The following is a 144,179-nucleotide window of genomic DNA, read 5'->3' as shown; positions in this document are numbered from 1 at the left end:
AATGGTATTTGGTCATGTTTGCTCTCACTGTATGGTGACATTGTCCCAAGGTGTGTTCCATCCTCTGTGGAGCAGGCCATTTTCACTGCAGGGTGTCTCCCAAATGCTGTGCTGTGCTGTGTCTACATTTCCTGGATGTGTGAGGGTTGCCTTTCAATATAGGCATGCTGGCTCAGCGATGGCTCCACCTGCATCTGGGGTATCACCCTTGTTGGTCACTGAACTTGTTGATGGGGTATATTGTCCTATGTCTGGGCACTGCTGGGAGGACTCTGCACCCACCCCTTCTGTCTCTGGGCACTGCTGGGAGTGTTAGGCACCCACCCCTCCTGTCTCTGGGCACTGCTGGGAGTGATAGGCACCCACCCCTCCTGTCTCTGGGCACTGCTGGGAGTGTTAGGCACCCACCCCTCCAGTCTCTGGGCACTGCTGGGAGTGATAGGCACCCATCCCTCCTGTCTCTGGGCACTGCTGGGAGTGTTAGGCACCCACCCCTCCTGTCTCAGGGCACTGCTGGGAGTGATAGGCACCCACCCCTCCTGTGTCTGGGCACTGCTGGGGGGACTCTGCACCCACCCCTCCTGTGTCTGGGCACTGCTGGGAGGACTCTGCACCCACCCTTCCTGTCTCTGGGCACTGCTGGGAGGACTCTGCACCCACCCCTCCTATGTCTGGGCACTGCTGGGGGTGTTAGGCACACACCATTCTTATTGCAGGTTAGGTGCGTACATACACTGTCGTACTTTAATCTCTGTGACCGCGTAGGGGACAGGGCCCCACCCCTGTCTATCCTGGTATTAGCAAACCGCAAATGGTTAATGCGGTATGTACGAGTGCTTTATATATCGTTCTAGCTATGAATGCACTGTGTACACGTTATTCTGCTTCACTACGCGGGTTCCATTTTGGAGGCAGTGGCCATCTTGTGATTGCCCTCACATAGGCTATAATGAAGCAACTACGGGCCTTGCAATCCATGTGCCTTTCCATGACTCTTCTGTGACCTGGGCGGCTCGGTTCTACTGCCCCAGGTCAAACTGGTCTCACGAGCTCCCCTTCCTCCGGCCACCTGTGATTAGCATCAGGGCTCAGCGCACCATAAAGTCCTTTCATCACACACAAGCCCCCGGCTAATCACTTTCGCACCTGCTTGTTCCTGCTTTATGGCTTGTTTCCCAAAACAGGAGATGCTCATGTTTATTGGGGCCTATCGATTATCTAATGTGGGATCTGAACCTTGCTGTGTAAATAATGGTGGGCTGGCTTAACTGGAATGTGGGATGGTCATCATGACTCTGCTCTTTCGTTTGCACTGTACACTTGTTTATTGCCGTATCATAAACCTAGGAATGTATGCCTGAGGCAGGGAAAACTGTATTTAAGATGAAGTCCGTTTCTATGATTTTCAGCAGTCTCCTGAGAACATACACGCTGTTGTACTTCTAGGATACCTGTAATTGGTCTGCAGCCAATAAATGAATCTTTGACTTCACCTAGAAGACTCTGTGTTTCTGTAGGTCTGGAACAGGGTGAACCCAGAAGTCATAGGGTGTGTGCCCCTGCACCGCTGGGTCTAAAATACCCAGTACTTCAGTTTGGCGCCCAACTCGGGACGATTTCAGCGGTACCAGTCCAAGCCAGAGGTTCGTGAGGAGCTTCGTGTGGAAATTCTGGAGGAAGGCTGCCACTTCATCGACCCCTGCATGTCGACGTGGTCCGAAAGTCTTTTCTGCGAGGTTCTCCGCGTCCCGACGGCTACGAAGGACTGCTGCCCTGATTAATCGACCTGTTTTGGACCCTTGACGATTTTTGAGAGAGCGAAACAATCGAGAGAGTCTTCTGGTGACGCCATCGATCAGCAATATTCAGTTAAGTATAAGTGGAGCGTCTCCCATTTGTTTGGTATCCCTCGGGATCGTTTTGATTTGGAAATTTGGAGTTTGCAAACGCCAAAGCCAGAGGACTCGTGTATTCATGAGACTATCGTAATCGATAATCCTCTGACGTTTAGATCTAGACTAGTGAGCGAAGATGCCTGGTTCTAGAATATTTGGTAGAATATTTTGTTTGGGTTGTGGAAGAGATTTCCAGCTGGAGGAATCATGTCCGGTTCCTCCGGTTGGAACTCCAACTTATGAGCTCTATATAAAACAAACATGGCGTAGGCCCTATTGCATATAACGAAGTGTGGATCCACTACACCAGAAAAGACGGTGTTTTAAAATGGCCCCAAAATGGTAGTTTTGATACCGATATTTTAGATAATTTGGAAATTAAATTGTCGACCTCTGAGGCGGAAGCCGGAGGTGTGTTATTGTGTGTTGTAATCTGTTTTTAAAAAAATTTGAACCTTTCACTGTTACTTGCACTGCTTTTTAATAATCTCACTCACCTGCATGTAAAGCGCTTTGCTTCCAGCGCCTAGCAGGCTCGCCTAATTCCCCCCTGATACAGCCGATTGAGGGCTGAGACAGGGAAACTCCCTCCAACCGCCTTTGCCGCTCGAGGGGTGGACACGCCCACTTCGAGGCCACGCCCCCTCGCAGTACTTAAGCGCCGATCCCTAGCGCTGATACAACTCTGTCGACCTCTGAGGCGGAAGCCGGAGGTGTGTTATTGTGTGTTGTAATCTGTTTTTAAAAAAATTTGAACCTTTCACTGCTACTTGCACTGCTTTTTAATAATCTCACTCACCTGCATGTAAAGCGCTTTGCTTCCAGCGCCTAGCAGGCTCGCCTAGTTCCCCCCTGATACAGCCGATTGAGGGCTGAGACAGGGAAACTCCCTCCAACCGCCTTTGCCGCTCGAGGGGTGGACACGCCCACTTCGAGGCCACGCCCCCTCGCAGTACTTAAGCGCCGATCCCTAGCGCTGATACAACTCTGTCGACCTCTGAGGCGGAAGCCGGAGGTGTGTTATTGTGTGTTGTAATCTGTTTTTAAAAAAAATTTGAACCTTTCACTGTTACTTGCACTGCTTTTTAATAATCTCACTCACCTGCATGTAAAGCGCTTTGCTTCCAGCGCCTAGCAGGCTCGCCTAATTCCCCCCTGACACAGCCGATTGAGGGCTGAGACACAACCGCCTTTTCCGCTCGAGGGGTGGACACGCCCACTTCGAGGCCACGCCCCTTTCCCTTTCCCTCAAATGTGCCGGCCATACCAGCGCAGCGGACGAGCGCAGCGGGAGCGCCGTTTGCGCGCCGAAGGCGCGCCTAAGGCAAGCCCGTCTGCGCCCGTCCGCGCACGGCCGGGCACAGGGCCAGACACTATGCCGGACCTCTCCGCCATAAGGAGACACTATTCTCGTCGAGATCTCCTCAGCCTCAGACCTACTAGAACCAGCAACTGCCATGTCATATCTGACCCCTTCACTTTATGCAACAACTGCAAAATTGGAAATTTAACCGTTCCCAGTGCTACTCCCCCGCTCCCAGGGATCAAAATAGCGACACTCAATTGCAGATCGCTGCCCAAGCATGCCCTCCTCATAAACCACCTTATAGTCGATTACGAGTTGGATATACTTTTTCTAACCGAAACATGGATCACCGGACACTCTAACTCCGACATAGTCTCAGCCCTTCCCCCGGGCTTTCTCATCATGTCCCAACCCCGCCCTCTTGGTCGAGGAGGTGGACTGGCTATCATTTACCGAGACTACTTTAGCTGTCGATCCACCGAGACGCAGAGCCAGGAGTCGGAGAGCTGCTACTTTTCACTCCAGCTTTCCCCGACCAACTCCCTGTCGGGCCTTCTGGTCTATCGGCCACCAGGGCACTTCGGCCCCTTCTCGGCCGCCTTTCTGGAAACCGTTGCATCCCTGGTCCACCTAACATCTAACTTCCTGATTACAGGTGACCTTAACATCCATTTCGATGACCTATTCGACACAGGAGCTTCCGACCTTATCTACGATCTGAGGGCCCTCGGCCTCTCCCTGGTTAATTCAGGAGCCACGCACGTGAAAGGACATCTGCTCGACCCTGTGTTCTCGAACATTCCCGCCCTTCAATTTACTAACTCCCTTCCCCTCCCGTGGACAGATCACTTCTTGGTTTCGGTCTTCCTCCCAGGTTCCTTTAAAAAACCTCAGAAACCTCCGACCTTCACCAAAGATAGATCCTGGGCCAGACTTTCGGTGGAAGACTGGGCCCTGGCTCTGGATGCCACCACTCCCAGTCTTACTGCCGACTCCGCCATTGCGGACACTCAGGTCAGACACTGGATTTCCTCCTCCCTTGACAGCCTCATCCCTTTTAAAAACCGAGAGGTCAAAAATAAGATCAAGGGCCATGCACCCTGGTATAATCCCGACCTCAGAGCGCTCCGTAAAGAGTGTAAAAAGTCTGAGAGAGTGTGGAGGAAAGACTGGCTCCATAGTAACAAAGACCTGTATCACATGGCAGTAAGACGCTACAAAACTGCCTTGAAATTAGCCAAATCGACACATTATGACAACAGAATCAAAACCGCTACAAACTCCTCCAAAGAATCATACCGGATAGTTAAAGAACTACTGAACATCCCTACAGTACCATCTTCTCACTCCCCCCCCCCCAGATAGAAGTCAGGACCTGGCCAACTACTTTGATTCTAAAATCCTGGGGATACTGGACTCCCTACCCACCGCTAGCCCCCCTCCCATCTTGGACATAGCGGACGCCAACAACAATCCACAGATGGACACTTTCAGAGCAGTCTCCCTCTCTGAAGTCACTTCCACGCTGGAGCAAATGAAAAGCGGCTCCCCTCTCGATCCAGCCCCGGCTAGATTCCTAAAAAAGGTATCTCACAATATAGCCCCTATCATCAAGGACCTTATCAACACCTCCTTGTCGGGAGGCACGGTGCCTCCCAACTGGAAGATTGCAGTCGTTAAGGCTCTGCTAAAAAAGCCCCAACTCAACCCGGACGACATGGCCAACTACCGTCCCATCTCGCTGCTCCCCTGTATCAGCAAGATGGCGGAAAAGCTGGTCAACTCGCAACTGTCCCAATTCCTTGAGACCAACCATCTTCTGCGCCAATCCCAAACCGGGTTCCGACCCGGCCATGGTACGGACACCGCCCTCCTCTCTGTCATCGAGGAGGCTAGGGGCATTCTGGACACAGGAGGATCGGTGGCAGTGATCCTCCTGGACCTTAGTGCCGCCTTTGATACGGTGGACCACCGTGTCTTATTACATCGCTTGGCCAAGGCAGGAATTGTGGGCACGGTGCGAGCATGGATTAAATCCTTTCTCTCCAACCGATCCTTTCAGGTGTGGGACGGTAACTCTCGGTCAGAACCTCTTCATCTCAAGAACGGAGTTCCCCAGGGTTCGTCGCTCAGCCCCACCCTGTTTAATGTTTATATGGCCCCCTTGGAAGACGTAGTGGCCCCTTATGGTATAAAAATAATAAACTACGCAGACGACACTCAACTAGTCGTCTCCCTGTCTCACCTGGACAACCATCCTGACAGCCTGCTGAACTGTCTCCAGGACATCCATACCTGGATGTGTGACTCGGCCTTGAAGCTGAACGGTGCAAAGACCGAGATCATGCTTCTGGGCAACAAATGGACGTCCATCCCACCTTCAGTTTGGCCTGACTCCTTTGGCGAAATCCCCGCACCTAAAAAGGAGATAAAAACTTTAGGAGTATGGTTGGAACCCGACCTAACCATGAAGACGCAGGCGACCAAGACTGCTGGTACGTGCATTGGTCTCTTGCGATCCGTGCGTAAGATCCTATCCATTCTCCCCCCGCTATCTAGGAAATTACTGATCCAGGGTCTTGTTTTAGCCCGGCTCGACTACTGTAATGCCATCTATCTCGGGGCCCCGGAACACACCCTGACCAAACTCCAACGCACCCAAAATGCGGCGGCCAGGCTTATTATGAACCTCCCTCCCAGAGTTTCAGCCAAGCCTGCCCTTAAAACCCTACACTGGCTTCCTGTCCGCCAGAGAGTAGAATTTAAAGCCCTGTGCATCACCCATAAGCTTATTAATGGAGTTGGTCCAGCCGCTCTAAAACACATGGTTACACCCTATAAAGCTCCCAGACCCCTCCGCTCTGACACCGGACATCTGGCCACTGTACCAAAATTCAGAAAGGCTAGAACCGGCGGCCGCCGCTTTGCTGTCAAAGCTTCCAGAGGCTGGAATGCACTCCCTCACAGCCTTCGTTTGGAACCCTCGCACACCCTGTTTCGTAAGAAACTCAAGACTCATCTGTTTTCCTAACTAATATCATCCTTCCCCTTCTCCCCCCTTCTGGTCTGACAGATTTACAGCGCGGGGATGCCTTCGGGTCACCAGGCGCTCTAGAAATCACAAAATAAATAAATAAATAAATAAAATAAAAAGAAAGCCCGGCCGGCGATGTTTGATTCTTTCCGCTTGTGGCGAAAGGAAGCCAAACAGAAGGAAATTAAGCTAGCGAAAAAGAATAAAAGGGAGAGAGGTATGACAGTAATGCAAGCAGCTGTACAATTCAAAGACAATGAGGAGGAGCAGATGAATGAGCAATTGCACAGGCAGCGTAAGTTAGGGATCGACAAATGTTACCCAGCTTTACCGCACTCTAAACAGAATGAGTTAGAAGAAAAGGAGAAAGATCCCCTGATGTCGCATTTGTTGAGTTCGCCACCCCCGTATGCTCAAAATGCCACGGAGCCTCCCCAGCTTGTGAATATGCCACCTCCAGTCAATATACTGCAAGCCTTGCCGCTACCGCCAGCTGCTTTGCAGCCGGCTCCTATCCCTATAGCGCAGCCTTCTCAAGGGCCGCCAGTTGTGTTTCCAACTGCCCCCGCGCTTCCTGCGACTTTGCCTAGCATATTAACTGCCTCCCCTGATACTCTTCCTTGCACCACTCCAGTACCTGTTTCTGCATCCTCTTTCTCCCCTCTGTTTATCCCCCTGTTTTCGCCTCAGCTTCTCCTTCAGCGCGACAGCGCTTAGCTAATGTGGTTACTACATTAATGTCTCCTCTCTTTGAGTCATCTGGTGCGACTCCTGGTTTACAGCGTAAGCAATTGCGCAGTCAATTGCCTAACCCCGATGAGAAAAAGGTAATTAATCGCATGGCGCGTAGATGGATTGTTTTCCCTTCACTGTATGATGTGGAATCAGTTGTCAACGTTTTCCATCAATGGGATGCCCCAAAACAGAGATATGTGTTTGAGAAAATGTGCGAAATTCTCTGTGAAGAATTGGAGGATAGTGGTAAAGACCCGAGCCCGCAGGAGTTGTGTAGAGTGAGGTTTGATTTTGGAACTGGTACAATTGTGGATCGCGAGGTAGATAAAGCAGTTGCGGTTGTATTGTCCTTCAGGAATGATGATTGTCAACAGTCATTGTTTGAACAAGATGTCCTTGTGGGGAAAAAGGTAAAAGCGCGACAATACCCCATGAGAGAAGTTCCCCCGGTATGGAAGGAAGCAGTTGCAGCTGATGCCGGTGCCGGTATCGCTGCTGTGCCAGCGCATTTCCAGCGTGTTTGGGTGCATGTTCCATGGAAGCGTTCTGAGGTGCTAGCGCTTAAGCAGACATTGCCTGATCCCCGTAAAAACCCTGCAGGATATTATAAAGAGTTGTCACAGACGGCAGGGTCATGCGTTATGAATCTGGCCGACATAGACATGTTGTTTGGTAATGTTGTTCCACAGCCCCTATGGGGATCAATTCGTAATGCAGATCACGATGCAGAACTAGGTGCTACATGGGCTGACATTATTGCCGCTGACGCTAGACAAACTGGTGGCGCGAAACCTGAGCCATTAATAGCAGAACTCCCTGGTAGAATCATCACGTATATGAAGACAATAATGCCCGCGATGCGCGTAAATTGGGACAAGCTATCTGCATGCAAGCAGAAGAAAGATGAAACAGTGTCAGACTTCTTTACCAGGTTTGAAGAAACGTTTATTGATCACAGTGGGCAAGATATGAGTACTGAGGGTGGCCAACGGTTATTTGTGGATAAATTTGTGCAGAATTTACTTCCTGACCTGTGTAAAAAGTTAAAAGATTCAGAAAGTTCTTGGGCTGTTTCCTCTTCAGCGCAAATACTGGCTACTGCACAGTATTATGAAAACAGAGATAAAGATGAAAAAGATAGAACAGATAAGAAAACGAAGGAACTAAAGACAAAGGTCCTTTTGCAGCAGTCCTATCCGCCACGTGGAGGTCAGAATAATTATAGGCAACCCCAAGGTGTCTATCACCAACCCCAACAATTTCAGAACAATCAGCAAATGTATGGGTATTATCAACCACGTGTCCCTGCAGGTCCCAACCAATGTTCATACTGCAAAGAGGAAGGTCATTTTAAATATAGTTGCCCTAAATTAATGCAGCGGAGCGGTAATGCGTATGGCGCAAGAGGTAGGGGTGGTCAGCAAGCTCCTAGAGGCAGAGGCCGTGGAAATGCTCCCCAGAACGCGCGTCCTCTGCCACCTCAAAATACCATCAATAGTTTTGACCAGCAAGCTAACACAACTAGTAATACAGCTCAGTATTACAATAATGATTATTATGCAGAGGACGGTGATGCAGAAAATAATGATTACTAGGACAGCCGTAGACAGAGAGAGGGAGTTTTTTCAGTGCCAGTGGATCAGAGCGGACCGTATGTTGAGGTGACTACAGCAAATGTAACGGAGCCCTTTCTGCTAGACACTGGTGCTGCAAAGAGTTCAATCATGCATTCAAAACTCCCTGGCGCACCTTTGTCTGGCGATATAAATGTTTCAGTAGGTTTTTCTGGCGCCCCAGTTAGAAACCCGATTTCTAGTCCCATGTCACTTTCTATTGGACCTTGCGAGCTGAAAGCACCCCTGATTCTAACAACAGGTTGTGGTGAGAATTTGCTAGGGTTAGATTTGTTGAAAAGATTACATGCTATACTGTATTGTTCACCGTCAGGGGTACGACTTACATTAGGCAGGAAAGTGATTTCCCCGATGTACTTGTCTAAAAATACAATGCCGCCTGAATTGTCATCCCTTCCGGATGTCCTTTGGGCTACTGGTCCCAATGATGTGGGCCTCTTGGAGATACCGCCATACGTGGTAACTTTAAAGGCTAATGTCAGACTGCCACGTATTCCCCAGTACAAGATCTCTAATGAAGGCCAGAAAGCATTGTTAGACATTGTCAGCGATTTGATTAATAAGGGTGTAATTGAAGAGACAAGAGGCAACGTTTGCAACAGCCCGATTTTACCTGTTTTAAAACGAACGGACCCTTCACAGCCACCTGTTTACAGATTTGTGATTGATCTTAGAGAGGTTAATAAGATTGTTGTGCCACAGTTTCCAGTTGTCCCTGATATAACTGCCTTGTTAACGATGATTCCAGCCTCTGCTGCATGGTTTTCAGTGATCGATTTAAAGAATGCTTTCTTTAGCATCCCAATTGCAGAAGAGAGCAGAGACATTTTTGGCTTTAGTCTGGGAGGCCGAAGCTTCCGCTTCAAACGCGCTCCCCAGGGCTACTGTGAGAGTCCATCCATATACAGTCAAGCTTTGAAAGCGCAGCTTGATGCACTTGTTTTACCTAGTGGCGCTATTCTGATTCAGTACGTGGACGATTTACTAATCGCCGCGGATACTGAAAAGATCTGCAAAGAAGCCACATTGTCATTGTTGCGCCATTTATCTGCTTTCCATCATAAAGTGTCTCTCTCCAAGCTGCAATATTGTCGACAAGAAGTGACCTACTTAGGTCATCTCTTATCGAAGGAGGGAAGGAAACTGACCCCAGAAAGAATTCAAGCCATTGCGCAGTTGAGTGTGCCAAGAACACAGAGAGAAGTGCGTGCTTTCTTGGGCATTACCTCATACTGTAGGCACTGGATCCCAAATTTTTCCTTGTTGGCAAAACCTTTGTTAGCCTTAACATGCAAAGACACACCGAATCCTATCCCATGGTCTGAAGAGTGCCAGAAAAGTTTTGTGGAATTGCGCAATGCATTGTGTTCAGCACCTGTGCTGGGTACTCCTGACTACAGCAAGCCTTTTACATTGTATGTTTGTGGTAAATATTTCATTACCGGTACTATTTTTTATGCGGTAAAGTCTAGTAAGAATAACTCAGTAAATATAAGAGGCAGAATCCGTGGTATTAGAGGTTCTTAAAATGCTTTATTCCTCTACAAAGGAAATACAATTCGAATTGCAGGCTTCCCACTCCATCACCATGGGGGTTCAGGAAGGAAGGGCAATACATTATTGACAGGTAATCACTTTTATAAGAAATACATTATAGTGTAACAGATGCAGGAGGCGTAACAGTTGATAAGAGAGATAAAATATGCATACGTAACCAAAAAGGCGGACATATAGGCGTAACTTAGAAAACGTCATTATACATGATGTCACAAGTGGGTGGATCCATAAGAGAATCCTGCAATGTCAGCAGAAATATTTGGCAGAGATGCGCGCGCAGCCGCATGCCGTGTGATTGACGTGCAACTAGAGGGTGAAGGGGACTTGACATTTAGCTCTACATGTGGAGACAGAAGTCTGAGGGGTCATGTCAACCTAATCCCAAATCATATCTAATATCTTATGTTTAAAGAACTGTATTATCCAAAAGGAAAGGTCTCTCGGACGGAATCTATTCTATACTGACTGTTAGTGCGTGTACGAGCGTCTAAGTGTCTACATGAGATGCGAGGGGGCAGGAATCTTCCATGGTAACAGGGCTATGAATTACTTGCACGAGGACAGTGAGGCCTGGCCTCTTGCACGGTAGCTGGAGGAATGTTTACCTAAACTACTAGACAGGAATGCATCGGATGAGGAGCGAAGCAGATAATCTTGAAGGTGAAATACAGTTTTTGGCAGGCAACAGGCTGGATCAGGCACCGTTAGCCGCGCAGGGAGTAGGACAAAGTTCATGGATACAGATGCGGGCTCGAGCTGGAGCTTCCAGAGGCAGAAAGCAGGAAAGGCTTGATGGCAGAATTCAGGGCCTACTCGCCTGAATCTGCAAAATGTGGAAAGTGAACCACATAAAGTCGGTGGCCTTTCATACTTAGGAATGGAATATCTGACCCATTCATGGTGGATCTGAAAGAGGACATGTTGACGGTGGACGCACATGTATTTGCGTCTTCAAAACTGGAACTGGAGGGAACATACATGTACTTATAGCATGCACATGGAGCCGTTGGGGTCTACGATAGGGGACATAACTGATCACAAAATTCATATTTCCTCATTCCCTCCTTGTCCCCTACGGACCCTCAGGAGATATCGATCTTCATCAATCCATCGATCTGTTCATATAGCATCATTTGTTCTTCTTTCTTCTTCCGAGATTTTGAACGAAAACTTGGAGGTGGGATACACGATGTGGCACACAGGCCACAAATCGCTGGCCCACATTGTAGACATAAGCAGCAACTGGATAGTATGAGAAAGCCAATACCTAGGAAGGATAGGATCCTCCATCCCCAGGTGGACAACACGCTCCAGAACCAACCGGACCAAGTCCAGGTGCCTGGACTCTGGTGTATCTGGCTTATAATCTTATGAAGGCGGGTTATGGCTTTATATACTGACGGTGAATTTTCTGGTATGAAAATGCAGCAACTTGATCCGATGACCCTACAGGCTCCGCCCCTATCGGCCAGGATGACGTCAAGGACAAGACGATTTTAAAGCACAACAATCCGCATAGCAGACTGCTCTTCTATTAAATTGCCTAAGGCGGAAGTAGTCTCGTTTACTACTGCTTCAAGGGTTCTAGTTAATCTACGTATCAGCTTACTATTAGTGACTGTTCCTATATAAGGAAAGAAACCTTTATTGAAATCTGTGTATTGTTCCCATGCCATTTCAGTGTAATCGACAATCGGGAGATCTCTCTGTTGTCTATTGTGTACTAAATGGGTATTTCTGTGATAATCAGGAGGAGCTAGGAAAACAGGTGGCAGAAGGAATGCTATGTAACAGGTACCATCCCAATCTAGAGGTAGGCGTATGTATGCGGTCTGGCCACATATGAAGTAGGAATGACGAGAAGCTCTAAATGTAGATTTGCCTTGATCACTGAATTTCATTACAGTGGTGCATTTACTATGGCCCATGTGTATGGAACCATTCTTTCTTACACATAATTCCCCTTTAACTGGGAATACTGACATAGCGGGCAAGATTGGTGTGGCTTCGGATTCAACATTCAGGATCATGAGGTTAAGTGTAAAATTACCTAATCCATATACTTCATTTTCTAGATCAGTTCCTGTTCTTTTGGGAAGTCCCTCCTTGTTAGGGTAGCAGACTTTAAACAAAACTAGGTTCAGGTTTCCCCATACCCAGTTGTCTTGATAAACTGCGGAATTTGAATCTAGGGAATTAATCAAACTAAACCATGCTCCACAGGAGCCATTGTGTGTGAACGGATATGGAAAGAGGGGCAAATCTCCCTTATAGTTCTGATAGGGAGGGAGTCGGCCACATATCCAACAATTTGTAGCATTGCTGGTCTGATGGGAATGATGTAACATACTAATGAATGTGTTGTTGCGCAGCGCAAATCTATAAGACAACTCATGCAGAGGTAATTCACTAAAAGAATGTTCAGCAGTAACATTGTAAGTACGTTTAGAAATAGGGTAATACATATGCAGCAATATACTAAAAATGATGATCAGAAGACTTAGAAAAAACAAAATTAATAATGTTACTGTGCAGTGACTACGAAGTGATTTACAATACGCATGCTTTTTAAGCTGCATCTGTTGATTTCTTTCTCTATTCCGGTCTAGAGGATACATGTCAGAGACAAATTCAACCGATTCACCTTGGAGAGGACTTAAACAATCAAATTGTCTGACTTACTAGACCTTAATTTTAGTTTATAAAGTTCAGTTTTCATGGGTTCAACCAAGGGGAGCTTTGAATCAGTCTGTGAGGAAATGCAGGGCTTAGTGTCCACACTGGACGGTAGTCCATGAAATTTCTTGATATGACTCGAGTGCAACCACCCTTTACGTCCCTCGATCTTCACGGCTGTCCTTGTTGCCAGTAGAACAAGCTTTGGCGATTTCCACCTAGGCTCCAGTTGGGTCTTCCGGTCGAAATTCCGCACTAGGACCATATCACCTGGAACCACGTCATGGGGCTTTACCTCAGTGTTATCGGGAAAAGCTGCAGCTACCTGTGAACGACAAGATTGTAGTGCAGACATCAAGGAAGCCAGGTAATCTGTCAGCATATTACAGTCAACATCAGTGATTTTGCGAGGTATAGGCGTCCCCCACATATTTGGTGGTCTACCAAAGATCACCTCGTACGGGGATAGCCCTGTTCGAGAATGTGCTACCATTCTCATATAAAAGAGTGCAACTGGTAAGGCTACTATCCAATCGACACCTTTTTCTCTACATATTTTGGACAATCTAATTTTTCAGAGTTTGATTATGACGTTCCACGAGACCTGCTGCCTCGGGATGTCGGACACAGTGGAATTTCCATTGGTAGCCTAACAAGAGTGAAACGTGTTTCATTAGTTCGGATGAGAATGGCTGGCCGTTATCTGAGTAGACAACACGTGGCAAACCATACCGTGGGAAGAATTCTCGAACTAACTGTTTGGCAGTAGTCGGGGCAGTGTAATCTGAAACCGGGTAGGCTTCTGTCCAACGGGAAAGAGCACAGACAACTACGAGAACATATTTGAATCCTCGACATCGTTCCATCTGGATATAATCCATCTGGAGGACTTCAAAAGCATGATCGGGAGGTTGAAATCCACCCTGCTCTACGGGGATGCTTTTACCTGGATTAAACTGACAACATATCATACAGGTACGTACTTTCTGTTTGGCTGCTGCTCGTAAGTGTTTGTTGAACCAAATGTGTTGAATACTGTCTAGCATAGCTTTTTCTCCTAGATGCGCTGGACTGTGTATTGTGTTAATGATGACTTGAACCATGGAATCGGGAAGAAACCATATAGATTTTTCCTTCGTCATCCATCCTTGATCCGTTTGGATCCCTCCTAATTCAGTCAATTTCTTTATTTCTTCTGGTGTAGCGTGTGTCTGTATGTCAATTATATCAAGGGCGGGATCCTTAACTGTCATGCAATGTGTTGGTGTCGGAACTATTGTCTTTGTCGCGTCAGTTGTATGAGTCTGGTTCTGAGCAGTCTGTTTAGCTGTTCTGTCAGCTAGGTCATTACCCTGAGAAATGATATCGGTAACTTTTGTATGAGCTTTGCATTTCATAATCGATATTGCAGTAGGTAAATGAATCGCATCTAATAGGGCTTGAATGAGGGGTCCGTGTTGGATGTGGGCACCGTGAGAAGTTAAATAACCTCTCTCTCGCCACAGCACGCCGAAGTCATGGACGACTCCGAATGCATAACGTGAATCTGTGTATATGTTGACTTTCTTATTTTTAGCTTGAATACAGGCTTGTGTCAGAGCGATGAGCTCTGCTGCTTGAGCTGACAAAGTGTTAATACTATTTGTTTCAATGACTTCAGTGTCTGTTGTGACTGCGTAAGCGGCCACTAACTCTCCTGTACTTGTTCTCATACATGAACCATCTACATACAATGTCAAGTCTGGATCTAATAAAGGGATATCTGTCAAGTCTTGTCTGGGTTTTGTCGTGATAGTAATGACTTCTATACAATCATGTGCTAATGGATCTGTTCCATTTACTGGCAAAAGTGTGGCAGGATTTAACGTATTACAACGTCTGATTTCTATGTGTGGCTGAAACAATGTCAATTCGTAACCGGTGAGTCTCGCTATAGTCAAGTGTTGTGTTTGTGTGCGGTTCAAGAGAACCTCTACTGCGTGTGGTACTTGTACTGTCAATTGATGTCCTAACACTATGGCATCGCTTTGTCTGATTGCTAAAGCTGTTGCTGCCACTGATTTCAGGCACGCAGGAAGAGCCTGAGCTACTGGATCTAATGTACTAGAGAAATAAGCACATGGTTTGTGTGATCCTGCGTGTTCCTGAGTAAGTACTGACAAGGCAGTACCTTCGCGTTCTGTAACAAATAGTGTAAACAGTTTATTGTAACATGGTGTTGCTAAAACAGGTGCTTGGCATAAAGCTTTCTTTAAGTTTTCAAAAGCATGTGTATGTTCTTGAGTCCAAGGGAGGACAGTCGATGTGGCGGCCTCCTGTGTTGTCAACTGGATGAGTGGTTTTGCTAGAAATGCATATTGAGGGATCCACTGCCTACAGTATGAAGTGAGGCCTATAAAAGCCCGCACCCCCTTTTGTGTCTTGGGTGGTGGCATGTTAGCAATTAACTGGATGCGGTCGGGTGTAAGCTGTCTTCCCTCCTTGGACAGCGAGTGCCCAAGGTAGACAACTCGCGGGACACAGAATTGCAGCTTAGAAGGGGACACCTTGTGCCCCTTGTCGGCCAGAAATTTTAAAACCGACAGTGACGCTGTTTCACATTCAGGTTCGCTTCGGGCGGTGATCAGTAGATCATCGACATATTGAAGCAAGGCAGTGTTAACTGGCATGTGGATACTGTCAAGTTCTCGTTTTAGTGCTTGACTATAGATGCTGGGGCTTTCTGTAAATCCTTGAGGTGCGCGTGTGAATTTAAAACTTCGTCCATTCAAACTGAATCCGAACAAATATTGACTTTCCGGATCTATTGGGACGCTAAAGAAAGCATTCTTGAGATCAATTACAGTGAAGAACGTTGCTTCTGAATCAATAGCAGTTAGTAATGAAGAGATATCTGGGACCACAGGGTATTGTGGTACAATACATTTATTTAATTCGCGCAGATCAATAACTAATCGATATACTGGCGGTGCTTTTGGATCCGTTCTTTTAAGAATCGGAATTATCGGGGAATTGCATACATTGGAGTCGGTTTCTACAACCACTCCTTGTGCAATGAGCTCGTCAATGATTTGCAGTAAGGCCACAACAGCATCTGGTGGTAACCTATATTGTCGCATTCGTGGTAGTACTACTCCTGTTTTTAGTGTGACTCGATATGGTGTAATGTTCATGCAACCAACATCAGTGGGGCCTTGTGCCCATAAATGCGTAGGTAAACTCTGCAGCCGGTGATCCATGTCTCTGGACACGTAGTGACCTTTAAAATCACGTAAAAATAATCGTACTCCTTCCGGAGAACAACATATTATAGCTCCTAGAGCTTTCAATGTTTTTATACCTAACAAGTTTTCTGGGCATGATTTAGTAAGCAATAAATCTGTAGTACGTGTCAATGGACCAACCGTAAGTGGAAGAGGCTGTGTTACTTCATTAATGATAGGCTTCCCTGAGAATCCAAGGGAAATATTCTGTGAGCCTGAGAGGGGTGCCCCTGGAACTTCACTGCGTCGTATAGTTGTTCTGCTTGCCCCTGTATCAAGTAAAAACTTTCTGTCTTCCCCTAATAGTTCACTATGTACATAAGGTCCCTCTTGATCTACAGGAACCTCAATAAGGGGTAAGCCAACTTCCCTCTCCAGGCTATTTCATGTGTATCGCTGATAATCAGGATAATCTGCTTGTGCATACTGTCGCTTGTGTGGCAGCAATAGGCTGCGCTGGTGGTGGTGCTACGGTCTGTTGTGGAGCTGCCTGTTGCGGAGCTAGTTGTTGCGGAGCTGACCTATGTTGTGCATGCTGAGGAATTTGTCGTTGATTCTGATCCTGTCTAGGTGGACGTGGTTTTTCCTGAGTTCTACCCGTGGCGATATTATGTTTCAGAACTGGACAATCGTGTATATAATGACCTTGTTGTTTGCAATAGTTACATGTCCCTTTAACTGGACCTGTTGAATCACCCTTTTGGTGACCATCAGCTGGAACTGACTGAGCAACAAGCATTTTCATTTTTGTATCTTTCATACGTCTTTGTTCGTGTTCTTGTTCTTCTCTAATTCTATTGTGGTGATATTGTAACATCTGTAACATCTGTGACGGGGTATTACCTTGCCAGGTACTCTCAAATTTCAATACTCTATTCTTAACTTGCGGTAGGGAATTTTCAACTAATTTTGTCACAAACAAATGTGGATATGACTCGCTACTTGCTTTTATGCCACTATTTATACCAAAACATTTTTCAAATCGGGAATAGAAATCACTAGTGTCTTCATCTTGCTTTTGTTTACAGGCTGAGATTGCACCCCAGTCCTCCTTTTTCGTAGTTAATAAACGTGGCAATACCTGCACTAGTAATCCTGGTAGTGCTGTAGTCTTTTCCCCAAGCCCTGCTCCTGCAGCTCGGGCCTTTTCTTCGTTTTCTAATGCTGTCCAATCTATCTTTTGGTCTCCCACCTCCCATTCCTTTTCTTTGAGTTTCTCGTAAACACCGGCGGGCATTAACACTTTCAGTATTTTCATAATGTCGGGGTAGGTATACTCTCCCATGAGTAGCATGTCTTTTATCTCACGGTGGAAACCTGCTGGATCCTTGTCATGGCTGGGTACTACTTTCTTCATTTCTAATAATTCGATTTTAGTTATAGGCGTGTATACAAACACGCGTGTAAAGTTATTACCTTCACCTCTGATTGGGTGTACTTCGCGTAACGGATTCAGTCTATCTATGTGATACATTTTTCTTCCCATAGTGGGAACTGGAACGTGTTCTGGGCACACGAAAGTTATATACTGGTTTCGAAATTCTAGAATTTCTTTAATCAAATCAGTACCTGACCCTCTCCATTTATTCGTGAGTAATTCGGTCAATATGTCAGGTAAGGGTCCTGGATCGGAGTGTTGATTTTTATATAATATAAGGAGGTGTTGAATCATGTATATACTAGCTAAACGCTGTTCGTCTGGGGCAAGATTCAGAAACGTGTGTGCTAGTGCATCATCACTGTATTTGCTGGGACTGTCAACCCATTGTACTGCTGACCTAGCCAATTCTTGTTCATCCATGGAATCGAGCATATGGTACCCCCTTCGATCTCGGAGTAATTTATCAGCGGCTTGGAATAGGTGTTCAGGGGACCTTGTATTTAACATAGGGGTTTGAAAATGTCTATTACATTCTGGACGTATCGGACATATCGGATCATTGAAGCCTCTAGTATTATTATGGGATCTTCCTCTACCTACGTAAGCTATCGTTTCTAATTGTTCTGATTCTTGCTCCTCCTCTCCCTCTGATTCAATTCTGTCTGCTTCTCGTCTTTCTTTATGTATTCGTTCTACTTCCTTGCGGATCTTTCGGCACATAACTACTATGCATGAATGTTTATCATGTTTCTCGTCTGATATGTTCTGATCCCATTTGGCAAGTTTTTGCATGGTATCATGATCTGCCCCAGGCCTGTCTTGGTTCCTGATCACGCAGTTTATGAAAAAACGTAGTAGTTGTCTTTGTACATCCACTTTCTGGTATTCCATAGCTTCGTTAATACTTTCTGGGCCTCGCCCTGTTTGGACAAAGTGATATATATTGTGTAGGTGCTCAACCATTCCTGGTATCGTCATTAAATACAATGTAGCCCGTCTTATATGTAATGATGATATTAGCAATCTGTCCTGTTTACCTGGCACTGGATCGTATCTACAATCCACAAGATGTTCTCTAAACATGTCGGATGTCACTAGTTGGGGTGTACGTTGGAGTGCTAAATCTCTAAGGGTCTGTTTATTTCGTGGCGGACGGCAAACGTGTCTGTCGTACCTCCTGTAGCACCATCTGAGGTGCTGGGCACGAAAGGATTCGTTGGGCGTAAGATAGAAATTGTAGATGCGGGAAAAACAGTAGAAACGGACGGACCTGTTGAAACTAGTGCAGGAGTTTGTTGCTGCGGAGATACAGACGGATGCTCTTGGTGTTGAATACCATCGGCAAGCGGTGTGTGTGGTATGGTATTAGCATACTCGGGAGCTACGTCATCTAAATAGGAGGAAAGGAAAACGTCCTTTGCTGTTTTAGGATGTGCTTTTATCGGGAGCAATGGAGGAGTCAAGTCTTTTGGTATTTCCGGGGTAGCCTTAGGTAATCCTTCGGCCAGAAGAGGATACATACCATTCATAAGAGTATTTCTTTGTCTATCTACTTGTTCTGTTTTTACTCGGGTACCTTCCTCTATTAATAAATTTTCTCGGGTTTTATTTGAATTCTCCCTACCTTTCTCTTCCTGTCTGAGCGCTTTTTCTGTACGTCTATATGATTCTTTACGCCATAATTCAATGGCATCTTTCTGTGACTGTCTGGCTTTCTTTTTCCATAATTCTTCTTCCACTCTCATGATGCAGTCTGCATCCCAGGTCCCCGCTGCGGGCCATCTTTGACTCTCTGGTAAATCCTTGGTGTAGTCCACCCATAAATCAAGAAATAACACGGCATCTAGGCCATGCTTATGATACATAAAGTACCCTGGAGTGTCCCTGGGTGGGATGGGAACAGCTTCTTCGAGTACCCCTTTTCTAGTTTTGATTTGTCTTAATTTCGAAAAGAACGGCATTTTTGATCTGGTTACTTGATCTTAAACAATCTTAATACAATAAACACAATAATGAACAGTCATTCATACCACAATGTATAGAACGTATAAAACATTTTAACATTTAACATTTTAACGAGTAATGATGACTAATAGGAAACTAGTTACTGACATAATACTAACACTAGAGAATACTGAATTATATGCAAGACATACTAGATATACTGCTAAACAGTACAGATACACTGCTGAAACAGTGCAGACCGGATTTGTGTACCCAAACCCGTCTTGACCGGCACAGACTATGTGCACGTTTAAGTGCCTCCCCGGCAATGGTACTCACCGGGTAGCTCGGAACGGAAGGCCTCGGAACTGAACTGAAACTGGACCGGACTGGACTCGACTCGGCTGGACTCGGAACTTCGGAACCTGGTGGGCCTCTGTATACCTCGGATCTTGCTCTCTCAGCTAGGCTCTGGTCGGGATACTTCGCACTTCTCACCGCCTCGTCTGGGTGTTGATCGCAGCCTCAGTCACCTCCGCTTGGCCGGAGGGAGATACAGGAAATCCTGCGGGTACGCGTTTTTGTCCGTTCAGCTGTGGCAGGAGACCGGGCCTGCAACGCACCTCCGGCGCGTGAGATGAGAAAGTGTCCCTGTTCGGGCGCCAATTTCTGTGGTAAATATTTCATTACCGGTACTATTTTTTATGCAGTAAAGTCTAGTAAGAATAACTCAGTAAATATAAGAGGCAGAATCCGTGGTATTAGAGGTTCTTAAAATGCTTTATTCCTCTACAAAGGAAATACAATTCGAATTGCAGGCTTCCCACTCCATCACCATGGGGGTTCAGGAAGGAAGGGCAATACATTATTGACAGGTAATCACTTTTATAAGAAATACATTATAGTGTAACAGATGCAGGAGGCGTAACAGTTGATAAGAGAGATAAAATATGCATACGTAACCAAAAAGGCGGACATATAGGCGTAACTTAGAAAACGTCATTATACATGATGTCACAAGTGGGTGGATCCATAAGAGAATCCTGCAATGTCAGCAGAAATATTTGGCAGAGATGCGCGCGCAGCCGCATGACGTGTGATTGACGTGCAACTAGAGGGTGAAGGGGACTTGACATTTAGCTCTACATGTGGAGACAGAAGTCTGAGGGGTCATGTCAACCTAATCCCAAATCATATCTAATATCTTATGTTTAAAGAACTGTATTATCCAAAAGGAAAGGTCTCTCGGACGGAATCTATTCTATACTGACTGTTAGTGCGTGTACGAGCGTCTAAGTGTCTACATGAGATGCGAGGGGGCAGGAATCTTCCATGGTAACAGGGCTATGAATTACTTGCACGAGGACAGTGAGGCCTGGCCTCTTGCACGGTAGCTGGAGGAATGTTTACCTAAACTACTAGACAGGAATGCATCGGATGAGGAGCGAAGCAGATAATCTTGAAGGTGAAATACAGTTTTTGGCAGGCAACAGGCTGGATCAGGCACCGTTAGCCGCGCAGGGAGTAGGACAAAGTTCATGGATACAGATGCGGGCTCGAGCTGGAGCTTCCAGAGGCAGAAAGCAGGAAAGGCTTGATGGCAGAATTCAGGGCCTACTCGCCTGAATCTGCAAAATGTGGAAAGTGAACCACATAAAGTCGGTGGCCTTTCATACTTAGGAATGGAATATCTGACCCATTCATGGTGGATCTGAAAGAGGACATGTTGACGGTGGACGCACATGTATTTGCGTCTTCAAAACTGGAACTGGAGGGAACATACATGTACTTATAGCATGCAAATGGAGCCGTTGGGGTCTACGATAGGGGACATAACTGATCACAAAATTCATATTTCCTCATGTTCACGAGAAAGATGGTTGCGCATTATCAGTGTTAACACAGCCTTTTGGTGACAGACCGCGCCCATGCGCATATTTTTCATCAACCTTGGACCCTGTAGCGAGGGCATTGCCAAGCTGTCTGAGAGCGACAGCTGCTGCAGCTATGTCTATCCGACAATCTGCTGGTTTGGTAATGGACAACATATTGATCGTTATGGTTCCACATGCTGTAGACACATTATTAAACAGAACCAAGACACAACACTTGACTAGTGCGCGATTATCAGGCTATGAGCTCACACTGTTAGCAAATCACATACACATAAAGAGATGCAACACGCTGAATCCAGCTACGTTATTGCCAAATCCAGCAGACCTAGATGAGAATGAGCAACATGACTGTCTGTTCAGAACAGAAGAAGAGACGAAAGGGAGAGTAGATCTAAAAGATACTCCCCTGGCTGAGTGTGATGGTACTTTATGGGTGGATGGTTCGTGTTTCAAGCTCCCTAATGGTGATACGACTGCTGCATATGCTATCACGACGTTACACACGGTCGTGGAAACTGCACGAGTGCCACATAATTCGGCCCAAGCAGCAGAATTAATCGCCCTCACGAGAGCGTGCGTGTTGTCTGAAGGAATGAGAGTGAATATATACACGGCTAGCCAGTACGCCTTTGGCGTGGCTCACAATTTTGGACGACTGTGGAAAGAACGTGGGTTCCTGACGTCGCATGGAGCTAAAATTCAGAATGGCAAGTTGGTGAATGATCTCCTTGAATCACTGACCCTACCATTACAAGTTGCGATTATGAAATGCAGTGCGCACAGGAAAATCACAGATGATGTTGGACGTGGGAATGCGTTTGCTGATGAGATCGCGAAAGAAACAGCACAGAATGTAAAGACTAGAATGTATATTGCAGGCCCCGCAAGATGGGTTGATGATGTTGGGATGTGTGAAAACACAATAGAGAGTGTGAAGTCGCTTCAAGCTGAAGCTACAGAGAAAGAATTAAGCAAGTGGAGAGAAAGTGTGGGTAAGTTAGATGAGAATGGTTGTTGGATTGATCTGACAGAACATAGGCGATGGTTGTTGCCCGATGCATATGTGCTTCCAGTAGTTACAATGGCACATGGGATGGCACATATCAGTACGAAAGGAATTTGTAAGTTGTTGGCTCCAGTATGGCAGAATGCTGGGATTCCCAAGTGTGCAGAGAATGTGGTCAAGAATTGCATGGTATGCTTGAAATACAACCCTGGTAGGGGAACCCCAACTCCAGCTGGTCATTTTGCACCCCCATCATACCCATTTGAAGTTTTGCAGCTGGACTTTATCCACATGGAAAGGTGCAACAACCTGAAATATGTACTGGTGGTTGTTTGTGCTTTCTCGAAGTGGATAGAGGCTTATCCTCTGAAAGATAACACTGCCCTGTCCACATCCAAAGCTCTTGTGAAGGAGTTTTTTCCCAGGTTTGGAATGCCAAGAATGGTGTGGTGTGATAATGGAAGTGAGTTTGTGGGTAAAGTAATGAAGAATGTGTGTGAGGGTTTAGGCATCAAGCAAAAGTTCCACGCTGCAAATCACCCCCAATCAGCTGGATTAGTAGAGCGCTACAACGCTGCTCTAAAACTTAAGCTGGCCAAAATCCAGGCGAGCACCGGTCTTAAATGGCCTGATGCTCTGCCTTTAGCACTCCTGTCCACCAGAATGACAATACACTCACGAGTGGGACTTAGTCCCTATGAGGTCGTCTTTGGCCGCCCGGCTAATGTATGGGGCGTACCAAGACCGGCGAAATTCAGTGAGATCGAGCATCCAGTACTACTCGATTACTTGTATGATTTGACTGTTAAACTGCGTGTTTTACATCAACAGGTGCATGATACTCTTCCTCAAGCTTCTGAAACTCCTGGACACCCTATCGACCCTGGCACATGGGTGCTGATTAGAAACTTCCAGCGCAAGAGCAATGACGAGCCTCGCTGGATCGGCCCTCACCTTGTACTTTTATCAACAAGATCAGCGGTGCGAGTGAAGGGGAAGAAACACTGGATCCACGGCACCCACTGCAAGGTAGTTCCCTTGCCCCTGCCATATGACCGGTGGGTCCAGGAGGGTATCGCCGACTCTGAGACAGACACTGTACCTCGTTTTGTATCATTCAGTGATGCACGCATAAAAGGCACAGTTTCAGACCAAGAGAGTGACAATATTCTGCAAGAGGCTGTGCCACTGTCAAATCGATTGGACACCACAGAGCCTGAACTTTTGTTCCAAGACCAAACAGCACCTGGCCGTCTCCGCTATAATTTGAGACCAAGGCCTATGGACAAATAAAGATTTCCTTACTATTTCCTTTTTGACATTTTAGCTCTCCCATCTGAAGGACTTTCTTGATTTTTGTTTTTCGAACCACCATCCGGGTTCAGCCGCAGGGTCGCGGTGCCAAGACTCTGGGGTACAGGCCGAAGACGTTAGGTCAACGGTTCTGGTTGGTCTAGGGCGTTTCCCTGGACTGACAGGTGTACTCCTTAGCAGAAGAAACTCATCCGCCGCGAGCGGCCCGATTAGAGGATGGAGTTTTTTAAGATGGAGAGACCCGTTGAGGAAATGAACTTTAAAGCAAAGATATGTAAAATTATGAGAAGTAAATGTTTTGTATTTCTGTGCCTATTTATACTGTGTAGTATGATAATGTTTACTGTGGGATTTGTGTTTTTCTCCTCCCAGGAGCCCATTGCACCCACTGTACAGTCTATACCTCTTTCTACTGCCTCCTCACACTCTTTTCACCCTCTGCCTGAACATGAACAAACCAGACGATCAGAATTTGTAAATAACTCGTTTATTTAGCTCTTGCACCAACACCAACTAGTAATGAATACAACCAATTGCTGGGTCTGTGGGTTAATGCCACATACCATTAACAAGGGTATTCCCTATTTGGTGCTGCCCTTTAGTTACAATGGATCATCATGGGCATTCCAGACCATGTTCCTCTACGCTCTAGATGCCTACTCCCCGCGACAACCGCGTTCCATCAGACCTAGTACAAATAATAAAGCCTTAGTGAGAGGAATTGCCGATATGAGTAGGGATATTGATGCATACTCATCCATTCCCAAAGAAGAGCTGAGAGCTTATGTAGGGTGGAACGCGACGGGGTATAGTATTAGTCTGGGTGAAAGACAGCGAAAAATCTCATCTCCAATCTGGGTCGTACCCCACATAGGTTGGTTCTGCTTACAGGGTAATGGTCAGAATCCTAGAGCCCAACTGGGAAGAAGTGACTGTACTGAAACGTACACTTTCCCGTCACAGTTTTCCCCTGCGTTTTTGGCTGCCAAGGGTACATATTTCATCTGCAATGACCGAGCATACACATGGTTGCCCCCTGATTTCTCGGGCACATGTTATATTGCGAACTTGCTACCGCCAACATTTACTGCTGCCGCTGACTATCACAAGACCAGAGTTGTGAGGGGCGTGATTAGTAAGGAGGATACTGCCGGTCAGGAAGCAGGAGACTTCTTCTTGGGTTTCCTGCCGTTTTGGGGACCTATGGTAAATAGTAGGAACCTGAGACAACTGACTCGTGTGGTTGAATCCACTGTCAATGTAACGGCTGGTGCCCTTGGTAATCTGACCGCTGAGCTCCAAGCGGATCGCCTTATGACTTTGCAGAACCGCATGGTTCTAGACGTTATTCTTGCAGACCGCGGTGGGGTATGTAAGGTTATCCAATCCAGTTGTTGCATTTTCATACCAGATAACGCTCCAACAGTCTATCAAGCCATCTCCAAACTCTATAAAATATCTGAATCCATACACGTGGATAAGGGAGACTGGTCACTGGTGGGGTGGTTCTGGGAACTAATATCTGCCTGGGGTTGGAAAGTTCTAATGGTCATTGGAATGATCTTAGCCATTCTTTTCCTGTTCTGTCTGTGCATACAGTGTGCTCCTGCGATATGTGGCCTCTGTGCTACCTTATGTGTAAGGAAACCTGTATCGAGGGACGAGCTAAGTAATAGGATGATGCTACAGCAACATCTCCATGACTTTGTGAACATTGACCTAGACTCGGATTAAGATGAGTATAGTGATTGCCTATGTAAGGGCAAAAGGAGGGTCTGTCGTACTTTAATCTCTGTGACCGCGTAGGGGACAGGGCCCCACCCCTGTCTATCCTGGTATTAGCAAACCGCAAATGGTTAATGCGGTATGTACGAGTGCTTTATATATCGTTCTAGCTATGAATGCACTGTGTACACGTTATTCTGCTTCACTACGCGGGTTCCATTTTGGAGGCAGTGGCCATCTTGTGATTGCCCTCACATAGGCTATAATGAAGCAACTACGGGCCTTGCAATCCATGTGCCTTTCCATGACTCTTCTGTGACCTGGGCGGCTCGGTTCTACTGCCCCAGGTCAAACTGGTCTCACGAGCTCCCCTTCCTCCGGCCACCTGTGATTAGCATCAGGGCTCAGCGCACCATAAAGTCCTTTCATCACACACAAGCCCCCGCGAATCACTTTCGCACCTGCTTGTTCCTGCTTTATGGCTTGTTTCCCAAAACAGGAGATGCTCATGTTTATTGGGGCCTATCGATTATCTAATGTGGGATCTGAACCTTGCTGTGTAAATAATGGTGGGCTGGCTTAACTGGAATGTGGGATGGTCATCATGACTCTGCTCTTTCGTTTGAACTGTACACTTGTTTATTGCCGTATCATAAACCTAGGAATGTATGCCTGAGGCAGGGAAAACTGTATTTAAGATGAAGTCCATTTCTATGATTTTCAGCAGTCTCCTGAGAACATACACGCTGTTGTACTTCTAGGATACCTGTAATTGGTCTGCAGCCAATAAATGAATCTTTGACTTCACCTAGAAGACTCTGTGTTTCTGTAGGTCTGGAACAGGGTGAACCCAGAAGTCATAGGGTGTGTGCCCCTGCACCGCTGGGTCTAAAATACCCAGTACTTCAACACGGGTGGGGGTTCGGGGCGTACATACACTGCTGGGGTTGGGGTTCGGTGCGTACATACACGGCTAGTGGTTCGGGGCGTACATACACGGGTGGTGGTTCGGTGCGTACATACACGGGTGGGGGTTTGGGGCGTACATACACTGCTGGGGTGGGGGTTCGGTGCGTACATACATGGGTGGTGGTTCGGGGCGTACATACACGGGTGGGGGTTCGGTGCGTACATACACGGGTGGTGGTTCGGGGCGTACATACGCGGGTGGGTATTCGGTGCGTACATACACGGGTGGGGGTTCGGGGCGTACATACACTGCTGGGGTGGGGGTTCGGTGCGTACATACACGGGTGGTGGTTCGGGGCGTACATACACGGGTGGGGGTTCGGTGCGTACATACACGGGTGGTGGTTCGGGGCGTACATACACGGGTGGGGGTTCGGTGCGTACATACACGGGTGGGGGTTCGGGGCGTACATACACTGCTGGGGTGGGGGCTCGGTGCGTACATACACGGGTGGGGGTTCGGGGCGTACTTACATGGGTGGGGGTTCGGTGCATACATACACGGGTGGTGGTTCGGGGCGTACATACACGGGTGGGGGTTCGGTGCGTACATACACGGGTGGGGGTTCAGGGCGTACATACACTGCTGGGGTGGGGGTTCGGTGCGTACATACACGGGTGGGGGTTCGGGGCGTACTTACACGAGTGGGGGTTCGGTGCGTACATACACGGGTGGGTGGTCGGGGCGTACATACACGAGTGGGGGTACGGTGCGTACATACACTGCTGGGGTGGGGGTTTGGTGCGTACATACACGGGTGGGGGTACGGGCCGTACATACACGGGTAGGGGTACGGTCCGTACTTCCACGGGTGGGGGTACGGTCCGTACATACCCCTACCCACGCTCTGCGTGCCTGGGTACGGCCCGTACCCATGCCTTTGGTGGGTGGGTACGGTGCGTCCCCCCATTGTTGCGGTGCCGTGGGGTCCGCACCGTACACAGGCCTTGGGGGCGTGGCTACGGGTCATACCACGCGTACCCCTACATGACCCCAGCAATGCTGGTACGAGCCGTACCAAGGCCTTTCTGACGTGGGTACGGGACGTACCGCCATTGTTGGAGTGACGTAGGGGGACGCGTGGTACGTTCCGTACCCACGCTCTTGCGGCCTGGGTAGGGTACGTACCGGTTCGCGTGACCATCCACTTCCGTTGTGGCGGACGCTTGCGTTGCTGGCCTCGCCCCCACCCCCTGGAAGTGACCAGGCCCTGATGGTCAGGTATGTCCAGGCCATGTGTGATTTGGTACCATGTGTTGGTGTTGTGTGTCCTGCCCCTGCCCCCCCCCTTTGCCCCTGGTTGTTGTGCTGACCTTCTGCGGCATCTGCGTCGGTTCCTGTACGCCAGGTGGACTGCTAGGAGGGCAGGGATGGCACGTAGGTTCGGGTCCATGTCTGTTCATCGCGTCCAGCTGCTCCTTGCGTGTGTCGTCCTGATTTCCCGGCAGTTTTTGGCAGCCGGTAAATATTTTCCGTGCGGGATGACGTCGGTTCGAATCGTACTTCCTGGTTCGTGAAACGTAGGCTGGATGCGTACCGACGTCAGGTCGGCGCTTTTCAGGATCGGAATAGTGTTTTGATTCTGTTCGGTCGGTGTTTTGTTCGATTCGTACGGAAATGGTGTTTCCGTACGAATCGTACTTGCATTTTCGGATGGATTTCGCACCGGGTACGAGTCGGACGGAGAAAAGGCTCCGTCCGACGGTTCGTACCCGGTTTTTACCGGATCGGAATTGGCACCCTAGTGTGTTATGGAATAGTGTCATTTCTTTTCTGAAGGTTAGGAAGATAATCTCTGGTGACTGATAATTGATTCCAGGTTTGAGTCAAAAACCTTGGATTAATGGGCGATTCCGTAACATGTATGTGCTATGTCCGTCTTGATCTTTACATTGCCAGCAATGCGGGGTTGGTATTAGATTTGCTTTGAGCAGTTTAGGTGATGGCCAATGATGGTTGTGGAAAATCTTGAACATGTTAAAATTCAATCTGGCTTCTCTAAGACATGTGGCGAGGAGATTAAACAATTCTTTGTTGAAGCACGTTTTTTGGATCCGGGGCTACCATTTATTCTGTATGTACTGGGCCGTTAGTTTAGAGCAGGGGTCTCCAACGAGTAGCTCGGGAGCTACTGGTAGCTCACCAGTACCGTCAAAGTAGCTCTCTAAGGTGAGGTCAAGCCCAGTATCAAATTCAGAGGGTAGGTGCCTATTAAAGAAGGCAACACTGATCATTTCAATACCTTCAGAGTGACAGCCAGCCAAACTTTTGACAGTAACTCATACTAACACTCAAACAAACACTGTGTCGGCTAATAGGACCTGCTACATGACAGTCCATATCCAATCTCAATATAATTAAGCCACAAGGAGATTGACCATGTTGTAGTCCCTCCTTTATCAGTCGCAACATGTGTGTGAACAGTGCACCATCAAAAAAGTATGGCAGCAGTAGCCTAAGGTGTAATCAGTGCTTACTCACCAAAGTGCGGAACTGCAGGAGTCAGAGAAAAAATTTGTCAGTGAGATGCATGATCAGCTCAAGACCTGAGGAGAACAGGGTATGATCCAGACCAGAGAAAATTAGGAGATTCATCAACATTTATGTGTGTGTCCATAATAAACACTATTGCTTCCTGAAACTATGCCTGGTGCCAAGAACCGCCAAATACATATGCTAGACCCCTGGCATAATAGTGCCAATGGCATAATAATGGTCATCCTTGACTATTTTAGTATTTTTGGTCTCGTTGTGGTATACTGGCACCCATCATAGGCCTACCAAGAGCATGACTGGCATATTAATGGTCATGACTGATATATGGTCTTATCCCTGATCCTTATGTTTTCCAGCCTTGGCACAACTGTGGCCCTAATTTAATGGTGGGCATTACTGGCATAATCCAGGCATCTGTGGTGCTATGGTGAGCATCCATGGCAGGGGTCTCCAACGAGTAGCTCGGGAGCTACTGGTAGCTCGCCAGTACCTTCAAAGTAGCTCTCTAAGGTGAGGTCAAGCCCAGTATCAAATTCAGAGGGTAGGTGCCTATTAAAGAAGGCAACACTGATCATTTCAATACCTTCAGAGTGACAGCCAGCCAAACTTTTGACAGTAACTCATACTAACACTCAAACAAACACTGTGTCGGCTAATAGGACCTGCTACATGACAGTCCATATCCAATCTCAATATAATTAAGCCACAAGGAGATTGACCATGTTGTAGTCCCTCCTTTATCAGTTGCAACATGTGTGTGAACAGTGCACCATCAAAAAAGTATGGCAGCAGTAGCCTAAGGTGTAATCAGTGCTTACTCACCAAAGTGCGGAACTGCAGGAGTCAGAGAAAAAATGTGTCAGTGAGATGCATGATCAGCTCAAGACCTGAGGAGAACAGGATATGATCCAGACCAGAGAAAATTAGGAGATTCATCAACATTTATGTGTGTGTCCATAATAAACACTATTGCTTCCTGAAATTATGCCTGGTGCCAAGAACCGCCAAATACATATGCTAGACCCCTGGCATAATAGTGCCAATGGCATAATAATGGTCATCCTTGACTATCTTAGTATTTTTGGTCTCGTTGTGGTATACTGGCACCCATCATAGGCCTACCAAGAGCATGACTGGCATATTAATGGTCATGACTGATATATGGTCTTATCCCTGATCCTTATGTTTTACAGCCTTGGCACAACTGTGGCCCTAATTTAATGGTGGGCATTACTGGCATAATCCAGGCATCTGTGGTGCTATGGTGAGCATCCATGGCATATGACTGTAATACCTGGGAATTCAAAGTAGTCAGCCCATATGAGGCATTTGTACATTGGAGTACATGATGAACATGACAAGCTGATGTTTTGAGTCTGTGCATTTCTCAAAAACTGAAAACTGATATTTTAAAGGCAGTTTTAGTTTTCAAAAATGGGGTTTCTTCTGGAAAATGGAATTTGTTTGCCCACAGTGGAAAGTGGTATTAGATAGAAAAATGTGCATTTTCTGAAACAAATGAATATTAATTCAAGCTGAGATGGGGAGACATACTGCGTGCTTATGTCCTTTGTGCCACTAGGCATGTCAAAATGTTAATGTTACTTCATATGTCAAGGGTAGGCATTTAATATTGATGAACTTTTTCCCAGAATTTCTGCTGGTAACCGCACTTGGTATACTTGGCTGGTAACTACTGAAAATCTTGCTTTGGTTGGTCGTAGTGTAGTCACTATTTTACAGTTATAAAATTTGGTAGTAGCTCAGGAAGACTTTCCTTGAGCAGAAGTAGGTCTCACAACTGAAAAGGTTGGAGAACCCTAGTTTAGAGGATAAATCTTCTATCACTGTGTTATAAAGGCCACTGATTAGCTTTTTGTAGCTGCCCCATTATCCCAGGTAAGACTGGAGAGCGGATTCTGAAATGGATGAGATCAGATTGTGAGCAGCAGCACAGAAGGAGCCTGAGAGCTGTTCATAATATAAAAATTGAGAGGGAGGCAAGATGAACTCCTCATGGAGAGCTGTGAAAGATTTTGAGGCTCCATCAGAGACGACAAGCCATGACAGCAATATTGCTTTGCGTATCCGTATCAGAAGAACTGTTTTCCAGTTGAACGTATGGCTGTGTTGTACCATAGGGGGGCTTGGAGATTTACAAAAGTGTTCTGTTTAAGAGACCTGTGGTGAAAAACCATATCTGTCTGTACGTCATCAGGATAAGGTGTGCTCTCTCTTCCCATCTTGAGATGTAACTGACATCAGGCGAGAAACACAGGATTATCATGGGACCAGTCACAATCCGATGGTATTAGAAAGCAGAACTCTGCCACATCATGGTTTGCATTGGGTGGAAGTGATGGAGTGGGTAAAATGTTTTCCTTTTATATACCCAATCCATTTATGTATGTTTTTATTAAAACGATTAATAATTAATCATAATAATTAACAGTTTGTTGAATGGGAAACTAATCAACCTTATTAACCAAGAGAATACACGTGGGATTGCTTTGCATGTCTAAAATAATATGTAAACTAAGTTTGTATGCATATTAATAGGATAAACGTTGCTTATGTGATGTTATCGTGAATTATGCTTAAATAAACAAGTATTAATGGCTTTGAACGTTGCATATGGCTAGGTAAATGCACACACATATGGGTATTAGCAAGGGAAATGACACTGTTTAACCATTTCAATGTATTAATTACGTTTTTTGTGTTTCTTTGCTTAAGTTAACCATTTGGGCCTGCTATAAAATGGCCACCGACTGAATCAGACATTTATGAAGTAATACCAATGAAAGGAAAGGAGAAATGCGCCTGCGCAAACTTCAGCAGCTGCGACCTGCCGGTGAACTGTCCTCGCTGTGCCCATCAAGGCTGCTCTGGGCGAAAGGCCAACCCTTCAACAGAAATTGTTGCAACCTGAACTATGGATTGCTAATATTCCCATACATTCGTTTTGGAACTTTTAATATGTGGGAACGACATTGAATGTTTCCTGATGCATTAGAATGTATTTCAGTTGACCAATAAGAATCACTGAAAATATCAATTGCAACATTTGGAATGTAATTTTTAGTATAAATAATAGTAGACTAGAGAGGTGGGGCGTTCGTCGTGACTTCATCATTTCCAGTATCCTGATGTTATGCTGACGGAGAGGACGGTGACATGATAGAACAGAACTTTGACGATTTGACTGAGGACCAGATTCTGACTTAGAAAACGACAATGAGCCAGAATAGGTAAATATGACAACAGATGAAATTTATTAACTAGGATTTAACCTGCATTTGATTTAGATAAAGAAATATTAATTGAACTCATGTGTCGGGTTGGTCTTTATTGAAATGTATTATTGAATAATTTCGGAGAATTAAGGAGTCATTAAGCTAATCCCAACTAAATGATTAATTGACCTATATTTCCTTGATGGGAATAGAAGCGAGGGTTTTTGATAGTAGAGGGGAAGTGATAAAGTTCCCATCAAGGGAAGCAGTGTGGTTCGGAACCAAATGTTTTCCTCCCCTTCTGAGTAAGGTACGGATAGATTGATAGAATGAATGTTGGTGGTATGGGTCTCACCAGCGTATGATGTGTGTGTGTGTGTGTGTGACTGTGAAATCACTCTGTCCGTGGTAGTAGGGGAAAATTGAAGAACCCGAACTGCACCAGTTTTTCTGGTAGCTAGAGATGGTTTTTATTGTTTTGGTTTGATGATTTTGGCATATATATAGCTTATCGATTATTGATTGATATTGATATATGTACTAACACTATATGTTGAAGTCGTATTGAGTTTTATGTAGTTTGTACGGCTTCTGGGATGTAGGAAGTCGGTAACAGTTCCGTAGTAGGGCAGAGAAAAGAAAACGCTGCTCTCAGGAAAGACGGAATTGTTGGCCCTGTAGGTACACAGGGAAAAGCGTGTGACAATTGAAGTTGCGAGTCACATTGTTTGGATTCGATTTAGTGACATCGTCGTATGTTGCCGTTAGAGACATTTCTGTGTGAAAAGAGTGTGTATGATAGCGAAGGGTACCTGTGAAATTTTGGTCATTAAGTACCAGGAAACTAATTGGCATACCGATAACGCTTATCACTGAAAAGGTAGCAGGTGTTCCCTGAGCTTGTTAGAAGGACAAAGTAGAGGTAAGTGCTGCTTTGTTAACGTATGTCATAATTCTGTAGTAGGACAGACTGTTCGCTGTTCTCGGGAAAGACAGAAATCTGTGTGAATGTACTACATTTTCTTTTGTGAAAGTGCGTGAATGAAATAGCATTCGGGTTAATTGTGAAACTCTGGTTTTATTTCTCAGGAGCATTGCATTTCCAACTATGTGTCTTAATTCTAGAGAAACAGTTAATTGATGCTTGATAGAAGGGTGAAGTAGAGGGATGTGCTACTTTATCAACGGAAGTAACGATTCTGTAGTAGGGCAGAGGTAAGCGCTGCTCTCGGGAAAAACAGGATTCTCGTGAGAAAAGTCTATTGCTATTCTGTGGTTAGCGAAGCAGACAATGGAGATGTTTATATGTTGTAACTAACGGTATTGTAAAATTGAAACAAAGACTGCTGAGTAGTCTTGTAAAGGACGGGTAGACTGTAGACAGGAGTCAGGAGCAGGAGCTGCCGCAGTGACTGGTGACGTCAGAAAGACCGCGCTGGGATTGGACAGCTAGTCAGAAGTGTAAAACGCTCTGGATTGGTACGTTAGTGTAAAGCCGCGCTAGGATTGGAGAAGTACAGGGTGACGTAGACGCTCCAGGATTGGTGCGTTAGTGTAAGTCGCGCTGGGATTTGAGGATTGTGACAGTGACGTAGACGCTCCAGGATTGGTGCGTTAGTGAGAGTCGCGCTGCTATTGGACTAAAGATCGTACAGTTGAAGAAAAAGACTAAGGGTTCACGGGAAAAAGGAAAATGTATTATCATTCAGCCGAGAAGAAGAAAAAATCCTTGTTTAGTGAAATAAAAGGATGGTTTGTGAAGGACAAAGAGATTGTGACTAGAGAAGGACAGTTACTTCCTCCAACGAAAACCCCCGCATCCTTCATGGTTGCGAAATATGGATACCATACTTGCATTTGGTTAGACAATTGGGCGAAGTACACAAGGGAAGACGGAGTTTTAGCATTTCCAGAAAATGGGTCGTTTAATTTGGCAATTTTAAGGAACCTGAGGGAGAGAATGATGAGCTTAGGTCCACGGCCTAGACCAACACAGTTTGAGGCTTTGACTGAGTGGGAAGATGAGATGCATGAGCGAGAAAAACAGAGAAATGGCAGTAGATATTGATATATGTTTGGATGGCCAAATGATCGTGAAACTCATTGTGATCGAATGAGAAGGTGGCGAGACGCAAGTATGACTGAAGGACTGTTTCCCGTAAGAGCTGCAGGAGAAAATGAAGGAAGGAAATGTATAAAGAAAAGACATAATGTAGAACCTAGAAGGTATGGAGCAAATGAATCAGAGGATGATGTCCTAGATGATATGTTTTACAAAAACCCACCGCCGTACAGACAGGAATCAGAGATACTAACCTCAGGTACTCCAGTGAAGGAAACTCTGCGAATCATCAAAACAGAGGTTATGACTCCAGAGGTGAAGAGAAGAAATTCTCTAAGGGAAAGAGAGAAAGAGATGGAAAGTAAGGCTGAAAATGAAAATTCCAGGGAATTAGCGAAAATCATGTTAGAACTAACAGAGAAAATAAGAGAATTGACCAAAAATTTAGAAGCAGTTACAGTCCCTGTAACCATAGGTCCGGTTATGCCCATTTTTTAAAAACAGAAAGATAGTGAGCATGGTCTAACAGTTCCGCATGTAAGCAATAGACAAGCGGAACAAACCCTAATGAGAGCAAGGGAGAATTCTTGGTGACACACAATGAGTGAAGGTGAACCAAATGTGTCAAATAACCCATTTTATAGTCCTGATTCTGTAGAAAGAAACAGAATAGTAGGAGGACCAATATTAGAACCACAAAGAATGACAGAACAAGGGAATGTAGAAAAATCAGTAGGTATAACTACAGACTAATTAAGCGAATGGCTGAAGGGCTTGCAAGGGAAAGGAAAGGAATCCCAAACAATTGATGTAGCGAAATTACGCATGGTGTTAGAAGAATTAATAGTAGGGACAATCCCCACAGAAAAGCTGAAAAATTACCAGTATGAGGAACTGTTGTTCTTATGTAAGAGTATCACTTGGAGAGCAAAGAATTTACATGACAGGTTAGAAGAAATAGCAAGTGAAATGGGAATTGACATGGACAAGGTGAAAGCTTTACAAAAGCCTTACCGAGTGGATTTCACGGACAAAGATATTGAAAACCTGAACCCTTCAGGACGAATAGGGCAGATTAAGGACATAATCACATTGTTAAAAAAATGGGGAGATGTGGACAAATGGATAAGTAGATGGTATAGAAAGCGAGATGATACCTTAGACAGAACTTTTCCAGCATTTCCTGTGAGAGAAAAGGAGAAGGTAGTGACAGAGTTTCCCATGAGAGAGATTCCAGGAGGGGGATATGTGCATGTCCCATGGACAAGACAGGACATTTTGTCATTTACAAATGACTTCCCTCGATTGCGAGAAAAGCCCGTCGAGTGGTACAGACAGGTGGACAGGTTTGTCAAGGTGTCAAAGGTACTGTGGATTGATCTAAATAGCCTATTTGATATAATAGTGCCAGCAGACTTATGGGCAGAATGTAAAATAGTCATAGATTGGCCAGCTAAAGAATACCCAAGAGATCCCAAAACAGGAGCACCAGACCCCGAGGTAATGAAGAAATATGAACAAGTTATGCTATTTTTGAAAAACAAAGTGCCTCCCAAAGAAACAGATTGGGTAAAAATAGATCGAACACATCAGGAAGTGAAAGAATCAGTTCATGCTTACTACGAAAGTCTAATACTAGCCTTCAAGCAGTTTAGTGGAGATGAGAATCTTGGTGAAAAGGATTTGAGTCATTATGTGTACAGATTTGTGTATGGGTTACGTCCCGAAATTAGTGAAATGATAAAGCAGCACACAGTCGATTGTCAAAGCAAGAAAATTGACGAAATCCTGAGACATGCCAAATACTTTAGTGATGAGATTGAGGCAAAGCAGCGAAAACTAAAGGAAAAGGCAATGTGGGCACAAGTGAAAGTTGCAGAAAGACAGGAAGCTCAGTTAGTCGAACAAGCCAATAACCCAGGAAACAAACCGAGATTTGGCCCAGGAAAGGGGAAAGGTAATATAGAAGAAGCTAAAAAGAAGTTTCCATGCCACAATTGCGGTAGGTTAGGGCATTGGAAATCTGAGTGTAAATATCCACCAAGTACTAATAATAAAAATCCATCATTGAATCCACAGGTGCAGTGTGAGGTGAGTGGCCAACTGCAGCAGCAGCAGAAGGCTGTTAATCCACAGAATCAGGTGCCAAAACTGCCATTACCGCAAAGCAGAAATACCCAGAAATATAGCAAATAAGTGGGATTCTACAATGAAGAACAGGTAAACAAACCGCAACCTGCAAGCGATGTTTCACAATATTGGCTGCGAAATGACGAGAGTGATTCAGAGGAGAATTATTGACGGTGCCGAAGGGAGGAAGAAGAGTGCGTGCTTGGCGCAACTCTAGAAATAGATCAGACAGGACCATTTGTGGATGGGAAAGTTAATGATGAAAACATTACTTTTCTAGTAGACACTGGAGCTACGCGATCAACTGTCAGGTCAGCAGATGTAAAGAATCTTCCTCTTTCGGATGAGACAATCCAAGTAGTTGGGGTGTCAAACACCCAGATTAGGACATACCTTACAGAACCAGTAAAGGTTAAAATAGGGAAATTTTCTGACATGCACCGAGTTGTGGTGTGTGACACCAGTCCTGTAAATTTGCTAGGTAGGGACCTACTGTGCAAGATGAACTGTGCTATATTTTCTACTCCAGATGGAATAGCCTTTGAAACACCAGATGAGGATGTATTGTACAAAATGACCATAGCTAACAGAGAATGTGAAACCATTGAAACATATGCAGTATTTAATCCAGATGAATTGCCCAAAGAATTGAAACAGTCAGTGAAAGCAGGAGTCTGGGATTTTTCTGGAGAAGATGTAGGCCTTATGAGAAATATAGATCCAGTAAAAATTACTTTAAAAGAAGGAGTAGTTTATCCAAACATTCCACAATCCAGACTGACACCTGAAATGATTGAAGGAGTGACACCTTTAATTGAGAAAATGATTCAGCAAGGAGTTTTGAGGGAAATAATGAGCAGTCCATGTAACTCTCCTATAATGGGACTGAAGAAGCCTAATGGAAAGTTCAGAATTGTGCAGGATTTGAGAAAGATTAACAAAATTGTTGTGTCATGTTGTCCCATTGTTCCAAATCCATCAGTGATTTTGTATCAGATTCCCCATGATGCAGAATGGTACACAGTAATTGATTTGTGTCATGCTTTCTTTTCCATTCCGTTGCATCATGACAGCCAGCCGATTTTTGCCTTCCGGTTTGGAGAGCGTATTTTGGCCTGGTGCCGAATCCCACAGGGGTACACAGAGAGCCACTCAATATTCAATCAGTTGCTGAAGAAATCTCGGGAAAGTCTAACAATGCCTGAAAATTCAGTTTTGGTCCAGTACATCGATGACCTACTGGTGGCATCGAAAACGCGTGAAGCTTGTGAGACAGACACGATAGCTTTGCTGAACCATTTGGCAGATGGAGGACTAAAAGTATCTCCGACCAAAATTGCAATTCTGCAAAAAGGAAGTACAATACCTAGGACATAACATTGAAAAAGGGCTGAGAAAAGTAACAATAGACAGAATCAGAATTATCAGAGGAATGAGAGCCCCAATGACACAAAGAGAAGTGAGAATGTCCCTAGGGAGGGTTGGCTATTGTCGTCAGTGGATAAGTAACTTTTCCCTGATTGCCAAACCATTGGTAAAATTGACAAAGAGTGAGGTTAAAGACCCCCTTGAATTGAACAAAGAAGAATTGGCAGCATTTAGACAATTAAAGGACAGTTTTGTGAAGCCCCAGCTTTGGGTATGCCAGACTATGAGAAAGAGTTTGAGTTGTACTGCAGTGAGAGAAATGGATGTGCACTCCCAGTGTTAATACAGAAACATGGAAGATTGAGGAGACCAGTTGCATATTTCTCGTCAATGCTAGATCCAGTGGCTGTAGGTTTGCCAGGATGTCTGAAAGCAGTAGCTGCTACATGCCGAAGCCTAGAGCAAAGTGAAGGAATTGTGATGGGATATCCAGTGAGAGTGTTTGTACCTCATGATGTGGCGATCCTTTTAACAAGGAGCCGAACACAGTTCATGTCACATAGTCGGCTGACTAAGTATGAGAAGGTCATTCTAGGTGCAACCAATGTGAGTCTGGAAAGATGTGTGAATGTGAATCCAGCCACACTATTGCCAGATGCAGAGAGAGTGGAGGTAAGAGATGATGTTGATCATGATTGCTTGGATGTACTTGATTTTTGCACGAAACCCAGACCAGACTAAAGAGATTTACCATTGCCAGAAAGTGATTATGTGATGTTTGTGGATGGATCTTGTTTGAGAACGGATGAAGGATTGTTGAGTGCAGCATATGCAATATGCACAGTTGTAGCAGTCGTAGAAGCATCACACTTGAAAGGAGTTAAATCCGCTCAAGTAGCAGAACTAGTGGCATTGAGGAAGGCATGCAAAATTGGGAAGAATGTGAGATTGAGTGTGATAACTGACAGCCAGTATGGCTTTGGAGTTGTCCATGACTTTGGCCAACTTTGGCTACAGAGCGGTTTCCTGACCTCAAGTGGAACTCCTACAAAGAATGCAGAAATGGTTGGAAAATTGCTTGAAGCAATACAGTTGCCCAAAGAACTGTCGGTTGTAAAATGTGCTGCTCATAGTCAAGGTAGTGATTATATCACTACCGGGAATCGATATGCAAATGACATGGCTCAGTATTGTGCCCGAAACCAGTATTCAATCAATAGGGCCAAGGAAAAGGAAATGTTTTCTTGCTCCTTAATGTTTACTAACGTTTTATCAAGTAGGGAAATTAGAATATATTCTGTCAAATATTGATAACATTCTTGGACAATTGCCCATGAATAACGAATTGAATCCTGCTAAAACTGCTAATGTATTAGGGGAGATTTTTATAGAAACTAAAGAACTAACCTTAGAATATATTTTTAGAAACAATTTAACTTGCAGTTTGAAGAAAGAAGAGAAAACATTTTTAGATATGGTTGAAGAAAGGAGATCAAGAATGCATAAACATGCAGAAGGACATGAGTCAAGGAAAAATGCTTGGGACATAGATGGAAAAAAGGAGCTGAAAAGTGAAGCTAGTCCAACAATAGCTATAGATGCACCACAGAAAGGCAAGCTATGTATTGTGAGGGAAAGATCCCAATATGAATATTATTATATCGGGACTAGTGAGTGCCATGATACATATTTTATTGCATCTGGATGGGGATTTAGAGGCGGAGAGGATCAAGTTTTTCCTGGATTGTACTACATTTGTGGGAACAAGGCTTATTACAGGTTGCCTGACCATTGGTATGGCACATGTTATGTTGGCCTGGTCTTTCCAAAAATCTTTCACATGGATAGAGTAGAAAATAATGGACAAAATAACCTATTAATGCGTAGTAGAAGAGAAACTTGGCTAGAAATTGTAGGTGACATTTTTTGAGCCTTGATACCAGCAGTGGGAATATCTTTGAATGCAAATAATATTCGGAAGTTGTCAACAATAGTGGATCGCTTGTCAACAAGCACCGCTGGAGGATTTCTTTTGGTAACCACCGAAATGGTTGCTATGCGTGCTATGATAATGCACAATCGACTTGCCCTTGATATCTTATTGGCAAAAGAGGGTGGAGTCTGTGGAATGCTGAAAGTTCAACATTGTTGTACTTACATTCCTGATGAAAGCAAAGATCTAAAGGTTTATATCAAAAATATTACAGAATTGCATGATGAAATAGTACCACTGGAGGTTGAAAGTATCTGGACTAAAATTAGTAATAAGATGGCTGCTATTGAGACTTTCTTAGGTAAATTAGGTAGTACTATATTAGGGAATATATTATTTCCATTAACGTGTGTAATTTTCATATTATTAATACTTAGACTAGGATGTATGTGTTGCAGACATAAAAGAAATAAAAAGAAAATTAGACGAGAAATTATCAAAAAGAAGGAAAAGACACAAGAAAGAGATTTTGAAGAAATAGAATTGGAAGAATGGAAGGAGAGTATGTATGACAAAACAAAGAGAGAAGATGAAGGGGAAACAGAATTATAATTGAGCAAGAAAACATTTGAATTTCCGTAAAAGGGGAAAATAAATCAAATTTGTGGTTTGTATGGTGATAAAATCACCAAAGGGGGGATTGATGGAGCGGGTAAAATGTTTTCCTTTTATATACCCAATCCATTTATGTATGTTTTTATTAAAACGATTAATAATTAATCATAATAATTAACAGTTTGTTGAATGGGAAACTAATCAACCTTATTAACCAAGAGAATACATGTGGGATTGCTTTGCATGGCTAAAATAATATGTAAACTAAGTTTGTATGCATATTAATAGGATAAACGTTGCTTATGTGATGTTATCGTGAATTATGCTTAAATAAACAAGTATTAATGGCTTTGAACGTTGCATATGGCTAGATAAATTCACACATATATGGGTATTAGCAAGGGAAATAACACTGTTTAACCATTTCAATGTATTAATTAAGTTTTTTGTGTTTCTTTGCTTAAGTTAACCATTTGGGCCTGCTATAAAATGGCCGCCAACTGAATCAGACATTTATGAAGTAATACCAATGAAGGGAAAGGAGAAATGCGCCTGCGCAAACTTCAGCAGCTGCGACCTGCCGGTGAACTGTCATCGCTGTGCCCATCGAGGCTGCTCTGGGCGAAAGGCCAACCCTTCAACAGAAATTGTTGCAACCTGAACTATGGATTGCTAATATTCCCATACATTCGTTTTGGAACTTTTAATATGTGGGAACGACATCGAATGTTTCCTGATGCATTAGAATGTATTTCAGTTGACCAATAAGAATCACTGAAAATATCAATTGCAACATTTGGAATGTAATTTTTAGTATAAATAATAGTAGACTAGAGAGGTGGGGCGTTCGTCGTGACTTCATCATTTCCAGTATCCTGATGTTATGCTGACGGAGAGGACGGTGACTCTGCATGATAGAACAGAACTTTGACGATTTGACTGAGGACCAGATTCTGACTTAGAAAACGACAATTAGCCAGAATAGGTAAATATGACAACAGATGAAATTTATTAACTAGGATTTAACCTGCATTTGATTTAGATAAAGAAATATTAATTGAACTCATGTGTCGGGTTGTTCTTTATTGAAATGTATTATTGAATAATTTCGGAGAATGAAGGAGTCATTAAGCTAATCCCAACTAAATGATTCATTGACCTATATTTACTTGATGGGAAGAGAAGCGAGGGTTTTTGATAGTAGAGGGGAAGTGATAAAGTTCCCATCAAGGGAAGCAGTGTGGTTCGGAACCAAATGTTTTCCTCCCCTTCTGAGTAAGGTACGGATAGATTGATAGAATGAATGTTGGTGTTATGGGCCCCACCATCATATGATGTGTGTGTGTGTGTGTGTGTGACTGCGAAATCACTCTGTCCGTGGTAGTAGGGGAAAATTGAAGAACCCGAACTGCACCAGAAGCACCAACCCAACTCTTTGCGTTGGGTCTGCACACCGGTTGTGCTTTTGTATATTCTACCAGGATTGGAGTGTTTTAATTTCCATTTTTATTAGTTCCAGGAGTTAGTTTTAATCCTGTATTGTAGCACATAAAAGGTGCTCCCTCCTGTTAAAGTCAGTGCGTGTTTGACCCTCAAGAGTGGCTTTCTCAGGAGTTGGCATCAACATTCGGGCTCTATGCAACCCCTTGTGCTAGTTAGTGGAAGGCAGCCTCTCCACATGGTAACTATGGGAATAGCCTTCTTTCCCCTGTTTAGTCCCTGCATGGTTTAATATTCCAGCGTGATCTTCTGCTATGAAATGTATAACATTCAGTCGGTGATAACTCCATTTTTGGTCACATTGCAAGCCGTTTATTTGATTGGAATTGGAATGTTGTGAAATCGCCTTCGCTTTCAATGCAGCAAAGAGAAAATTCAAGTTAAAATTCTACTTAAGAAACTCGGTGCCGCTGACTGAACGTTGAGTTGAGAGAGGGCATTTATTGTTTAATACCCTGTTAAAGAATCCCCAAAGCAGAATTCAGGAAACGCAAATTACTGGGCACTGACGAGCTGTTGAGAAACGGCCAACATTTTAAAAAAAAACTCGATCCAATGACGTGCACAATTCTGACAAAACAAATGAGCTGAGACTTCGTGATTGGTTGTTGATACGCTGTTTTCGTTTTTTGTTGTACTTAAATCTTATGCAACAAAAACAACTTAACTGGTACTGCGTGATTGGTGGTTAGAAGAAACAGCTTTCAATTTCTACAGGAGTTCAATGCAAAAATGTGCAAAACACTGGCAAAACGACTCTCTGTGATTGGTTGTACTCAGCTAGGGCAAGTTAAATACCTAAAAAGGCATCATTCTAAAACGCCATTGTGGTACTGCCTCATCTCTTGTCTACTCATATAAATAAACTCATAAGAAAATCAAAATTTTAGCAAGAGGTCTTGATCTGCGTACGAGCACAGCTCACAAGGGTCTCTTTGACCTCTAACTTCAAAGATGCTTTCCTGTTTCATAGCTTCAAATTCCGCCCAGATGTAGCCTGTGGAATGCTAAAAAGAAACATTGACCACATTTGCCTTCAATGATCCCGCTCAAACTAACTGAAAAGGTGAGAGCCCAAAGCGCTGCTTCTTAAAAACAGACGCCTATTTGTTCACAGTCGATGGCGGATACCTCACCTCGTAGAACAGTTCCTGGAGATTAATCTCAACGGATACTGTCAAACACGGAATTATACTTTGATTGAACATGAATACAGCAGTCAGATGGTAATCCTTTTTGAAGCCAGGATGAAGATTCACACTTCCGTTCTTTTTCGAGATGCAAAATAAACACATTCTTTGGGAATGTCACAGTGAAGACTGACGAAAGCAAGACCTGTATCTCATGTTGGCGATGCAGCCTCATAGGGTTTCCTAAAAAAAAGTATGTGGCAGAAACATCTGTTCAAACATGCGGCACGTGCATGAGTTTGACTAGAGATTGCATGTGGAAAACAGAATGTCCTATTGCTTCATTAGTAAGGAACGCGACTTCTAAGAGAGCGCCGCACTGGATTTCATTTAAAGGAGGAACGTAATATCTGAATCAAACATTTTAAAAGAGGCGTTTAAACGGCGTTTATCTGGTTCTATATAATTGTACATTTATTAACTTGCAACTCAGAAAGAAAGTTTTACTAATTATCTGTAAAACAGGCCTTTCGCACTCAATGGTTAACTAAATAACTTGCAGATTTACAAGCCCCTTGCGCCACTTTTGCTTCATTTTTAACATGGAAACGGGATGGAAGGGTGGCCTAAGGCCCTTGTAAATAAGCCCCCTTATTTTTTACCACATACATTAATTTTGGAATTTTCACGCACCCCATGCTTCTCAGAGTTTAGAGAATTTTAGTCAAACTTCTGATGAAGGAGTTCTAGTGCACCAGAAAATTCAAAGTACGGGATAATGATGTAGGGAGATCTACTACCTTTTAGCATTTTTTTTTATTAACAATACATTTGTTTCCAGAGAGAACCTATGCTGTGTTATTTTGCTTATATTAAGCATATTGACGAACTAAAGAGTTCAGCTGTTAAATCAACAGTATTGTTTTTTAAGGAACGTGTACAATTTGCAGCCTGATTCACACATTTTGTTATCATGAAATAGGAGTTTTAAAGCAAGATAATGGATCTAAATCACTAAGTTTTTTTCCTGATGTAATGGCTTGATTTTAATCTGGACGAATGGAATAATCCATCACAAATGTGACGGATATCCCGTCCACCGTACTACGATCTCCATAGGATAGAATGGGACCGTGGACGGAATCTCCGCCATGTTTGTGATGTAATGTTCCCTGCCGTCAAAATCTAAATAATGCCCTGAAAGTGTCGAACCCATAAAATAGTTATAAAACTGTCTACAATTGGACTGGAATCTAAAATTAGCCCTGGCAAAAATATTCAAACTAGTCCCCCTGCTGCAGGAAGCCATGACTAGAATGGGGACATATGTGAATGTTTGCATCTTAGCAGCCCATACTGCTCTGAAAGCAACCCCCTTGTGTGTGACCTACTTGAGAAATGCCAGAATGCTAAGCGCATCTCAAAGACCATGTTAAACCAATAGCATCCTTTTAATTGTAGGGGCATATTTAATAAAAGTTCATGCACTGTAGTGCAGCAAGCAAAGTTGATGCACTGTGTTGCATGAACAGGAGAGAGCTGAAAAGCCCCAATGCTACTAAGATGTAGTGCTCTTCAACGCCCTCCTAGCACTGGCACCCTTGAGGGTACCTACCACCAGAAGAGACACCCTTGCGCCCTGCAGCAAGAGTGCCTGCATTATGGGCAGGATTGTTTTCTGTAAACTTGTAGAGCAATTGTTATGTTATGTTATGTTATCTGGTGTTTTATTGAGTGCTCAGCTACTCAAGCAGAGTGTCCCGGCACTGTGTACTGCTGGGGAACCCATCCTGGCTTTTCCTGTGAGATGGTCCCTTACTGGGCATCTCCAAGGTGAAGACTAAGCATCCCCAGCGCTGATGGGGCCGTTAGTGGAGATTAAGCAAGTTATTGCCCAGAGTTGCTGAGTGTGATCCATGATTAGAGTAGGCACCGTGGCGAGAATTATCGAGTCCGCTGACCTTGGCCCAAGACCCTGCCGTGTCGGGAATCGAACCCTGGTCCCTGACCGACCTCTGCTTCCGGGTCTGCCGCCTCTAACCAGTGAGCCACACCACTCCATTGCCTCTTTCTATGTGTGAATGCAGAGAGGAAGTAACAATGAGAAAGAAATATATTTCTCCTTGTAGAAAGAGGACGTAACAATGAGAATTAAAGATATTTCTCTTTGAGACGCCTCACTGGTGAAGCCATAGCTTATTGACTCTTTCCCAGGTTTACTAGCTTTAGTAAATCTGGAAACGCACCAGCATCCATTGGTGGCTGCATGCAAACTCCCATGTCCAACTTATGGAGTGCCTCCCAGAAGCAGTGTAAATAATGCACTGCTGCCCAAAGGGCCGCGTGATGTTTCATTTTCGTTTGTAAGCTAAGCAAGCCAGCCCTTGCGTGGCATAATAAATACCCCCTAACAGTTTGCATCGTGGTTGCACCAAAAAAGTGGGGCAACCATGACGCAAAATGTTAGTAAATCTAGATCGTGATCTTAGCAAGGGTTTGAGCTGTCCTATAGGCAAGCCAGACTCCTTCACCAATCATAGCTATATTTCTTGGTTTTAGGCAGTTTTAAAAATGAAATAAACCACTGAAAATTTTTAGTTAAACTGCCCCCTAGCTTTGAGAGATTTCGAATTTTAATAAATGGACACAATTCGTAACAATTTTTCTATGAGTAGTTGTGGTCTACTCCTTTTCCTTGACGTGACCCACAGCAGATTCAAGACTGCATCACAATCATTACCAGTGAGGAGTCATTGGTGCAATTTTCTTTTCAGTTTCCAGAAGCAAGACATCTTCCACTTTGTCAGAAAATCTACCTAATTCAGACCTTGCAGAGGTGACATATGTAATTTGCTCACAAGCTTGTTGTTAAATGGTGAATTGTGCATGCTGTAAATCACTATTTGTAACCTCCAGTTGGCTTCAGTCTGTTGAGGAGACCTCTGTACACCTTGGTTGCAGTGACCCATATGCAACTTGCAGATTGGAAGTTCCAATCCTGCTGGTATAACTCAGTGAGCTAAACATCCACAGCAATTGATGAAGAATATCTGAAGGTCATAACTATGAATTTCTTCATGGAGATCATACATGTTCTATCTTCGGGGGTCAAAAAATGAATAACTACTATGCCTGATATATCACCCAGTTCCAGCATAAAAATACATCCCCGTGGACTAGTTGATGTTAATATGTTGGGCGTGATAGCGATAATCTCATTCATGTTCAGAATGTCCATTGCTGGTGCGTTTCTCGAACAAATAAATACGTGTTACTGTTATTTTATCAAGACTGAGATCAACGTATACTTTATTGTATGCATCCCCGTTTTTATCATGGAAAATATTTCGCTCGTCTTTATGTTTTTTCTTATTAATTCAACAACATCATTTTGAGCTTAAAAATATGAATACAATTCAGTTGGGTAAAGTAGGAAAGTCACTTTTTCACTTTTTATGTTAATCACCTCCGTTTTTTCTGGACCATATTGTTGCTGTGACAATGATAGTTTGGACTACGATAAGTATGTTCTGACCCTAAAAAGGCACTGTGAAATCGGTTTCAACTGATTGGTATGTTTAACTTTCCAATAGAAGGGAACATGAAATGCACCAATGTAATAGAAATTAAATTTCATAGGTTTGCTACAGTATGCACTTACAACAAACTTTGATACATTGGAGAACCAGCGCCGCATCTATGTATTTGCCTACATGTGTGTTCCTATCTGTAGTAGAGTAGCTTCTCTTTTGATTGTGTGTATGTATTGTTGTTTGACATGTATTGTATTAACATGAACATTTCCATGCACAGTATGTGTAGTGACAAGATTTACTAAACAAACTAGAGAGTAAGATTATTATTATTACTTATTCAATCTCTGGATCTAGCAATTAACACACTGGTTTGTTATTCGTTAATTGTATTTGAGTTATTGTTTATGTTACCTTCAGCCACTTTTTAACTATTTTGTAATAAAAATAATTTTATATAATTTTTTTTAACTATTTGGTACATTGATTTGATCTTTATATCACTATTTATATGAAGGTGTGTCATTATTGGTTTTTGACCTACATGTTGCCTAGCGATTATGTTCTGCTATTTGTACTTCCGCCAACTATATATATAAGATAAATATACCTATATAGCTACCAGAAGTACTGATATGCTCTGGCTAGGCTGCAGTTTAAAAGCAGTGCAGTCACACATGGAAAAGAAAAGTGCCTTTGGAACGTAGAAAAACCTAAAGTATATAGTTACCAGTCACCCCTAAAATATGCCTTGTAATTTGAAATAGCTGGATGCTTAATATGGGAGCTCAACAAAGTCGTTCTCTAAACACTGAGGGGTATATTCACAAGAACGTGTGATAACTACTGCAAGAGTAGCTTAACTCAATTCTCAACATTGCAGCGTATCGTGGTAAAATTACGCCGTGCCAACCAAGTATTCACAACGCGGCAGTAGCATGCGAAAGTCACCAGATAACGCATCAAATGGCCATGCAAAATTTAACACCAAACTGCAAAAATGCGGAACGCGAACGCAAAAAATCATGGGATGAGTCCAATTGCGGTACAAAAAGTAGCGAAAAACAGCCACAGGCTTGCAAACCCCACGCGTCTGGTGGGAAAATGCCCCATAAGAACCACAGAAACAACACACCAGAAACAAGCCAAAGCACGTAGCAACATGGATACACCCTCACCAAGCACAGAGGCCAACGCGAACCCCACAACCCCCACAGACCACCAGCAAGGAACAATAGGGACGGGGATGGCCGAGGAGAAGAGGGAAAGGAAGCCGGGGTGCAGTCCGCAGCAAAACTAGATCAGCATCACGAAGGTGACAGAACACTACCAGCAACTGACCCACAAGTAGACCACCTGGAATGCAGGTGGAGTGCCGAGGAGGCCAAGAGGTGCTGGCATGATGTGACAACCTAAACCAGGCACAAACCAGCTGCCAATAGGAAGGCTGCAACGGCGACAGGAGATGGCAGTCCTGCGCCACAGGAGGAGCTGGAGGAAACCGAGGCCACAGTCATCCATGTGGAGACGGTGCAAGGAGTAGGGAGTACGGACACAGCTCGAGAGGACTTGACACAACATCAACAGGGTGAGTAATGACCAGGGACTGGGGGGACAGGGGGAGATGGGCACAATGGCACACATGCACAACAAGGTGTAGCACACTGCACACCCACAATTACCCTGGATCATGTCCCTCATCCCCTTGGCACACTTCAGCACAGTCACATAGCAAAAACAGCACACCCACATTGACGACAATGTGGTACAATGCACAAAGCAGACACTGCAGAATAGAGGACACAACTGTCTCTGCACATGCACAGAAACATGCCTACTACATCTGACAGAGCAGGAAACTGTGAAATGGAAATGTACGCGCATGACCTCACATTTGTCATGTAGTCCAAATGTACACTGCCCCGCAGCAGTATTTAGCACCTCCCAAACAATCACAATGTACATTGTCATACAGTCTGCATGTCAACCAGAACAATACGCCAACATACATGTCAACACAATGTCAACATTCATCTCCCCATCACATTGCAGAGGGCCACACAACACCTCCAGCAGAGCACAGAATACAACACATTTGTGATGCCGGAGAGGACCACCACACCTTCGACACCGACGCCCTAAAACAACCAATGGACATCCCACGCAACCCACCACCAGGACCCGGGCAGCCAAGCTACTTAGAGGAGAACACAGAGCCTGCAACAGACCTTACAGCAGGAAGCACCCGCAAGCACAGCTGACTCATGACACTTCACCCACCCACACATGGCACCCCAATGCCATGTGTCAGCACGCCAAAAGGAGATTGCCAAAGAGGTGTGGGTGGGGTCCGAACCCATGGAAGGCGAACTAGATCACATACGTTGGTGTCTATTACCTTTCAGGGACCACCTACACCCCTCAAAGGAGACCCACACTGCCATAGAGACACATGCAAATGCACATTCACAGTACAGAACAACGCCCAGGGGCACGCAAATAGCAGTCACACACCCCGTTGGCTCTGAGTACGACGGCCCAGGCCACTCCCCTTACGAATTGAGTGGGTGACGACAAAGCTACATGTCCAAGCCTGTGGTGACATGTCTGCATCCACTGTACACAGCACAATGTAATGTCGTAGGGCCCTCATGCATACAACAAGACCACAGGGACACACGTAGATATTATGTTGAACTGGCCACGGGCATGTGCGCCCGGCCCCTTTATTGGCAGGGCCACATATACAGTGACGCCTGTGCTGGATGTGTGTGGGATGAGTGTAAGCCATCATGCATGGAGTGCTTGGTGCTGGCAACCACTTGAACAGTGGACACCAGTGCAACGGAAACTGAAAACACCTGCATAACAGAGTCAACTGCTGAGCAACATGGAGGGAGCCGGAGAAAGTCCAGACGACACCCAACATGCAAACAGAAGTGTTCATGAGTTGCAGTACACAGAGGTTGGGGTACTGCACCTGAGCACACCCATGTGAAGAAAAAGTCTCGGATTGTGTCCCTTCGAGATATTCCTGCTGCTGATGCAGTGGGGTGTGTTAGGCCTGCATCATCTTCCTCATCAACGTCCCAGGTCTCACACACTGCTTGAGGTGACATTGCTGCACAACCTCTCCACAGCACAAAACTCAATAAGTAACGGATGATGGCTTGTGGTGCACTGAGTCAGTGGCACCTGGAGTGCCGAGCAGGGTATCAGTCTGATGATGGCATTCATGACAGGTGTGAGCAACTCCGTAAATCTGTCAGGACCACCGTTTCGACTCTGGCAGATGGCGGTTGGAGGTGGTCCTGGCGGTGGTGGCATGTGCCTCCTGCGGTGATGCGACGTCCGGGCTGGTCAGGACTCGATTTGATGTGTTAGCCCTGGTGGACCGCAGTTGAGGCCGGAGGCAGCGGACAGTGCAGGGCCACAGACACATGACGTTGATGACCCTAAGGCCATCGCCTCAGCGGCCATCCAATATCTCAGAAGAAGCGGTCCCGGACCTGACCAGCACAGAGTTAGTGGCCCCGGATGAACAGCAGCCAGCACAGGCACCCTGCCACGGGACGGTGACTTGCGGTGGACTGAGGTAGGTCCACATACAGTGAGCGGGTCCTCATCGATGTCGAAGGTGAATGTGGCGGAGGCTTGTGGGGGACAGAGGAAGTTCGGATGTTATCCGGAAGCAGCAAATGGTGGAGTGGAAAGTGACAGCCTCGTTTTCACCACCAATTCGGTATCAACCACATGAGGATGAAAAGTAGCTCCAGTCCATAGACTCAGACGCCCCCAATGTATGACCAGAGAGTGTCCATGAATGTCGGGGAACAGACTTAGAGGCACCGGTGCTGAGAGGGGATGCAGTCTGCGATGATGCCGGAACACTGTTATGAACTCTGCCATCACTAAATCAAGATTCTGTGACCTACTGGACCGCAGTGTAGGCCGGAGGCAACGGTCAGCAGTGGCCCACACCCACCTGTCATTGGCTCGCGATGCACAGAGTTAGTGACACTGGGGCAGTTGTCGGTAGAGTTCGTTCACCTCTGTAACGATGATCCTATTCCCTCCGGACTGCAACACGTCGTTCTCTTACGCCTCTCCTTGCGTGTGATGATATGTATTCTACCTTTGAATAATTGATGTTCAGTTCCAGTTCTGTGACCTACTCCTGCGCAGCGTAGGCCGAGGGCAGTAGTCCGCGTAGGCCCACAGACACGTGTGGTTGTAATGCTATGCACAGACTTGGTGGCACCACATCGAAGGGAGTATAGTGACACGAACTCTGCCTTAAATAATGTTCACTGCCATGGTGTAATCAAGACTCAGTTCCAAATGTGTGACCTACTTGACCGTGGTGTAGGCCGGGGACAGCAGTCATCTAGGGCCCACAGCCACGTGTCGTTGGGATGCTATGCACATGGTTGCTGCCACCTGACCAAAGGGAGTACAGTGAAGTAGAATCTTCCTTATTGTGCAATGTATGATCAAGACTCAGTTCCAAATGTATGAACTACTTGACCATGGTGTAGGCTGGAGGCAGCAGTAGAGTGGCCTGTGTCGTGGAGGCCATGAGGGTCTGAGGAGGCTGTCAATGTCGCGGGCCTCGGGCTTGGAGTTTGCACAGCCACATGTGGGCCCTCCTTGACACAGGCCGGTGTCGGCAGGTGATCAGTGTGGCCTGGCTGCGCAGGGGCAGGCCTGACGGGTTTCGGGATCAGCGGACCGCGGTATGGCAGGTGCAGAGGATCGTAGGGAACTGTGTTCATGAGGCCGGCGTTGGCCTCGTGGCGTGGTGAGAGGCGGAGACATTGGGCTTTCCGGAAGAGGACCATGCCCAGGGCTACGTGCTTTTTATTCACACCCCTACGCTGGCCTGGCGTATGCAGGGCCATCCCACTCCACTCACACTTATGGGGGGACAGAACAGGCAACATTTCCGCAAACTGCCCCACTGGCTGGGGTGACATGGTTGCGTCCACTGTCCACTACACTCCATACACCAGAGGTGTATGTCACCATGGATATGGGTGTGTTTGGCATACTGCGGTCTGTCCAGCACATCTCCGCCACTCTTGGCATTGTGTATTTTCCCAATCATGGTTCTCCTGCATCCTTCACACATGCCTGGTTGCCACCTCTCCCCACATTCGGCTAGTGTGTGGTTGAGATGTCATGCTGTTGATGGCTCATGTTCACGGCTTGCACAGGTTACCATTGTGAGTTGTTCTGTCGTGTCTGGTGGGTGGGCATGTTCTTTTGCATGTTGATTGTGATTTTGTGACGTGTGCATTGCCAGAGTTGTGAGTTGCATGGTTGTGGAGTTGAGGTGAGTGGGGTGGTCATTTGGAACTTGCCAAGAGACTGTGCATTTCCCTTGGTGCCATCCTGGGAACGCTGGTTGCTGATGGACTGTCAGAGGATGAAGGAATCATGCACACTGGCTGGGTATTTGGAGGCGACATTGGTGAAGGTTCCACGGTGTTTGGATGTTGGCTGCACATTGATGTGAGACGTGTGCTTTCTGTTGCGGTGATTGTGTGCTGTGGATTGCCACCAACACGTGCGTGCATCCAGCTATAGCGTATGGTCCTTGCTTGGTGTTGGAATTGGCCCTTTTTGCAGGGTCATCCCTGAAATTTTTGCCTTCCTCCTATATTTTTTCTGACCTGTTGTTGGCTGTTTTATGACTCTAGTACAGTGCACCAGGAGTGCCCAGGGCTTGTAAATCCAAATGCTGCTGGTGGGCTTGCAGCACTGGTTGTGCCACCCACAGAAGCAGCCTGTAAAAGTGTGTCTAAGGTCTGCCATTGCAGAGCCTGCGTGCAGTCTGGTACTGTCATGCTGACTGGGCAAGTGCACCCACTTGTCAGTCCCTAACCCTTCCCTTTTCTTTATATCAGACACCCCTATGGTAGGCCCAAGGGCAGGGTGCATCATAAGGATAATGTAGGACATGCCCTGGTGTGTGTGGCATGTTCTAATAGTGAATTACAGCCATTTTCGTTTTTCAATATTGCAAGGCTACCTGTTCTCCACAGGCCAGAATGGGCAGTTTGGTTATTACATTTTATAATCCTAACTGACTCAGGGAACATGGCAGAAATTCGAATTTAGTATGCCTGAACTCAGAATGATAAAATACATCTTTTAGTGAAGTTGGTTTTAACATTCTGTGTTTGAAAATACTACTTTTAGAAAGACGGTATTTTCTTGTCTAACCATTCAAACCTGCCTCTGCTAGGCTGTGTATTCCTTGTCTGGAGTTTGAGCGACAGGGGCTGGGGAATTCCAGGGGGCTGGAAAATTCCCAGAGACAGGGTGAGTCAGCACAGGGCTGAATAGAGAGATCTCCATGTAGATGGGTGGGAGGAGTTGCACCTGGGACCTGAATAGGGCTGTGCTTTCCCTCCACAATGCTGGCTCCACCTACTGTGGTGCATCTGATGTCTCTGCCCTGCACTCTGACAGGAAAGAAGGAGTCAGGTAAACAAAGTGCTCCAGGACAGACCAGAACCGGTTTGAACAAGGCAAAGGCCCCTCTGCCCTCAAAGGACAAAGGATTTTGGGGTATAAGCATTAGGACCCTGATCCCAAGAATTTAGATCACTTTGGGAAACAAGAAGAAACTCTGCTGAGGAGAGGAACCAAGAAGAAACTGAGGAGAGACTATCCCTGAAACTGGGGGATTGGCCTGCAGGGGTTGCCTACTGCCAAACAGAGGAGAAAGGAACTTTGTGTGTACTTTTGCTCAACTTGTGAAGGATCTCCAAGAGCTTGGGAAAGAGCTTGCCTCCTGCTGAAGTCTCAGGAACAACAGACTTCACCCCCCAGCTCCCCAGAGTTCTTTGGAAGTGCCTGCTGCTGTTGTTGGGCCTTCTGAGGGACTGTGTGTCGCAAGGAGCTGGAAACACGACTCAAGAAGGAGAAACGTGCTGCCGTCGGAGCTGTTGTCGTTGCATCGCGTAAAGTGTGTCACCGCTGCAGCTGTCGCATCGAGCGGAAGCGTCTCGCATCATCCAGGAAGTGCCTCACAATGCCGAAGAAGCGTGTCGCCATCGCAGCCATCGTAGCTGACGCATTGCACCACACCAAGGGAAGAGTTTCGCATCGAGGAAGAAGCGTGTCGGCATCACAGCCATCGTAGTTGTCGCATTGCACCGCATCAAGAAAAGCGCCTCGCATCCACGGAGATGCGTGCCGCCATCGGAGCTGTTGTCGTCGCATCATGTAAAGTGTGTTGCTGCTGCAAGCTGTCGCATCGAGCGGAAGCATCTTGCAAACGTGCGAGAAGAGTGTCGCCGCCTAGGGTGCTGTCGTCGCATTGCGTAAAGTGTGTCACCGCTGCAGCTGACGCATCGAATCGAGTCTTCTCGCACCATCGGAGAAGCCTGTCGCATCTGGAAGATCTTCACGTCTTTATTTCTTTGCACCAAAATCTTCAACGCATCAACATCGTCGCAACACTTTCGTTGCCCTGCGTGTCGCATCTAAAAGGTACATTGACTTAAAGTGTCGCATTTAAGAACTAAAGAGAACTAAGCAAAATTCTACCATCTAAAGTAACAGTATTGTGTATTTTTGTTGTTTAATGGTCTTGTGGTAAATCTATATAAAGAATACTTATTTTTGATATAAAACCTGTGTGGTGTCCATCTGTAGTCTTGTCTCTTGATTAATGTATGTGTTCACAAATGCTTTACACATTGCCTCTGAGATAAGCCTGTCTGCTCGTGCCAAGCTACCAAGGGGGTGAGCAGGGGTTATTTTAGGAGTGTGCCCCCCTACCCTGACTAGAGTAGAGGGTCCCTATTTGTCACAAGGGCATACCTGTGCCAACTAGAGACCCCCAAGTTTAACATTGGTGGTCAGCGGTGAGGATTCTGGAGTTGCATTGTGACTCATGTACAGTGATTGGTGAACACTACTTAGTGAGTGCAGACCTTAACCCAACCAATACTTGTTGGTAGATTTCTTTTTGGGACTTTCTATTTTTGAGTACTGCCAAGTTTAACCATGGTGGAGAAAGCAGCATCCATAGTCTCTGTTGATAATGAGTTGGAGTGGGAAGAAGAGAAATTGGACAGCTACACTGCCAGGCATCTGAAATTTTTCTGCAAGAAATTTAATGTTTGCACTACTGGATGTAAAAGTAAGCCAGAGTTCTACAAGGCGCTGAGGGCCTGGGTAGAAGCAAGGAATGCCACTGATGATGATAATGCAGAGGAGCAGCTGGACGGGCCAGTGGGTCCAAGAGGAAGGAGAACCCCTTCCCCTGCCGGTAGCAGCGTTTCTGTTAAAAGTCTATCTCCAGAGGAGTTGGCAAATAGAAAAGAGTGTAGGATGCACAAAATGGAGCTGACCAAGCTCAAGTTAAGTGGGCAGTTGGAAATGCAAATTAGAAAGCTAGTAGCCCTAGAGGAAAAGAAAATGGAAATGAAGCATGAGTTGAGTATGAGGAAGCTTGACTTAGAGCTCGAGAGGCTTGAGGCCATGAGTGTCTCTGCCCAGCAACAAGAAATGTGTGTAGCTCAGAGATTGAGCTTTGCTGAGTGGGAGGAGGAATCCAGCTCAGATGGTGGCAGCAATATTGAATTTTCTAGTGCTGAGAGAGTAGTACACACACCCAGAGATGTGACACCTGGCTTGAAGGAGGGGGTTAATTTACACCAGGAGGTTCAAGGATATGAGGTAGCTCCAGTGGTGCGCAGTGTTCTTGAGGTGAATTGGGAAACTTGCACAGGGGTTCATAGTACCAGTGGTGGGAGGGATTCCCCCATGGTTGAGATCCTGGTGTGTGAGTGTGAAGGCCGCCCAGAAGAGTATGGGTTGAGTGACAGAGACAGTCAGATACTGTCTTGCCAATTTCAGGAGAGGGGTGTGGAGTATGTGTGCAAGGCACTGAATGGTAAGGTAAAGGATAGTTTGGTAAACCCTTTTATGGGGCTGTGTAATCCAATTGTGGGGGAGCATATTGTAAGTCCCTGGTTTCCAGAGCTATGCCAGCACCTGTGGGAGAGTGAGTTCTCTGATCGCAGGGAGCTCATATTGGAGGCAGACCTTTTGGTGGAGTCCAGAGGGTCTAGATAGGCATTGGGGAGTGATCCCAAGATGAGTGGTTCAGGTATCTTCAAACCCAGTGTGGTGGAAGTGGCTCAGAGTAGCCCAGCTAGGTCCTGTAATAGTGAGAGAGGTGTAGGGCCTCACGTCCTGTCTTTAAGGGGAAGGAGTGAGAATGGGTTATGTCCTGGTAGTGCCCAACCTCAGTCTCAGAGCCAGGATGGTTCTTTAAGGGAACACCAGGTGGGGAGCCTAGGCTGTCCTGATGGGACGCCCATTGAGGGGGATCCCCTAGTGTCTGGTGAACTGAGAGTGTCAGTAAGCAGGCCTCTCTCAGTTCTGGTGTTTGGCAGTACCGCTCCAGTTGGGAGGGTGCAGAAGTCCAGAGTGAGGGGTGACAGCGGAAAAGAGTCCCCAGTGGAAGAACCAGTAGGTCAGGGGCCAGCTAGAGGGGCTGCATCCCCAGTGAGTGACCACGGTGACACCACTTCTGTCGTGGGGGATCTGCACGCACTGTCAGTTAAACAGGAGGTCGTGAGATCTGCACCAGGCAGACTGTCACAAGACACATTAGTTATGTGTCACCCTCGTGAAGTCCCGGTTCGCCGGGCATCTGACCAAAGGGTAGCGCCCCGAGGTTGGGGAGGCCAGGTTCAGGTGTTGTCTGACCTGGAGGGTGGGACAACTGTAATCAGTGTCCTGACCAATGTCGCTTCTAGGGGTTCCACTCCAGTTGGGAGTGTGCAGTACCCTGGAAGGGGGTGCAGAGGGGGGGAGTCCTCACCTCTGACCCCGGTGCAGCCTGAGGGTTTAGACCCTAGGTTGGAGAGCCAGGTTCAAGTGTTGTCTGACCTGGAGGGAGGGACATCTGTAATTAGTGTCCCTACCAGTCTGTCTTCTTGGTGTACCACTCCAGGTGGATGGGTACAGCCATCTGGAAGAGGGTGCAGAGGGAGGGAGTCCTCACCTCTGACCCCAGTTAAACTGAAGGGTTTAGACCCTAGGTTGGAGGGCCAGGTTCAGGCTGTCCCCCTGACTTGGACGCCCAGTTGCAGGATAGAACCCCTGAACTGGTGGGCGAATTGCGCAGGACACCTGCCACAGGTGCCCTGGCAATTCTGGGAGGGGGTACCACTCCAAGTGGGAGGGTACAGAGCCCCAAGCAGGAGGACCGGGTTTGGGAGAGGCCACCCCAGTCTTTGGTCCACCCGCCGGGTACAGGCCTGGGGCTGGTGGGTGAGTGCCAGGATGTCATACCTGACCTGACAGGAGGGAGAATGGACAAAGGGTGCCGCTCCCTGACGCCACAGAGTTTTGAGAGCCCTGAGAGGCATAAGACCTGGGTCTCATCCCTGCCTACTGTCAGTGGCCACTGTGGCATTTTTCTGTCTGTCTGTTGGGACACACTTGTGAGCAAGTGAAGGTTGGATGCTGCACAGGTGGTGTCCAAAGGTGAGGAGAAGGGTTCCCCATGGGTTAGCTTGGTGGGCCCTGAGAGTATGGACAGAGGGATTCCAATAGGTTCAGATTGGCGTAGAACTGGAGTCTGAGTCTGCCCCTGCAGTTGAGGGCCCGGTCCAGGTTCTATCGCCCTAAGCAGGAAAGCCCATCAAGGTAGTGATTGGTCTACCCTGCGTTTTGGCTGGAAAGGGGTTGTGTTGGACTTGGCCCTTTTTGCAGGGTCATGCCTGAACTGTTTGCCTTCCTCCTATATTATTTCTGATCTGTTGTTGGCTGTTTTATGACTCTGCACACTTTACCACTGCTGATCAGTGCTAAAGTGCATATGCTCTCCCTATTGTAAATTGATATATGAATTTGTGATTCCATGATTGGTTGGTTTGGTTTACCTGTCAGACCCTAGTACAGTGCACCAGGAGTGCCAAGGGCTTGTAAATGCAAATGCTGTTGGTGGGCTTGCAGCACTGGTTGTGCCACCCACAGAAGCAGTCTGTAAAAGTGTGTCTAAGGTCTGTCATTGCAGAGCCTGCGTGCAGTCTGGTACTGTCATTCTGACTGGGCAAGTGCACCCACTTGTCAGTCCCTAAACCTTCCCTTTTCTTCATATCAGACACCCCTATGGTAGGCCCAAGGGCAGGGTGTATTATAAGGATAATGTAGGACATGCCATGGTGTGTGTGGCATGTTCTAATAGTGAATTACAGCCATTTTCGTTTTTCACTATTGCACGGCTACCTGTTCTCCAAAGGCCAGAATGGGCAGTTTGGTTATTACATTTTATAATTCTAACTGACTCAGGGAACATGGTAGAAATTCGAATTTAGTATGGCTGAACTCAGAATGATAAAATACATCTTTTAGTGAAGTTGGTTTTAACATTCTGTGTTTGAAAATACCACTTTTAGAAATAAGGTATTTTCTTGTCTAACCATTCAAACCTGCCTCTGCTAGGCTGTGTATTCCTTGTCTGGAGTTTGAGTGACAGGGGCTGGGGAAATCCAGGGGGCTGGGAAATTCCCAGAGACAGGGTGAGTCAGCACAGGGCTGAATAGAGAGATCTCCATGTAGATGGGTGGGAGGAGTTGCACCTGGAACCTGAATAGGGCTGTGCTTTCCCTCCACAATGCTGGCTCCACCTCCTGTGGTGCGTCTGATGTCTGTCTCTGCCCTGCACTCTGAAAGCGAAGAAGGAGTCAGGTGAACAAAGTGCTCAAGGACTGACCAGAACCGGTTTGAACAAGGCAAAGGCCCCTCTGCCCTCAGAGGACAAAGAATTTTGGGGTATAAGTATTGAAACCCTGATCCCAAGAATTTAGATCACTTTGGGAAACAAGAAGAAACTCTGCTGAGGAGAGGAACCAAGAAGAAACTGAGGAGAGACTATCCCTGAAACTGGGGGAATGGCCTGGAGGGGTTGCCTACTGCCAAACAGAGGAGAAAGGAACTTTGTGTGTACTTTTGCTCAACTTGTGAAGGATCTCCAAGGGCTTGGAAAAGAGCTTGCCTCCTGCTGAAGTCTCAGGAACAACAGACTTCACCCCCCAGCTCCCCAGAGTTCTTTGGAAGTGCCTGCTGCTGTTGTTGGGCCTTCTGAGGGACTGCGTGTTGCAAGGAGCTGGAAGCGCGACTCAAGAAGGAGAAGCGTGCCGCTGTCAGAGCTGCTGTCGTCGCATCGCGTAAAGTGTGTCGCCGCTGCAGCTGTCGCATCGAGCGGAAGCGTCCCCATCATCCAGGAAGTGTCTCGCAACACCGAAGAAGCGTGTCGCCATCGCAGCCATCATAGCTGACGCATTGCACCGCACCAAGAGAAGAATCTCGCATCGAGGAAGAAGCGTGCCGCCATCGCAGCCATCGTAGTTGTCGCATTGCATCGCATCAAGAAAAGCGCCTCGCATCCACGGAGAAGCTTGCCGCCATCGGAGCTTTTGTCGTCACATCACGTAAAGTGTGTCGCCGCTGCAAGCTGTCGCATCGAGCGGAAGCGTCTCGCAAACATGGGAGAAGAGTGTCGCCGCCAAGGCTGCTGTTGTCGCATCGCGTAAAGTGTGTCGCCGCTGCAGTTGACGCATCGAATCGAGTCTTCTCGCACCATTGGAGAAGCGTGCCGCATCTGGAAGATCTTCACGTCTTTATTTCTTTGCACCAAAATCTTCAACGCATCAATATCGTTGCAACACTTTCGTTGTCCTGCGTGTCGCATCTAAAAGGTGCATTGACTTAAAGTGTCGCATTTAGAACTTAAGAGAACTAAGCAAAATTCTACCATCTAAAGTAACAGTATTGTGTATTTTTGTTGTTTAATGGTCTTGTGGTAAATCTATATAAAGAATACTTATTTTTTATATAAAACCTGTGTGGTGTCCATCTGTAGTGTTGTCACTTGATTAATGTATGTGTTCACAAATGCTTTACACATTGCCTCTGAGATAAGCCTGTCTGCTCGTGCCAAGCTACCAAGAGGGTGAGCAGGGGTGCCCCCCTACCCTGACTAGAGGAGAGGGTCCCTATTTGTCACAAGTGCATACCTGTGCCAACTAGAGACCCCCAAGTTTAACACTTGGTTTCCAGCGGATCCTGCGCATTGTTTTGGACGTATAGGGACTGGGGTGCCAGGCTGATGGTGATGTCCAGGACAGGTGTGAAGGACTTGGATCTGGCTGGCTGTGAGACTCCTCCGACTCTGGCAGATGTTGGTTGGGGGGGGCCAGGGGCCAACAGGTGCAGCACAGCCAGCAGCTTTGTGTGGGGTGGGATGTTGGTTGTCCGCTGTGTTGGCGCCATCGGCCAGTTGGGCGATGTTGGTCAGGATGCGTAAGATGATTGTCCTTTTGAGCCTGTAGTGGGCAATGACATTGTCAGGTGTTGGGTCTGTGAGGCTGGTGCGTTTCCTGGGGGTCGGCTGTCTCTGTCTGCGCTGCCTCTGTGGTGGTCCGGGGGGGGTCCCGGGTAGGGGTTGGGGTCCTGGGGTGGTGGCGGTGGGTGTTGTTGCCCTCTTGGGTGTCCAAGCCGCATGACCAGTGGCTCCATGGCATCTGTAAACCTTCCAATGTGGCTGTGGGCTGGGCTCCCTTTTGTGGTGCAGGCTGTGGTCCGACTTTGCAACAGGTCTGAGCAGGTGTTTGGTTCCGGGTGCTAACGCGCCTTATTGCCTGTTTTGTGTTCTTATTGCCGATCTGGCTGGTCGTTGAGAATGTTGAGTTGTGGTGTTGTCGCGGCTTTAGGCACGGGAACGCCTACTCTGAATCTTATTAGCGATAGTTGTGGGTGTCATCTGTGGCGATGTTTTTTGCGGCTGCTATCGCAGGTATACTGGTGCTGTGGGCTGCTAACACCAGCTTGTGATTGGGGCAATAAGTTTATCGCAACTTTGCCTGCGATAAAGTGCTGTTAACTCAGCGATAGATCCTTGTGAATATACCCCTGAGACTAGTGTGCTTCCACAGTCAAGAAATACCTAAAATCTATTTTCACTGTATAAGTTAGGCCAGCTTTTCTAATAACAGGCCAGGGTGTGATTAACATCTTATTTCACATCTCCCCTGAGGAAAACTACAAAAAGTATATACCACTTAGTTTCAATCATCTAATTTAATGGTGGAAATAAAATACTGATCACATTAGTGTAAAAGTAAATGAAAAAAATTGTACTTTGAGTTGACTGATAATAAAGCTGTGTAGCACTAGTTTTTCCACACAACTCATTCCTGAGGTTCAAGAGTTTTGTCAACAACTAGCCGCTTAACATGATGTAACCATTTAAGAGGGGGGTAGTAACAGCCCGCAGTACAAAGAGAACATTTTTTCTTACTCTTTTGCCTTGTGGATGCCAACTGGCCTGATAGGATTTGTCCCATTGATTCACATGGTGCTACTAGACCTTATGGCTCCTACTTCAGCAGGAGGGAGAACCAGCTATTGACCCTGAAAGAGGGGAGGAGTCAACAGCGACATACCCGATTTATTGAGACCCATAAAGACTTCAGCCTTTGACCATGGCTCATTGAATAACTTTGAGCCATAAAGTGACTAAATCCCAAGGTAAAAACATACACTTGGGTGACCCTATAAACTCCATCACAGTTAGTCTTAAAATAAGCATAGGTCCCAGTCAACAGCAAACTGATATTTTTCATGCATGCTTTGCTTTGTAAAGGTATGTTTTGTCATTGAATTAAAAAAAAACAATTCCAGTTCCCTAGATCTATTTTGATTGTCTTAGTGTCTTTTTGCTCACTGTTTCTCAATTTTTATAAACTTATTTGGGAATTTTATTTTGTTAGTTTCTTGACTTTACAAGTGTAGGTACTGCTTGAACCTATGCATTTATCTCAGGAACACCTTACTGATTGTCCGACAACAACCATAGGTTGACCAGATATTCTTTAGAACTATGTTGTCATATAATAATGGTGTTAGATCCCCTCCCACATTAAGAACACATACCCCATCCCACCACTTTTAGGCAAATAGCATATACAATTTGCACAATACCAACATATGTTGTAATATGATACTTTTGTTTTGTTTAACATATTTGTGGCACTAAATACCTTTTTGATTAAAAAAATTAATGAACGATTTTATAGCATTTTCATTTTTAGAAGTATTCACTATTACTCAAGATTTAATTAGAAGCCTCAGCCAACCAGGTTATTTGAGTATCATTTTCCCAGTCTACATTTATCTTACATTTGGTTTGTGCTTGAGTAATTAGCAGAAAAGGATAGAGTTTGGATGCCTTGGAAGGCAGTAGACTGTGATCCAAATGCACACCGTAGCCTACTGGGATAACTGGGCCCTTGAGAAACTGCTGCATAGATCACAACAACTTTAACCCGTACTGATCTTGCAGTTTAGAAAAAGGGAACAACATGTTCCTGTCTGTGACTGTGATTCTACTTCTTTCTCTGGGTTTCTTGTTATTTTACCTTTCTTATTTTCTTCGCCTTGAACCTTCTTTTTAATTATTTAGCTACAATTATTAAACTTAGAATTTTCTTTCCATTGGTTTTCCTTTGCTCTTTTGTTGGACAAAATCTCTCTTGTCACTATCTACTGCATCTGTTCTTCCTACCCTTTCTAATATTTAGCTTTTCATACTTGTTAATCATAGATGTTGAACTTGATACCTCTGATGTCCCTTTGGTTAGATCTATTTTGTGTGAAACACCCTGCAGCGTGAAGTACAGAACTCATCAGAGGCTTGGAACATTTATCTCTTCAGGGTCGTTTTAAAAACATCTTCGGTGTTTATAAATTGGAAGTGCATTGGCAATTGATTCTATGCCTTGGTACCTTTTACCGTAAGTGATTTTTCACCTCGAGTTTTTATTCTAAAAGGGGTGGGCTTCAGCAGATTTGCTTTTGAGGCTCTCAATGATCTATGGTTCTTTAATGTATGAATCTGGAAGATATTTTGGTCCTGAGGCCTTAAGGCCCTAAAGACCAGCAGCAGTGCCCTAAACAAGATTCTTTTATGTACGGGTAGCCAGTGTAGCCTCTTTAATGCTGCTGACTGAGCACCGGTTAGGGAGCTGTAGCACTATTCTGGCTGCTGGACCATCTGAAGTTTATGTATTAGCTTTTTTGCACATCCCACAAACAAGCTGTTACAATATTCCAATCTTGAATTGTTAAGTGCAAAAGCTACAGTCTTCCAGGCATTCAGGGGAAGAAAGTGAAGACATTTCTTAGGGGATTTGATTAGGTTAAAACACATCTCGGCTACTGCCGCCACTTGGGGTTGAAAGGATAGTTCTGTGGGAAATGTAACCCCCATATTCTTGGCAACTTTGCCCTACTCTGGAGGAGGGGCGACTGAGCTTGGCCACCAGAGAAAAGAGATTACATTTTCAAAAGAGGAGAATTTTCATTTTCTCAGAGTTCCATTTCAAGTGATTGTTTTGCATCCATAAAATCACTTTTGAGAGACATTTTTGGAAGTTCAGTCCTGGACCAGTTGACCCCTTACCTAGTGAAAGGATCAACTGGATGTCATCCATGTATGATGTAGTTGCGATTCTGTGGGAGTCAATTAAAAAGCTAAGTGGGGCAGTGTATTTTTTAAAAAGGGCAGGGCTGAGGGAATATCCCTGTGGTGCACACGTGGTAAACTCTTTTTCTTTGGAGGAATATTCCCCTAGGACCACCATTTGTCTCCTGTCAGTTAAAAAATGATTGTGAACCAATATAAGGATGTGTGGGAGATCTCTACATCTTGGATTCCCTGGAGAAGAATGTCTTGTGAAGTGGTATTGAATGCTGCCTAGAGGTCTAACAGAATCAATACAGCTTCATTCCTACCATCCAGAGTCATTTCAATAGCCTCTGTGACCTCAAGTAAGGCAGACTATTTAGAGTGTTTAGGACTAAAGCCAATTGGTGTATGTGGAGGGAATTGGAGCTTTCCGAAAAAGTAGTGAATTGCTGTAGGAAGGTAGGATCTGCTTTTATAGTTACCCCCACTTTTTGCCTGGTGCTAAGTTGTTTTTGACTAGTCTGACGGGGAATCTGCTAATCAGGACCTCAGTCCCTCTGCTTTCTCCCTTAAATTGTTATGTTTAGTACTTAGGTACATACCAGATTGGATACTGAGGCACCCTTGTCAGTCCCTAGTATATGGTACTAAGGTACCCAGGGCATAAGTCCCCTAGAGGTCCCCCATGGGCTGAAGCATGTATTATGCCACCCATGGTAGACAGTTCAAACCACAGGCCTGTCATTCCAGCCTGCATAAACTGGTGCTAGCACCACTTACTAAGGATATAGGTTTCCTACATCTAGGGTCACTGCACTTAAAACCTTTTTTGTCACCCCTATAGTAGGCATTTGCAATCCTGAAGACAGGGCACTTGGTTCTAAATGTGAGGGTGCTCCTGCATGAGCAGGACACCCCTATAGCCCACGGAGTTCATCGCCCACGTTGTAAGTGAAGCAGCAATATACCATATAGAGGGGCACCATTTAATTACACAATGAGACATTATTCGGTGGCCTTGATCCAGCTGCAAGGGGGTGCAATGATGTCAGTGGTGTCCGGTGGGCAAGGTGAAGACGTGATGTTACCAATGATGGTCGGTCTAGGAGATTCCACTGCTGTGGCTGTAGTTGAAGTTCCAGCTGGAGGAGGTGACGTCCTTGACCATGTGTCCTGCTATGTGGCTTGTTGAGGTGACCTGCTGCTTGCGTCTCATGTAGGGGACCTTTCCCAGGAGGGGGTGGTGTCCTGGTCACAGGGTTGTCCAGGTGGAACTTGAGTTTACCGATTAGGATGTTAGTGGTGGATGGGAGACCCTAGGGGACAATGAGGTCTACAATGGCATTGGCGAATGGGGGGGCCTGCACATGAGGGTGCCGCAGAGGATGTGCATTCCTTGGTCCGGACCTGGGAGTTGAGGTCGTCCATGGTCACCCTTGGGTCATTAGAGTGTGTGGTTAGTCAGAGTGTGCTTCTGTAGGTGATAGCAATGCCTCCTCCTTGATGGTCGGGGGGCTCCTTGTGGGTGATACTGCAGCCGTCAGTGATGGGGATGGTGATGGCGATGTCCAGTCCGGAGCAGAGGTTGGTCCTGGCAGACGAGGTGGCGTCCAGGTTTGATGGCGAGGAGGGTGCTGGCGTCGTAGCGGTGGAGTGTCCAAGAGGAAGGCTCCTTGGTGCTGAGCACGGTCCGGGGCAGACGGACGCAAACAGCGTAGCCTATGGGTTGCCATTGGCACGGCAGATGCCCAATAGAATGCAGGCACTACATCGTTAACAAAGCAACTCCGACAACGCAGGTGCATTTACATCGCATTTGATGACAACGCATTGTGAGGTCAGTAATGGGGTGATATAAAGTTATTGGGTGGGTATGGGTTTCGGATGTGAAATATGAAAAATGGGGTGTGTTTTGGGGTGCAGTATGAAAAATGGGGTGTGGTTTGGGGTGAAATATGATTTTTGGGGTGTGTTTTGGGGCCTCAAAAAGTAAAACCAGTTTTCACGGTTGGGTTTGTGGTGCAAAGGTTAGTTTTGGGATGCACTCACTGAAGTGGGAATAGTGATATTAATGTGTCAGATATGCAACACCTACTCTACTGTTGCAATGTGCCTAGTATTAGTATGCATTGGAAGGGAATGCGATGTTATGGCATGGGTTGCAACTAGGCATGTGTCTTTGGCACACGAGTGGTATGCCCGCTGTGCATGGGAGAAAGTGGCCACCATTTAGAAGTGCTGAGGGGGTTGGACAGCTGTGAGGTGGTAAACGCAGGTCCAGCAACATATCCAGGCTCCAGGAGCAGGTCCAGCGAGTCATCTAGGCTCCAGACGCAGGTCCAGTGAGGCATCCAGGCTCCAGGAGCAGGTCCAGCAAGGCATCCAGGATCCAGGCGCAGTACCAGTGAGGCTTTCAGGCTCCAGACGCAGGCCCAGCGAGGCATTAAGGCTCTCATCCTTTTCATCCTGGATGTTGGGTGGCTTGCATGGTTGTTGATGTGTGCTGCACTTGGCCCTGGCTGCTCCATTCTGCATTTTATTGGTTTTTAGGCCTATTTTATATTGGGGGTTGAGTGGTAGGCTATTTTTGCATTAGAGGCAAGAAAAACTCACGTTAGGCTGACTAACGATAGTTTTTTTGCCGCTATTGGGCCTATCGGTAGTTTTTGCCTTTCTAACGCTGGGATTTCTATCGCCATCACTCTAATGATAACAGCAGTTTTCACTGCTGATCCCTGTAGCTATCGCCATGTAGCAACGTGTTGTGACTACGTCTTTAACAAGGCGATAGTTCTCAGTGATACTCGGCGATAAAAAATCTGCTGCTAACTGAGGTTGGCAATAGTTATCGCCATTTCTTGTGAATATCCCCCTTAGTTACATGCAAGGCCTCTAGGCAAGGTTCTACGAAACAACCAAACTCATTCCTGAAGCCAGTACATGATACCGAGCCCACCAGATGGGCACGATCCAATGTATAGCAGTTAATGGAAGGTTGTCTCCAAAGATTATGGAGAAATTCGAGAGAGAGATGTCTATCAGGTTGTAACCGAGCATAATGCCTTTGGCGCGCTCACACTGCAGCTCGAATTTGCGGGTTTTGGAGCTCTTACTGACTCAACCCCCCTGGCATCTGATTGGTTCCTTCTAGCCAATCAGAACTTGGTATCACGTCTCCAGAAAATGCTATTTGCAAGTTATGGGGTCATTATCATGGCGGGTGGATCGCCCGACCGGCGGTGGCGATCTACCCACCAAAAGCTCCCCGCCCGATGGCCATTTACCCCCGACACATTAGCATGGCGGGGGTACCGCAGCAGATGGAAAGACCGTCCGCCGCTTTTCCGCTGGCAGGCAATCTTCACGATTGTCTGCCGGGCGGAAGAGGCCCATAATATGGTGGCGGTGCCTTGCAGGCATCAATATTATGATGTGTGCGGTTCGCATGCATTTCCATGCTGGAGACTCCGCCATGGAAAGGCATGAGGAGTTTACTTTTGGGGCCCGTTGTGGGTCCCTGGTGGGGTGAGAGGTGGGGGCTGCACTTAGGGATTACCTACGGTACCCCCCTACATTGGTATTTAAAAGGTGGCAGGCACCGCGCGGTGGCTGTCACATTGTGCATGCCTCTGGTCGGTCCGCTCGCCATCGTATTGGGGCCCTTAGTGTCCAAATTCAACATACAGCACAGAAATACAGTTTTAACATTCTAATGTGCAGTGCTATTAAAAAAAAAGGCATGGAGTGCTGAGATCCATCCTGCTGTTATTAGGAGCGAACTTACAGCACAGCTGGCATTTGTGGGTTTTGGAGCTCTTACTGACACCGCTCCTCTGGTGTCTGATTGTTTCCCTCTAGCCAATCAGAAATCGGCATCACCCATCACCTGGAAATGCTAATCTATATCTAATAGTTGCTAGAATTGTTCCTCTTTATTTATATCTATCTCAGAATACTTATGCAAATATTAATTGTTCAAACTGTGCTCTTATCATGAAGGAAGCACTATGGTTCGTAAAAAATGTAAATAGAGACACAAAAGTGTATGTTAATTATTGAAAAAATCGTATCTGATGTTGACAGTCCAAGAAGGTGATAGTAAATTAATGTTGTTAACGTTGTCAGAAAAATCTTCTTAAACCATGGTGTTCAAAATTACAAGATGTATAGAGAGAGAAAGTGAGTCAATGACTGAATAAGAGAGATTATATCAAATGCCAAAGCATATATGAATGGAGCAGCCTAACAATTATGTGTGAATAGAAAGATTACATAAAAACCTGAGGGACCAAAAAAACTACACTTAGTTTAAAATTGTGCAACAGTAAAGGAAAGAGGGTGTTGCAGAGTCACTGCTTAAGTTTTAAAACAGTAATAACTGAATCAAGAAATGCAACAAGAATAGTTAAACAATATAGTATGAGGCAGTGATGGCGGATAATGAGGTTGCGCAAAAAGATTGCACGCTACTACGAAATAGACACTAAATTATAAGGAATCTGATGCATGACACTGTAAATGTTAAGGAGAAGAAAGAAAGAGTGAGAGAGGTGGAGGGTGATTGATGTTTTTAGAGTAAAAGAACATGGAGAATGAGGATGAGAGAGAGAGAAAGGGAGTATGTGATTTGATAAGTATCATATGTGCATTGGCTTTAATAATTGCAATAAATACATTTTGTCAAAGTGTTACATAACAACCAGATATTGAGTTTAAATCATTTTAACCAAATACCTCCTTTGCTTAGTTAGTTTTCAACTTTAGTCTTTTTCAATTTAAACCACATTTCAAGCATTGATAATTAATACTGTACTGCAAAACTGAATTATGTGCTTGCCTAGGAAAGTCTGAAGTAATGGTATGGAACATTGAGTGAGAGGGAGTAAAATGGGAAGTGTGATTAGCATTTTTCTATTTACATAGAGAGAGAGAAATAGTTGAGGCAGGGTTTATTGGACAGAAATAAATTTGGGTTGAAAGAAAAAACATGATCAGAATACATTTTTCAGGGGGGCGTGGCTTGGACGCCGAGGGAAGATGGCGGATCTCCGTTAGCTCCGCTTGGACGTGGTGCTATGTAGCTGTGTGGAAGGCTTCCCAGCGAGCTACGGGTACTGTCTCCAGAAGATCTTACCAGCGGAACATGGCGTGATTCTGAATTGCTCCTTGTTGGCTGTTTTTAACACTCCTATCCCTCGGAGACGTGGCGGTTTGAGTTCCTGAGGTAATGCCCGTTGGCGGCCATTTTGTATCGAGGCGCCGGCATTCTATTCCTGAAACACCGCGCACGCATTTCCTGGATCAAGTCATGCTTTGATGCTTTACTGCTTTATTTCTCTTCGAGAGGGAGTCTGCTCCAAGTTCAACAGTCGCCAGTAGCCCCTGGCCATGCTTGCTCTATATCGTTTCTCTCCCCGGAGAAGGTTTTATAATTCTGTCTTTTCTTCAGAGGAGCCGTGATTAACCCCAGATGTTCCAGTATCTTCAGAGCCACAGGCTGGATGCATCGCAGCTTTGTGTATCTTTCTCTTTTTGTTCTAAGGTGATGCTGTAGTGGCTTTATGAGTATCTTTGTCAAACCGTACAGCGTATGAGAGAATTTCGTGTACTTTTTCCCGCCAAAAAAGCATTTCGTCAAGTTGCCAAGATAGCTAATGACTCCCATCCTCCAAATAAACCGTCTTCTTCTGGCGCAAAGCCTAAAAGGCTGAAGAATGACCCACCCTCGCCTATTCTTTCATCGCAAAGCCCAGTTTTGGATAACATACTTGAGGAAGTGCGTGGTCTTCAACCCTTTATGGCCGCCACAAACGAAAAATTGCAACAAATTGAGGACCGATGGATTGTCATGGAAGGCAGGGTGACTGAGTTAGAACAACGCGTCAGTGACGTTCAAGATGTTACCAAAAAAATTCCGTTATTGGAACAAGAGATTTTTAAATTGAAGCTTCATACTGAGGACTTGGAGAATCGTAATCGAAGGAACAACCTCCGCCTTTTTGGCTTGCCAGAGAATATTGAGGGTCCTGATATGTTGCTTTTCCTTCGAAAATTCCTTCATGACCTCTTGGGCCTTCAGTCATCTACACCTTTGAATATACAAAGAGCTCACCGCTTAGGTCGCCTTCAACCGAATTCCACCAAACCTCGTGGTATTATTATGTTGTTTCTGGAGTTCACAGAACTCATGACTGTTCTTAAAGCAGCTAAACTCAAACGTAACCTATCGTGGTCTGGACACAATATTTTTATCTCACAAGATGTCTCCAATGCGACCAATGCTCGTCGCAAAGAATTTCTTGCATTGCGTCCACAAATGAGGCTCTTGAACGTCCAGTATGGTATACTTCATCCCTCCATCTGCAAGATCACCCACGACGGCCAGACGAGATCCTTTGATGACCCGGGAAAACTGAAACTGTTTCTCAATAACATCTCCTCTCGGAATATGGACACAAATCATTGAACGCTTCTTTTTTTTTTTGCTACTTCAGTATTGTGCTCTTAACAGCTATTAACAGCTTTTTTCTGGTTACCTTAGATTCCTCCTATACATAGCTTTCCATATGTTTTAGTGCTTATTGCTTATTGTACGTTTGTTAATCACGTTTCTTCCTCTTTGTTACTGTTTATTCCTGTTCAAATTCTTTCTTCCCCTTCTCATATCTCGCTCCCGCTATATGTTTTCCTACGTTATGTCCTGCTTCCAATTATACCCATGTAATTATACCGCTGTCTTCTCTCCGGTCTCATCACGCTCCAATTTTACTTTTCTATCGATGTCTTTCAGGCCTGGAATCCTTTCCTTGACCTGTTTTCCTTCTTTGCTTTCCTATGCTTTTTTCCTTTGCCCACTTTCCTTCCCTTCCCTGCTCTTTCGCGCTCTTTCTTATTTCAGTATTCCTCTGGTCGGTGCGTCTCTCTCTTCTTCTTTCGGGTTTTTCCATGTTTCCTTTGTGCTCTTTTCCCTTCATTTCTTCATGATTATGGTGCTTTTGGACTTCTTTTTATTTATTTCATTGTCAGAGGCTTGCTGATTCTTCTTAATAAGGTGGTTTTACGTTTTGTTGTTCCCCTGTGTAACCCTTATGCGAATTTTGTCTTTCAGTGTCGTTGTGTCTCCGAAGTATTTCCACACCATGTGTATCACATTCCCCTGACCCTCGCGTATGTGTAATTTTGTTACGTGGAACGTTCGTGGTCTTGGAAACCCGGTTAAAAGACAAAAGGTAATTTCTCATTTATCTAAGCTTAATTCCCAAATTTCCTTTCTTCAAGAAACTCACTGCAATGACGTCGAATCACTGAAATTAAAAAGGCAGTGGGTAGGCCAAGTTGTTTTCTCCCCTGCTGTTGACAAGAAGGGGGGGGTTGCCATATTGTTTCACAAAACTCTATCTGTGCAAATTATTTCCTCTCAAAATGATGACGCAGGTCGATGGGTAATGGCCAAGGTTGTTGTACACAATAAAACGTTAATCTTGCTAAATATTTATGGCCCTGTGAAACCAGATCCAAAATTTTGGAATGATATCAAAATTCTCCTCTCCACAGCTGACTGTCCCAATATTATTGTAGCAGGCGATTTTAATCAATGGTTGGATCCTTTCACGGATCGCTTATCTAAGTACAAATTTCAACCGGATAAGACCCATAAATCCTTTCAATCGGCCATTGCCTCTCGCCCAATGTATGATGTCTGGAGAACTTGTAATCCTGAGTTGTTGGAATATACGTTCTTTTCTAATGTACACCAAACCCGATCCAGAATTGATTACATCTTGGTTAGCAAATCCCTTCTTCCTTGTATCCAAAAATCTGAAATTGGCTCTATTTTTATCTCAGATCATGCCCCTGTCTATGCTATGTTCGACCTTTCACTCACCTCCTCCAAATATAATCGCTGGAAGTTTAACACTCACCTACTTTCTGATACAACTTATATTAAAGAAGTCACCTCCTTTATTAATGAATTTTTCACCTTTAACAACCCATCAGACACTTCCACATCTAACAACTGGGATGCTTTTAAAGCGGCGCTCCGTGCTTTTACTATTTCTTTTGTGTCCCGGAAGAAAAAGGCCAATGTGAAAAAGTATAAAGACCAATTACAACAGTTGAAAAAATTAGAGCATGACTATTTTTCCTCCAAAAATGCTGATTCACTTAGGAATTTAATTACAGCCAAAACCAACCTTAACAAAATTGCCACTGTTGACGCCTGCAATGTTTTACTTAGAATTAAGTCTAAATTTCACGGAGGGCAAAATAAAGCAGGTAAAATGCTAGCGAATTATTTAAAAATTCGCTCTGAACGTAAGACCATTGGCCCTATCCTGGATGAATCCACCAATAATCTGGTGTCCTCTGATGAAGAAATTGCAGCGGTCTTTCATGACTACTACCGATCTCTTTACTCAGATGATACATTCCCCCCCTCTCATAATCTTGATAAGTTTTTTTCTGGACTTCCTGCTCCCCCATCTCTGAATGCTGAGTTTTCTGCCTTAGAGGCGGATATTACCCTTCAAGAGATTATTACCGCCCTTCAAGCTTTAAAGAAATCAAAAGCCCCCGGCCCGGACGGATTACCGGTGGAGTTTTATTGTACTTTCAAATCTTTGTTTGCCCCTAAATTATTGCAGCTGTTTAATTCCTTCATTGCTGATGCGAAAGCATCTGGCTCCTTTATGGATGCCCTGATCGTCATTATCCCTAAGCCTGACAAGGATCATTCTTTATGTAAAAATTTTCGCCCAATCTCCCTTATCAATTACGACTGCAAGATCTTCGCTAAGATTATTGCATCCCGACTTGATTCTATCATACCCCTTCTGATCAAGACGGACCAGGTGGGTTTTGTCAAAGGTAGACTGGCTTCCGATAATGCTAGAATGTTCATGAATATCTTATCCCATGGTAAAAATTATAAAAATCCTCTGGCTGCTTTGTCTCTGGACGCTGAAAAAGCATTTGATCGTATAAATTGGCAGTATATGTTTCATACCTTACAATGGTTTGGTTTTGGCCCTAATTTTATTTCCTTTATCAAATTGTTATACTCATGTCCGAGGGCAAGTATTTTTGTTAATAACCAATTCTCTCAATTTTTTCCCCTATCCAGAGGCACCAGACAAGGTTGTCCTCTTTCCCCATTACTTTTTATTCTGTGTTTGGAACCCTTCCTTGAGCGTATCCGAACCAATCCCAAAATTAAAGGTTTTGTCTCTGCTTCTGTTGAAACTAAAATATCTGCCTATGCGGATGATATCTTGGTATACATGTCCAATCCCAGTGAATCCCTTCCCCCCTTTTTAGAGGAAGTCCATCTTTACTCTTCCATTTCTGGGTACAAACTCAATCTAAAAACAACAAATGATGGACAGAATGCAGAACAATGTCATACATTCACCCCAGTACAGGGATCTGGGCCTAAATCCATCGTTTTTTTGCTCACCATGCCATTCCAGTTTGAACCCAGCCATATGCAAATCAGTCTTGACCCTGTGCCCCATGGGAACAGTCCAGCCCGAACTGCCAAGCCAGGTCCTCCGTGGACTGGAAACAAGCATCCTAGGACCGGTTTCGGGCTTTCAGCCCTCGTCAGCCAGGATAGCTTGATTCCAGTGGCATGGAGAGCAAGGGACTCACGTCTGAGCATACCCTTCCCACTCGGGGTGACAAATGCAAAAACAACAAATGATGGACAGAATGCAGAACAATGTCATACATTCACCCCAGTACAGGGATCTGGGCCTAAATCCATCGTTTTTTTGCTCACCATGCCATTCCAGTTTGAACCCAGCCATATGCAAATCAGTCTTGACCCTGTGCCCCATGGGAACAGTCCAGCCCGAACTGCCAAGCCAGGTCCTCCGTGGACTGGAAACAAGCATCCTAGGACCGGTTTCGGGCTTTCAGCCCTCGTCAGCCAGGATAGCTTGATTCCAGTGGCATGGAGAGCAAGGGACTCACGTCTGAGCATACCCTTCCCACTCGGGGTGACAAATGCAAAAACAACAAATGATGGACAGAATGCAGAACAATGTCATACATTCACCCCAGTACAGGGATCTGGGCCTAAATCCATCGTTTTTTTGCTCACCATGCCATTCCAGTTTGAACCCAGCCATATGCAAATCAGTCTTGACCCTGTGCCCCATGGGAACAGTCCAGCCCGAACTGCCAAGCCAGGTCCTCCGTGGACTGGAAACAAGCATCCTAGGACCGGTTTCGGGCTTTCAGCCCTCGTCAGCCAGGATAGCTTGATTCCAGTGGCATGGAGAGCAAGGGACTCACGTCTGAGCATACCCTTCCCACTCGGGGTGACAAATGCAAAAACAACAAATGATGGACAGAATGCAGAACAATGTCATACATTCACCCCAGTACAGGGATCTGGGCCTAAATCCATCGTTTTTTTGCTCACCATGCCATTCCAGTTTGAACCCAGCCATATGCAAATCAGTCTTGACCCTGTGCCCCATGGGAACAGTCCAGCCCGAACTGCCAAGCCAGGTCCTCCGTGGACTGGAAACAAGCATCCTAGGACCGGTTTCGGGCTTTCAGCCCTCGTCAGCCAGGATAGCTTGATTCCAGTGGCATGGAGAGCAAGGGACTCACGTCTGAGCATACCCTTCCCACTCGGGGTGACAAATGCAAAAACAACAAATGATGGACAGAATGCAGAACAATGTCATACATTCACCCCAGTACAGGGATCTGGGCCTAAATCCATCGTTTTTTTGCTCACCATGCCATTCCAGTTTGAACCCAGCCATATGCAAATCAGTCTTGACCCTGTGCCCCATGGGAACAGTCCAGCCCGAACTGCCAAGCCAGGTCCTCCGTGGACTGGAAACAAGCATCCTAGGACCGGTTTCGGGCTTTCAGCCCTCGTCAGCCAGGATAGCTTGATTCCAGTGGCATGGAGAGCAAGGGACTCACGTCTGAGCATACCCTTCCCACTCGGGGTGACAAATGCAAAAACAACAAATGATGGACAGAATGCAGAACAATGTCATACATTCACCCCAGTACAGGGATCTGGGCCTAAATCCATCGTTTTTTTGCTCACCATGCCATTCCAGTTTGAACCCAGCCATATGCAAATCAGTCTTGACCCTGTGCCCCATGGGAACAGTCCAGCCCGAACTGCCAAGCCAGGTCCTCCGTGGACTGGAAACAAGCATCCTAGGACCGGTTTCGGGCTTTCAGCCCTCGTCAGCCAGGATAGCTTGATTCCAGTGGCATGGAGAGCAAGGGACTCACGTCTGAGCATACCCTTCCCACTCGGGGTGACAAATGCAAAAACAACAAATGATGGACAGAATGCAGAACAATGTCATACATTCACCCCAGTACAGGGATCTGGGCCTAAATCCATCGTTTTTTTGCTCACCATGCCATTCCAGTTTGAACCCAGCCATATGCAAATCAGTCTTGACCCTGTGCCCCATGGGAACAGTCCAGCCCGAACTGCCAAGCCAGGTCCTCCGTGGACTGGAAACAAGCATCCTAGGACCGGTTTCGGGCTTTCAGCCCTCGTCAGCCAGGATAGCTTGATTCCAGTGGCATGGAGAGCAAGGGACTCACGTCTGAGCATACCCTTCCCACTCGGGGTGACAAATGCAAAAACAACAAATGATGGACAGAATGCAGAACAATGTCATACATTCACCCCAGTACAGGGATCTGGGCCTAAATCCATCGTTTTTTTGCTCACCATGCCATTCCAGTTTGAACCCAGCCATATGCAAATCAGTCTTGACCCTGTGCCCCATGGGAACAGTCCAGCCCGAACTGCCAAGCCAGGTCCTCCGTGGACTGGAAACAAGCATCCTAGGACCGGTTTCGGGCTTTCAGCCCTCGTCAGCCAGGATAGCTTGATTCCAGTGGCATGGAGAGCAAGGGACTCACGTCTGAGCATACCCTTCCCACTCGGGGTGACAAATGCAAAAACAACAAATGATGGACAGAATGCAGAACAATGTCATACATTCACCCCAGTACAGGGATCTGGGCCTAAATCCATCGTTTTTTTGCTCACCATGCCATTCCAGTTTGAACCCAGCCATATGCAAATCAGTCTTGACCCTGTGCCCCATGGGAACAGTCCATCCCGAACTGCCAAGCCAGGTCCTCCGTGGACTGGAAACAAGCATCCTAGGACCGGTTTCGGGCTTTCAGCCCTCGTCAGCCAGGATAGCTTGATTCCAGTGGCATGGAGAGCAAGGGACTCACGTCTGAGCATACCCTTCCCACTCGGGGTGACAAATGCAAAAACAACAAATGATGGACAGAATGCAGAACAATGTCATACATTCACCCCAGTACAGGGATCTGGGCCTAAATCCATCGTTTTTTTGCTCACCATGCCATTCCAGTTTGAACCCAGCCATATGCAAATCAGTCTTGACCCTGTGCCCCATGGGAACAGTCCAGCCCGAACTGCCAAGCCAGGTCCTCCGTGGACTGGAAACAAGCATCCTAGGACCGGTTTCGGGCTTTCAGCCCTCGTCAGCCAGGATAGCTTGATTCCAGTGGCATGGAGAGCAAGGGACTCACGTCTGAGCATACCCTTCCCACTCGGGGTGACAAATGCAAAAACAACAAATGATGGACAGAATGCAGAACAATGTCATACATTCACCCCAGTACAGGGATCTGGGCCTAAATCCATCGTTTTTTTGCTCACCATGCCATTCCAGTTTGAACCCAGCCATATGCAAATCAGTCTTGACCCTGTGCCCCATGGGAACAGTCCAGCCCGAACTGCCAAGCCAGGTCCTCCGTGGACTGGAAACAAGCATCCTAGGACCGGTTTCGGGCTTTCAGCCCTCGTCAGCCAGGATAGCTTGATTCCAGTGGCATGGAGAGCAAGGGACTCACGTCTGAGCATACCCTTCCCACTCGGGGTGACAAATGCAAAAACAACAAATGATGGACAGAATGCAGAACAATGTCATACATTCACCCCAGTACAGGGATCTGGGCCTAAATCCATCGTTTTTTTGCTCACCATGCCATTCCAGTTTGAACCCAGCCATATGCAAATCAGTCTTGACCCTGTGCCCCATGGGAACAGTCCAGCCCGAACTGCCAAGCCAGGTCCTCCGTGGACTGGAAACAAGCATCCTAGGACCGGTTTCGGGCTTTCAGCCCTCGTCAGCCAGGATAGCTTGATTCCAGTGGCATGGAGAGCAAGGGACTCACGTCTGAGCATACCCTTCCCACTCGGGGTGACAAATGCAAAAACAACAAATGATGGACAGAATGCAGAACAATGTCATACATTCACCCCAGTACAGGGATCTGGGCCTAAATCCATCGTTTTTTTGCTCACCATGCCATTCCAGTTTGAACCCAGCCATATGCAAATCAGTCTTGACCCTGTGCCCCATGGGAACAGTCCAGCCCGAACTGCCAAGCCAGGTCCTCCGTGGACTGGAAACAAGCATCCTAGGACCGGTTTCGGGCTTTCAGCCCTCGTCAGCCAGGATAGCTTGATTCCAGTGGCATGGAGAGCAAGGGACTCACGTCTGAGCATACCCTTCCCACTCGGGGTGACAAATGCAAAAACAACAAATGATGGACAGAATGCAGAACAATGTCATACATTCACCCCAGTACAGGGATCTGGGCCTAAATCCATCGTTTTTTTGCTCACCATGCCATTCCAGTTTGAACCCAGCCATATGCAAATCAGTCTTGACCCTGTGCCCCATGGGAACAGTCCAGCCCGAACTGCCAAGCCAGGTCCTCCGTGGACTGGAAACAAGCATCCTAGGACCGGTTTCGGGCTTTCAGCCCTCGTCAGCCAGGATAGCTTGATTCCAGTGGCATGGAGAGCAAGGGACTCACGTCTGAGCATACCCTTCCCACTCGGGGTGACAAATGCAAAAACAACAAATGATGGACAGAATGCAGAACAATGTCATACATTCACCCCAGTACAGGGATCTGGGCCTAAATCCATCGTTTTTTTGCTCACCATGCCATTCCAGTTTGAACCCAGCCATATGCAAATCAGTCTTGACCCTGTGCCCCATGGGAACAGTCCAGCCCGAACTGCCAAGCCAGGTCCTCCGTGGACTGGAAACAAGCATCCTAGGACCGGTTTCAGGGTCAAGACTGATTTGCATATGGCCATGTCTGAACTGGGGTGGTGTAGTGGGCAAAAGAACGATGGATTTAACCCAGATCTCTTGACTGGGGGAGAATGTCTGCATTGTCAGCATTCCGTCCATCATTTGTTTGTTGTAACGCTTTTCGCCCTAAGTGGGATGGGTATTCCCAGACGTGGGACCCGTGCTCACTACGCCACTGGAGTCAAGCTATCCTGGCTGATGACGGCTGATAGCCAGAAACCGGTCCTAGGATGCTTGATTCCGGTCCAGGGAAGACATGGCTTGGCAGTTCGGGCTGGACTGTTCCCATGAGGCACAGGGTCAAGACTGATTTGCATATGGCCATGTCTGAACTGGGGTGGTGTAGTGGGCAAAAGAACGATGGATTTAACCCAGATCTCTTGACTGGGGGAGAATGTCTGCATTGTCAGCATTCCGTCCATCATTTGTTTGTTGTAACGCTTTTCGCCCTAAGTGGGATGGGTATTCCCAGACGTGGGACCCGTGCTCACTACGCCACTGGAGTCAAGCTATCCTGGCTGATGACGGCTGATAGCCAGAAACCGGTCCTAGGATGCTTGATTCCGGTCCAGGGAAGACATGGCTTGGCAGTTCGGGCTGGACTGTTCCCATGAGGCACAGGGTCAAGACTGATTTGCATATGGCCATGTCTGAACTGGGGTGGTGTAGTGGGCAAAAGAACGATGGATTTAACCCAGATCTCTTGACTGGGGGAGAATGTCTGCATTGTCAGCATTCCGTCCATCATTTGTTTGTTGTAACGCTTTTCGCCCTAAGTGGGATGGGTATTCCCAGACGTGGGACCCGTGCTCACTACGCCACTGGAGTCAAGCTATCCTGGCTGATGACGGCTGATAGCCAGAAACCGGTCCTAGGATGCTTGATTCCGGTCCAGGGAAGACATGGCTTGGCAGTTCGGGCTGGACTGTTCCCATGAGGCACAGGGTCAAGACTGATTTGCATATGGCCATGTCTGAACTGGGGTGGTGTAGTGGGCAAAAGAACGATGGATTTAACCCAGATCTCTTGACTGGGGGAGAATGTCTGCATTGTCAGCATTCCGTCCATCATTTGTTTGTTGTAACGCTTTTCGCCCTAAGTGGGATGGGTATTCCCAGACGTGGGACCCGTGCTCACTACGCCACTGGAGTCAAGCTATCCTGGCTGATGACGGCTGATAGCCAGAAACCGGTCCTAGGATGCTTGATTCCGGTCCAGGGAAGACATGGCTTGGCAGTTCGGGCTGGACTGTTCCCATGAGGCACAGGGTCAAGACTGATTTGCATATGGCCATGTCTGAACTGGGGTGGTGTAGTGGGCAAAAGAACGATGGATTTAACCCAGATCTCTTGACTGGGGGAGAATGTCTGCATTGTCAGCATTCCGTCCATCATTTGTTTGTTGTAACGCTTTTCGCCCTAAGTGGGATGGGTATTCCCAGACGTGGGACCCGTGCTCACTACGCCACTGGAGTCAAGCTATCCTGGCTGATGACGGCTGATAGCCAGAAACCGGTCCTAGGATGCTTGATTCCGGTCCAGGGAAGACATGGCTTGGCAGTTCGGGCTGGACTGTTCCCATGAGGCACAGGGTCAAGACTGATTTGCATATGGCCATGTCTGAACTGGGGTGGTGTAGTGGGCAAAAGAACGATGGATTTAACCCAGATCTCTTGACTGGGGGAGAATGTCTGCATTGTCAGCATTCCGTCCATCATTTGTTTGTTGTAACGCTTTTCGCCCTAAGTGGGATGGGTATTCCCAGACGTGGGACCCGTGCTCACTACGCCACTGGAGTCAAGCTATCCTGGCTGATGACGGCTGATAGCCAGAAACCGGTCCTAGGATGCTTGATTCCGGTCCAGGGAAGACATGGCTTGGCAGTTCGGGCTGGACTGTTCCCATGAGGCACAGGGTCAAGACTGATTTGCATATGGCCATGTCTGAACTGGGGTGGTGTAGTGGGCAAAAGAACGATGGATTTAACCCAGATCTCTTGACTGGGGGAGAATGTCTGCATTGTCAGCATTCCGTCCATCATTTGTTTGTTACAAACTCAATCTAACCAAAACGGAGGTTCTTCCTTTAAATTCGATTTGTTATCAATTCATGTTTGCGGATACAGCTTTTGCATGGTGTCCCTCCAAAATTAAATACCTTGGCATTTGGTTTGCCTCCAATATTGCGGACACTATTAAATTCACCTTTAACGCACTAATGAATAAGTTGAAATCCCTTCTCCTCGTGTGGTCCCCCTTATTTTTGTCATGGTGGGGTCGACTAGATACTATTAAGATGATGGTCACTCCTCATATTCTTTATACGGTTTCTATGCTCCCTGTCCAAATCCCTAACACGTTTTTCTCCCAATTAAACTCTTTATGTATTAAATTTTTATGGAACAATAAACGCTCCCGCATAGCCTTAAACAAACTTATTTGCCCCAAGGAAGAGGGGGGTGTGCGTTTCCCTAATTTTAAAATATACCACTCTGCTTTTTTGATTAAACAATCTTTCTCATTGGCCTTCGATTTTGGGGATACGCCTATACCTCGTTGGATTATCTTTGAGCGATCGCTTCTAAAGGAATTCCAGTTTAAGCATGTTACATTTATGTCCAACTGCACCTTTCTGTCTAAACACCCTGTATTAAAATACTCCCGGGAACTGCTGTGCAATACATTTCTTAAGGACCTATCCCCTATCCAATGTTTTTTAACCTCTACCCTGTGGTATAACAAATTTCTTAAATACAAAGGTAGATCTTTCTATTACAAATACTGGAAGGAAAAGGAGATCATTTTTGTCCATCAGTTTTTGAATGGGTTCTCTATCATCTCCTTCCAGGAATTACAAACACGATATCAGCTACCTGACTCCTTCCACAAGGAATACCTTATTATCTCTAATGCTATACAAATTCAATTGGCTACCTACTCTCTCCCATCAGTCCCACCTTCTTTAACACCCTCTTCACCATTGTATCCTCTATTCCCGGCGCATAAACTCAAAGCTGCCACTGTCTATAAGTTATTGTTATCTAATGCCAATGTTCGTTCTAAAACCACCATTGAAAGTGCATGGGAAATGGACCTATCCTTTTCTCTTCCTATTGAAAGTTGGGACAAACTATGGTCGAAATTATTCAAAGTTTCGGCTGCAGCCAGGATAACCCAATCTCTGTTTTTTCTGTACCATAGAGCCATTATTACTCCTGTTATTATTTGTAAGTTTTCCCCCTCATCCTCTCCCCTTTGCTGGTCCTGCTCTACCGAAACTGGTACATTAGTTCATCAGTTATATGAATGTGCATCTGTTCTATCTTTTTGGAATTCAATTTGGAATGTATGCATGTCAGTTTTCAACTTTAATGCAACCTTATCTTTTGTAAATATCTTTTTAGGCTCCTTAGCTCCTGATATGGAAACTCTTTTACCTAGTTCTAGGTTATTTGACCTTTTTATTGCATTAGCTTTTAAAGTGATCCTCTCTGCATGGAAAGATAATTCTAAACTGTCGTCAATTACTTGGTGGAATTTTATTTGTGACGAACATAGGATTGCTTCAGTTTCCTCCTCTTCTGTCCCCCAAAAAATCAAAACTGATCTTCTTTGGCTTCCTTTTACTGTTTATCTCTCCTCGCACCCTCCCTTGCGGTAATTCCTCTTCTTTTTACTCTCTTCTCTCTCTGGCTTTCTCTCTTCTCTTCCTCCCTCACCTCTTTGGTCTTTCCTCTCTTCCTCCTTTCTTTTCCTCCTATCCCATTCTCCAGTGCCATTTTCCTTAATTTACCCTATTATTGATCCTTTTTTCCTTTTGTTGACCTAATCATTATAAACCAACTTCGTTTATATAATATCTCTTATGGCACTATATTGTAATAATTGTTTTATTGTATCATTTGTTTTTTCTTTTTCTTTTTCTCTGAAAAATTCAATAAAAACTTCTTAAACAAAAAAAAAGAATACATTTTTCAGATGTAGGGACAGAAGGAGAAAAAATACTGAGCAAATGAGAGAGAGAATGCACATAGACAGTAATACATTGTATATTCTAAAATAGTGAGTGCGAGATCCTATTCTGAGGGCCACAAAGCAGACAGAGGCTACTGAGCCACGACTGTGGTGGTTGAGGTGGTTTGCCACTACTGTCCTGGGTCATGCCTTACTATGGGGGAGATTTACAAACTTTTTGCGCTGAGTTAGCACCACAAAAATGACACATACAAGCGCAAAATGTTATTTTTTATTTTTTTATTTTTTAAAACTCTTTTTATTAACATTTCCATTGTCAATCAGTACTGCAATACCACATCGTGCTTTATCAAGTACATCACAGTTTGCTCGTGTCGCAAAATGTTATTTTGCTATTTACTTGGAGAGCACTCTCAAAGTAGCACAGAACATCGCGAGTCACTGCTTTGCGCTACCTAGCGCCTAGAGGGCGTTACATGGGCGGTACATGGGCGTTCCCATGCAACCACCCATGCCTTTTGATGCAAAACTATATTTACAAAGATTTGTAGACAATGGTTTTGCACCAAAAGTTAACACCCCTTCAAAGGAGGTGCTAACAGGAGAAATGCTTTCATTTCTCTAAGCTATTTTGACTTTGCATGCCTGGTGCACTGTGCAGCATGCATACAAAGTAGGAAAAGCTTTCCTTCGAGTCTAGGCATAGTAGTCTGTACAGGAAGGTGCCTTTTCTGTTCAAATCCTATGCTAGACTCATGCACATACCCTAGAGCTGTGGCACTAAGGTGTGTGCCTGGAGCTCGGCAGCTGAAATCACCGTTGGTGCAAGGGAAAGGGGAGTAGAGAGCCATATATCTCAGGATATGGCGCTCTCCTGCTCCCTCCCTATTGGGCAACACAATGCTGCCACGTGGCGGCTGCGATGCGCAGCGCAGATTTTATGAAAGCCTCCCCCTGTGTCTCTACAAACTGGGGCAAGTACACATTTTCCTTATTTGACTCTCAAGATAGAAAAAGCGAGCAGTTAAAGACTTCTCAAGGGGATAGTGTATGGGGAACAAGAGTTCAGGAATGTATAGTCAACTAACAGACACAATAATGTATTGCCCTGTCAAAGTCTTGTTTTTTAGTTAAAAGAAAGTATTTTAAGCTCACAGAAAAACACCACTCAACTTGGTTCTAAGTTACATGATTGCAATTTTATTCATGATGCTCTGTGAGACGCTATACTCACAGCCAAATATCTACTGAGCCTGGTGTAAAGCAGGGGTATAGGCATTATGTGCTCACAGTTCATTCAAAAGTACCCAACTCACTAGATGCACAAATCTGGCCAAATAGCTTTACCAATTCTAGTTTACCCTGCAAAAGTCATGAGTTCATATGGCAGTATTCTTCTGCATTTTCAGCCTCTCATTCAACTCAGAGTTAGGACACACTTTTACCTGCTCGATGTAGATGCACGTCTGATAATTTCATAATACCCGGAGAGCGTCTTGGGAGGAAAATGAAAAGCCGCCCCTCATCCTTCAAAACCAGGGCTTTTTATACACAATGTATGCATATTTAATTACTAAAACTGAAAATTCAGCATTGTATGATCATAGTTAGAGTGCATTGGCAAATCACAAATAATTTTGTATAATCAAAAGATTCTTAACGCTAAGTCGTTTCTTAAAGTATGAGATATCTTCTACATGCTTCCTCTAGAAACGTGTTCCTTTGCACATTTACATCAGATCTTTCAGCGGAAATCCTTCAAAATAATACATTAGGTACATAATAGAAATCTTCATTCACAATGCATGTTTTCTATTCTCTTTATTACAATAATCTGTTGACGTCATTGCCATGTTTCGTGGAAACTGTGAGGAGAGAAGACTTGCAGCAAGACGCTGATTGGGAGAGGAATAAACAAGATGGGCAGAACTCCAAAATTACACCTAATTCGATTAAAAGTGTCTGCCATTGAAAAAATGGCACATCTCCAAATAATATGTCACACAAAATTGCACATCTGAAAATGTTTTATACAAACATGTCCCCGATTTGACTCATGATTCAATGATTCCACTTTCTGCAAGGGACACCTTCCTGCATAAAACAACCCTGACATGCATTTTCCTCCTTGCAGCATAGGAAGAATGAGGAATAAACAAGGAGAAACAAATATATTGGGGAGGTGTAGCATTTTGACACATTCCCATGTCAACCACTAATGGTAAATCTGGGGATCTGTCAAAATACATGGGTGGACGCATGGGAATACCCATGCTCCATCCATAGAATGCCTCCCTGGAGAAGAGAAATATAAGGCAGCAATTTTCTCTGGCTTGCATTACTCTAGACTCATCAAGCAATGCAGGGCCATGCACGGTGACCGGGCACGGCTTGATAAATCTCACATAGGTTTTGCGTTGGCCTAGCGCCCCTTGCATGGCACAAGTGTGACAGAAAACCTTGATAAATCTGGCCTGAGTTCTTTCCTTTCATTTTCTCACCCTATTTCATTTGCTCTGTATCTCACAATATCCCATTTTTGTTACATTCTCTCTGCAATATATCTCTCCACCTACTCTTTTTCGTGATCTAACACTCTTTCTGTCTTTTCAAGGTGGATACTGTTTACCTCAATTTCTATTTTGATTGAGACTTTCCACTCTTTACAGTCATTATGACACTTTTACTTTCTCTGCATGCGTAATTCACTAACAACATCTTTTCAATTTAACACTGTACGAAATTGGATTTTTGATAGAGTGGGGTGAAAAACCCACTTAAGGTACAACCATAATCCTTATTAGGGTGAACCACAAAGTTACTAAATTAACCTGTGCTTAACCCTCCGGTAGCTCGGCACAATGCAGTCAGGCTTAACTTAGATGTACTGCATTAAGTATTTATGCAGCACACCAACAGTAACAAAAGTGAAAGCACAGCATAAGAAAGCTCCCACGCCAATTTAGAGAAATATAGGACATTTCAATAAATATAATTACACAAACATGAAATAAATCCAATTGGTAGGAACGGAGTAATGAATATTGAAACTTTTTAGTGAAAAATAGCAGCTAAAAGGTAAAAGCACCAACAGTGGATATCTGGTCGCCTGAGACCTGGGGCAAAGTCAAAAGTTAAGGCCGACCGTGATGGAGCATGGGTTGCATGCACAGTTGGATTGTGCCTGGTAGGCTTACCTTTGGACTGAAAAGAAGTTTTGAAGAGCAGTCCAGGTGTAGGTAGAATTCAGTAGGATATGGCACTAGGCTATGTCGAAGGAGTGCTAAACGGAGTCTAGGTGACGCGGTCGACAATGGCGGGAAAAAGCTCTGAGTGAGAGAAGCTAGATTTCCAGGGCGAGGAGGTAGTTGTCATTGATCAGGAGGCTGTCATCGTGGAGCCCGATGAACATTTTTACCTTCAGACCTAGACAACTTTATGGAAGTTGAACACCTCCAGCAGGACGAAGATGCAGCCTGTAGCTGAAGAGGGCTCCACAAGACTGGATACCGTCATTCGGAGGATCCGCTGAATAGGATTTGATGCTGGCCAAAAGAATGTAGCAGGAGCTACTGTGAAGTGAGGCTTACCGGCGATGGACCTTGGGTAGACCGACACGGCATGTAGGCCCCATTCTTCTGCTGGTTCTTCTGCCACGTTTTAATGAACATTTTTCTAAGTCACAACTTTTAGAGTTAGGCAGGAGCAGCACCTATAACACCACTTCCAATGGTCCAGGACGTAGGGGGCAGCACTTGTGGGGTAAGGACTCAAATTGTCACACGCCAGGGTCCGGGTTCAAGGTTTCTGGAGCTTGCTATGTCCCTGTAGCTCACACAGAGGCCAGCAAACTAGTCCTTGAAAACACTCTGGGGCAGATTTACAAGAAAGTGACTCAGTGCGTTCCGCAAGCAATTTGGCTGTGCCGCACTGAGTCACTTTCACAGCAGAGGGATGTGACATATTTACAACAATATGTCGCATCTCTGTGCTTCCCCTTGCGCTGGCGCACAAACTGCTGACATGCGCCATTGCAGGCACCCTTGCACCATGGTGCAAGGATGTCTGCGTTGTGGGGAGATTGTTTTTCTTCAAGAAGGGTTCCCTTCCTGCACAAAAACAATCTGGAAATGCTGTTTTTCAGCTTTGAATATGTGCTGCATTAGCACACATAGAATTTGAAAAACGTCATTGTTTCAATGACTGTTTATGTGCAGGAAGGGAACCCTTCCTGAACAAAAACAATAATTAGAGGTGATTTCCTCTTTCTATGTGTGCTGCAAAATGTACCCCCTAAATGGTGAACCGGTGTGTTCTCCTGCTGTGAGTCTCAAACTGCATGTGAAACTGGAATCCTAACTTTTTATTTGGCCCTACCGCTATGCTAATCAGGGGCGTTACACATGCCCCTGCAGCCCCCGCAGTGCGGGGGAAGCCCCTGAGCTGCAGGGGGCCACCTCATCACAGAACTCAAGCATAATAGCTCCAGATTAATTTCGGAATGGGGGTCCCTCTGTGTACCTGGTAGGGGGGTCTCCTTAACTTTCGTTATGACACTGATGCTAATCTAGCATACACACTGACCTCTAGGCCTCTCCCTGGTAATTCAAGGTTCAGAACCAGTTCTGTGATCTGGAGGAATGCACCAAGTATGCCCACACAGCAGATATAGGACTAATGTCCATGCACCGAGACAGTCACGTAAAGTAGTATAGGCAGGGCACCACATTTTTATGAATGTTAATTAGGACTAAACATTCTCTTGTGTTAGGAGAGACCATGGTTTACTGACCCCTAAAGTTCCATTTTTATGTGAGGGGTTGCCAAAATGTAGATGGTATATGCACCAAGTTGAACGGATGAAAGCCCCATTCACATCTTTTATGGACTCTATCTCTACCCACTTGTGTTCCTTGAAAGGTATTATGGAGGGTCTGAAATCAAGTTTTGTCCAACATATCATCCAATCCAAATCAGGTATTTCCACCTCAACACCAAGGGACTGGGTGGTGACATTAACATGTCTGCCTCTGTGCGCCAACAAGCTCATACCCACTGTCATCCAGTACTGTTTGTTCCCGATTCACTTGTGTCTATTAACCCCAAGGGGAACAACAGCCCCACACATGCTCTTGCTAACAACCACGAAAAAGTCCCAGCTGGGAACTTCTCTGTTTTGCAACTGCCCCTGACGCTTCAGTTTATAAAATTGTGCTTAGCGGATTTATGCCTCTTAGAAAACACATCTTAGCAAACACAACAAGACGATGGATGGAGTGCTGAAACTTTTCAACCGCTCACCCTAAGTCCCTTCCATGATTTCTCATGGTAGGGGGCCTCAGTGGATGCACACTCTACCTATATAAAATCCTAGCAGTATTTTAGCCTAGTCCCTACTCAAGAAATTCTCCTCAACAGATTTATCTCATCGTTTAGATAACCATTTCCATCCGTTCACCCATTCAGCTAGTGAGAAATCTTATTGACCAATTGAATCGTCCATCATCTTTTTGTGTTGCATTTTCACTCTTAGGGGCCGATTCCAATGTCGGACGTACTAAAGTCTGTCTGACATTGCTTTGGAACTGGAACCAAACGACCTCCTCTCGTCGGTTCCAGCCCGCAAGTAGGATTTGGTCACAATCCTATACTTTACAATGGGAGCATGCATTCCGAATGGAATGCATGCTCTCATTGCAAAGAGCAGGGGTGCAGTTCATCCCTGCACCGGTGGCAGGCACCTCAAGGTGCCTGCCACGGGGTGCAGGGATCAACAGGGGGGCACCATAGGTGCCCCCTAGGCCACCATTTGGCAGCCTTGCACCCATGTGGGCCCTGCTGGGGGCCCTAAAGACAGATTCCCAATGCCTTTCTGTGTTGGAATGGCCAGCAAAGAAAGGCAGTGGGAATCTGCCATGGTGATCCCTCAGCCGGAAAGAGCCGGCCAAGGCATTACTGCAGGTTTTCCGTATGGCGGAGGGGCTCTCGGAGCCCGCCAGAGGCCATTCAGAAAACCGATTTGGAAACCTTTCGACCGACCCCATCGAAATGGGTCAGTCGGAAAGGAATCCATCCAGCCTATTATGATGCGGGCTGGAGGGCTTCGACTGAAGGTCGGAGCCAGTCCAGTCTGCATCACAATCGTGCCCTAGGTGAGAAGGGTATGCCCAGATGTGGATCCGGTGCTCACTAAACTACCGGTTTCAAGCTAGTCTGGCTAATGAGGGCTAACACCCTTAAATCAGTCTTAGGATGCTTGTTTTCCGGTCCAGGGAGGACTTGGCCTGGCAGTTTGGGCTGGACTGTTCCCATGGGGAGCAGGGTCAAGACTGATTTGCATATGGCTGGCTCTTAACTGGAATGGTGTGGCAAGCAAAATAACAATGGATTAAACCCAGATCTGTGACTGGGGTGAATGTTTGACAATGTTCAGCATTCCGTCCATCATCTTTTTGTGTTGAGTTAAGTCTCTTAGACTGGGGCAGACTAAGAAACACAATCAACTTGTCAATAAGACTGCTCACTAGCTGAATGGGTGAACAGATAGACATGGATGTCTGCAGAATAACATCACCATGATGAGGAGAATTTTGTGGGTAGGGAACAAGTGAAATCAATTTTCTATGGGCAAAAGTAGGATAGAGGCCTTGCCGCTGGTTTTTTTTTTTTGGCCAAGTGTGCATCCATTGAGGCCCCCTACCTTGAGATATCATGGAAGGGACTTGCCTCCTCTCATGCCTTTTTCCATCCTGGTTCCTAATAAATATGACTGATTCTCTAAATTGCCATTAGCATCACAGCGAGGGATGGTCCAACCAATGCCCCTGATGTTTTACTAGATCCTCCTAAATTAACAGATTCCACTGCAAGTATTTGGGGTCATACAAATAGTACATCAATAGCCCACAGGCTAATAAGAACTTCATGTAGATTTGCGTCTTAGAATAATGCAGGTTTGGCCTCCAAGTTATCGAATACACATTTCCTGACTTTTATCAAAGGTTATGATGTCCTGCGTTGTCAAGAAACCTGGGCTTTGTCCTGTGAACAAATAGATGGCTTTACATCTTATTTTACTCCTGTCATTCCTGCAGGTTCAAGCACACCAAAGGGTAGCTTGATTATTTGGGATGCTCTCTCATTCCCAGTTAGGGTACTGTGGTCCAATTTAATGTATTTTAATTTCTAAATATTAAAGGTATGCTGTAGCTCAAGGAAGTTTCTATTGATTAACTTCTATATTAACAGCTTGATCTCAATAACACTGATATAATTATGTGCCTACACAGGGGAATTGAGGCTTTTTTTAACTCTCTCCTGAGAGGTCGGGTGATGCTGGGGAACGGTGGTGCAAGTATACACCATGGGTATAGTCTGAGTGCGCGATACCATCGGTGACATCCATACTGAAGTGGCGCAATTAGGGTCTGTCACACACGCTCATAAAATATATATAAGCGTCTGTTAAGGCGCACGCATGAGGAGGTCATAATGAGTAGCTGTAAACTCTGGAGGCATGCCAACATATAACGCGGTAATACAGCGGCTAGTGTAAAGGAGCCGCGTGTGGTGAAAATATACCGGTAAAGTGCTCCAAGGAGTCGGGGCACCCCCGCGAGTACTCTCACGCGACTACAGCACGTCTTCGAGGTTAAAGTTCTCAGACGAAACGCAGTTGCGGTAATATCCAGGTGAGGAGTAGACACGCTGGATCTAAGGCAAGCCCGCACCAACACTAGGGTAAGTTCTACGCACTTCCTCTATACGCCTCCCCTTTACTCTGTGAGCCGCTACCTATTAAATTTGACAATGTGCCTCACCACCGCTTATTGTAAGAGCACGCATCCAACTTATCCCAAGCTCTGCACTTGCATGCCATCCGGGAGATCACTGTATGTTACATGGTCCCCAGGTAACCACTCTTAGACCCCGTATGACACGGACTGCCAGGCTGCCTCCCGTGTGGATTTATCGAGAGCTTACCCACAGCCCACCCCCGTTTCCTATGCGGGTTCTCACTGCCCATGGTTTCCATGGATTGTTCTCACGATCCCACACGTCACTGTCTATTTAGGCAGATATTCACAACTATGCATGGTATCACCATATTCTCACTGCTCCTGGGGTGGCATTCGAATATGTTGTCTTTGTCTCTATTTGTAATCTCGTCTTACCCCTCCTCATCCAGTGGGCCCATTCCAGTGGTCGGGTCGTCTTTCCTTCACCTATGAGGCCTCCTGTCCTACTTTCCTGAGGTAAGAACTGCTTGTGACTCTTCGCCGATCTACCCTCACGTAGGCATCGTATTGAGTTCACCTCATAGGTCCTAGAGGATTGTTTTACCTTTTCCCCTCACTTTAGTTCATTCATACTTTTAATTTAAATTTTATCTTTCACGAGTTGTTGTTATATCAGACTAGAAACCTTTTGCTTCTAGCATGGGCACCATACCCATCCTTAATATGTTGGTTAGTTTTACTTCCACCAGCTATTGATGGTACTCTTTTTCCCTTGCCCTTTTCATTTTTGTCTCCATCTTCCTAGGTGGAGCCTCTCTACAAGAACCCTGAATTAGGGACTTGCGCTTATTTGGGGTAGATCCCATTCCTAAACTGACCGATAGAGGTCACTACATATATAGATCTACCTACGGTCCTGAAGAAGTGTCGCTCTATCTCGGAGCAGTGAAGACACGAAACATGTTGACCCCAGTCAACTATAGGCTACCCTAATACCTTGACTCATTGCAGTAACCCTACTGGTTTTACTTAGTCCCAGCCCCGACACTTCAATAAAAGAATCAATAGGGCCAGGGCCTATTTTAATCACCTTTTCACATATATTAGGAGTCATTGAATTCCTCTACTCACACACACCCTTCACATACAGCGTTCTCAGATCAGAAGATCTCCGATAAAGATGCCACCAGGCCCGTTGGACATTGCAGCACCGGTCGGATGAGGAGCGCCCAATAACCCTAACAGGTGTGTGAGGGCATTAAGATCTGAAATACAGATATCCCCTTTTTCCCCCAACTGAGACCACAAAAATTGCAGGCAGTCAGTGATACTTATCACCTCAGCCTCTAGAGAGGAACTATCTCACAAGGTCTAGCCTGCTGAAAACCTGGTCCACACATTTGTTCTTATTTATAAAAAAAAGTTGCAAATCTGATCCTCAATGCCACCACCTACTATCTCGTTTAGATTATGAACCGGATTATTTTAGATCGACTGCAATCATGGGTCCAAGAAAAGTTTATTCTTTCTCAATTCCAATTTGGCTTTCAAACTGTTCTTTGAACGGGTGAGCAGTGCCTCAATCTTTAGCTCTTAATTAATAAATATTCTGTAGCAAGGGGTGGGAGGGTTTGTTTAGCTTTTATGGACCTCAGCTCAGCATTTGATCATGTGAACCACTTGAAGCTCTGGAAATTTATAATTGATATGGGGTAGAGGCCAATATTGTACGTTTTCTTGTAGCACTCCGATTCAAGGTCACTGGCAGTGTTAGATGTGGTCCAAATGGCGAAACCTCGTGGGCATTCAAAGTAATCAGAGGAGTGTGTTAGGGTTGCTTACTTATGCCATTCTTATTTATGCTGTACATAACTTGCCGGGTGTTTCTAGAAGCACCTGGATAGTCAAAATATTGACCTACCCCATGTGGGTGTGCGTCCAGTACCTGCACATCCCAAAAATGACAATGCAGTATTTATTACCAGGACTCCCATAGACCTTCAGATTTTTCTGGACCAATTTTGTATTTTTATGACAAATCTAGATGTTGTAGTATATTGATCACATAAGAATAAACCCAAGTCTTTTACCGTTAATAATAAACAAAAATTGTGCTGTACCGTCCATCGCTAATTTGGGTATTTTGTTTGATAATGCAATTACATGGGGTCTGTTAGGGCAGGTAAAAGCTGGAGCTTTGCAAGTAGAGTAGAGACCATATTTAGCTCAGCTTCCCAACTTGGAACTAAGCCACTTAAAGTACTGGTTTCTGTGTGCAGTGCGAAATGTCAGTCAGTTGCTACATCTGAATCAGACCTATGGGGCATGAAGGACTACCTAGGTATACAGAGGATAGAGAACTTGTCCACTAGAAGATTGTTGGCTGTCCCCCAGAGTACATCCAATTATCTGTGTCATTCAAAGCTGGGGCTCGGTTATATTAGCAATCAGGTTAAACTACAGCCACTTCTATTATGGGTAAATATTTGGACAAAGGAGGAAACTAATTTAAATTGTTTGATATTCTTAGACTGTATTAAATTAGATAAAGGGAAAAATGTTAATGTTAATGTTAACTGGTATTTATATAGCGCCTAATCACCGGCATGTCTCTTAGCACTTGGAGGAGAGTCGCCAGAAGCTACTAAACGGTGTCATAAACAGTGCGTGGATATGGATCTATGCCGTATTCAGGGCCTCTCTAAACAGATACGTTTTAAGTTGCTTCCTGAACAAGAGGAGAGTGGGTTTCTTTCGGAGGTGTTCAGGTAGCTGGTTCCATAGCTGTGGAACCAGGAAGGAGAAGGCTTTGCCTCCTTTTGATGTGGTGTTATATAATGGGAGGGAAAGGAGACAGGCCTCAGAAGACCGCAAAGTACAGCTTGGGACATAGGTCTCGAGGCGTTCTTTAATGTAGGTAGGGGCTTGGCCATAGATTGCTTTGTGGGCAATACAGAGGCCCTTAAATTTTGCTCTCTGCCTAACGGGGAGCCAGTGCAATTTGCGCAGCAGCGGGGTGGCGTGAGACCTTCTTGAAAGCCTGAAAATCAGCCTATCCGTGGCTGTCATGCATAAAGAAAGCTAGTTGCATCTTGAAATTGCCAGATCTGTATGTAAAACCGTAGGCTCTCTCTTCAAGTAGAACATTTTAGTCGGAGGCTACTTTCTTTGCTTACTGTAGTGCAAAGACTGAGAATATTGAATACGAGAAGCAAACAGTTTCAAATCATAGGATGATAAGTACTTTAATAGGATTGGAACCGTCCCTCGCCTGCGTATCCAACACAGATATTTATTGACAAGATTGATGCTAAAAGCTGTGCATTTTCTGGTTGACTTTCCAGAACCTGTTTATGTTTTTAATAACTTGCCTGTGTGTCATTGTCACTTTCTTTCTTTCCAGTGCTGTCAGTGGCGGCTTCTGCCGATACGAAGTGGGGGCGAGAAAGCGATGGATGGAATGCAGAACAAATCAAAACAATCACCCCCAGTCAAGAGATCTAGGTTAAATCCATCAATCTTTTGCTAAACATGCCACCCCAGTTCAGACCCAGCCATATGTAAATCAGTCTTGCCCATGTTCCTCCTGGGAAAAGTCAAGACTGAACTGCCAAGCCAGATCCTCCCTGGACCGTAAACAAGCATCCTAGGACCGGTTTTTGGGTTTCACCCCCATCAGCCAGGCTAGCTTGAATCCAGAGGTACAGTGAAACTGGGGAAGCATGGTGAGCAAAAGAGCAATGGATTTAACCCAGATCTCTTAACTGGGGGTGAATGTTTGATTTGCTCTGTATTCTGTCCATCATCTATGTATCTTTTGGATGCAAAGTGCAGGGCAGTGCAGGGGCAGTGAGGGGGCACTTAACTTCCTGCTGCCAACCACTACCTCTATGCTCCTCTTCTCCCACACCTCGGTGCTCTTCTGCTCCAGGAACTGCAGTTCCCATGAGCACAGCATCCCAGACTCCACTACAGCCAATCCCAGCTAGTCTTCAGAAGCACTGGGATTGACTTGAGCGGGCGTTTTTTCTGCTTTAAAGGAGACTAGAAGCCTGTGCCTGCTGTTCTCTCTGCAGGCCCACTAGTAGTATTCAATATATGGGCCCTCTGTACATGTGGTACAATTTATTAGAGACTTACCAGTAAATGAAATGTGCCAATTAGGTGTAGGCCAATTTTACAATGCTTCAAGGAGAGGGCACAAGCACTTTAGCACTAGTTAGCCAAAGAAAGCAAATTCAGCAAGATAGGAGGGTTGAAGGTAAAACGGTTTGGGTACTTCCACCCAGGGGTGTGAGGTGTAACAGTTTTAACTAGAAATGCCCACAAATTATAAGTCATGTTTCTTTAATCTTTTACATAACTTTTTCATACCTGAATATTTCTTTGTTTAACAACATTTTATTATATTAAGCAGGTAGTGAGAACATTCCGGATATCAACGAACATCCTTATTTCATACATAAGTATATGCAATTTTTCCCAGCTACACTTTTTTTTCAATTAAACATAGAGAACGAGTGACAAATAGTGAGAAGAGAAATAAGCTCAGTGAAACATAAGTATATAAAATAAGTGAGCATGAGTCAAAGCGACAGAGACACATTAAAAACGAGTGTACGGACAGAGGGCATGGAATTCTGGGTAGTGATAAAGGCACACTATGAAAGTAGCACATGAAGCAGACATTGCAGATGTCACCCCTTATTATAACCTTGATGCACCTTTTATAATAGAAATATGGATAGTTGGAAATGAGTCATTAGTTGTGTGGCCTGCACAAGTAATGGGTCTCCATTTGTCCTCCACTGGAAATCAAATACCCCATTGTAGCACTCTACTTTCATAGGGCAGCGCAGCAGAGCAAGCCGACACCTACTGAGGGAGGTCATGTGGGCTAGTTATCACCATTCACAGACACACAATAATAACACTGAATAAATTATTATCCAGTCTGTGCTTTTTCTTTTGAAAAGAAAAAGAACATTTATTACACAAATGCAGCAATTTACAAATATGAACAAGCTGATGGAATTACTTTTGCATGACATTGTGTAAACATTCTTAAGCCTCTCCAAAGAGGGGAGATCTCTAGCACCAAAACTCAGATTTCTAAACATTATCTTGCCCCTAAATGGCAAGGTTTGAACATAACTTGTAGTACGAGCACTTAATACTGAAACCAAAGCGAGTTGCTGTCCACCTCATTATTTCAACAAGCATTTCACCCTAGGAATAAATGCAATCATCACATATAACCATGACTGAGGGCACCTAATACTGGCAATAAAGCATGCAAACCGTAATCACGAGTGACTGTCAGTCTCATTAATCAGGTAAAGCATTAGCAAGAATCAATGTCTAAGCATGACTGGGACTGCGGTGTACTCGTCATAACTGTCAACATGAATAACGCAATTTAATCACATTTATAATTACAATACTGTGTAATTAAAATCAGTCACCTAAAAGGTGCTTGCAGCATACACTTTCAAAACGTTCACCATACAATACTGCATGTTACCCACTGTCCTTAAAGGGGATCATTTCAGTAAATACACACATGAGCAATTATCAGATTTCGGATCCTAGAGGGTGTTTACCAATGTGATAATCTACATTGAACATTTTCAGGCTACAATGATTACAGCCTTCCCAACTGTGAAACAAAAGTTCCAGCTTGGAGAGAAATTGAAGACCCATCAAAGCCCTTGTGTAGTTGTCATTTTGAGTCACCCTAAATTTAGGGTGAGGACATCTCTTTTCTAATCTGAGGGAGAGCTTACGCTGCTCCTGCAGCTCCCCCCTGCACTTTCTTATACTTTTGGGAGGTGACCAAATTCTCCGGGGGGGGGGTCACCCCAAGCGAGAGAACACATAAAGGGAGTACAGCCCTGCAGTGCATTATGGGATACTCCCCAGAGTACCAGTGCATATTGCCTTTTCATTTCTGGAGCAGCCTCTTTTCTCCCTCGGTGTGCCCAGTACCACCTGGAGACTGCATGTGCAGCTACTGATGCGGGCAGTCCTAGGACTCCATCAGGGGCTGCGTTGAGCAGGCTCCCCACGTGTCAGCACACTTACGTGATGCTGCAGAATTGGCAGCAGCATTTTTGTCTGCCCACTTCTGCGGGAAGAAACGTCCTTGGTGGTGGGCCCTCCAGCTCCCCCCAGACTTGGAAGCAGAGAAGGCAGGCCATTCAGGGGAGAACAACGGCAATCCCCCTTCCTTTCTGATGAATTCAGGGACCAGGGTTGAGGTCCTGAGCCCCTTTCCGTAATCGCGGGGAGCTAGATAGTGTTACTGTGTTACTTTTCTTCACGGGGCCCTAGGCCCCTTCCTTCAGTTGCAAGGGGGCACGACAACGCTCCCTCGATCCATCTTTGTTCCAGGGCTCAGGGATGGGGTCCTGGATCCCTTCCCGCTTCCCAAAACAAAAGCATAATGGTGCTTCCCGCTTTTTCTTTTTCTTGGAGGCAGCCTCCAGGCCCTGGCTTACCCCAGAGTCAGAATTTAACATGAACTAGCAAAGCCCCACGTGATTGGTCACCGGTACTGAGAACAAAGATCAAAGGTCACCAAACTTCATGGGGGCATATCCTAGGCCCAATGGGCCCAATTGGATGATCTTTGTCTCGTTTTGCTCTTCGTGACTAACCCTAGCCACCTAGAGCCCTTTCTTCAGGCCTCCCAGCCTTCAAAGGTGACCAACTTTGCAGGATCCCTGCGCTAGCCTCCCACCTTGCTTCTCTTTAGGGCTTCTACGTGGCACAGATGCCGAGTCTATCCACCAATTGGATCTCAATGCAGTGAGGGGACTAGCATTCCCGGTCCTTGGAGAGTGTCCCACTAGTCCTGGGGTCAATCAGAGGCAGAGTCTTTAGTCTAGGGGACAGTAAGTGGGTTCCTTTTTCCAATTGTCTATGGGGTCAGCCTCCAGTCCCAGTGTTCCTCAGAAAATGCACATCAAGAGAGACCGCTTCCACTGCGCAAGGACTTTTAAGGGAGATTGGAGGTGCCAGTATGGAGGCAATTCTGGCCTATCCTGAGGTGCACTGGCTGCATCTCCACGAAGGTGGAGTATGTCCTTGGGGCACAGGTTGTTGATCCTCCACTAGGAGGTTGTTCGTTTTATATTCCAATGTTTAAATAAAAGTATCTTGAAAACAATCGGTTCACTGGTGATTCTTTATTTTCCAGTTTAATTCCTTTTTGGTTTTATCACATCAAATTTGTACGAGTAGTTTCTGCACTACATTTTCTAACATGCATTTTATAATTCCCAATGCATTTCGGCCTGGGAGGCCTTCATCTGGGGATAATCTGGAATGAAAGAACCATCTTTCAATATACAGGAGGACCCCTTCAACTAGGATGGCTTAAGCTCAATGTTAAATAAATCCTAATTTACTTTTCTCATGGCGCAAGGGTGTTGTGCTAGGGTGAATAACAAGGTAAGCCGGTTAAGTAAATTCTAATTTACTTTTCAATGGTGCGAGGGTGAATAACGAGGTAAGCCAGTGACTGCTGGTGTGTTAGTCGTTACACTAATGGTGACGTGCTTATTCTAGGAGTGTTTAAAGAGTTCATTGTGCGCTTATCAAATTAAAAGTCTATTAATATTCACGTGTGTTAGGGTGATTGCGGCGTATAGAGATTATACCCGATACTTAGGCGGGTAGGCAAATATATTGTTACGCGCTCTGTGTCGGGCACGTGTGTTCAGAATGCTTGCTACATTCAATGACAATAAGTATGAGTGACTGTACGGATGAGTGAGTGGATGTAGGTGTAAACCTAAGAATCAGTGAGTCGGTATGTAGTTATTGGTGATGGAGTGTCTATGGTTTTGAGAATGGCAGTCTGTAATTTAGAGTGGATGTATCAAAGGTTATATTAAGGTTTGAGAAGATGCATCTAATTATCACATGGATGATGTCATCAGTGAAAAATACTTACATTTGTTGTGGTAAAGGCATGCATTGTAAACACATATACAGGGTAAAATTATTATTGGTAAGTATTAACAGTATATATATATATATATATATATATATATATATATATATATATATATATTACCTACTGGCGGTCGCCAGTAGGTAGTTATAGTTAGGACCACGTTTCCATAGGAAATCTGCAACATTCTATTTTGAATAACTTTGGCGCCGGTCGACGAATCCTCGCGAATTTTTCAAAATAGGTGGGGCGCTACGCTCCGCTCCTACCCTGAAAGTCTCGGGGGGATTCGTCAAGCGGGGGCTGAGATAAAAGGGGGGTCCCAAAACGGGTTTTTCCCATGCATTTTTCCATAGGACCTTTAGACACAGCTACAGCCCGAACGGCTGAACAGAATTACTTGAAATTTGGCAGATAGCTAGTCCTCAGGTCAAGGAAGTGCCTTTTGTAGGTTTGGTGTAAATCTGTTCAGTAGATTCTGAGAAAATAGCCTTTAAATCAATATATATATCTGAGCCAGCTTACGGTGCGCTTACGGTGCGCTTACCGTACGCGTACGGTGGCGTGCGCGAGCGCGATTCTGATTGGCTCTTAGATCTTAGTAAACATTCGAATCGGTCAAAACCAGGAAGCGGCGGCCGCCATTTTCTCTCTCGCTCTCTGAGTTGGGCAGCAAAAATGAAGCCAAAAAATGGCTAAAGAGGCAGTTTCGTCACATCCTAACCACCCAGCATTGATATAGGGGACCCCAAACAACCCTCAAGCCCAAAAAAAAAAAAATTTTTTTTCGGAAATTCGCCGATTACGCTTACCGTACGCGTACGGTAAAAATTAAAAATAAAAATTATCCACATTCTCCCCACCCCGTGTTCAAATTGTGCCCCAAGGGCACCATTTGTGCATGGCATATTATTTATATCAAATTTACAAAAAATAAATTTCAAAAAGAGGGGCATAATATGTCCCCCATGTGCGCACGGTGCCACCCCGTGTGCAAATGGTGCCCGAAGGGCACCATTTGCGCATGGCATATAACAGCTATAAAATTAACAAAGAATACATTTCAAAAAGATGCGCATAATATGTCCCCCATGTGCGCACGGTGCGCGAAGCGCATCGTGCGTACATGGCCCATCCTGCATAATGTGGGCATAATGTGACATATGTGTCTTTATGAAAAAAAAATATTTGTAATATATGTATAGCTAAAATTTAATGGAAGAAGACATGGGCAAATAAGTGTCTAAATACAGTATTAGCATCAGCAGAGGATTGCGGTCGCGTGAGTTATAGTTGCCTGCACTAACTATAACGGAGGAATTTCATTGGTTTTTTACGAGTGAAATGTACAGCTAACTATAACGTGTGAAACCTATGGTTTTTTCAGTGAATATATATGTATATATATATATCAAACTCGCAAAGTTGCCTGCTGTAGAAGACGACACACTGCAGGTAAGGATTCGCCAAAAATTCGTTTATTGTGGAGACAGCAGCGTAGGTACAATTCAGATCACTGATTCAAAGTCCATTCCCTACGCGTTTCGTTTCTCACTTCCTCAGGGGCATTGGGCTTGACCACAACAGCAGAGCAGTTTTGGCGGCAACTTAAAATGTTCAAATACCCCGCCTCAGTGGGCGTGGCCCTCGCTGTGGCCTCATGGTACTCGTAGTGCCCGTCGTATTTCTCCAGTGAGTTGCCTGCTGTTGAAATCAAAATAAAATTATTCCATTCTCCAAGTGGATCGTGATACTTGATTGCACTTCGAACGCTGCTACTCATGATCCTTCAATAAACGGCACCTGTGCCTTAAGCAACTCCGACGGTTGACGGAGTCACAGGAATGCCACAAGCAGCTTCAGGTCGTCCTCTGCGGCTCAGGCGGGCCGCTAACATCAAACTCGCAAAGTTGCCTGCTGTAGAAGACAACACACTGCAGGTAAGGATTCGCCAAAAATGTGTTTATTGTGGAGACAGCAGCGTGGGTACAATTCAGATCACTGATTCAAAGTCCATTCCCTACGCGTTTCGTTTCTCACTTCCTCAGGGGCATTGGGCTTGACCACAACAGCAGAGCAGTTTTGGCGGCAACTTAAAATGTTCAAATACCCCGCCTCAGTGGGCGTGGCCCTCGCTGTGGCCTCATGGTACTCGTAGTGCCCGTCGTATTTCTCCAGTGAGTTGCCTGCTGTTGAAATCAAAATAAAATTATTCCATTCTCCAAGTGGATCGTGATACTTGATTGCACTTCGAACGCTGCTGCTCATGATCCTTCAACAAACGGCACCTGTGCCTTAAGCAACTCCGACGGTTGACAGAGTCACAGGAATGCCGCAAGCAGCATCAGGTCGTCCTCTGCGGCTCAGGCGGGCCGCTAACATCAAACTCGCAAAGTTGCCTGCTGTAGAAGACGACACACTGCAGGTAAGGATTCGCCAAAAATTCGTTTATTGTGGAGACAGCAGCGTGGGTACAATTCAGATCACTGATTCAAAGTCCATTCCCTACGCGTTTTGTTTCTCACTTCCTCAGGGGCATTGGGCTTGACCACAACAGCAGAGCAGTTTTGGCGGCAACTTAAAATGTTCAAATACCCCGCCTCAGTGGGCGTGGCCCTCGCTGTGGCCTCATGGTACTCGTAGTGCCCGTTGTATTTCTCCAGTGAGTTGCCTGCTGTTGAAATCAAAATAAAATTATTCCATTCTCCAAGTGGATACTTGATTGCACTTCGAACGCTGCTACTCATGATCCTTCAACAAACGGCACCTGTGCCTTAAGCAACTCCGACGGTTGTATATATATATATATATATATATACACACACACACACACACCTATACTCACTCTTAACGTTATAAATTCCCTTTCTACCCAAAAACCCACACCCAACCCAAACCTTAAATATTCACTTTCCACCCAAAAACCTATACCCACCCTGAACCCTAAAAATTCCCTTTCCACCCAAAAACCCATTCTCACCCTAAACCCTAAAAATTCCCTTGCCACCCAAAAGCCCATACCCACCCTGAAAATTGCCTGGCCAGTCAAATACCCATACCCACCCTAAACCCTAATATTTCCCTTGCCACCCAAAAACCGATACCCTCCCAAAACCCTAAAAATACCCCTGCCACCCAAAATCCCATACCCACACTAAACTCTAAAAATACCAGTGCCATGCAAATACCCATACCCACCCTAAAAATACCCTTGCCACCCAAAACCCATACCCCTTCAGCACTAAAATATCCAGTGCCACCCATTCCCACCCTAAGCCCTAAAATATCCCTTGCTACACAAAAACCCATATCCACTCTAAAACCACCCTTGCCACCCAAATACCCATACCCACCCTATACCCTGAAATTTCCATTACCGCTCAAAAATCCATACCCACCCTAAACCGTAAATTTACCCACCTTAAACCCTAAAAATACCCTTGCCACCCAAAAATTCATACCAATCCTAATCTCTGAAAATATTCTTGCCACCCAAACACCCACACCCACCCTAAACCCTAAAGATACCCTTTCCATCCAAAATCCCACACCTACCCTAAACCCTAAAATATATTTGCCACTCAAGTGCCACGCCCACCCTAAACCCTGAAATTACCTTTGCCACCCAAAAACCCATAGCCACCCTCAACCCTTAAAAATACCCTTAATACTGACCTTTAATACTCACTAAAATACTTACATTTAAATGTAATTATTTTACTACAAGTATGCCTTCACCTTTAATGCATTTACAATGCCTGGCAGTTTGGGCTGGACAGTTCCCATGAGGAACAGGGTCAAGACTGATTTGCATATTGCTGGGTCGAAAGAGGGTGGCATAGGGCCCGATTCACAAAAGTAATTTGAGACAAAATCCTATTTTTACGATTTTCGGTATTCACAAAAGGCATTTAGTAGTAGTAAAGATAGGAATCCTAACTTTACTACTACTAAATGTAAAGTTAGGATTTTGTCTCAGATTACTTTTGGGAATCGGGCCCATAGTGAGCAAAAGAACAATGGAGTAAACCTCGATCTATGACTGGGGGTGAGTGGCTGAAAAGTTTCAGCACTTCGTCCATCATCTTGTCGTGTTTGCTATGCTCGCTTTTAGTGGCCAAGGGTATGCCCAGACGTGGGTCCCTTGCTCGCTGTGCCACTGGATTCAAGCTAGCCTGTATGATGAGGGGTGAAATCCCAAAACCGGTCCTAGGATGCTTGTTTCCATTCCAGGGAGGACCTGGACTGGCAGATTGGGCCGGACTGTTCTCATGAGGAACAGGGTCTAGACTGATTTGCAAATGGGTGGGTCCACACTGGGATGGCATAGTGAGCAAAAGAAAGATGGATTAAACCCAGATCTGTGACTGGGAGTGAGTGGTTGAAAAGTTTCAGCACTCCGTCCTTCATTTTGTTGTGTTTGCTAGATCTACTTTTATTCCCTGGTGCCCTTCCTCTAGAAGGTGGGAGATGCTTTGGCAAAAGTACTTTGAAGTGCATGGAATTTCCTGACTTCCTTGGGTCCAAGCTGGCTGCGGTGACAATGCAGGGAAGTTAAGCCCTTTGTGCGAAGGCAAAGGACAGGCTATTCAATTGCAAGTGGGGCTGTGCTCTGCTCTGCCTCCATCCAGCAGTTGGGCCATTGAGACATACCTAATCCATCTATTGTGTGACAGTGTGGGAGGATTTTACAAAGGCTGCCAGCTACACACAGTCAGATGACCCATGACAGGCTGAAGGAATAAAGTACTTAAGGCAGAAAAATTCCATCTTTCTAAAAGTGGTATTTTAATATTTTAATGAAAAATCTGACATTACAGTTTAAGAAAGTTTAGCATACTGATTTCATAGATACTGAACATGGGATAGCCCTCTGCTCCCAATTAGGAATTACAGCTTATTGAATGCAATAAGGAGTTCTCAATGTTATCCTATAGAAGTGGTGGGCCTCACACTAGTGAACAATGAGTTTAGGAGTTTTTCACTACGAGGACATGCAAAACTTAAAAGTACATGTCCAACTGTTTAATTACAAAGCACCCTTGGGCCTACCTAAGGGGTGCCTTTTATGTAATAAAATGGGAGTTTAAAACTGCACTTAGGCTGCAATGACAGTCCTGGGACATGTTTTAGAATGCTACTTAAGAGGGTGGCACAGTAAGTGCTGCAGGCCCACTGGTATCATTTAATTTACATGCCCTGGGTATATGGTATACCATTCTGCAAGGGACATATAAGTTAACTATTTGTGCAAATTAGGTATATGCCAATCAAACCATGTTTAGGGGAATGAGCACAAGCATGTTAGCACTGGTTAGCAATGAAAGTAGTAATGTTATTATGCTTGATTAATTAAAACCATTGCATACATTGAAACACTAAATAAAAAAGTATCTTGCTTATATACAGTAAAAAGCACTATTAAAAGACCACATTTTTGGCACCATTTACAGTTTTAAGAAAGAGAAAGGAGAAAAAGTCATTAGACTCAATTATTAAACCTTTCTCCATTTTACCCTATAAAAATTGTTCTAGGTAATGGCTGTTCTGTTGTAAGTTGTTCCATAGCCAACATGGTCAAAATTTTCAATCTCTTTGCTTTAATATCAAAACATTTTGTAAGTCGACAACTTAGCAGCACTCTATCAGGATTAAAACTCAACAATGCAGCTGCAATAACGAGGCACTATTAAGAGGCCCACGTTTTTTGCCACGGATTGCTGTTTTCAAAAGAGAAGAAAAGAAGAAAGGGTCATTAAGGCTTAGGCTCAATTGGTAAATCTTCTTCCTCTTGCTCTATGAAAGTTAATCCATCTAATGGTACTTCTGATGTAAGTTGTTACATGGACAACGTGGCCGAATTTTTCAGTCTCTTAGCTGTTATGTCCAAAAAAAGTCGACAATTTAGCTGCACTCTCTCTGGGTTGAAGCACAGCAATGCCGCTTGTCTGCAGGTCATAACTCCATGCTGTCTGAACATTGGTTTTGACAGGGTTATCCTTAAATCCCTTAAATTGTTACAGATACAGATAACATGAATTAGGTCCTCCACTCCACGACCGCCCAGACGACAAGGCTGGTCACCTCCTCTTCCCTCCCAAGGAGGTAGGAAATGGTTAATTACACCAATCCCCAAGCAGAGTTTTAAGAATTTTTCCTTGGTTATAGTTTTTATACTCATATTCAAGTAAGGTTGAGGTTTAAGGGCTTTGTACGTGTTTATACTACCGGCCATAAGATCGTTTAGATAATGTTTTTTGTCCTCTATAGCAGACAATTGATGGGTTACCTTTGTTACAGCTTTTTTAAATACGGAGTGTGACATGGTAAAGCTCCAAAGGTTTGTCAGACCTAGAAGTTCGACGGATTCCTGCAGGTACTATCTAGCTGGCGATTTTTCAGGACGAAACAACTCTGTCCAAAGTTGGTGATTCAAGGATCCTTCCTCAACTTCTTTGATTTTATGCCAGCATTTTACGTATGCTCTCCTTCTTTCGATTGACTGTTTTTGAAGCCCAAACTCCAACCGTATTTGGGCCATGGAAGCATACTTGGGGAGCTGGAAGATTGCTCGATATGCATTGGTTATTATATTCTCTAGGGCTGCTGCGTCTTTTTCTTTCATCGATACACTCCCATATGTTATTGTAGGATGGAGTTTTGCTCGCAGGACCTTTATTAAGGGGTCGAGTGTTAGATCCGGCAGCAGCTTCTTCAAGTGTTTTATAGCTAAGTATGTCATTACCCCCTTTCTCCTCAGGAATTCTATCTGTGGTTTGAAAGAGTTGTTTTCATCTAATAGTAATCTCAGATATTTATAACTTGCTGCTTGGTCTAAGCGGTGACCATCCAGGATCCAGTTGAGGCTTTTCTTCTTATGGTAGTTTACTGCCATCATTTTTGTCTTATTATAATTCATTTTTAAGGCATTCCATTGCAAAAAGCTGTGAGTCACATTCAAGAGGTGTTGAAGTCCGATGGGGGTCCGGCTTATCAAAACTAAATCATCGGCGTATAACAGATTTGATAGTGACATATTTCCTAATTTTGGGGAATGATTTGTGCACCTATCCAATTCCCCCGGAAGATCCGCTAGGAAAAGATAAAAAAGCAACGGGGCTAGGACGCCCCCTGGTTTTAGCTCTTTTGAGGTGGGTATTTTTTTCGATATGTGTGTCCCAGAGCCTAGCTTTATCCTTATCCAGGTGTTTGTATGCAGGTTCCTAAGCTGGTCTAAAAGAGGGGAAGGTATTCCCCAACCGTCTAGTTTTTGCCATAGTTTTGTTCTATCCACATGATCGAAGGCGGCTGTAAAGTCTATGAAACGGGAAAACAGGGGATATTTCTCCTGTTTCGCTGCATCCATAAGTAAGGTTAGAGCCATGATGTTTGTTGTTGTACCTTGTCTTTGCCGGAACCCTGTTTGTGTCGGTGGAATTATGTGATTCTCAGAAGACTAGGTGGCTAGGTCGTTTAAAATAAGCCCCGCATAGTATTTAGCCTCGAGGGCTATCACACGGTAGTTTTTCGGCTCAGACCTCTCGCCTTGTTTGTAAATTGGGCTTATGATTGAAACCTCTCCAGGACCCTGGAATTGTGGATGTTTCAAGTGCATATTTAAAAACAGGTTCTAACACATTGCTCCAGAATTCAGGATCGTGCTTGTACAGCATTGGCGGAATGCCGTTGGGGCCTGGCGCGCCTGCCAATCTTATCCTTGCTATTTGTTTCCTAATATGAGGTGCTACCGGGCTGGTGAGTGCCTCTGTTGTACTTGAAAAGCAACTTTGGGCTGATCTTAAATCCGTCTCCCCATGTTGTTGAGTGGAGACTAGCCAGAAATGTCCCTGTGGAGAGGCAAGGTTTTGATGTGCTGTCTCCTTTGGGGATCTGCTGATGCTCTCATTTCCCAAACTAACGGAAGAAGCTGGTGTTGGTTCTGCGACGTTAAAACGATTGAAAAGAAAATCGACCCACGCTGCTTCGGAGATATTAGAATTAATGCCAAGATGGATAGGCTGCTGTAGTCTATTGATAGATTGCCGAAACCTGGCGCTGTTTTTCAGGTTTGATTCGTAAAGGAGTTTAGCCCATATATTGTTGTTCTTAGCTCTTTTTCTGTCCCATCTCCTTTGCTTTAAAAGAGCCTTTTTTTCACAGAGGTATTGCTGCAAACTTTAATTTGACGGTGATTTACGGAGTTGCCTTAAAGTATAATTTATGGTTTGTTTCAGTTTTTTAGAGACAGGGCTTGTTACCATTTTTATTGAAATAACGGCCTTATTCCTCTGTTTCTGGTCAGTCTTTGTTGAAAATGTATCTCGGAGTGAAGTGACAGATTTATCCCAACTTTCCATCGGTTGAGGGACGTTTTCCTGTGCTTAGTTGAGTATATCTTTTGCGGTAGTTGATTGTTCTTCTATGTTAATTGAGTTACACCTTAATCGCTTAAGGTTTGTTGTTTCAGCAAGAACAATATTTTTGTCGGCCTCCAATGATAAGATAGACTTTGTTTTAAGTGTCAACTCCTGTGGCAAATGGTCATGGTCACTAGATACATTATTCCCTATTTTGAAAAAGGCTATTTTATTAAACAGAGTTAAAGACATAAAAGTAAAGTCTAGGTGGGAGGATGTTTTAGCTGAATGATATGTGCGAGCTGGTGGATTATCCCCCTTATAACGACCATTTACTGATCTCAGGTTTAGGTGTTCTAATTCCTGAATGAGATACTTCGAGCATCGTGCTGGTTTGACTTTTTTTGAGGGGTCTTGAGCCTGAATTCCCCATGCTCCCGTAAGTTCCTGTATGGAGTCGTCATCCTGGTCTCTTCCTAAGAGTTGCATATTAAAATCACCAGCCAAGATAATGTGATCAGTGTCCTCTTCTTCCATTACTCTTTTTAGTTCTTTAATCAGCCCCTTAGCTGCTTTCAGTTTGTGTTTTGGGTGTACATAGATATTTATCATTATTACCTTTTGAGCAGTCTGATTAAGGTACAGTTTTACTGTTGAAGCCTGGATGGAACTTGGAGGAGTAATACTGATCTTTAGAGGGAAAATTTCACTTATTTGTGTTATTGAAAATAGGAACAATAGACCCCTTGAACAATGACCAAACTCGGATTCCTTTGTTGCCGGGGAAAAACTAGAGGTGTAGCCTTGTAACTTAAAGAGTTTTTCTTCCCAGGTTTCCTGAAGAAAAATTATGTCGAAGAGTTTTAAATAATTTAAGACTTCTTCATCACTTGATTTTGACGCCAAACCATTTATATTCCAGAAGCATAAGTTGATTTCATTGTTAGCTGGTTGGGAGTTCAGTACATTAGACTTCCGATGTCAATTTGGTTGTGCTGATGATATTGTACGTTGTATGCTCCGCCAGTTACTCGTTGGTGAAAAATGTGTCACAGGAGATTGACCTTGAGCTTGAGAGCAGCCCCTTGCTCCCTTTAGTTTTGAGGAGGGCCTGCTGTTTTGGATGTTAGTGTCTGTTCTTAAAAAAGGTGCTGGATATGGCGGTTTTGGCACTGGTTTCTAAGCTATCCCCCATCTTTGGAATCAGTTTTGTTCCTGTATAATTCTGCTTGCTGTCTCTGGCGTTTTCCATCTAGTTTTAGAAACGTCAGGGCTAGACTGACTGTTGTTTGGCAGAAATTTGATTGACAGTAGATCAGAGGTGTTGATATTAGCTAGGTTGGGGATAGATTGCAGAAGTTGTAGCACGTTCTCTCTGTTTACCATATCTCCTCAACCTCTTGATTTATAGTGGGGGGAAGAAGATAATGGTATCTATCTCTTCTTCATTATAGGGTTTGTGATTTAAAGGCCGAAAGAGATCCCTATTAATGGTAATGTGCGATACGGGCCTGGTATTATCAGAGCTATTTAATCTACGGTCAGCACTATTTTGCAAAATTGGCAATGGGCCATTTGATTTCCCAATTTTGTCTTGCACCGCTGTGCTATGCTGACGAGTTATCCTTACTGGTTGCTGAGGCTCATTGAGAATGTCCTGTGAGCAGCTGGCCTGCTTCGTTATTGTGTGTTGGGCGGCTTCAATTGGTGCTCTACAAGCTAGAGAAACCATAACTGGCCCGCGTTTCTGAAGTTCATTCTCCTGATTGTTACTCTGGAGTGAAGTGCTTTTTGTTTGCTCGCTAACATGGGGTCTCCTTGATGTCTCGTAGGACAGGTTCTCCCTTTTTTGAGATTTTTGTGAAGAAGGGGGATCTCTTAGCGGTGTTATAAGGGGGTCCTTACGTCCTTCTTCCATTTCTGGAACTGGGGAACTTGTGAGTGGTGAAGCTGATTGGCAGGGTGCTGGATCTGAAAAGTTATTTTCCTGATCCTTCCTTTCCTTTTTTTCTTTTGCCGGGTGTTCGTTGGTGTTGAATATTTTTTGGGTGATTCCGCCTTCTCGGGTGATACCACTTTGAGTTCTGCAGGGTCCCTCTCCTTCCTGAGGCGAGATCACAGGTTGTTTTTATTGTCTCCATAGACTGGGGTTCTGATTTTGTTTCCCCGTCAATGAATGGGTCGTGACTCACTATAGACTGGATTTAATTTTTTGGTTTCATGATGGAAAGTAAGTCACCCAATAATGATGGTAGCGTGAGTAGTTTGTCCACTTTTGGAGCACAGGTACATTCTTGTTGTAATAACCTATCCTTGAGGACCACCTCTTGCCCTTGCGTTATTAGCCCGTTCAGGTTGGCTAACTTTCGTACAATCCCTGAAGTAAAGTCGGCTAAAGTGTGAAGTACTGTAAGCTGAAGATCTAGTTTATGGCATTGATATTGCAGTGCCGTGGTTGAGTATTGCATCGTGCTCAGTAATGTTGCCCAGATTGGATCCTGGATCTTATGGCTTTTATCTCTAGCCTCTGGGCGTACACTATTTGTTAGAATTTATGGGTCATGACTGTACAATGCAACTAATTCCTCCCATTCTTGAGATGCTAAAAATGACTTATCGCCGTTAGAATTATGGTGACCTTCTTGAGGGAACGCCTGAGCATGCTCTGGCGATGTACTTTCTCGAGGTTTGCCGGGAGTCATCAGGGCCATTGAGTTTTGAAGTTGGTTAGTTGGCAGTTGTTGAGGTGAAAAGGTTGGGGGTAGCGGTTTTTGATCCCTTGATTTTTGTTCTACCTGATTAGTTGTTTTACTAAGGGTAGCTTGGTGAAATCTAGTCTGTCGCTGTGGTCGAACCAAGTTGTTGCGGTGATTTGTGAGATTTAGAGGCAGGTTGAATCTCCACTGCCTGGAAGAGTGATTGATTAAACTTAGGCGCTGGTCCAATTTTTAGTAGTTCCCGCTGGTATAATTCTGGGGTAGCTGACTCTGCAACAGCCTTGGGGGACTGAAAGGAATGTTGGGGGTTGTCTGAGGTGAGCAGGGTGGCCACCGGACCATCCTGTGACACCTGCTTTTGCTCTTGTATTTGCTCAATTTCAATGGCCCTTGTTTGGACTTCATAACAAATACTACCGTTCTCTATTTTTGTGCTTGACCCCCTAGTTGTGTCAGACTTGTCCTTTTCTTCTTGATTTTGCTGAAGTTATTTCGAACTCCTACTGATATTTCCACTTACTTTGGAGTGAGGAGATTCTTTTGAATGAATTAATGCAGCAATTTGATTTGTTTGAGGTTTTATTAAGGGTTTTGAGGATGGATCTTGGCTTCTTGGTTGCAAAAGGGTTTGCAACCCTTTTATTTCACCAGTTTTTGAAAATATTACAGTCCCTGGATCTTTCAGAAAGGAAAACTTTGTATATATCTTGGGCTGGAATGAGCAGGGATTTCTCGCCCGAGATGAGCAATTTATACTTATTAGATCTTGGGTAACAGGGCCTGGGCTCAAATTAACTATAGTTTCTGCCTCAGTATCTGTTTCTATTTCTATCCTTTCCTGTATAGTTGAGCTTTTTTGAATTTGAGTTTTGGTGAGGATACTTTGAGGGAAGTTGAGAGTAGCGTTGGCCTCAGGTGTATCTTTTGTTCTTTCAAGCTTTCCAAGTTTTGTTTTTCGTGTGTCTGGGTCAAACCCTAGAGGACTGCTGCCATTGTTCCCACTGTCACTCTCTTTTTTCCTGTTTGTGGTTTTTATTTTTTTACTTTTTTTTTTGTCTGTGGTCTTCTGTTCATTAGAGACTTTCTTTCTCTACCAGACCTCATGGCTGCCCTTTGGATGAGGTAGTAGATTTAATTGTTTTGTTTTTTGTTTTGTTGTTTGGTCATTATATCAAACCTGCTTTCCGAAGGATGGTAACTTATTATGATTTGCTATGACTGACTTGTTGGAAGCTATGTAGCCTCAGAATAAACCTCTAGATTCTCTTAGCAGGTTCTCTTAGCTGAATTGCCAACTGGATTGTTCTGTTTTATTTTGTTTTGTTTCTATTGTTGTGACACAGCTGTGACTCAGTTGTGATTCTTGCAAAGTGACACGGTTGTGACTCAGTTTGTGATTCTTGCAAAGTGACTATTAGGAGAAGCTTGTGGGTTCTTAGATTGTAGGCTGTAGATGTAACTGTAGTTGTAGGAGGCTGTAACCAGAATTAAGGATGAAGAGATGCAGAGATGCTGGAGACGCAGGATGTGCTAGATGTTAAAAGTTGTTGGAGATACGACAAGGTACCAACCGTGTGTGCCCTGGCTAGCCTGAAATGAAAATTTGTTGGAGATTACAAGTTGAGGTTGTGGGTTAAACTTTTGAAAGCAAGATTAGCAGGATAAGCGGGACAAATGAGACAGACTGGAGACAGGAGACAGGTTGGAGCAAACAGGGAGCAGAGGGATACATGGGGGAACGGGAGCGGGACTACCAGCTGTCCTGCAAGCAGCACCCAGACCCAGCTGGGCCACCTCCGCAGTATTGCCGAGCTCTCTCTTAGCTGCTTCCCAAATGGAGAGCTGCACTCATGTCTTCGCGTCTCCACTCGCCCCCTCTCATCTCTCCCCTCGACCTCTCACCTCTCTCCTGTTTTGCTGTGTAAGTAGAACGGCACTGCGGCGCTCCAGGATGTTACGGGACGTCAGCTCCTAAGTTCCTGTGAGGTCCTGTAGTCCTGTAGTCCAATGGTCCCCTGGTCCCTAGCCTGCTTTCCTGAGCCCAGAGGTCCAAAGTGTCATGGGCAGGGCAGGGCAGGAAAACTCCTGAGGCTTAGCACGGCTTTGCACCCCCCCACAGCCTCCAGCAGCCTCCAGCAGACCCAGTGCACCTGCTCCACCGATCCGCCTGCCTAACTGGCCATCCCCCCCCGGTTGCAGACTGTTTGCTCTGCTGTTTGCTCTGCTGCTCTGCTGCTCTGCTGATTGTTGTTGTTGGTTTGTGGGGGGGGGGGACATTAGCAAACAGAGCAGCCCAGAACAGCCCAGCCCGGCCCTTGATGAACCCTCCGGGCGAAGGGTGAGGTAGAAGCAGGAGCAGGAAGTTGGAATGGCAGAGTGAGGGGAATGAGCGGGAGCAGGCGGGGGGCAGGAGCAGGGGCCACCAGCAGCTCGGAAGCACAGCGGCGTTCTCAGCATCAGTCTCGGTCTTGACGGACCGGGCCGCTCCACTCTGCTCTCACACTCCTTACACTCACGGGCTCATGGCTTGTCGGCTTGTCGGAAAACACGGTTAGCAATGGTAACGTAGACAAGGTCCTAAGGCCAACAATAATGAATTTCAGCAAAAATTGGAGGTAAGTGTGCAAAGTGTTTGGGGAAAGACCACCCTAAGAATGACAGGTCTAGCAGACATCTTTCCAACAGGTCTCAAAAAAGGCTAGATCTTCCCACTTCCGAAGGGACCTACACTAAATCCCTTTGACCACTCTCACTATCAGCCAGTCACTCATCTTCTCTTTATCAGCAAAATCATTGCAAAATCATTTGATGTACTACTCTAATGTCACATGAACACCAAATATTTATTGCATGAATTCCAATCGAAAGCAGCATAGAAATAACTACCTTAAAAATTGTGGATGGGGCTCTCCTGACCACTTTGACACAGTTGACAATAACTCCCTCATGCACATCTCAAAGTTTTGAATGATAATCACTGCTGATGTCCTCTACTGGTCCTCCTCCTACATCTTTCCTCCGTCTTAGTCAAGACCAGTTTGTTGCCAGGAGCGTCTGTATATCCCAGATGTTCCCCATCACCAACCACGTCCTCTAAGGTTCTATCTTTTCTATTCCATCTTTAGAGTCCAGCTGGGACCTCCTACAGCTTTGCTCACCAATAACAGTATCAAAATTCATCAACATACCAATAACAAAATTCTCTTCTGCTCTAGACATCCAGGATCTGATTATGAGTGTGGCATGCAGCACAGTTCCTGCCACACCACCACACTGCCAAACTTGTATTCAGGCAGGCCACCAGATTACGATTATTTCTCATGTCTGGAGGGCTTTTTTTGACGTTCCCATGGCGGTGCCCTGAAAATGGGCACCGCAATGTGAATGCCAAAAGCAGATCCTGCAGGGCATGGACTGTAAAGTCTATGCCATGCAGGAGCTGCGGTGTATGCACACAGGGGGCGCATGTTGTTCCCCCTGCATGCACCCCATGGCTCTGATGCACCATGGGGCCCTGTAGGACCTCCTTTGTTTCCTCTCATCCATGGTTTTCATGGAGGAGGAACCGCCATGAAAACTGTGGCAGAGAGGAAACTCGTAATATGCTTGGCAGAACCACAGCAGTCCCGCCAAGCATATTGCGGGGGACAGCTGCAATACTGCCAAGTAACAGTGGTTCCCTAGAAGCCGACCAATGCTGGTCTGACCTCCCTAATTGTACTTAGGAGGTCAGAAGACTGCCACCTCCACGCCCTTATGAGTCTGGCAGTCCACAGACAGCCAGACTCGTAATTAGGCCCTTGGTATGGTATGGTATGGTAAGGATTTTTTATAGAGCGCACAACTCACCCTGGGGCATCTAGGCGCTTAACTGGGAGAATGAGGGAGATGAACATACCAGCAACGCATAGAACATTAAAACAGGAAAGTTTTTAATTGCTTCCTGAAGATAGTCAATGACTGAATTTTACGGACTGCTAAGGGAAGCTTGTTCCAATAGCTCGGGGCTAGGTATGAGAACGCTCTACCTCCTGTGCGTGTGAGGCGGATTCTGGGAACTTGAAGGAGGTCCAAAGTATTAGATCTAAGATTCCTATGAGAAGAGTATTTGACCAGTTTCTTTCGAAGGTAGAGAGGACCTCTCCCCCTTAGAGCATTATAGGTCAAACAGCAGATCTTAAAGATTGATCGGTTTCTGATATTAAGCCAATGCAGTTCCCTCAGCAATGGTGTTGAGGCCGAACCTGGTGGGTGATTCAAAACAAGCCGTGCTGCCGTGTTTTGAATAACCTGAAGTTTAGCCAGATGGATTTGACTCACTTCAGCCAACAACGCATTTCCAAAGTCTAAGCGACTAACATCCATCTAAGGTTCTGCGCTGAGATATGGGGAGGTAAGGGAAGATTTTCCTAAGCAACCTTAGTCCATAATAGCAGGAGCTGGTTGTTGCTGCTACCTGATCTTTCATAGTTAGAGCCTGATCCAATTGAATCCCGAGATTCTTTACCGACTGTTTGGGAATGGGGGGGTGATCGAGTTGACTAGGCCACCACTCATCAGACCAGCTTTACCTAAGAGCATAACCTCCGTTTTTTCAGGATTAAGCTGGAGGCAATTTCTTGTCATCCAGTCAAAGATGGCAAGCATTCCAGAAGCAAAACGGAGTTTGTCGAGTTCTGGGTTTGGTCCAATTGTAAACATAAGCTGGGTGTCATCAGCATATGATATAATTTCAAAGCCCAGATACTCGACTGCTTTTGCCAGAGGAGCCATATATAGGTTAAAGAGAGTGGGGCTCAGACAAGAACCTTGCGGGACTCCCCTGTCAAGCAGCATTTTTTGAGAGACATACGGTCCCAGCATAACAGTTTGAGTTCGACCCAATAAGTACTGTTCTAGCCATTTCAAGGCTAACCCTTTTATGCCACAGTCCTGGAGCCTCTCCAACAACTTCGAATGGGAAATGGTGTCGAAAGCTGCGGAGAGATCAAGGAGTATCAGAATTACTGAACCTCCTTTATCAACAGTTAGCCTGATAGAGTCTGTTACGGCCAACACAGCCGTTTCCGTGCTAAAACCGGGACGGAAACCAGACTGTGACGGATCTAAAAGATGGTTTTCCTCTAAGTACAGGCTTAATTGGCTATTAATGCAGCTTTCCAAGATTTTACCTAGGAGAGGTAGCAGGGAGATGGGACGGTAATTTGCCAAAATCAAGGGGTCTGCCGATACTTTCTTCAATATGGGACGTACGACCGCCTCTTTCCAAGCAGTCGGGATTGTGGCCGAGGTGATGGAACTATTAAATATGTCTCAGATTACAGGGGCACAGCTCAGGGCCAGATCTGCCATAATTTTGGAAGGACAAGTATCCCATGGCGATCCCGATTTAGCTCCCGAAAGAGCTTTAACCACCTCCTCGACTGTAACTAACGAGAAGCAATTTAGGGAACATATATTTATATTGTTTTGATTCCAGGATGATTGAGAAGGAGCCATCGGGGAGTTATTAGTGGTGGGAAAATTTGCATAAATATTCAATATTTTTTCCTGAAAATAGGAGGCCAGAGAATCACATAACTCCTGGGATTCTTGGGGCAACTGTCTGCAAGCTTTTGGCGAGACAAATTCCCGGACAACATTAAATAGTGTTTTCTGGGAGTTGCTCGCATTGTCAATTTGACCAATTATGTATTGCTGTCTGGCTACTTTTAGGCTCAGGTGGTATTTAGACAATGCCCTCTTGTACAGTGTTCTATTTTCCTCTGACTTGTCCGTGCGCCATCTCCTTTCCAAACGCCGACAGCTAGACCTTTCTAGCTTCAATTCACCTGAGAACCAGGGGGTTGAAACTCTCTGGGTCGTTGATTTCATTAATTTCTTAGGAACAATTTTGTCTAAAGCTCCTTCCAACGCAGTATTAAAAGTTTCCAATTGTTCACAAATATCTTTAGTATGGTCTAATTGATACAAAGAAAAAGTCTCATTAAATGTCACAGGAGAAAGATTGTCCCACCTCCTACGTAGGTGCTTCCAGCATGGGCAGTGCCCAGTCAAAATCTGTATGTCAAGTGGCTACTTGAAACTTAATGTTATAAAAACCAATTCCTCCAATTCAACAACAACAAAAACTGATCTTAACCTGCCTTGAAGACATGAACTGGGAAGGATTGAAAGAACAACTTTTTATACATACTAAGTTACTTGGATTCACTCTTGAATCCAACTTAGAGGAATACATCACCAAGAAAATCAAGATGACTTGGGACAAGTTCTCAGTATTAATGAAAGTTACACTGTTCATCCAAGAAAACAATTCTGGACTGCTGATCAAGTCCTCGTGCTCTTGAAAAGAATGGTTTCAACACACTGCTTTTGGGCCTCTCAGACTTTGCACTGGCCAACCTTATGGGCATTAAACCACCCTAATGTAATTCTTTGGATTCCCCGTTGTATCCCTTACTTCCTTCAAGGCTAGGTGCATCATGCACAAAAACATCACAATCAGTATGCCCACCTATCCGGCTAACAAGCTCACCATCAATTTATTTTGGCTCTTTCCCCACTGCATACACAACACCATCAGGCAGAAAGCAAAAAAGTACAAGACAAAAATATATAAAAAGTATTTCCTTAATCTATTTACCCAGGACCTTGACCAACATCCCCATAGTCCACCTCCCATGTCAGAATCCATCATTCATACCTAGCTAGACAGACTGGCACACATACACACTGGCGCAAATACACACACACTTTCTCACACACACATCAGGGAGAGAGAGGGAGAGAAAAAGGGAAAGAGAGAGAATCATAGAAAGTCAGAACATGAGATAGATAGACATGACTTTAGTTCAAAGTGCCATCAGGGTGTTCTGGAAAAGGGGCTAGGATTTGTGCCCACAGCTAAACTGGACACATTTAAACTTAGCTTTGAGGTTAGTGACTTTATTAGAAAGCTAAAACTCAGAGCTTTTTCATCAGATAAACAAGGAAGTGAGGAACCAAAAGATGATACAAGACTTTATTCCTCCAGCTACTGCGATCCCCTTGCAGATCCTAGCTTTCGAGAAGGCGGACCTGAAGGAAATAGGGGAACTTCAACCCATCCTCAGGGTCTGTTAGATGTTCAGGCTGACTTTGATAAAGGACTTGTAGTGGGTTCCAAAGTTGAAAATGCTATAAGGACACATATTTCCTTTAGAAACTTATTAACCTCTCAGACTTTCCTTGATTCCGATCCATCGGTTAGGCTGACACTGAAAAATTATCCCATGAGAGAGGTTCCTCCAGTATGGAAGGAAGAGGTTGCAGCAGCAGGTGCTAATCCAGCTATTCCCGCTCATTTTCAGCGTATATGGGTACATGTCCCCTGGAAGAGATCTGAAGTTTTGGCCCTTAAACAGACTCTACCGGATCCTCGCAAAAATCCTGCGGGTTATTATAAAGAATTATCACAGACAGTTGACGCTTGCATCATGAATTTAGCTGATATCGACATGTTGATGGGAAATATAGTCCCACAGACAATATGGGCTAAGATTCGTAAAGAGAATCATGCACAGGAATTAGGTGCTAATTGGGATGTTATAATTGCCACAGATAGAGACCAAGTGGGTGGTGCAAAGCCTGATGCTTTGATTTCAGAACTCCCTGGTAGGATTCTTACATTAATGAAAACGATGATGCCTGCATTGAGAGTTAATTGGGATAAACTTGCGGCATGCAAACAAAAGAAAGATGAAAGTGTCTCTGATTTCTTTACTCGTTTCGAGGAGACATTTATTGATCAAGTGGTCAAGATATGGCTACAGAGGGTGGACAACGAATATTTGTGGACAAATTCGTATTTCATTTGCTTCCCGAGCTGTCACACAAATTGAAAGATTCTGAAAGTTCATGGGCTGTCTCTTCTTCTGCCCAGATATTGGCTACTGCACAATATTACGAAAACAGAGATAAAGAAGAAAAAGAAAAGCAAGAGAAAAAGACGAAAGAATTAAAAACGAAGGTTCTCTTGCAACAAGCTTATCCTCCTCGTCATGCTCAGCCTCAATTTCAACAGCCTCCGCAGTTTCAGAGGTTGTATCAAAAACCTGAGCCATACATTCCGCGACCTTTGTTAGGACCTAATCAATATGCCTATTGTAAAGAAGAAGTTCATTTTAAGAATAGTTGTCCGGTTTTATTGCAGCGCAATGGAGCATTATCTGCTCCACGAGGTCGTGCTGGCCTCCAGTCAGCAAACAGAAGTAGAGGTCGAGGTGTGTTGACTCAAGAACAGCGTGCCCTTCCTTCTCCCAATTCCATGAACTACTTTGATCAGCAAAATGTTAGGTCTACTCAGTACTACAATGAAGATCATCATATTGAAAGCGGAAATGAAAGTCTTCATGCTAACTAGGACAGCCATGGACAAAGTAAGGGAGTTGTGTTGATTCCAGTAGACCAGAGTGGACCTTATGTTAACGTCACTACAATGGGTGTTTTAGAGCCATTTCTTCTAGATACTGGGGCGATGAGAAGTTCTATCATTTATTCTAAACTCCCTGGGGCACCTTTGTCTGGCTTAACGAATGTATCTGTAGGATTTTCTGGCGCCCCTGTTCGTAATCCGGTTTCTTGCCCTTTGCCTATTTCAATTGGCCCTTATGATTTGGAAGCTCCACTTCTTTTGACGAATGGTTGCAGTGAGAATCTGTTGGGTTTGGACCTATTGAAAAGAATGCATGCTACGATATATTGTTCTCCTTCTAGTGTACATCTTACTTTAGGACAGAAACTGATTTCTCCAATGTATTTGTCCAAAGATCAGTTTCCACCTGAGTTGCTTTCTCTTCCAGGAACGCTTTGGGCCACGGGTCCGAATGATGTGGGCTATCTCGAAATTCCACCTTATGTTGTCACTCTTAAGCCCAATGTTGAATTGCCGCGTATTCCGCAGTATAGAATTTCCACTGAAGGTGAAAAAGCGCTTTTGGAAATCATTCATGATTTGATCCAGAAGGGTGTGGTTGAAGAAACGAGAGGAAACACATGCAATAGTCCTGTTCTTCCTGTTCTTAAACGCACTGATCCTTCTCAGCCACCTATATATCGTTTCGTAATTGATCTTCGGGAGGTAAACAAAATTGTTGTACCACAATTTCCTGTTGTTCCAGATATCACTGCTCTGTTGACAATGATACCTTCCACAGCGACTTGGTTCTCTGTTATCGATCTAAAGAATGCTTTCTTTAGTATTCCTATTGCAGAAGAGAGTAGGGCCATTTTTGGCTTCTCTCTTGGAGGCCGAAGCTTCCGGTTTAAGCGCGCACCTCAGGGCTATTGTGAAAGTCCCTCCATTTACAGCCAAGCTTTAAAATGTCATCTTGATATATTCATTTGCCGTCTGGTGCTGCTCTTATATAATACATGGATGACTTGTTAATCGCTGCTGATTCAGAAAATATTTGTAAAAATGTGACTGTTGCATTGTTACGCCATTTGTTTAATCTGAATCATAAGGTTTCACCTTCCAAACTACAATATGTCCATCGAGAGGTTACCTACTTGGGTCATCTCCTATCAAAGGAGGGACGACGATTAACGCTAGAACGAATTCAGGCGATTACGCAAATGTCAGTGCCATCCACACAAAGGGAGGTACGTGCCTTTCTGGGTCTTACTTCTTACTGTAGGCGGTGGATCCCTAACTTCTCTCTGTTGGCCAAGCCTCTGTTGGCACTCACTTTGAAAGATACGCCTCAGCCCCTTCCTTGGACTGACGAGTGCCAAAGGAGTTTTTCTGATCTACGTACTGCTCTGTGTTCTGCTCCTGTATTGGGTACTCCTGATTACAGTAAACCTTTCATGCTCTATGTTCATGAGAGAGAGGGTTGTGCGTTGTCAGTTTTAACACAGCAATTTGGAGACAAACAGCGGCCATTTGCCTATTTTTCGGCTACATTAGACCCACTAGCTAAAGCACTGCCTAGTTGTCTCAAAGCGACTGCAGCAGCAGCAATTTCTATTCGACAGTCCGCTGGAGTAGTGTTGGATAACACTCTAATTGTCATGGTGCCGCATGCAGTGGATACCTTACTAAACAGAACGAAAACGCAGCATCTTACGAGTGCTCGTCTAACTGGATACGAGCTGACGCTTTTGTCTAGTCACGTACACATCAAACAATGTAATACCTTAAATCCAGCTACTCTGTTGCCCCTTCCAGATGAGAAAAGTGTTGAGGAGCAACATGATTGTTTCTTTCGTACTGAGGAAGAGATAAAAGGAAGAATTGACTTGAAAGATACACCACTAGAGAATCCGGATGGAACTCTAAGGGTGGATGGTTCTTGCTTTAAAATGCCTAATGGAGATACAGTTTCAGCCTATGCTGTAACTACTTTACATACAGTTGTGGAAACCGCACGTATCAGTTATAGTTCAGCTCAAGCAGCAGAACTGATAGCTTTAACGAGAGCATGTATATTGTCAAAAGGGAAAAGAGTGAACGTGTACACCGACAGTCAATATGCCTTTGGTGTAGCGTTCAACTTTGGGAGTCTTAGGAAGGAAAGGGGATTCCTCACTTCACATGGCACTTAAATACAACATGGTCAGTTAGTGACTGATCTTCTTGAATCACTTGCCTTACCCACCCAAATAGCGATAGTGAAGTGTAGTGCACACAAAAAGATTACAGATGATGTTGGCCGAGGAAATGCATTTGCAGATGAAGTAGCGAAAAATACAGCGAGAGATGTTACAAGTCGAATGTATGTGGCGGTTCCTGCGAATTGGGTCAGAGAGAGAGGAATGTATGAGAATACAGTAGAAAGTGTAAAATCGATTCAGAAAGAGGCTACAGAGAAGGAATTAAGTAGGTGGAAAGAAAGTACGGGAATGTTAGATGAGATGGGTTGTTGGGTAGAATTTTCTGAACACCAACGTTGGCTGTTACCAGATGCCTTTGTACTCCCAGTGGTTACTATGGCGCATGGTCCAGCCCACTTAAGTGCAAAAGGTATATGCAAACTTCTGGCTCCAGTGTGGCAAAATGAAGGAATCCCAAAGTGTGCAGACAATGTGGTGAAACCTTGTATTATTTGTTTAATGTACAATCCAGGAAAGGGAACCCCAACTCCAGCGGGTCACTTTGCTCCTCCGACATATCCATTTGAGGTGTTGCAGATCGATTACATACACATGGAACGATGCAACAATCTCAAATACGTTCTGGTGGCAGTATGCGCCTTTTCAAGATGGATAGAAGCATACCCTTTAAAAGACAACACAGCCTTATCCACAGCTAAAGCTTTACTAAAAGAATTTTTCCCCAGGTTTGGTTTGCCGCGCATTGTCTGGAGTGACAATGGGAGCGAATTTGTGGGCCAAGTCATGCAAAATGTTTGTGCGGGTCTTGGTATCAAGCAAAAGTTCCATGCGGCAAATCATCCACAGTCAGCGGGTTTAGTAGAATGCTACAACGGTGCACTGAAGTTAAAACTAGCAAAAATTCAGGCTAGTACAGGACTCAATTGGCCCGATGCTTTACCATTGGCTCTGCTGTCCACCAGAACTGCAGTACACTCTCGTTTGGGACTTTGCCCTTACAAAGTGGTTTTTGGACGCCCGCTTAATGTATGGGGAGTCCCTCGCCCTAAGAAATACTCAGACTTGCCATATCCAATGTTGATTGACTACTTGCATGATCTAACGACTAAATTGCGTGTTCTCCATCAACAGGTTCAGAGTGCTTTACCGGAGGCTTCCACAGATCCAGGTCATTCCATCCGACCAGGTGACTGGGTCTGCACCAAAAATTTTCAAAGGACGAAAAATTTGGAGCCCAGGTGGAGGGAGCCTCGTTTGGTGCAATCTAATCCGATGAAGCATGAAAAGAATAAGCAACTCCAAAAAGATTAAGCTAGCAATAACTGCTCCAACATCTAAATCAGTCTTCATTAGCCTGCAAAAGAAAATCTGTTAATCTGTCCCTACACTATCACTAAAGTGGCATCCCTACTTAGCATCACCCAGGCAAGATCAGAAAAAGGTGTCAGCTCGTGAAGACTTCCTAAGAAGTACGCCCACGTTGTAAGGGTCAGTAACCAAAACTACCAAATTCGCTCTAAGTCCCCTCCTCAATCTCGATCCTTTCCTTCTACCCTCTAACGGCTCTATGCTCTCTCTGCCTTCATCTGCCTCGGGGCACTGTCCCTAATACAAAATGCACAACATGGATTGCATGCCTCCGAAACACCTCTTCCGGCTGGACACCTCTCGTTGGTAATTTTCCACTGAAACTTGTACTCCGTTCAGCAACAGTTGAAACGTCTTTGGGTCCCAGGCTTCCTCAGCACAGAAAGTATCATCCTCCAATTATCAGCAATCCTGGAGACTCTTGTAACAATTTTCCTCTGCACCTAACTCCTAAAACAAAAGCGTTAGGCTTTAGCTAACGAGGACGATGTCCTGGCACCTACAAGAGAAGCTTGAGAACTGCACATCCTTGCACGCACATGATTTTCACTGACTACCTCTAAATGAGAGTTCTACCAGGGAATTACATTTAAGGCCTACAAATTCAGCTAACAGAAGAAATACGAATAAGCCTTTCGAATTAAAACATAAATGAGGCCTTTGCACATCAAGAGTCACATGTTAATAAGCATTACATTTGAAAACTCTATACTCTATCACGTTAAAGCTCAATTAATCATATCGACATGTGCTAACTTTAATATAGTGCATGTTACATCCAATGCATTACATTACACGTGAACTACTTCATTAAGCATTTGCGGTTAACATCGAGGATTACATAGATTCATTTAAATGTCATTTTACCTTGCTAGATTGTCACGAAATACTTTTCTAACATAACATTTACACATTTTGTTAGGACTCTACGTTTCTAATAACCACCCTTTTAGTACAACACATGAGTATATATGCGGGTGCGGACTATCCATGATTATATTGCACCCCTAAAATTTTCAGAACATCATGAGGCTCTATCACAAGGAGGCGCAAGGGTCTTGTAAATCTGCCCCAATGTATACAGGCACTAATAGCATAGCTCTCTCTAAAACGGCTGTGGGTGGTCATTGGCTGTAAATTGAAACGCCTCTGAACAGTAAAGAGAACACACTATTTACATAGGAAATATATGAATGAGATACTTCAAAACATGCCTGATATGTCAAGACAAATGTAATTGTTAACAGTAGGTGGCAATCCATAGTCCACCAGAAATTCCAACAACACTTTGCTGCGGCTCATGCAAGCTTTCACAAACTGTGGGGGAAGCATGATTCGATCATTACCATTGCTGACCCTGAGTAAGGTTAGGTTGAGCAGTGCTTTTGTTAGGGAAACTCACTTAAACCGTTATTGGGTTGTCATTGCATTAGATGTTGACACATTGCTAAACCGTGAAAAATTGAAAAAAGCATCAGGACACTTTAAACCTCAAAACCTCACTCATGTTCTGCTCACAGTTGGAAAACTCAAGTCTTATCAGACGGAAAGCTCAGGGCTCCACCAATTTCACACAACTTACAAAAAAGACAAAGCCGGTGCTCCCAAGAATGGCAAATCAGGAAGGCAAGATGCTTCTCAACAGCTTCCCGGCAGCGGCAGGATGAAGGCTTATCACAGCGCAGAGAGTCGTTAAATAAAACAGGCTACAGAATAAGTTTGTGTTTAAATACAGAGACGCCATTGGATACTTGAAATAAAGGTAGCCAATAGAGTTTACTTTTAAAAATGCACGTCACTGTTTGCAGTAGAAAGTATAGAAAAGGAGACCAAAAAGGCAGCCGATCCATTCTCATAGTCAAAAGTAGGAGACAATAGAAAGCCGGACATTTAATAAGGGTGAAACCGGTCCTAGGATGCTTGTTTTCCCGTTCAGGGAGCAGGAAACAATGCGGCCTACTTACAACGTGATGCATCTAGGGAGATGCATCAAGTTGTAAAGCCCTGCGTCACATTATACCTGCATCAGGTGTAATGTATGTAGGGTGGATGTTCCCACGCAGGAAGGCCTCGTAAAAGCGACGCAGTAAAATCTACAAGATTTCACTGCGCCACTGCGTCAAAACTTATGCCTGCTTGAAGCAGGCTTAAGGAGTGACGCAGTACAGTAAGTATAGGACTCAAAATACATTGCTGGAGTTGCGTCGTGCTTGTGACACTACTCCAGTAATGCATGACATTTGGGCCAACAGATGATTCAGAATTTCTGGTGCATCTGTCAATCCTTGTGCCATAGAGCACTGTATTGTAAATACAGCGCATCCATGGTGGCTCAATGAGGATTGACGCTGGTGCAAGGAAACTGACGCATCTATGCAGATGTGCCAGTTTCTTGTAAATCTACCTTATGATGTTTTCTCCAGTTTAAATGTTTTTTTTAGCTCGCCGGTTTCTCAAGTTGCAGTCTTTTTAGCTCTCTAATTTGAAAGGAGCTGGGAGATATGCATTCCAAAAGTAGCTTTTTTTTCATATACCTAAATCTAATTACTAGCTCATCCTATTAGTGGCCATCACTTGTACTCTATTCAAATGTGCTGTTAAATTGTGACTCATGTATTCATTTTGTTTCTGTTCTGGTATAATTGAATTCGTGTCTTCCGAAAATGTTTTTATTAACACATTTCTAAGAAGTCATATGTGGTGTTGAAAAATATTTTCTGTTTAAAAATACCTTTCCTGCTCGCTATATAGTTTTGTGTGACTGTCATATGTTCTTTGTGTATTTAGTTCTTCAGCTGCCCCTGCAAACAAATTGCTGCCCCTCCTAAAATTTTGTTTTGTATTTGAGCGAGGCAGCTGCATAACATGTAGGTTTCCCCTACTCCCCAAGGCACCATCTTTCAATGAGACATATCACTAATGATGAGACACATTTGCCGTCATCCATTTCATAGGGTTTTCTGTAATTTTAATCTTCTTCCCCATCACTTTGTCTTCTATGCCACGTAAATCCAAGCTTTAGCTTTTGAAAGTGATACATTTGTGAATTCCTTTGAAGTTGCAAGGACAGGCTATGAACAGGCACACATTCACTATGCGCATGGCCTTCCTGTAAACTATACAGCCATCTTAGAATGGTTCAATGCTACCTGTTCCTTTTTTATTTTATTATAAATTTTTCAGTTATTAATGTTATGTTATGTTATCTGGATTTGTAGAGCACTACTTAACACCCAATGGGGAATCCAGGTGCTGGAGCAAGTATATAGGTGTGGGTGTGTGGAGAAAATGAGTTACAAGTCTGCATGTGGTTAGTTGAACAGCAGGTCTTTAGCTTCTTGTACAAATCAAGAAGCAAGGAGGAGGCCCTTATGGATAAAGGAAGAGCATTCCATGTCTTGAGTGAGCTATGGTAGAAGGCTAGGCCTCCTGTTCTGCTATTGTGGATACAGAGGGTGTGTGCAAGTGAGAGTGAGGCTGAGCGCAGGTGTCTGGTTGGTTCATGTAAATAAAGGCAGCTGTTGAGGTATGCTGGTTCTATGTTGTGCATTGCCCTGAATGCGTGCATGAGGAGTTTGAATTGCCAGTTTGAATTGGCAACGTTTGTGTATTGGCAGGCAGTGGAGCTCGCTGAGGTGTGGAGCATTGTTGGTGTGACGTGGGAGGTCTAGGGTGAGTCTTGTTGTGATGTTTTGGATAGTCTGAAGTCAGTGGAGGAGGTGGTTAGAGATTCCAGTATAGAGAGTGTTGCTGTAGTGTAGTCTGCTTATGAGAAGAGCTTGAGTGATGGTACATCTGCTGTTCCTGGGAATCCATTTGAAGATTCTTATGAGCATGCAGAGTATATGTAAGCAGGAGGAGCTGCTCGCATTTACCTGTGCTGCCATGTTGAGTTTGTCGTGTAAGATTATTCCCAGGCTTCTTGCTTGGTTATTGGGAGTTTGTCATAGGCACGCACATGCATGCTGGGTTACCCCGTACCACAGTGACCAAATTCAAAGTTAGCCCTCCCGGAGCGTTCTCTTGGACAGGTCGAAATCGCCGCTGGCAAAGTTTGCATCAAAACAGGGCCAGAGAGAATGATCAGAGGGGAGGAGTGGACTGATATAGAGGACAAGTGTGGGAGAAAAATATAACTAGAGAGCGCTGTGGTGATATAACAGTGCATGAATGTGTGTGGTTAAATGACTAAATTAGTGTCTGCTTACTAAATACAGAGTGCTGTGACGCTACAATACAATAACAAATAATGTGAACCCATGTCTGCTGCAATTGGTATGCAAGCAGTATATGTAGGAAGCTGGCTCTCTATATAGTGGACCAAAACGAGGTACATAGGTAGAGAGTCCAGGCATCCCTTAATGTTTTATAGAGGCAAACTTTATTTCACTAAATGCTGTCTTTTGTGGAAGTGTAGGCGAGCAGTTTAGGCTTATCAGGGTAATGCTAATCATTTTTTGTACTCACAGGGGCAGTAAATGAGAGGCCTGGTCCGATCATGCGGCAGTCCAATTCAAGATACGGCTTGACTCTCTTCCTAAAGAAAGGGAGAATAGAAAGAACAAGATAAAAATCCGAGCTTGGAACAAGGTGGAGGTGGGCACCCTTAATAAGATCCTATCCTCTCCAATAGACTGTGTGGCGGACAATGCGGAAAGCGCTTGTCAACAATATACCAAGTGGCTGCAGCGGGCTTGTGACAATCTAGCTCCGACTAAACTATTAAGACCTAAGAGAGCACAGCCTTCTGCCCCATGGTATTCGGAGGAACTTAGAACTCATAAGAGCCACTGCAAGAAACTTGAACGCGCATGGAGGAGCAGTTATAATGAGGCTGAGCGCTTAGCCTATAAAACTAGCCTACAAACCTATAAACAGGTCATTGCATTAGCAAAACAAACCTATTTTGCAGCACAGATCTTAGAATCCAAAGATTCGGTTAAGGAATTGTTTAAGACAGTGACTACGTTGGCATCCCCAAAACCAAATCCGATCCAACCTAGTCAGCAGCTATGTGAAGATCTGGCTAATTTCTTCCTGTCCAGGGTAGAACGTATATTTGAGGTTTTTACCAAGGGAAGCCCTAGCTCTCTAGAAGTGTGGAGGGAAGGCCCTAGGTCAGAGGATGCCACCGGCCTTACCTTTGATCAATTTTGGCCCATCTCTATCCTAGACACTCAAAATGGTCTGATGGAAGCTAACTCAGGCTCTCCCTTCGATCCCTGCCCATGCAGGGTTGCCAAGCTAGCCTCTGGCCCGATAGGGATCAGGCTCACGAGCATATTTAACCTTATGTTCACATCTGGTCTTTTTCCAAGACAGTGGAAACTTGCTTGAATTTTACCACTGCTAAAAAAGGCCAATCTGCCATCTGACGATCCCAATAGCTTTCGCCCGATCGCCAGGCTACCCCTCCCGGCCAAATTGGTCGAAAAATGTATGAATAAGCAACTCTCTCTCTTTTTGGCCGACACCCAAGCATTTGACCCCACTCAATACGGCTTTAGGCCAGGTCATAGCACGGAGTCCGCCTTGATTAAGGCTACGGAAGAAATTAGAGAGCCAGTGGATCAGGGAGGGAAAGCAGCATTGATCTTGCTCGACCTGTCGGCGGCGTTCGACACGGTCCACCATTCCTTACTCCTGAACCGTTTAAAAACTTGCGGTATTGGTGGAAAAGCTTGGGACCTCATTAAATCCTTTCTTGCTGATAGGAGACAAGTGGTTACCTTAGGGGAATTTCAGTCTAAGCCCTTCTCCACACCTTGTGGTGTCCCTCAGGGGTCCTCACTCAGCCCCACCCTTTTTAACGTTTACGTGAGTACGTTGGCACCTGTTATTAGCGCTTATGGATTCGGGATCACGTCGTACGCAGACGACACTCAAATTGTGGTCTCTCTGACTCCAGGAGGGGAGACTAACACTGAAGAGCGTCTGCGTGAATGTATGTCAGCAGTTGGGAGCTGGATGGCTGAGAACTGCCTCAAATTAAACTCAGACAAAACAGAGGTCCTTCTTTTCGGCAACATCTCTAATTTTTGGACACCAGCTTGCTGGCCAGATTCTCTGGGTAAGCTTCCAATTCCGGTTGCAAAAGCAAAAAACCTCGGCATTTTCCTGGATGATAGACTGACTTTGGATTACCACATTAAGGAGGTTACATCCAAAACCATGTACACCATTAGGATGCTGAGTAAAGTGCTTCCCCTGCTACCCCAAGAAAGCAGACATATCGTGGTCAGGGGTTTGGTACTTGCTAGACTGGACTACTGTAATGGACTTTTTCTCAATGCTCAATGCAGGGCATTGAGTAAACTTCAGATCCTACAGAATGCCGCAGTCCGTCTGCTCATGGACAACTCCAGATTTTCCTCTGCTTCCCAGGGAAGAAAAACATTGCACTGGCTCCCGGTCAAGAGCCGAATCCGGTTTAAGGCCCTGACCTTGACCTTTAAGGCTCTGCATGGTTTAGGCCCAGAATTTCTGAAGAACAGATTACACTGGTATGTGCCAGGGAGATGTCTTCGTTCAAAATCAGCCAACCTGGCACATTTCCCAAGCATTAGGAAAGCGCGTTGGGGAGGCAGGAGCTTCATCTACGGGGCTGCTAAAGCCTGGAACGAACTTCCGCCGTATCTTAGGACTACGACGGATCTCCTATTATTCAGAAGGGAACTAAAGACCTGGCTGTTCCGGAATGAATAGGCCCAGGTATCCGGACTGTTGCTCCCATCCCAAGTCCTCCCAGTTTTCATGACAGCGCCAGGACACCTCCGGGTATTTGCCACGCTATACAAAACTCAATAACATAACATAACATAACATAACATAACATATGAGAATAAATCTGAGACATATTTAGAAAAATAACTTGTATGTTTATATACATTTTGATACCAAGAACTTCGTTATTGAATAAGTACTTTCTTAAATATTGATTTTTACAGGTAAGTAAAATGTTCACTTAAATGTGTCTTTATGCAGCAATGCTTTCCTATGGGAAAAAAGGCATAAGCTGCATGCAGTTATTTGCTGTTGGTTTCTGGGGGTCTCCTTCAGGTCTTAAGGTTGTAAGGGGCCAAGGTCCAAAGTACCGCCAGCAGTTACTAGTTATTTGCCTTGGGGCGTCCGGGTGCAAAGGTGCTGGGTGGTTGGTAGCTTTACATACAATGCAGGTGGAAAGCAGGGTGGTCATCTAAAAACAGGCTGCAGAGGGGGACTTGGAGACATGTCTCAGAGCTACTAATCGTGGGCTCAGGTCACAAGGGTCCTGTGAGCAAGAAAGCACAGTCGATTCTCTGGTACCTGGGCTGTGACCCTTGGGTAAAAAGTAGATAGGTCAGCTAGGCTTGGTGCATTAAAGACACTTGTGGTTATTGGTCTCGCTGTTGGAGGGTGCACAAATAAGGACAGCTGGGCCACTCTGGAAGTGGGTCTCTGTGGTGCTGATGTCCCTCAACAGCTGCTTGGCCTTGGCGCAGTGGGAATTTGGATTGGACCAGGCTTTGTTTGCTGCAAGGAGTCTGGAACCCCGGGAATTGGTGCTGTGCGGGTCTGGTCAATCCAGGTGTACTTTTACTCAGTGGGGGGATGGATCTGACCTTCTGGGGCACAGGTACCTCTTCCTGGGTGACTCCTGCATTGGGCTGACAGGGGAGCTGCAACACAGTGAACCGTACTTGGCTTCTTGGGTGCCTGCGGACTGCAGAAGAGTAGCTGCTCTACTCCAAGGGAGATTGCTGGCAATTGGTGAAGGGCAGGCAATATATTGAGGTCGTTAGCAGATGCTCAGCTGCAGAACAAGTCACTTGGTTAGAGTTATTGACACTGGTGCAGGCAGGCAGGGTTTGGTGCCAAAAGTCCACAACAAGTCTACAGGTTTCATTTTCTTGCAGCTCTTGTTTGTCCTCTTCTTCTGGATCCATTGATTCTAAGTTCCTGGCATCAGGAGTGCCACCCAAATACTTAATTTAGGGGAGATTAGGGGAGTGACAGGTAGTAAGTAGACAATGGGCTACTAATGTTTAGGGGGACTACACCCCCTATATGACCACTTCCTGTGTGACCCAGTGGGCTTAATTCCACTAAAATCCATGAGGGTGGAATTCTAGTTTCCCTATCTGTGGGAAAGTCTGGGTCTCATATGAAACGTGGCAGAGGCCTTTGAAGCCTCCTGCCTTGATATGGTGATTATTGAGCCATCCTGCTTGGGGGAGGCGACAACACCCCTGGCTGAAGCAGGCATTGTTTCTGCCCTGGCTCTCACCTGCAAGGGTTCAGAAACCTGTCTGTGGTGGAAGGCTGGTCTACATCAGTCAGCCAGTACACTAGAGGTTGCTAGTTTTTCAGGGAGCACCTCCAAGGTGCCGTCGGGGTGAATGTGTTAATAAATCCGTCACTGGAATCATTGTGGGCTTATTAATACAAGATGCTTGATCCCAAACATCTTTAGTTTCAGTGAAGCGGTCATGTAGCTGGGGAACTCTTCATCACCAGTGCCCAATACATATACTCAAGATGGCTACCCTGGTTACTGGCAATGTCCAAGAATCAACATGAACATCACAGGGGCTCACAGGTAATTTAATGCATCCTTCCCTAGGGCTGTAAGGCCTGCTGTAGGGGCGACTTACTTATATTACATGCAGTGTCTGCAAACATTGCACATAGGAGATGTGCCATGTTGTGTTTTCACTTATCTCTGCACCATGTACCATAACCTGCAATGGCAGTTTTCATGAGCGTGGTGAGGGTCTCTTAGAGTGGCACAATACATGCTGAAGCCCTTGGGGACCCTCTTTAATCTCCCTGCCCTAGGTTCCAAGGGTACCATCTACTAGGGACTTACATGGCAAGCTACAGATATTGTGAATTGGGGGAGCAATTGTATAGTTTTAGGGAAAGAGATATGGCATTGGGGACCTGGAGACCAGGAATCCAGCGCACTTCTGTCAACATTGCATCAAATATCAGGCCAAAAGTGGGGGTGACCATGTCAAAAAAGGGCACTTTCCTACAGTATGCCAAGTAAGTTCAGTGTGGATTCTATTGTCTACAATGCCCTGGGACAAACCTAACACAAAGCACAAAGCAGTATAAGATCAGGAAGTCATGGTAGTCATTTTTGATGTGGGAGGGCATGTAAATCGCTCCTATCGACCGCGCCCATCCTAGGCAATGAAGCTTGAAAAGGAAGACGGTTGCCGTGCACGATGACATCTGACGAGGGACATCCAGGCATTTCCTGCTGTCGCCGCTCAGATTGGAGAACCCAGGGAGCACCGAAAAGAACTGTACTCTCTTGAGAGCTAAGGCGGCTGGACCCTAAGGATGCAAGTGCATGACTAACTTGTTAACAGAGCTCTAATGATTGCTACCAGCAGGCAAATTTGTATTTTTAACCCTTGAAGGACTAACACAAACTGAGCAAACATATTTTAGCGCACAAATTAACAGCTTGTGACACACAAACTTCAATAGAGGGTATTTATAAAGGCTCATGTAAGAGCCTGGGTGACTTGAGCTTACTCCAACCAAAAGGTCTCTATGTACATAAGTTCTCATGGACATTCAAGCTGTGCATTTCTATCCTGTGAATTATGCTATGCAGCCTTGCTTATAAAATGATTGATAGTGTGCATGCAACTGCTAAAGTGAGATTGTGCATGCAGAAATGTTCTGAACATGCTGATCATTTTGGAATCTCCTTTCCATACTAAGATAAGACTCATTTTGACTCCAGCCTTACAATTCCCAATGTACCTAGAGTAGAATCCAGGGGACGACACGAGAGGTAAAGCCACAACAAATCATATACTGTCTTTTATTATTTGATCCCAGCCTTATCCTGTTTGGGGCACTTCTTGATGAGCAGTGTAATTGGTCTCCTTGGAGAGTGTAATTGGGAGTGGTCAGACTTTCTTCAACATTGCTCCCGCTGGGCCAGACCATACCAGGTTAGTACAAGCTTGCATGTCTTTTGACATCTGACAGATTGCCTAGCCCACTACTTACCTAGCCCGAGTGATGGATACCAATTGAGTCCTCTCGAAGGTTTTAGAAACTGTTACTTCAGGAGACGGCAGGGCTACTCAGGGAACAGGATTCCTTTTCCCGCGGTTCACAACCCTATCCAGGTGAACTATACCGCAGCGATTCCGTTAGCCGTTGCTAAACAATTCTATGGAGATTCAAAAACATCCAGTATATTCATCCAGCAGTGCAGATTTAAGTTTTTTATGCAAACCATCCGCTTTCCCAGATGACCAAACCAAAACTGCATTTGTGCTATCAAATCTAGGAGGTAACGCAGCTAGCTGGTGCATCCCACTAATTGAACAGGTCAACCTGTTGTTGCACAATCTCCTGGCATTTTGTGATGGGATGCAAAAATTGTTTGTCGGAAACCACACCTCATTTCACTAGACTGAGAATTGATTACATTAGAACATGGGGGCATATTATCAAGAAATGGCTTTAAAATTATTGCCGCTTTAGCGGCAGAAAACTGCCGCTAAAGCGGCGATAATGGGCTTGATAATATGCCCTTGGGATTTCCAATAGAAGCCCATGTTCTGGTGTCAACATGACGCCAGGATTACCAAACCATCTTCGATAAACAATAGGAAAGTCATCTACCCCCTCATCGGGATTGAATTAGAGTAGTTGGGCTCCCGGAGAAGGTGGAATGCCCCAGCATGGATCTCCATGGTTGACAGATACAGTGCTTGGAGTAAAAACGTCGGCCTTATTTCGGTTGAACGTACACACAGGGTACCAGGTAGACCACCAACTCCCCGGAAGCGCTCTGATTGATTACCAATTGTTTGCCCAATCATTATGGGTGATGGTTGACCTTGACTGGTTGATATCATGGTCTGAGGCGAGGGATTGTTGGAGGTTTTTTTTTAAGTTGTTTGTTTTCTACTTGAAGTGCCTAGGTATTTGCCCCTTCCACAACACTAACTGCTACGCTACATATACTATGCCTTGGATAGATCAACCTATGGAGTCTGCATTGTAGGAAATGTGGATCATCTGACTTAAAGTCAATGGTATGCTACAAGGGGGGTTAAATGCAGTAACCATATGACTACATAGTAGTACAGATCACTGACATGGAACGTGAGGGGCATGGGCACACATTAAACAAAATATATGATCCACATGTACTTGAAACTGCAGCATATACATTTTGCATGCCTCCAGGAGATGCATTTGACAGCATGGGAGTTAGCTAAAGTACACAAGAGGGGGCAGGGAGCAATATATGGCACCACGTATTCAGGGGAAGCCAGGGGCATTTTGACATGGTTGGTCCCAGGACTTCCATACAAGCTGGAACACTCACAGATAGACCGAGAGGGCCGGTACGTGATTTTGAAGGGTACTCTAGATGGAGAGCAGACAAACAAAAGCTAATGCAGCACACCCTAAAAAGTAGAAACAGGTTCCACACAACAACCAGTAAAGAGGACCGAATTTGAATCAATATCAAGAAGACAATCCAACAAATAATAAACTCATGTATGGCAGTCCAGAGTCCAGTCAGACAAAAGGAGCAATCCACGTTGTTTTTGATAGGCGATGTTCTTTTTATTATTGTTTCTTCCTGAACACAGCCCAATGTTCTTTTTATTATTATTTCTTCTTGAACATAGCCAACACGTGTTTCATTATTATTTATTGGTACAAAGACTTTCCCAAGGCTAATAGAGAGTTATATAAGCTCCAGCAAATAAATGAAACTGGAGCGTCAATATAAGTTATGTTGCAAATCAACATCCTATAAGGCCAGTAAATTGCGGACAAAGAATAATAATGACCAAGAAAACATCACGATCATGGTGTCTCGAGTCCTTATAAGCAGTATGTGAAGTGAAAACGAAGTACTAGCGCCTGACAACGCTCACCAATAAGCCCTAGATGGAGAGCACTTAACGTTGGTTGCGCTATATGACCTGAACATTGGGCAACCCCTATTTCTTGGACTCGTGTGGGGTGAGGACTTTAATTGTGTTCCGGATCTAGAATGGGACTGTCAATCACAGGGGCCCAGTCTTATACTAAAACAAGGCACTTACAACAAGGGGTTCATAATCTAGAAGTGACGGACATTTGAAGGCTTTGACACCCACATATGACGGAAAACTCCCACTGCTTTGCACTTCATGCATTACATAACATAATAGATATGGTGTTCTGCAGCACAAATATGAGTCATGAGTTCCCACCTACTTAACTTCTGGGGCGTACTCTGTCAGATCACAGGCCACTGATGGTCACCCTCTCATGGGGGCTATCACTGCTAAAAATGCATGCATGGCAGCCACATATTGTGGCACTGAGTGATGTGACATTCAGCACACAAATAGGGGAAGCTGTTGGCCAATCCTTTACTGACAATAAGGGGTCATCTGCTGACGAGGTGATGGAGTGGGATGCATTTATACTGATGTTGAGGGGGATGTGCATGTAGACACTGTCTGGCTCAAAAAAAGTCCTGAAGGAGAAGCTTCTGGGGCTGGAAGATCGGATAAAGGCAGTAGACGGTTCCAGTGTGGCAAGCCAGAGCCTACGATACACACCAGTAAACCTTAAAAAGGACTAGAGGGACACCATGAACTGATTATCAAAGATAGAGTATAGGAAATATTTAAAACATCAACATGTGCAGGGAGGTAAGGAGGGAAGCGTGTTGGCCTCATAGCTGCAGGCAGAAACCCCCATACTCCTATTGTGGCTTCCCGCACCAATAATGGGTTGGTGGTTGTCTCTGAGCTGGAAATGCACAATGTGTTCAAGACCTATTATAGGGGCTTGTATCTAAATGATATGGGAGTGGTGCCATTAGCAGACCTGGAGTGTTTGGGGCATATGGAGATTCCCACTATCAACTCCCAACAGAAGCACTAGTTAGAGGCCCCCCGACTTTGGAGGTTTCCGAGTTTATACAACTTTTCAAACTCAAATAACTTGACACATTGACCCCCTGACTGCCAACAGTGGTGCACCCTGACCAAATCGGCATTATTCTACGGGGGAAGAGATATCTAAACTTCAGACAGTTGGTTTGGGTTATGGATCGGGCATAACAAATGAGGATGCAATGTTGGGTGGCCTCCTTGGACATAGAATAGGCCTTTGGTAACCAGGGGTGGACATACTTACAAACTCCAACCAAAAGGTCTCTATGTACATAAGTTCTCATGGACATTCAAGCTGTGCATTTCTATCCTGTGAATTATGCTATGCAGCCTTGCTTATAAAATGATTGATGGTGTGCATGCAACTGCTAAAGTGAGATTGTGCATGCAGAAATGTTCTGAACATGCTGATCATTTTGGAATCTCCTTTCCATACTAAGATAAGACTCATTTTGACTCCAGCCTTACAATTCCCAATGTACCTAGAATAGAATCCAGGGGACGACACGAGAGGTAAAGCCACAACAAATCATATACTGTCTTTTATTATTTGATCCCAGCCTTATCCTGTTTGGGGCACTTCTTGATGAGCAGTGTAATTGGTCTCCTTGGAGAGTGTAATTGGGAGTGGTCAGACTTTCTTCAACATTGCTCCCGCTGGGCCAGACCATACCAGGTTAGTACAAGCTTGCATGTCTTTTGACATCTGACAGATTGCCTAGCCCACTACTTACCTAGCCCGAGTGATGGATACCAATTGAGTCCTCTCGAAGGTTTTAGAAACTGTTACTTCAGGAGACGGCAGGGCTACTCAGGGAACAGGATTCCTTTTCCCGCGGTTCACAACCCTATCCAGGTGAACTATACCGCAGCGATTCCGTTAGCCGTTGCTAAACAATTCTATGGAGATTCAAAAACATCCAGTATATTCATCCAGCAGTGCAGATTTAAGTTTTTTATGCAAACCATCCGCTTTCCCAGATGACCAAACCAAAACTGCATTTGTGCTATCAAATCTAGGAGGTAACGCAGCTAGCTGGTGCATCCCACTAATTGAACAGGTCAACCTGTTGTTGCACAATCTCCTGGCATTTTGTGATGGGATGCAAAAATTGTTTGTCGGAAACCACACCTCATTTCACTAGACTGAGAATTGATTACATTAGAACATGGGGGCATATTATCAAGAAATGGCTTTAAAATTATTGCCGCTTTAGCGGCAGAAAACTGCCGCTAAAGCGGCGATAATGGGCTTGATAATATGCCCTTGGGATTTCCAATAGAAGCCCATGTTCTGGTGTCAACATGACGCCAGGATTACCAAACCATCTTCGATAAACAATAGGAAAGTCATCTACCCCCTCATCGGGATTGAATTAGAGTAGTTGGGCTCCCGGAGAGGGTGGAATGCCCCAGCATGGATCTCCACTTAGAGAACTGGTTGACAGATACAGTGCTTGGAGTAAAAACGTCGGCCTTATTTCGGTTGAACGTACACACAGGGTACCAGGTAGACCACCAACTCCCCGGAAGCGCTCTGATTGATTACCAATTGTTTGCCCAATCATTATGGGTGATGGTTGACCTTGACTGGTTGATATCATGGTCTGAGGCGAGGGATTGTTGGAGGTTTTTTTTTAAGTTGTTTGTTTTCTACTTGAAGTGCCTAGGTATTTGCCCCTTCCACAACACTAACTGCTACGCTACATATACTATGCCTTGGATAGATCAACCTATGGGGTCTGCATTGTAGGAAATGTGGATCATCTGACTTAAAGTCAATGGTATGCTACAAGGGGGGTTAAATGCAGTAACCATATGACTACATAGTAGTACAGATCACTGACATGGAACGTGAGGGGCATGGGCACACATTAAACAAAATATATGATCCACATGTACTTGAAACTGCAGCATATACATTTTGCATGCCTCCAGGAGATGCATTTGACAGCATGGGAGTTAGCTAAAGTACACAAGAGGGGGCAGGGAGCAATATATGGCACCACGTATTCAGGGGAAGCCAGGGGCATTTTGACATGGTTGGTCCCAGGACTTCCATACAAGCTGGAACACTCACAGATAGACCGAGAGGGCCGGTACGTGATTTTGAAGGGTACTCTAGATGGAGAGCAGACAAACAAAAGCTAATGCAGCACACCCTAAAAAGTAGAAACAGGTTCCACACAACAACCAGTAAAGAGGACCGAATTTGAATCAATATCAAGAAGACAATCCAACAAATAATAAACTCATGTATGGCAGTCCAGAGTCCAGTCAGACAAAAGGAGCAATCCACGTTGTTTTTGATAGGCGATGTTCTTTTTATTATTGTTTCTTCCTGAACACAGCCCAATGTTCTTTTTATTATTATTTCTTCTTGAACATAGCCAACACGTGTTTCATTATTATTTATTGGTACAAAGACTTTCCCAAGGCTAATAGAGAGTTATATAAGCTCCAGCAAATAAATGAAACTGGAGCGTCAATATAAGTTATGTTGCAAATCAACATCCTATAAGGCCAGTAAATTGCGGACAAAGAATAATAATGACCAAGAAAACATCACGATCATGGTGTCTCGAGTCCTTATAAGCAGTATGTGAAGTGAAAACGAAGTACTAGCGCCTGACAACGCTCACCAATAAGCCCTAGATGGAGAGCACTTAACGTTGGTTGCGCTATATGACCTGAACATTGGGCAACCCCTATTTCTTGGACTCGTGTGGGGTGAGGACTTTAATTGTGTTCCGGATCTAGAATGGGACTGTCAATCACAGGGGCCCAGTCTTATACTAAAACAAGGCACTTACAACAAGGGGTTCATAATCTAGAAGTGACGGACATTTGAAGGCTTTGACACCCACATATGACGGAAAACTCCCACTGCTTTGCACTTCATGCATTACATAACATAATAGATATGGTGTTCTGCAGCACAAATATGAGTCATGAGTTCCCACCTACTTAATTTCTGGGGCGTACTCTGTCAGATCACAGGCCACTGATGGTCACCCTCTCATGGGGGCTATCACTGCTAAAAATGCATGCATGGCAGCCACATATTGTGGCACTGAGTGATGTGACATTCAGCACACAAATAGGGGAAGCTGTTGGCCAATCCTTTACTGACAATAAGGGGTCATCTGCTGACGAGGTGATGGAGTGGGATGCATTTATACTGATGTTGAGGGGGATGTGCATGTAGACACTGTCTGGCTCAAAAAAAGTCCTGAAGGAGAAGCTTCTGGGGCTGGAAGATCGGATAAAGGCAGTAGACGGTTCCAGTGTGGCAAGCCAGAGCCTACGATACACACCAGTAAACCTTAAAAAGGACTAGAGGGACACCATGAACTGATTATCAAAGATAGAGTATAGGAAATATTTAAAACATCAACATGTGCAGGGAGGTAAGGAGGGAAGCGTGTTGGCCTCATAGCTGCAGGCAGAAACCCCCATACTCCTATTGTGGCTTCCCGCACCAATAATGGGTTGGTGGTTGTCTCTGAGCTGGAAATGCACAATGTGTTCAAGACCTATTATAGGGGCTTGTATCTAAATGATATGGGAGTGGTGCCATTAGCAGACCTGGAGTGTTTGGGGCATATGGAGATTCCCACTATCAACTCCCAACAGAAGCACTAGTTAGAGGCCCCCCGACTTTGGAGGTTTCCGAGTTTATACAACTTTTCAAACTCAAATAACTTGACACATTGACCCCCTGACTGCCAACAGTGGTGCACCCTGACCAAATCGGCATTATTCTACGGGGGAAGAGATATCTAAACTTCAGACAGTTGGTTTGGGTTATGGATCGGGCATAACAAATGAGGATGCAATGTTGGGTGGCCTCCTTGGACATAGAATAGGCCTTTGGTAACCAGGGGTGGACATACTTACAAACTCCAACCAAAAGGTCTCTATGTACATAAGTTCTCATGGACATTCAAGCTGTGCATTTCTATCCTGTGAATTATGCTATGCAGCCTTGCTTATAAAATGATTGATGGTGTGCATGCAACTGCTAAAGTGAGATTGTGCATGCAGAAATGTTCTGAACATGCTGATCATTTTGGAATCTCCTTTCCATACTAAGATAAGACTCATTTTGACTCCAGCCTTACAATTCCCAATGTACCTAGAGTAGAATCCAGGGGACGACACGAGAGGTAAAGCCACAACAAATCATATACTGTCTTTTATTATTTGATCCCAGCCTTATCCTGTTTGGGGCACTTCTTGATGAGCAGTGTAATTGGTCTCCTTGGAGAGTGTAATTGGGAGTGGTCAGACTTTCTTCAACATTGCTCCCGCTGGGCCAGACCATACCAGGTTAGTACAAGCTTGCATGTCTTTTGACATCTGACAGATTGCCTAGCCCACTACTTACCTAGCCCGAGTGATGGATACCAATTGAGTCCTCACGAAGGTTTTAGAAACTGTTACTTCAGGAGACGGCAGGGCTACTCAGGGAACAGGATTCCTTTTCCCGCGGTTCACAACCCTATCCAGGTGAACTATACCGCAGCGATTCCGTTAGCCGTTGCTAAACAATTCTATGGAGATTCAAAAACATCCAGTATATTCATCCAGCAGTGCAGATTTAAGTTTTTTATGCAAACCATCCGCTTTCCCAGATGACCAAACCAAAACTGCATTTGTGCTATCAAATCTAGGAGGTAACGCAGCTAGCTGGTGCATCCCACTAATTGAACAGGTCAACCTGTTGTTGCACAATCTCCTGGCATTTTGTGATGGGATGCAAAAATTGTTTGTCGGAAACCACACCTCATTTCACTAGACTGAGAATTGATTACATTAGAACATGGGGGCATATTATCAAGAAATGGCTTTAAAATTATTGCCGCTTTAGCGGCAGAAAACTGCCGCTAAAGCGGCGATAATGGGCTTGATAATATGCCCTTGGGATTTCCAATAGAAGCCCATGTTCTGGTGTCAACATGACGCCAGGATTACCAAACCATCTTCGATAAACAATAGGAAAGTCATCTACCCCCTCATCGGGATTGAATTAGAGTAGTTGGGCTCCCGGAGAGGGTGGAATGCCCCAGCATGGATCTCCACTTAGAGAACTGGTTGACAGATACAGTGCTTGGAGTAAAAACGTCGGCCTTATTTCGGTTGAACGTACACACAGGGTACCAGGTAGACTACCAACTCCCCGGAAGCGCTCTGATTGATTACCAATTGTTTGCCCAATCATTATGGGTGATGGTTGACCTTGACTGGTTGATATCATGGTCTGAGGCGAGGGATTGTTGGAGGTTTTTTTTTAAGTTGTTTGTTTTCTACTTGAAGTGCCTAGGTATTTGCCCCTTCCACAACACTAACTGCTACGCTACATATACTATGCCTTGGATAGATCAACCTATGGGGTCTGCATTGTAGGAAATGTGGATCATCTGACTTAAAGTCAATGGTATGCTACAAGGGGGGTTAAATGCAGTAACCATATGACTACATAGTAGTACAGATCACTGACATGGAACGTGAGGGGCATGGGCACACATTAAACAAAATATATGATCCACATGTACTTGAAACTGCAGCATATACATTTTGCATGCCTCCAGGAGATGCATTTGACAGCATGGGAGTTAGCTAAAGTACACAAGAGGGGGCAGGGAGCAATATATGGCACCACGTATTCAGGGGAAGCCAGGGGCATTTTGACATGGTTGGTCCCAGGACTTCCATACAAGCTGGAACACTCACAGATAGACCGAGAGGGCCGGTACGTGATTTTGAAGGGTACTCTAGATGGAGAGCAGACAAACAAAAGCTAATGCAGCACACCCTAAAAAGTAGAAACAGGTTCCACACAACAACCAGTAAAGAGGACCGAATTTGAATCAATATCAAGAAGACAATCCAACAAATAATAAACTCATGTATGGCAGTCCAGAGTCCAGTCAGACAAAAGGAGCAATCCACGTTGTTTTTGATAGGCGATGTTCTTTTTATTATTGTTTCTTCCTGAACACAGCCCAATGTTCTTTTTATTATTATTTCTTCTTGAACATAGCCAACACGTGTTTCATTATTATTTATTGGTACAAAGACTTTCCCAAGGCTAATAGAGAGTTATATAAGCTCCAGCAAATAAATGAAACTGGAGCGTCAATATAAGTTATGTTGCAAATCAACATCCTATAAGGCCAGTAAATTGCGGACAAAGAATAATAATGACCAAGAAAACATCACGATCATGGTGTCTCGAGTCCTTATAAGCAGTATGTGAAGTGAAAACGAAGTACTAGCGCCTGACAACGCTCACCAATAAGCCCTAGATGGAGAGCACTTAACGTTGGTTGCGCTATATGACCTGAACATTGGGCAACCCCTATTTCTTGGACTCGTGTGGGGTGAGGACTTTAATTGTGTTCCGGATCTAGAATGGGACTGTCAATCACAGGGGCCCAGTCTTATACTAAAACAAGGCACTTACAACAAGGGGTTCATAATCTAGAAGTGACGGACATTTGAAGGCTTTGACACCCACATATGACGGGAAACTCCCACTGCTTTGCACTTCATGCATTACATAACATAATAGATATGGTGTTCTGCAGCACAAATATGAGTCATGAGTTCCCACCTACTTAATTTCTGGGGCGTACTCTGTCAGATCACAGGCCACTGATGGTCACCCTCTCATGGGGGCTATCACTGCTAAAAATGCATGCATGGCAGCCACATATTGTGGCACTGAGTGATGTGACATTCAGCACACAAATAGGGGAAGCTGTTGGCCAATCCTTTACTGACAATAAGGGGTCATCTGCTGACGAGGTGATGGAGTGGGATGCATTTATACTGATGTTGAGGGGGATGTGCATGTAGACACTGTCTGGCTCAAAAAAAGTCCTGAAGGAGAAGCTTCTGGGGCTGGAAGATCGGATAAAGGCAGTAGACGGTTCCAGTGTGGCAAGCCAGAGCCTACGATACACACCAGTAAACCTTAAAAAGGACTAGAGGGACACCATGAACTGATTATCAAAGATAGAGTATAGGAAATATTTAAAACATCAACATGTGCAGGGAGGTAAGGAGGGAAGCGTGTTGGCCTCATAGCTGCAGGCAGAAACCCCCATACTCCTATTGTGGCTTCCCGCACCAATAATGGGTTGGTGGTTGTCTCTGAGCTGGAAATGCACAATGTGTTCAAGACCTATTATAGGGGCTTGTATCTAAATGATATGGGAGTGGTGCCATTAGCAGACCTGGAGTGTTTGGGGCATATGGAGATTCCCACTATCAACTCCCAACAGAAGCACTAGTTAGAGGCCCCCCGACTTTGGAGGTTTCCGAGTTTATACAACTTTTCAAACTCAAATAACTTGACACATTGACCCCCTGACTGCCAACAGTGGTGCACCCTGACCAAATCGGCATTATTCTACGGGGGAAGAGATATCTAAACTTCAGACAGTTGGTTTGGGTTATGGATCGGGCATAACAAATGAGGATGCAATGTTGGGTGGCCTCCTTGGACATAGAATAGGCCTTTGGTAACCAGGGGTGGACATACTTACAAGCTGTGCTGGACAAATTGGGCAAGAGTTTCATCGGTAAAAATCACTATTGTTTACACATCTGATGGCACATGTGCGTATGGGTGAGATCCTCTCAGATCCAATATTAATAGAGCAACGTACTAGGGGGGCGTGGCTTGACGCCCAAGGAGCATGGCGGCGACCGAGTGAGACTCCTCGGTGCGGTGCGGTGGTTTTGCGCTATCCAGCAACTTCCCGCCAACTGAAACAGCAATTTGAGCATCGGAAGTCACCCCGCTCATGATGTGACTATGCGCGCTCCTTGTTTTAACTCCAAAGCTCTGTTTCCAGCGTGGGCATTTTTGGACTCAGTGCGGTAGGGCTGCAGCCTCCATTTTGTCCTATTAAGCTTCGTGATATTCCCGTCAGCTTTAGGAATCTTTCTTATCACCCATAAAGTGAGCTGCTGACCATAAGCATTACAAGTGACTTTATTTATGCTCAGAACCTTGGCGCTCAATGTTTTAAATCTGGAATCATGCCTTATGCGGAGGTTATCTCGGGTGCTGTGGCGGTGTAATTGCGGCTGCCATTTTGTAAGCGTGATGTAGTTCCTCATCGGAAACACTGCAATTTTGTTTTTACTATGGCATATCTGATGTGATATGTGTTATCTCTATTGGATGCTTTTGTCATAGCTCCAATCTAATGCCTGTCAATGTCAATGTGGCTATGTTTGGTCACCTAAATGTTTTCTTTTTAATGCATTCTCTCACATGGCACTCCTCTGCTGAGGGATGTCAAACCAGATGGAAGGAATTTTAGTCCTTGCCTAGTCTTTACAATCTTAACGGCTCCTGCATACACATTTGCACACACATTTGCATCTCCAAATGAGGTGCCCATAACGAAAACATGTTGGCCACAGTGCATTCTTCTTTATCGCAGCCTATACTAAAAAAAATTTAAAAAAGAGTTTATCTACTTTTTGATAAAGACAGGACACAATATTCCCTTCTGTGAGTGCTGCAATCTCAAAGACATCTATATCATCCTTGCCTACTCTCTAAGAAAACCTGACCTTCGTTCTTCGAAATCTCCTCAATCTTTTATTAGGAACTCTAAGATTTTCATGGAATTTTCTAAGATGGAGGACTCTGTATTATCTTTGACTAAAGGCCCTAATTCAACAATTCCAGTTACCGCAGTGGCGGGGAAGTCTAATATAAAACATTAAAAAAAAAACCCTCCCTCTCCACCAAAGTCCTCATCCCCTGTCTCAATGGAGTTACTGCTGGAAGAGATACGAGCCCTATGAGCCTTCATGGAAGGAACAAACATTAAGCTGCAGTTCCTTACTGACAATTGGACTCCAATGGATGAAAGATTAACGGCGGTTGAGCATGACGTGGCTTCCCTTGGGGCCACTGAGTCTAAAGATACGGTACTCCAGTCTCAGGTCTCCATACTCCAGAAGCAGATTAAAGATCTCAAAAATCGCAACAGGATTAAAGATCTCAAAAATCGCAACAGGAGGAATCATTTGCGTATTTATGGTGTTTCGGAGGGGCCTGAAGGTTCAGATCCCCTCACCTTTTTCAAATCCTTCATATGCTTGAAGACACTGTACTCAATATTCAGTGTGCCCACAGACTTGGTCACCCTTCATCGAGTGCATCAGCTTCACAAAGACCGAGAGGAGTCATCCTATATTTTCTTTAATATACTGACCTATTGAAGGTCCTTGCGGCTGTCAACGCATCTCAACGCATTGTATGCTCTGGTTTGACTCTTTTTTTCTCACAGGACTATGCTAAGGCCACAGCAAGCAGGCGCAAGGCGTTTCTCAGCATGAGGCCTGATCTTCGCTCATTGGGAGCCCTCAACAGCCTTTTTCATCCTTGAATTCTCAAAGTTACATACAAAAACAGAATGACAACCTATGAAGATCCGCTGAAATTACAGAACTTCATAAGCTCTTGCAGGGCAGAGACTATGGATTATTCAGAAGCTTCATTTTTGCACATTGCTTGATTATATTTGTCTTTTGCATTGCTTCTTGTTTTTTTGACGTCTATGTTCTCTTTGATTCTGCATTGGCACATAATTCATGACGGTTTAGTTTACTGTTGTCTTACATTATATTTTCTGCATGTTTTTAATTTTTGAAATGTACATTTCATCATCATTTTTAACATTTGTTATTTTTCTCCCTGTGTTCTTTTAGAAATGTTGATGTTCATTCCTCGTTGAGGTTGTGTCATACATTGCGTGATTCCCTCCCTGCCCTCCTTTCCGTCGAGTTTGGTCATGCCATTTGTTCCATGTGGTGTCAACCCCCCGCTCCCCTCAATCCTGTTCGACATTTGTGGGTATGTCTTTTTCCTACAATTGTTCTCTTCTTTTCTTTCCCTTGTTTTTTCCATTCTTTCTTTTTTTACTTTCTCAGGTGTCTCTACCATTTTTCCACCCTAATATTCATTTTTCCTCTCAATTACTTTTGTACTCTCACATTGGAAATTTCTTCTACTTTCTCTTCTATGTTATTTGGTTAATCCTTCTTAATTTTGGTGCTCTTCTTGCTATGTTATATGCTGTTTAGCGAATGATATGGATTGGTGTGTTTTGCTTCTCTCTTTAATTGTTTCATGTCTTTAAAATTAGTTTCATGGATCATTAGGGTCTTCACACTCCTATTAAAAGGTAGAAAGTCTTGACTTACTTAACGAAATTGGAAGCTGATAAAGATTGTCTCCAAGAATCACATTTAACAGCTGAAGAATTCATAACGTTAAAGGAAGGTTGTGTTGGGGAAACTTTCTTTTCTCCAGGCGATGGTAAGCGCAATGGAGTTGTGATCCTATGTCGCAAATCACTTTCTGTTAAGCTCTCAAGATGCTGACAAGGATGGACGATGGTTATGTATCAAACCGTTGATTGGGAATGCTACGGTATCTTTACTTAATGTATATGCGGCACTGGTGGAGACTCCTCTTTTTGGAATTCTCTGCCCAAACAAATCACACACTGTATTGATGACAACTTTTAATGGGTGATTGTAACCAGGTTTTTGACCAAATTATAGATCATAATTCAAAGGTCTCTTTTATTCCAAATAAGGCCCATAAACCTTTTGTTCAAACCATTAAAAAACACAAACTTTTAGAGGCTTGGAGACCTTGTAATCCTACAGCAAGAGAATACTCCTATTACTCTCCAGCTCATCATACTCAATCACGCATCGATTGCTTTTTTGTTGCTCATAATATTTCCCAAGCCCTATTAAATGTGAATATTGGCTCCTATATCAATCCATCTGGACATTATACAGAGGCCCAACACTTCTAAAAGATGGCGTTTCATTAATCCTGTTCTTTTGGACCAAGGTTTTACTTCTTCCTTTGCTTCCTTCTTTGATTAATATTTTTTAAACCAGAATGAAACTGTGTCTTTTCCTACTGTTCGGGATGCCTTCAAAGCATCAGCTAGAGACTTTATCATTGGCTATGTATCCAAGAAGCGTAAAATTGCTTTAAATTGAACAATGACCTCCTGAATAAGATAAAGGAACTGGAGCATTCTTTTTATTCCTCTAAATCAAAAGATTGTTTATCCCCGCTATAAGAGCTAAACTCCAATTTAACAAAGAATCTACTGATAATGCTTCATTATATTTGTTGAAATCTAGTGCTAAGTTTTACGGGGGACAAAACAAAGAGGGGAAAATCTTGGCCAATTACCTCAAGGTAAAACACAACAAACTTAACATTGATTCCAACTTTGATGAACACTCAACATTGAAATTTAAAGATACTGAGATTTTAAATTAATTTTAACTTTTTTACAAATCACTCTATACCACAGAAAGTCCTCCTTCAGAACATTTGATTTCCCAATTTTTCTCTGATATTCAACACTCTTCAAACACCATTCATGACTTCTCATCCTTGGAATTTAACATATCACAAAAAGAACTCCTCGCTGCCCTCCAAGTTCTCAAAAAGGATAAAGCACCAGGTCCAGACGGTTTC

The sequence above is a fragment of the Triturus cristatus genome, chromosome 3_1 (genome assembly GCF_964204655.1).
Source record: "Triturus cristatus chromosome 3_1, aTriCri1.1, whole genome shotgun sequence".
Taxonomy (NCBI): Eukaryota; Metazoa; Chordata; class Amphibia; order Caudata; family Salamandridae; genus Triturus; species Triturus cristatus.
Note: the sequence above shows the minus strand (reverse complement) of the source record.